The sequence below is a fragment of the Halichoerus grypus genome, chromosome 5, assembly GCF_964656455.1.
Source record: "Halichoerus grypus chromosome 5, mHalGry1.hap1.1, whole genome shotgun sequence".
Classification (NCBI taxonomy): domain Eukaryota; kingdom Metazoa; phylum Chordata; class Mammalia; order Carnivora; family Phocidae; genus Halichoerus; species Halichoerus grypus.
Genome location: NC_135716.1, coordinates 8,858,287 through 9,001,063, shown reverse-complemented (window position 1 = coordinate 9,001,063; position 142,777 = coordinate 8,858,287). Strand labels below are relative to the sequence as shown.

The 142,777-nt window shown below is 51.7% G+C and overlaps 2 protein-coding genes across 3 annotated transcripts; one reads left to right on the top strand and one right to left on the bottom strand.

The window, feature by feature from the left end:
* Nucleotides 1-38,504: 38,504 nt before the first annotated feature.
* CCN4 (cellular communication network factor 4) lies at nt 38,505-75,058 on the top strand. The gene is made up of 5 exons (XM_036091137.2): nt 38,505-38,640; nt 60,325-60,604; nt 67,105-67,365; nt 70,580-70,773; nt 72,446-75,058. The coding sequence occupies exons 1-5, from the start codon at nt 38,572-38,574 to the stop codon at nt 72,743-72,745; spliced, it is 1,104 nt and encodes a 367-aa protein (XP_035947030.1). The 5' UTR covers nt 38,505-38,571; the 3' UTR covers nt 72,746-75,058.
* Nucleotides 75,059-82,289: 7,231 nt separating this feature from the next.
* On the bottom strand, nt 82,290-136,935 carry NDRG1 (N-myc downstream regulated 1). Of its 2 annotated transcripts, XM_036091136.2 has the most exons (16): nt 136,796-136,935; nt 123,945-124,025; nt 121,118-121,153; nt 109,513-109,618; nt 107,378-107,498; nt 103,799-103,861; nt 102,953-103,013; nt 101,907-101,993; nt 99,543-99,599; nt 96,564-96,667; nt 94,878-94,934; nt 94,015-94,066; nt 92,874-92,921; nt 91,525-91,560; nt 87,670-87,721; nt 82,290-84,199 (listed from the first exon to the last, which is right to left on the bottom strand). In XM_036091136.2, the coding sequence occupies exons 2-16, from the start codon at nt 124,005-124,007 to the stop codon at nt 83,988-83,990; spliced, it is 1,155 nt and encodes a 384-aa protein (XP_035947029.1). In that variant the 5' UTR covers nt 124,008-124,025; nt 136,796-136,935; the 3' UTR covers nt 82,290-83,987. The 2 variants fall into 2 exon arrangements, with proteins under 2 accessions (XP_035947029.1, XP_077928113.1); XM_078071987.1 differs by lacking the exon at nt 121,118-121,153.
* Nucleotides 136,936-142,777: the final 5,842 nt, after the last annotated feature.

The following is a 142,777-nucleotide window of genomic DNA, read 5'->3' as shown; positions in this document are numbered from 1 at the left end:
CATCTCAGGCCCCAAATAGCTCCGACATTTGTTAGCAGTGAGTGAGCAGGGTCACGTGGGCCTCCCCGGCCATCTACCGCCGTTCTTCTGGGAATCCCTGCGGGGATTCTTCCCCAGCTGCTTCTTGGATCAACTGGAGACTCGCGGCTGATTACAGAGGCATGAAAATCATTATTAAAAGCAGACCAGCAGAAAGGAGAGAAATGAAATCACCCCCCAAACCCCAATACCCAGAGAGTCCCTTGTAACATTGGAGTATATCCTTCCACTTGGTGTTCTTAGAAACATATTCCTGGGGGCACCTGGGTGGCTCAGTTGGTTAAGCAACTGCCTTCGGCTCAGGTCATCATCCTGGAGTCCCGGGATCGAGTCCCGCATCGGGCTCCCTGCTCGGCAGGGAGTCTGCTTCTCCCTCTGACCCTCCCCCCTCTCATGTGCTCTCTCTCCCTCATTCTCTCTCTCTCTCAAATAAGTAAATAAAATCTTAAAAAAAATTTAAAAAGAAACATATTCCTGTATCGTGCACATATAAACGAAAAAGGCCCGTATACTGTATACTGCTTTGTAGTCTACTTTTTTAAAAAAACATTTTAATCGAATGTGTACGCTTAGTGTGTCATTAGTTATTCTAAGTAAATTTTTAAAATATTTTTATGTTTATTTGAGAGAGAGTGAGAGAGTGCATGAGCACGAGTGGGGGTGGGCAGAGGGAGAGGGACAAGCAGACTTCCTGCTGAGCAGGGAGCCCGATGTGGGACTCGATTCTAGGACCCCGGGATCATGACCTGAGCCAAAGTCAGAAGCTTCACGGACTGAGCCACCCAAGCGCCCCTATTCTAAGTAATTTTCAATCTAGGTATATTAACACTAGTACTGAATCTAGTGCTGGTACTAGTACTATTATTACTCCAGTACTGAATCTTGCATTGTTGGAGGGATGTGAGGCTCTGATATCTTGAGTAAAAATCATGTACAGTCGAAATCTCTAGTGATGCCCAGAGGGAGGGTTGTGGTCTAGAGCATGCCCTAGTTAGCCTGATGGTCAGCATTTTCTCTGATGTGGGACCAAGTCTCTATTTCTTGGGTTGATCCCAAAGGAGAAGTAGATGGCTTCCGTGTGTAGATAATTGATTTTTCACAATTTCTGTATGCTCACCATACCATTAAGGTCTACGCGTAGAGTTAAATACTTAGAAGCTAATGCAGCCGGGACGCCATTTCCCTGTGTTCTACTTTGCTGGACATCCCTCAGCCCCATTTTGACCTCCTCACTGAGGACCAAGATGCTCCGAGAGTCCCAACCAGCCCTGCCACAGAGACCCAATCATAGGAACCACAGGCCTGTGGAGTGTCAGAGTTGGAAGGGACATTTGGAATCATCCTGTGTCTGCCATTTTCTGGATGGAAGCTGAGGCTTGGAGAGAGGAAGGGACCCCAGCGAGTCAACCGTGGCTGGGTCACATGCTACCAGGGCCTCCCAGCAGGCTGGTGGGAACCTGAGGCCATTTACATGGCTCCACCAAGTAGCTTGGCACATGCTCTGTCCGCAGCCACGTGAGTTCCAGACTCCCACTCCTGACTCTTTGATTTGATACCATCCCGTCATGAGTGTCCACCATGCACGGGTGTGTGTAAATGTCTGATCCTCACAACAAAGCTGGCAAGGAGGTCGGAGCGCAGATCATCACCTGCATTTCACAGGGAAAACTCAGGCTTGGAAAGGATGAACGGTCACAAAGCCAGACCCTGGGGGTCTCCGGTGAGTCCTTTATCTGACCACCAGTTCCAGGGCATTCCTCATCACGGTGTCCTTCCTCCGAACAACTGTGTCATGCCAGGTTTCGTGACACCGCGGGGAAAGAGAACCGGTTCTCTGGAAGCGCTCAGGGCAGAACCTACTAGCAGCCAAGGCGGGATTAAAACACACAGCTCCTCATTCCAGGCCAGGGTTCTTGGGAGCTTTGCAGGTCCAGATAGAGCATTTCCATCTGGGGAGGCCCCCGTCGGTTCATAGTTTGGGGACAGGCAAGAGGTTTGTTCCCGCCCCTCTGCTGTGCCTGATGGGACCCAAGCCGATGCTGTCGTCCGGGACCCCACTTCCCCCACCAGACATAGCAGACTTGTCCCTGCCTGCTCAACCCTGTTCCCCCTGACTGCAGATCCCTAACCCCCTGGCTGGGTGCATATTTGTGGGAGTCCCAGTTGTCCTCCTCAATTCCTTGTCCAAGTTTTAAAGATGCAGAACTTCCTCCAGCTTAAGCAACCCCTCCTCAAGCCTGCCAGGAACACGGGAGAAGACAATGGGGACAGTGGGCCGCTAGATAAACCGTGGACTTGTCTGTCGGGTGGGGTGTCCTTGGCTCACACGGTGTCCTCCTCGGCCTGGAAGGTTCTTCTCTCTTCTCGCTGGTGGGCCCCTTCTCCCTTCTACCTGCCTCCCGAGCCCCTCCCTACAAAGCCTGCCTTCCCTCTCCCCGCCAGGCAGTGGGGACTCTGTCCTCTCCTCTCCCACAGAACCTCACTGTCTGCTGGTTTATCTCTAGAATGCTGGCTTGTGACCTGCGCCATGCCTGGCTCCTGCTCAGGGATGAGCAGCAGGTCTAGTGAGAAGGCTTCCCATCTGCTCTCTTCTTCCAGACTCTGGACTCTCTCTCTGTCCATTAGAAATCATCTGAAAACCCTCTTATGTTGCCAGCTAAGTCATCTCCATCTATAGCCAGTCTATGTTCCTGTCCTGGGGGGACAGGGGGAGGGGGGGGCTTGTTTTCTCATTCACAAAAGGCATTTTTCTAAGCCAAGAGCCACCCGCCATCTCTAGCGACCCCATCCCTTCCGTCTTTCCTATCTTTAGCTACATGAAGACATTTCGGAGACTTTGCGGTTATCGGAGTTCCTTAGCAAGCACTTGGGGGGGTTCACACCCTGGCCCTCCCAGCCGTACTGTGAATGCAAGCTCCTTCATCCAGTGGGGTCCCCCACTGGCTATGGTTTGGGTGACTTCTTCCTTCTACACTAGCACAGTGTGAATGAGTCAGTAAACACTCTCTTTATGTGTGGGGGGAGAATATATAATATGATGGGGTTGAAGGCTGTGTGTGTGTGTGTGTGCACACGCACGTGCACATGTGAGCATGCTTGTGAGGGTCCCGGAGGTGGGGTGTGGTGCTTGCATATGTTAGAGCTGGAGGTCGGGTGGGTGTGGGACAGGGAGAAATTTGTATATGATTTGAGATTTCTCAGGCCGCTTCTTGCCAAGTGGTTTCCTCTGAAGCTCAAAACCAGCCCATATGGTCTGGGGTGGAAAATATCGCCGTCGGCAGCCAATCCCTGACTCATTCTGAAAGCCTGCGGGCTCGCTGCTCACTGACGACCAGAGCCTCACGCTCCGGCCGACCCACTCACCCCTGCCTCAGGTGGGGCCTCTGAGGACCCATGCTCCTTCCCAAGAGCTTCAAGGGTCTGCAGAAAGCCCTTATCCTATCTGTCACCTCGACTCCGTCCCTCCTGCCGGTCCTCTTCCCCAGAGCACAGCCCCTCTGCAGTTTCCGCAGCCTGGGTTCAACGTCTCCCCAACTACAGCTGCCCTACTCTTCCCTGGAGGTCCTGGAGGCTCTTTCAAGTCCCAGGTCCTCGTGGCCATATCTGCTCTGCCATTCCTTTCTTCCTCGGCCACTGGCACCCCTCGTGGGGACCTGCCACCCCAGAGTCACGTACTGCGACTCAACATCCCCTCTGCTGAGATGGGGGCACCGAGACCGTGTCCAACAGAAACCAAAAAACATCACTTTTTCATACCACAGTTGCACGCCCCAGGCACCTCCCTCTTTCTAGAACCTTCCCCCACCCTGCGTGAGACTCCAGGTGGGTGGGCAGGGGCTGAGCCTGGGACTATTTGTGGAGTACATTCGCCAGCAGGACAGGCAGCTCTGGTACATTCACGGTCAGCCTTCTCGGTGCATCCCGAAGGGGCTGGAAGGTGTGGAAAGCTTGGGGCTGGCTCTTTATAGGCGGCAAGCAAGCCAGGGGGCTGCATCTGCTGACTGGCCGCTCTTGCCCTGCCTGTTGTTAAATATTCTCCCCTGGGGGAATATCTCCCACCCACCACCCACCACCCACCCCTCACCCCCACCGGCCAACATTCGCTGCCATTAAGACACCCAAAGAGCACCCCGCCCGCCAGACTAGCCATGTCTTCTGGGTGAGCTACACTGTCTGCTTCTGCCTGTGGCGCCGCACCCTAGGAATCAGTAGACCATGAGCAGAGCCAAAGGGAAACCACACAGCCCTCCATCTTCCTAAATCCCCTCTCCTAGCCCCTCTGTTCTTCCACTACCTAATCTCTCCTTCCCTTATCTGTCCTTGATTTCTGTATAAAGGCCCTTTGCCGCCGGGTTCAAAAGATGCCCCGGGGAATGACCAGAGAGCAATGATGCATGGACCTCCACTCAGCCCAGGAAGGCACAGCCTCATGAAAGCAGAGCTGGGCCCAGAGAACACAGATGTGACTGCTTTCTGGTTATGTCACCCTTGTTCGAATACCCTGCAGACGGGAAGCTCATTACCACCCAAAGAGACCTCCGATTATTAACGCAGTGGATGATGGATTGTACTGTCACCAGAGCAGACGAACAGAAATTCACTTTGACGTCGATTTTGAGCTCCCATTTTTGCCAAGGAACAAAAAACACAGTGTAGCCCTTTCTTAACCAACTGAGTCGCTGCAAGACCACGTGCCATCTCTTTGCGGTGAACAGTCAGGTGATACTTCCGCCTCTTCTCTCAGATGACATCTGAATTCTGGAGTCTCGGGGCATTGACAGGGATTGCATATCTGGTTCATGTCCCCATCTGTCCCCTAATGACACCCACCCTAATGACACCCACCCTTCCGGGACTTGGTCTTTGGGTGTTGGGGTCTCAGGAAAACAGTGGCTGGGCGAGTTTTGCTCAAGGCGTGAGGCAGAGCTCCCTGGCCAAACCCACCATCCTTACTGGCTGTTACAAGAAAAGAAAGTGATCAGTCATTGGATTTGGAGTACATCCTACATATTATTTTTGGCTGCTCTACATTTGAATCCCCAACGGTGTAACAGGCAATTTAAAGGAAGTTAGTGAAGAAGACTTTACCTCAATATATAGAAGCTGCTACCTGATACGTAGTTGGAACGTGGGCTTTGGAGAAGACAAGACAGATGTGAATTTGTAAATAAGAATGTGAACTCTCTGACACAAAAATTAAAATGTGATCAAGAAACATTCTTGCCTGAGGGGCACCTGGGTGGCTCAGTCGATTAAGCATCTGACTCTCGATTTCGGCTCAGGTCATGATCTCAGGGTCCAGGGATCAAGTTCTCTGTGGGGCTCTGTGCTCAGTGGTGAGTTTGCCTCTCTCTTTCCTTCTGCCCCTCCTTCCCCCACCCCCACCATGCTCGCACTCTCTCTAAAATAAATAACTAAATCTTAAAAAAAAAAAAAAAAAAAGAAACATTCTTGCTTGAGATAATGAATCAGGGTTGAAAAGAGTCAGTTTAAGAAAACAGCCACATGTCATTGAGGGCCCAATTTTTTTTTCATTTTTTTCTTTTAAAATGTTCATGGCTTTTTTAGTTGTACAAGTCACACAGATTCATTAAGGAAACTTTTTTAAATGTAAAAAATTGTATAAATTTAAAAAAAAATTAAAAGTCACCCATAATCTCTCCAGGAATTCCAGAAATAATCATTATAAAGATTCTGATGTATTTTCTTCTGGCCTTTTGTCTCCTGAGTGGGTGTATATAGAGTTACATACTTACGTTAATTCTTTACATGTACTTTGTATCTTTTTTCGTGGTGTGTTTTTGTTTTCTTACATCTATCATTATAGCATGAGCTCTCTCAATCAATCCGACCAATTTCAGTGATCAGAACAGGCAAAAAGGAAAGTCTTCATGGGATCACATTGTACTGGGGGTCGGTGGGTTGAAAATGGACAACAAATAAAATGAATACAAACATTTTACAGTGCAAGTAAATGGTTGTAAGTGTTGTGAAGAATAGCAAAGCAGAAGGGAGAGGAGGTAAGATAGGATCGCATCGCAATCTGAAATGGGGTGCTTAAGGTAGACATGACTGCGAGGTGATATTTGAGCAAAGTCTTGAAGGAGGTGAAGGAGCGGGCCAGGATGGATCTCTGGGAGAGAACATCCAGGCGGAGGGAACAGCATGTGCAAAGTCAGGTGGAGAGAACACAGAGAGAGAAGGGGAGGAGGTGAGATTTTTGATTGAGGACAGGGGTCCAGTCATTCTTAGAGGCCAATGTAAAGACTCTGAATTTTCCTTTAGACAGGATGGGAAGGCATTGGGAGATTCTAAGCACAGTGACATAATCCAGCTCACATTATAAAAGAATTTCTCTGGTTTCATGTGGAGAAAAGACTTTAGAGGGAAGAGAGATAAATACCAAAACACAGCAGTAAGAAGCTATTCCAGTGATCTAAGCAAAAGATAGTGGGACATTGGACCAGGATGACAGGAGGCAAGGTGAGAAGTGCCAGATTCCAGATCTATTTTGAAGGAGGCAGAGAGGACAGAAGAGAGGGGGAGTCCTGAGTATCACTCTAGATGCTATTTAAGGTTTTCAGATTAAACAGGATCACCCAGAGGCTGTGTCCTAGAGAAGAGAGAGGCCCAGGAACTGAGGCTTGGGCCACTCTGACAAGTAGAGGTTGGAAAGAGACTAAGAGTTCAGGTGGCAAGACAGACAACCAATCTCTTTTGTGAGCCAAAATAGCCGGTTGTCAGTGCTAGAATCTCCATGCCAATCTTGTGGGAAACCATGTTCTCCCCATGTTACAGATGAGGGAAACTGAGGTTCCGAGGGAAGGAAGGAATTCTCCCAGGTATTGAATAAAGAAGACAGAGCTGGGATTGGAACCTTCTTCTGGATGATGGATGGGCATGTTTCTTGACCAGGCTCTGTCCTGCACCTGCACGTTGGACATGCCAATATGGAAGTCGGCATTTCTCTTTCTCCATTAGCCATCAACCATGACAGAAAGGGAGTTGATTGGGATAGAGATTCCAGCATCCTCCCCTCTGGGGTGAGATAATTCTGAGATAATTCTCGCGTTCTACAGTCTCCCCCAGTGCTGCCCAGGGGAGCCGAGTCCCCATCCACCACAATCATCACTGTGGGTTGATAACATTCCTTACAGTCTCCGCTTCACTTGACCATTTTCGTAGTGGTATTTTCCAAATCACCCCCCAAAAAAATAAATCCCTTGCACTTGAATTCTTATCTCAGGGTTCTTCTGGAGAAACCCAGATGTAGACTCCTTTGTATGAAGAACAAAGATGCAGGCCTAGGAAGGGAAATAGATGTGTCCCAGGCATTGCTGTCCGTGGTGTGTGGGGAGGTGTTCCCACACACATTGAGCCTGCATGCCTGAGACACGTGTATCTGGGCACACATCCCTGTGTGGGTGGGTGTCCATGTCTGTGGGCCAGCTCATAAGTTAAAAACAGGAAAGGAAAATGTAAGCAGCTTCTTATGTAAATATTGGGCAACCAGAATACTTTTCTTTTGCTTCTAGTCATTTCAGAGTTTCTGAAACTTTGCCGTTCCTCCCCTTGGATGGAGGATGGGAGTGGAGGTGGGGGAAAATGAAGTTATTTTTGTCCTGGGGATTTCAGGGTCTCTCCCTTTATGCATGTCTCTCCTCTCCCTCCCGCCCACCCGAGCCCCCGGGATGGGGGGGAGATCTACTGAAAAGGGGGGAGTTCTTGTAACCTTGGCAAAGCATGTGGAGCCTCTGCTCTGCTGGAGAGCGGAGAATTCACTGAAAGGCACTAGATCACCCCACGGCTGTTCCTGCCGACCTGCCCCAGGGTTCCCAGCTCCAGAGAAAAGGGTGGGCAGGCACCATAGTCTAAGAAAGAGGATGATAGAGCCTGCCTCACAATCTCACAGGATGGCCATGAGCCTCAAAAGAACCCAGGAGTCATTGGAGAGCATTTGAAAGAATGGGTTTTAGAACCAGACAGATAGAGGTTCAAATCTTGACTCTGCCATTTCTATGACATCGAGAAATAAATTAAGCTCTCTGACCCTCTGTTTCTTTATCGGTAATATGGGGATTATATTTTTTAAAATCTCATTTAATTAAATAAGGTAATATACAAATCATGTAGCCTACACAAGGCCTATAGAATATGCTTCTAAATGTCAATGTCCTCCTTTCTCCCTATCCAGCTACTTCCTGGAGAATGAGAGAAGATAAAGCCAGTGCAGGTAGACAGGTGAAAAGGAAATAGAGGTTTGAGACTCGGAGCGTTTTTCTTTGGGGTAACCAATGCAGAACTCATTAGAATATTAATTTAATCCAGTTCACAAAACTTTACTGCAGCAAGAATAAAGATGACAGGCAGAGGATGAATATTTGTAATATACAGAGATCTCTACTATACATTGATAAGAAAAACACAAACCACCCAATTTAAAAATGGGTAAAATTGGGTATTAAGGAGGGCACGTACTGCATGGAGCACTGGGTGTTATACGAAAACAATGGATCGTGGATCACCACATCAAAAACCAATGATGTATTGTATGGTGACTAACATAACATAATAAAATTAAAAAAAATAAAAATGGGTAAAATTATAAAATAAAGCAATCCAGATGAACGACAAACATATTAAGAGATCCTTAAATTTACTAGACGTCAGGGAAATAAAAGTTAACATAACGATGAGACATTACCTCTACATCCATCTGATTGGCACATCTAGAAATGTTAACACCTCTTGCTGGGGGGTGGGATGCCTTGGAAACGGGGCTTGCACACATTGCTGGTGGAAATGCAAATTGCCGTAGCAATTTGACAAAGCAACAAGGCAACATCTACTCAAACTTTAAACCATATATTCTGTAATCTAGCGATCCCACTTTTAGGATCCAACTCCATAGAAATGAAAGCATCAGTGCACATACACGCACGCGCACACACACAGTTAGGTGAATGCCACATTGTGGGATTATATAAAGAATATACTTGAATTCTATCAGTTGAATCTATGCCATATTATTAAGTGCTGAAAGAGGCAAAGACATGTGTTTATATTATATTATGTCATTTTGGTAAAGCAAACAATGATTAAAATTAAAAAGGCTATACATGGAGGCCCACAAACACGGATGATTATGAGAGCAGAACCTTGCTCAGGGTGGGGGTGGGGGGGCTGTCCACGGGGTAAGGAGGAGGGTGAGGAAGGCAGAAGGGAAAAGAAGAAACAGCAGGGCCGGGAGACCAAAAGCATGTGCAATATACCCTGTGTATGTGCTCATGTCTAAATGCATCACGAGGGTCAGGAAAAATAAAAGATTCCATTAGGTGTATAACCTACTGACTTCATGGAAGGACCCTGTACATTGTTGAGTAAATGAAAGTAAAAACTAGAGTGAGAATACTAATGAGTGGGACTTGAGCTCTCGGTGGCTTACAGAGCAGACAGTCCCCGCGAAGGGGGAGCAGATGCAAAGAAAACGTGCCTGGCATGCACCTGACCTGGAGTGGCAAGTCCCAGAGTAGCTGCGGAGCAGGTCATGGAGGAAATGACAGCAGGGGTGTCCTCAGCATCACAGAAGGGGGACTCCTTTTGTGTAGCAGAATGGTCACTAGAAGCCATGAGAAGGAAGGAATGGAGGAAAGTGTAGGGAGTTCAAGGGTGCTGGTTTTCTCCTCCTAAACAGTAGAAAATGAATAGATCCAATGGAAATGTAATGGATCAGGAATAATTAAGAAACAAAATATAACCAAAAAAATGTAAGGGTGGGAGAGGAAGGGCATTGGCATTAAGAAATTCGTGGTCTCATCAATTCTCCCAGTCAATATTAATTAAGCACCTGCCATGTGCCAGGCATTGTTCTGGGAGGGAAAGTACAGAATTAAAACCATAAAAAGCACGAATCTGTGGTCTTCCATTGTTGTGAAGGAGACAGACAAATGACACACTCGTATGAGCGGGAAAGCGGTGGGGTGATGGGGGTGAAGGATGGGGTGGGGGGAATGTGTCGGGCGAGCAGTTGTCGTGGGACATGTGAGGAAGCCTCCTTGGGAGGTGACAGTGGGCAGGGGCTGAGCAAGGTCAGGCCACACTCCATGCGGATACCTGGGAAGAGAGCAGTCCCAGCAGAGGAGCCAGCACGTGCATGGGCCCTGAGCCTGGAAAGCCCAGAATGTTCTAGAATCAAGAAAGCAGCATGATAAGAGTAGAATGAAAGAAGGGAAAGATGAGACAGGAGGAGATGGTACAGATGTTTTAACATTTATAAATATAGAGTTCAGGCATGTTACTTAATGTTATGGAATTATTTACCAGAGGGACTGTGAACAAAGAAGTCAAAATAGTGATTTCCAGTGTGTGAGCTTCCTCTGCTCTTTGAACTTTTATTTCCCTGTGAACTCATGGCCCTGATGATTTTTTAAAAATAAACTAATATGTTACTAAGTGGACAGAACAATACACCAGAGAGAGAATAAGTGAAAAATGAAGACTTGCCTTGATAGCAATAGCAAATAGTGTATCTTCTAGAACTGATTCCAAAAGCTGCATCCAGTTCAACTCACTCCTCCACCTTCTATGACCACAGCCAAGGAATGGCCAGTGCAAATCCACGTTCAGAAGCATCATCCTAAAATCCTTAGGGCACAGTAGGCTCCAGGGTGTTTGAGTGCTCAGTCTGTTTTATGATTTTAGAAAATAATTTTTAAATTGTTTTATTTTGTGACTATAAAAGAAATAGAAATTTATTATAGAAAATTTTGAAATAAAAAATAGAATGAAAAAACAGCCATGTTCCCATCAACTATCTGGTATCTGTTAACTAGGATGTGTTTCTCTTTCTAGGCTTTTCTCTATAGTTGAGATCATGTGACATAAATAAACCATAGTTTACTTTTTTTTTTGCTTAAAGTTATAGCATTGATTTTCTAGTTTCTTAAAGAAAAAGAGTGAGAGAGATCATCTAAGAGATGATGAATGCTGCATCTCTTAATTAACCATTTTTGCCTCTTAATTAAGCATTTTCAAATGACTAGAATATGCCATTTCCCCAATATTCTAGAAGTGCAAAGTTCATCACTCAAACTGTATATATTTAGAGACTCACTTGAAATTAATAGCTATATAATTCCATATATCAAGTGTATCTTGGGTCAAAATAAACTTCAAAGGAGCTTCCTATCCTTCTAACCAAGTCCCAGCAAATTCTCAAGTGCTGATTCTACTCTGTCCCTCTTTCTGATGATCAGTTAGCAGGCTGCTCCCGCCATCCAGGGACATGCGCAGGAAGCTTGGACCAGAGCAGTGGCAGTGGGGAGGGGAGGAGTCCCTAGATTCAAGATCCACTTAAGAGGTAAAGTCAAGAGGATTTATTAAGAGGCTAGTTCAGGAAACATCCCCATTTTTCTGACATTAGCAAATGAACGGATGGTGGTGACATTGACCAACATGGAAAGAGTGTGGGAGGAACATTTTGGAGGTCCCACAAAAGCTGGGTTCAGGACGTGCTGTCCTTGGGATGTCTATGACATAGCCGTCGGACATTTGAATCTAGGGTCCTAAGGAGAAGACGTGGCTGGAGGTGTATATCTGGGGGTTGTTGGCATATGGTTGGCACTTCAAGGCACTGGAATGGATGACATCACCGGTGAAACAGAGAAGAGGTTCTTAAAAAATTCAAAAGCCAACTCAGTTATCTCCAAACAAAATACCCATATCCTTGCGATTTTTAGAATAAATGATACTTGGAAGGATTTCCTCCATGGCGCTTGGTTCCGCTAGTCATCTTTGGCTGCAGGATTGATGTTGCTGGCCACGGTCCATGGCTGGCCCGCATGGTGCAAAGCCTGCTTGGAAAGCATGTGTCCTCCAGTGGTCCCGGTGCCAAGCCCTGTGATCCCACTTCCTCCCTCTCCCACTCCTTCCACTCCCTCTCTGCTCCAAGATAATGGGACTTTGGTCTCGGGGTTCTGGAAAAGTTACAAGGATTTTACAACAAGGTTTTGCCTTCTTTCTCATGTGCTACAGCTTCAGTTCAGATTAGTCACACATGTCTAGAACGGATATGAGAAATCCAGGTCTGTAGGATTCAGTCTGGGGAAAGCTTCAGCACCAGAATAAATGGGTCCAGCGAGGTGGCCCCAGAATTCGGGGTGGCTCCAGTATCAGGGCAAGCAGAGTTCGCTGCAGAGGGAGGAAAGGGGTGTGAGCCTCTTTCTCAGGTAGAGCACGGCTGCAGAAAACCAATGCCCTTTCTGCCTTGTCTTCACATTCGAGTTTGTGTCCAGAACAGACACCTTCCCCTGCATCGCCAACTGCCTGCTTGATATTTCCACGCAGGCTGCATCATGGGCTTCTCACTTACTACACCCAAAACAAAATCCTTGGTGCTTTCTTCTCCAGAGCAGACCCTCATTCAATCTTGCTAATTTCTGTTAATGATGTCATGATTCATCAAATCCTTTGATCCAAAAGGTAAAGATAAACAATCAACCAAGATTCTGTCCCTTTCCGCATTGCTCACAGTCAATGGGTCTCTGAATTTTGTGGACTCTGCCTCTCTGAGGTGTTGCTCATGGGTCTTCTGTCCTCTCCTCAACCACTCCAGCAATCCTTGCTTGAGTCTCCTTGCTGGGAGGCTCAACACCTAATTCTCCCCAACAACCACAATCTCTCTTCTGAATGCTGCCTGATCTAATATGCAAATCTCATTCTTGTTCTCTAACATAAAACCTTGCCACGGTCCTCCTATTCCCTCAGGATGAGTTCCAAAGTCCTTAGCTATCCAAGGGCCTCAGTGGCATGGCCACTGCCTTCCTCCCCATCTACCTTCCCAATTTCCTCTCATACCTTTCCCCTCAATCTTAGTGAAGTACACGTAGTTCCCCTAATGCTCACTGCCATCCTGTGCCTCCATTTCCATCCCTGTGCTGTTCCTCTTGCTTTATGCCTATCCCCCCAGCTACATCCTACTCATCTTTCCCTGACTTCCCCCTGCACCTGCTTCACCTCATCTGACTGAAACGCCACTTCCTCTGAGGTCCTATTATTATGCTGTTTTGTCACTCGACACTGTGCTGCGTTCCTCAAGTTCATTAGCTGCCTTCCTGATCTGTCTGCATGCTCTGTGAAGATGGAAGCCAGACCTCCTGCCACAGGGCCTGCAACAGAGGAGGCATCAATAAATGCTTGACCTAGAGAATAGATGATGGAGATACATCCTCACATGCACATCAGTCTAGCTCCCTGCAGGACCCAGAGAACACATCCACAGGGGACTTGAAGCTGACATCCCTGGAGGGACCATTGGTTGAGTTGTAAAGAAGGGATGTTGAGGTTCCAGGGACCAAGCAGTAGCAGACATTATTACCATACCTCTGCTAGAGGGGCCAGTAGAGGACACAGTTTTACTGGGATGGAGTGAGAGCCGAGTCCATGAAGGTGGGCCACCTGGAGAGAGCTACAGGACCAGCTGGTGGAAACCAGGAGGCTCAGGTCATTCCTGCTGGTTTTCTTGTCTGTCTTCCTCATGGGATTGTAGTCTCCTTAATAAATCACGTATTGTTTGTCGTTAGGTCTCCAGAATTGAAAATCAGGCCTGCCATTGAAGAATATATTCCTATTTTCTAAGACCACTAAGGCCAGGAAGGTGATCTCCATAACCTACCATGCACTTCCCCCAAAGAAACAGCAGACCACCTGTGCCTCAAAATGGTCTCAAAAAGTAGCATTTGGTTTCCCCTAGGTGTGCACCTCTCCAACTGGGGTACTGGCCTCTGGATCCTGCCTGATAAACCCAAAGAACATACTATACTGACTGCACACTTTCCAAGCAGAATAAGCTGTGGCTGAAGTATCTCTGGACTCCAGCAGAAAAGTCAGAGAATTCCAGAGAATCTGAAATGACTGGGACAGCTAGAGGAAAACTCCTGCAAAGCCCCATCCGGTCCTTCTGCTCTCTTGGGATTAATGTGAAAAATGGGGAGCCAGGACTCAGGTTCTAGAATCTTCAGGTCAGTGGCTCAAGAGGAAGGTTATGCCAATTCTCTTTATTTTGTTCTTAACCAACTTTTGAATCTTCTCATTCACGATCTTTCCCTTCTCATAATCACAGTTACATTCACTCATTCATTCATTCATTCATTCAATATGTACTAAGCACCCACTCTATGCCAGGCACAGTTCTGGGTGCTTAGAATACATCAGGGAACAAAAAGAGCCATATCCCAGTCTAATGGGAGGGAGACAATAATAAATAATCAGATGAATAAATAAGCTAATTATAGGCAATTTTACAATGTGAGAGGTTCTATGATTAAAAAAAAATTAAGTCAAGCAAGAAAAAGTAGTTTGGAAGTGAGCAGGGAGAAGGGGCAACTAGAATAAGCAGCAACAGCAACAAAGTCTCCATCAGCATTTAAATTTTAAACTCACTTCCTTAACTTTGGGTCACTCTTTACTAGTGCCCTATTTTTCTCCTCTCCATGACAGCAAAATTCCAAAAGAGGATTACATAATTCTACATATGCATTGTCCCTCCATTCTTTCCACCAGTAGGGCACCTATCCCTATTGTCTCACAAGTCGGCTTTGAACAAGGTCACCAGTGATGCCTGCTACTGTCATCTCAATCAGCCTCTCGACACTTCTGTTTCTTCCAGAAGCTTCTGCAATACTTCTCACCTGGTTCTCCTCCTACTTCAATGGTGTCTCCTTCTAAGTCACCTTGCTGCTTCTTCTCTTTCCATTTACAACTGTAAATGTTGAGGTGAATACTTTGGTTATCTATTACTATATAAAAGCCACCCCCAAAACTTGGTGTCCCCAAACAACTATTTATTATATCTTAAAATTCTCTGGTTGAATTTGCAACGACGTGGATGGAACTGGAGGGTATTATGCTGAGCGAAATAAGTCAAACAGAGAAAGACATGTATCATATGACCTCACTGATATGAGGAATTCTTAATCTCAGGAAACAAACTGAGGGTTGCTGGAGTGGGGGGTGGGGTAGGAGGGATGGGGTGACTGGGTGATGGACACTGGGGAGGGTATGTGTTCTGGTAAGCGCTGTGAATTGTGCAAGACTGTTGAATCTCAGATCTGTACCTCTGAAACAAATAATGCAATATATGTTAAGAAAGAAAAAAAGAAGAAGAAGAATGTAGCAGGAGGGGAAGAATGAAGGGGGGGAAATCGGAGGGGGAGAAGAACCATGAGAGACAATGGACTCTGAAAAACAAACTGAGGGTTCTAGAGGGGAGGGGGTTGGGAGGATGGGTTAGCCTGGTGATGGGTATTGAGGAGGGCACGTTCTGCATGGAGCACAGGGTGTTATGCACAAACAATGAATCATGGAACACTATATCTAAAACTAATGATGTAATGTATGGGGATTAACATAACAATAAAAAATTTAAAAAAAATTCTCTGGTTGATCAAGATATTCTTCTGCTTCCTGTGGTATCTCCTGGGGGTGCTGGGACTCTTGAAAGATCCAGAATGGCCTCAGTTACATGGCTGGCAGTTGGTGCTGACTGCCAGCTGGGGGCCTCTCCGTGTGGTGCCTTGGGTTTCCTCACAGCGTGCCAGCAAGGTTCCAAGAGTGAAGTTTCCAAGAGAGTAAACACCAAAGGGCAAACACTTAAAAAGCCTCACTTGCACCCTGCTTGCTAATATCCTATTAGCCAAAGCTAGTCACGTGGCTAAGCCCAGAGTCAATGTGATGAGAGGTACAAAAACATGAGGACCAGGGACTGTGGTTGACCAAGAGCCACCATTGTAATAGTTGTTCACAGAGTGTCCACAGGGTTCAGACTGTCTCCTCATGATCTCACCCAGTTCTGTGGCTTCAAATGTCTTCCAAAAGCTGAGGACATCCCATGTTATTTGCAGACCAGGCATCCTTTCTTACTCAACATCTTTTCTTTAGTATCCAAAAACATCTCAAACTTAGCATACCCTTGACTCCAAGTCAAGGACTCCTCTATGACTTTCTCATTCTCTCTTATCCCACATGCAGACAACTCTGCCTTCAAAATATACCCCAAGTTCACCATGTCTCACCACCAGTGCCATTTAGCTCTGCACCAAGCCACTAACTGATTTCCCTGATTTCAATGTGTCCCCCTTCCATAGCCCATCCTCCATGCAGCAGCCAGAGTCTTCTTGCCAAAGAGGAAGTTGGTCATGCTGCCTCCATGCAGTGGGATCTTATGGGACCTAACCTTACACCCAAGCTCTAGGGTCAGAAAAACCGTCTGTGGTCAGCTCCCAGCTACCTTCCCATTCTCTTCTCCCTCCACGTTCCCTCCCTTCACTGTGCTTCTCCACACCCACCTCCCTTGTGTCCTCAAACATCCCATGTTCCTCTTGAAGTCTTTGCACTCTCTGTTCCCTCTGCCCAGAGCACTCTTCCCCAGATTGTCACATCTCTGCCTCTTTCTCATCATTCAGGTCAATACTCAAGTGACAGGTGCTCTCTTGTCTTCCTTGAACTTGGCAAAGGAATTTGATGCTTCTAAGCCACTCTTGTCCAGATTCCCTGATTTCTTCTCCATCGCAGCCCTTAGCAGTATCTGACATTTTCTTATTTACTTAGGTAGACATTCACTACTTGCCTTTCCTCTCTGGGGGTAGGACTCTGTCTCTGATACTTTTGTATCCTCAGTGTGAAGAGGAGCACCTGGCACATAGAATGCACTTAATAAACCTTTGTTGGCTGGCTACTAATGGCAAGATGAAAACTATGATTAATAACTACTCACATGTATGGAGAAAGATGCAAGAATTCAAATTTTTTTCAAGAATTCAAATTTTTGCAAAAATTTCAGTCCATGCTAGCCGTGCAGTTTGCCCAGGATGCTTAACCTCTCTGAGCAACATAGGATAACGGCAGCCCTTCCTTCCTGGAGGAGAGGAAGGAAAGGCCACTGGTGTTGGAAAGGTCAACAGCTTTTTGAATGCTGTCTGTTCTCCCATTTCATCTTTCCAATAGCTACTAACTATGCAGTAAGTGTTTTTGTTCCATTTCACAGAAGGCTGAAGCTCAGAGCTGCTGACTGACTGATTGGAGGTCCCATACAAGAAGCGGCAGAGCAGGACATGACTCTGTACCCAACTAGTGCTAACAACGGCCCTCAGGCCTCGACTTCACCTTGCTTCAATCTTATAATTGGCCTGTGGGACTGAGCACCTAAGCCAGCATTCCTAGTTAGTTTGATTTTAGCTTCTCTTGGCCTTAGTTTCCCCATCTTTGAAATAAGTCGATGGTCTAGACATTGCCCATGACCTGTGAGGACTCACAGGGCTGATACTGGTTCTCATGCCATTCCTGGAATGACTGGTTGTTCTTCCAGAGTTACTCATGGCAGGGAAACAAAACCAACAACTCTAGTACATGACGTTGTCGGGGGGTTTAAGTCTGAGGTCAAATGCTGGCTTTGGGCACCTCTAACCAACCACAAATCTACCCCAAGCTCAAGGCAGCCTTGTCTCAACCAACATTTATGGCACTGGCATGGCTCACGAGTGAGCTCATGGTGGGTGAGCAGTGGGGGAACCGCAAGATTGGCTCAGATTGCTCCAGCACATTGTCCAGCCATGAGCGAGAACTTCCCTCTTCCAGAGCTGTGGAATGGCCTTAGACCACGGGTTTGCTATAAAGATGCCAAAGCCTGGAGAATGTTAGCTGTGAAGCATTATCAGCCAAACCTCAGGCTTGGCCATGGTTAGGTTGAAAACAGGGAACACAGCAAGCGGGGAGAAAAGGGAGTCTCATCACTGAACTAGGGTAGCAGTGGGAAAGGGTTGAGGGAAGAGTGGGTGCCACAGACTGCCCTGCTCCTCACTCGAGTTCCTTGCCCAGGCCAGATCTTGCCAATTCTGATTGATTTTTCAGACCCAATCTGTGGGCACCCAGTTTCTAACAATGATAGGCTCCAGATCATTAATTATGCAGCAGAATGATTTTTTTTAAAGAACTAATAGTGGGGTGGGGGGCGCATGGGTGACTCAGTCAGTTAAGCGTCCAACTCTTGATCTCAGCTCAATTCTTGATCTCAGGATTGTGGGTTCAAGCCCCATGCTAGGGTCCATACTGGGCATGAAGCCTACTTAAAAAATAAAAAATAATAATAATAAAAATATAAACCAAAGATACTAATAGTTGGCAGCAGAGTCCCTTCAATTCATTCATTTACTCATACTCATACTTGCAAAAATATTTATGGAGCCCCAGTGCTGTGCCTACATTCTTTTGAACTGAATGGATTTAATAGTAAAGATAACAAAGTCTCTGGCCTCCTTGAATTTACACTCTGATGGGAAAGACACAATAACAAACATAAAATATGTAGAGTATTAGGTATGGGTGGATGCTTTGAATAAAATCAAGCTGGGTAAAGTGGTAGAGGAGGGGCCTTGGCCATTTTCAACAAGATGGTCCCAGGAGTCTCTCTCAGAAGGTGACATTTTAACACAGATGTTTGTTCAGGGAGTGACTTTGACCAGCAACTTGAGATTGGTTTGGAGGCCTTGTGGGCATAAATGAGTAAGAGACAAGGAATCAGGAAGTATTAGAAATAAAGATGAATTCAGGGTTGAGGGGTGGGGAGAAAAGAGAAGAGAGAGGCCAAGCCATACAGCAGAGAAGCTCGTGACCCAGTAAGATGAGAGATAGGTGTCATTCAAGTTTATTTTGTTAGTATTACAGTGAATAAACTTCCTTGCATGTCCTCGAAGCTTTCAGGTAAGTCTGCTACAAACAGATGCCCTGCGTGTTTGCGTGCGTGTGTGTGTGAGAGAGAGAGAGAGAGAGAGAAGACGAGGGCTGAGTCTGAGTCTGAGTCCATCCCAGGACCAGCAGCAGAACGGAGAACAAAATTACAGAGATGGCAGAAGGCGGTGACAGCCGGAGGTGACGCTCTCTGGCAAAAGAGCAGTCTTTTTGAACTCCTGACTTTGCCTCCCAGGCAGAGGGCTTTCTGCCAGGATATGGTGCCCTGTTCTCTCGGCCCCTTCGCACATCCTGCCTGGTGAGAAGGATCAGTGGGCTCTTGCCTTCTTCCTGTGAGAGCAGGAACCCTTCTCTGTTCGTCTGAACTCCTGTCTCTCCGTGGATTCCATGGATAATTCCACCCCCAGAATCAGTTAGAATGACCCACTCAGCTAAACGTCAGTGATTGTTAACATAGGTGTGAAGCATATAGACCGAGTGAGCGGAACCAGTGCCCAGAAGACCCGCAAACCCAAAACTTGGAAATTCCAGGAAGCTTCCTAGAGAAACATTTCAATATTCTATTACTACAAAACAAAGTACCCCAAACTCAGTGTCTTAAAATGACCATTTTATTTTGCTCACAATTTTATCATTTAGGAACATGAGAAGGACTCAGCTAGGTGGTTCATCTCTGATCCATGTGGTGTCAGCGGGGGCTGGAGCACCCACCTCCAACATGGCTGCTTGGAAGGGATGGCTGGAAGGCTGGGCTTGGGTGGGCACCTCTGCTTTTCATGTAGTCTCAGGGCCTCTATGGTAGGTTGCAAGAGACCATGGGGGAGGCTTCCCATCCTTTTAAAGTTTATGCCCCAAACTGAGTGATTTCTGCTGTACTTTACTAGTCAAAATAGTGATGGAGCCAGTCCAATCTCAAGGGGAGTAGGCATTGACTCTACCTTCCACTAAAAGATTATCAAAGAATTCCCAGCCATCTGTAATCTTCCAAAAGAGGTGATGCCTGAGCTCAAGAATACACTAACATTTCTTGAACCTGTACTAGATGACAGACCCTGTGCTGAGCACTTCATATGTAACAACCCCCTGAATCTTCATCTTGACCCTCTGAGGAGGTAGAATTATTAGCCCCATTTTAATTTGTAAAAAGTGGGACTCAGAGAGGTTCAGTCATTTGCCAAATACCACACAGGGCAGAACCAGGATTAAAACCCAGACTGCCTTACCTAGAACCTACCCATCTGAGACCTCGCCTTAGGGGCTGGCCAAGTGAAGGCTTTATGAAAGAAGGTAAGATCAAAGATGTGTCTTCCTGGCCAAGAAAACAGAATGAGCAAGGTCCAGAACAAAAGAGAAAGAGTCTGAAAGACTCTAGGTGCTTGACTGGGTCAGGTTCAGAGTGTGGGAAGGCACCGGGGTGAAGGGTCAGGAGAGGATACATCCCAAAGGGGTCTGAGCTCCAGGCTTTTGAAGCTTGGTCTTACCTTGAGAGCAAAAACACAACTTTACGGATTTAAGGAAAGACAATGCAATGGTCAGGTTTCTATTTTAGGTCAGTGGCTCTAGCAGATGGGAGAGGAGGAGGTGGGGGAGGACAGCTGCAGGGAGATCTGAGAGGTGTTTGCTGCAAAGTGGGAGGTTGGATGCTCTGATCTCTACAGGCCACCTCTTCTCCTGAGCTATGTTTTAAGAATGCATGCATACATAGGAGGAACCAGGGGCTGCATCCAGCATGGACTTTGCCCCCTTCCCAGCCCCTTGCAATGTGGTCTTAATGTGGAATAAATAGGACCAGAAATATATAGTGCTGTGTTTCTTGCACTTAGGAAAACAAAAACAGATTTACAAGAGAAACTTCTGAAGTTCGGCTTAAATAGGACCAGAAATACATAGTGCTGTGTTTCTTGCACTTAGGAAAACAAAAACAGATTTACAAGAGAAACTTCTGAAGTTCGGCTTTGAAGCTTTGGGCCGAGCCCTAAAAGACAAAATAAAAAAAAATTAAAAATTAAAAAAAAGAACAACGAAAACAAAAAATAAAACCATTCTCATCAAATTCCACCCTTCCTGCCCAGGTTTATTCAGCATGTCTCCTCACCCCTCTTACCCCTAAATCTCCTAATCCCCCCGGCTTCCCACCAGGCAGGCCACAAGGGAAGGGAATGGGTATAGGTTCTAAAAAGGGCACATCTGCAGCTCCTTAGTGAGGATGTGGGTGGCAACCAGGCTACTGGGTTTCTGGAGGGAGGTCCAGGGAGGAGCCAGGGGGAGTACAAGTTGGGCAGAGGTAGAGTTTGAAACTTCAGAGATTGGCAGGCATCGCAGCCTCAGCCCTGAGGAGACCTCATGGGTCAGGTATTCATCCTGGGCTTTGGTCTCAGACAGACTTCGGTTCAAATCCTGAGCCTGCACAGCTAGAGTGGTACGAAGCTGGAAAACAGCTAAGTGTCCAATGATAGGGGTTTGCTCGCATAAATCACAGTGTGTCCGTATACGGGATACCATGCAGCCACTTCAGACCAGGCTCTCACAGGATGCTGAAGACACAAAAATATTTAGCTTAAAATATCAAATAAAAAGTAAATAAATAAAATTAGCATGACTTTGGTTTCTAAATATATGTGTAATATATACATATGTACAGAAAAAAAACTGAAAGTCACTCAAAACGGTAGCTTCACTCTAGGAGTGAAATCTCTATGTGCCTTTTGACTTTCCTCTTTAAAAAGTCTATTTGATAAACAAATATTATTTTTAAAAATATATAAATTACATACACACACACAGGGATATGCATGCATAAAAATTGGTATTAAAAATAGCCAGCATTTCTCCACATGCCAGACATTTGGCCAGATTCTTTATAAAGGTTCTATTCTAATTCTCATAAAAGACCTGCTGGTCAATTATTAGTAATTGTCACTTGCAGAAGAATAAATTGGAAGGTTAAGTAGCTTGTTCAAAGATACCCCTCAAATGAGCGGCAAAGTCTGGTTTCACACTGATTCTTCTCCAGGGCGCCCTGAGCCTCAATGCCCTCCCTGCACCCCGGAAACCTGCCGCATCTGAGGTTGGGGTGAGTTGTTTTGGAAACCAGTCTGGGCTGTTTTTCCTGTGGAAGATCACGTTGAGCTCACTTTTGACAAACACCAGGTTCCCACTGACCTGGCAGATTTCTCTGGGGTAGAATTTGCTGAGACTCATAGAAAACAAGGAGAAAGAAGAAAGCAGATGGTTTATCTAACCCAGATCTTGAAGAGAGAAGACAGGCAGCATTGTGCCCAGGCAAGACACGTAGGCTGGGGACAATGGGAACCAGGTGCCCTCGGGGAAAGGCTGCCCACGCAGAGCCAAAGATGACCCTGTAGTCTGCAAGGTAAATGAATTGGGTGCCATCCCAGCCAGGGATTGCCAGTCAGCCAAGCAAGGGGGCTGTCCTCGATTCCCCTCAACCTGAGGAAGATGCTGAGGTTCTCTGGGCAACTCAGGGAGAGTCAGAGGTGGATGTTTCCCCTCTGGTCAGTCCAATCATTTATTTTACAGATTGAGAAACTGAGGCCCAGAGAAGAGAAGGACCAGCCTGAGGACTTACAGTGAGGTAATGCCTGAGTGTGCTGCAGAAGCCAACGCCCCATACTCGGACCCAGAGGGAAGGTGTACTAACTCTGCACCAATCACAGGGCAGCAGAGGGCAAAGTACACAAACTCAATGCTGCATGGAGGCCACACACCCAAGTGATCAGCACTGTATACCCACTTAAGAGAAGGAGAAACTGAGTGCCAAGTGATTAACCAACTTGCCTCAAGACCGCCTAAGCAGGAATATTTGAGGTCTCCCCTATTGCTTATACACACACAGATTCATAAGGAGAAACAGCTCTGAAATCAGACCTGGGGGTCAGGTCTTTAGGCCCTGTTCCTCCAACAACCAGCCCAGAGACCTCCATTCTCTGAGACCGCCAGGCTGTAGGCTGTAGGGCTAGCCCTGCGATCCCAATGGTTTGCAAAAAATCAAATTGATCTTTAGTTCTCCTGCATTCCTGTTTCTTCATTTATTTAATTATCCATTTAATCCATCCATTCATGTCTATCCATCATCCGTACATCCATCTTTTCCATCCATCCATCCATCCATCCATCCATCATTCCATCTATCCATCCTCCCAACCATCTATCCATCCTTCTAACCATTATTCCATCCATCCATCTATCCATCAATTCATATACCAATGTATCCATCTATCCATCCATTCATATACCCATCTAACATCCATCCATCCATCCATCTATTCTTTCACCCATCTATTCATCTATCCGTTCATCTGTCAATCCATCATTCCATGCATCCATCCATCCTTCCATCAATTCTTCCTCCACACTTCCATCCATCCTTCTGTTCTTCCACCCATCCATCCATCCATATACCCATCCATCCACCCTTCCACCCATCCTTCTGTCCATCCATCCATCTACCCATATATTCATTTTACCAATTCAGTCATCTTTTTGTCTATTGTTTTCACTTTTTATGCTTTCTTTTCCTTTTCTTCTTTTCTCTTTGTTCCCACCCTTTCTCTTTCCATTCCTCCCTTCCTTCCTGTAAACTCTTAACTGAACACAGGTCAAACACTATGGCATACACAGCTAAATGAAGACCCACTTCTGCCCCCCCAAAATCTCAGAATCCTTTGAGAGAGTTCAAAGTATATCCAAATAATACTACACATAGGACACGTGTATTTTATGTGTAAAATCTATAACTGTCATTTTAACTGTACCGGGAGAAACAAACTGTTACAGGAATGAGAGGAGAGAGAGAGAGAGAGAAATCTCTAGTTGAAGGTTCAGGGAAACCTGCAAAGAGGAGATCCTCTGAGGTGGGAAGCCCTAACAGCATTCAAAGCAACAGGAATAGTGGCTAAAGAGTCATCATCTGGTCTTCAACTCTGTCTCTGATGTCAGTATAGAATCTCCGCCATCATTGCTTCACATACTGTGCACTCTGCAGAACATGAACTACAGCAGGCTTGTCCCAAACTGTGCCTTTCCATCCATTCTTACCTTCCATCTATCCATCCATCCATCCATCCATCCATGCTGCATGCTGCTGGGTGGTTGAATGAGCCATTCACCTTTCCTGTCACCTCCACTTACAGCTGCTTTACTCCCAGGAGTGGAGCCTGCATGTGCTGGGAACTCAGATTCTAAAGTCAGTCCCTGGGGCGCCTGGGTGGCTCAGTCATTAAGCATCTGGTCATGATCCCAGAGTCCTGGGATCGAGCCCTGCATCGGGCTCCCAGCTCCGCGGGAAGCCTGCTTCTCCATCTCCCACTCCCCCTGCTTGTGTTTCCTCTCTCGCCATTTCTCTATCAAATAAATAAATAAAAATCTTTAAATAAATAAATAAATAAATAAATAAAGTCCCTAGTGCCCCAGGAATATGGGTGTGACAAAGGCCTCACACCTTTCTCCACACCACAGCCAACCCATCCATCCCTTCCTTCCTTTGTCCATTCACCCATCCCTCATCACGTCAGCCCTGCTCAGCAGCCCTGGGAGCTCCCTTTACCTGGAGGGTAAAGTCCCTTCCATCTTGACACACTCTTCATTCAGCATTAAGCTCTGCTTCTGCAACTTGCCTCGTGTGGCCTGAGCTGAGCCGCCTCTGTCACAATAGCCCCACAGGCTCCTAACTGGACTCCTTGCCTCCAACACTCTCTCTGCCGTGCTCCTGCCCTAAAGCAGCCATAGGAAACATTCTAGAAGATCTGACCTCATCTGTCCTGTAATATTTTTTAAATGGCTCCCACAGCCCTTCAAAGGACATACAGGGCCACAAGTATTTGGGGGATCTGGCCCCTCTGCTGGTCTCCCAACCACTCGCCCTCAGAGTCTCCTGCTGGCTGAACTCACAGCCCCTCAAACATGCAGGGGCCTTTCCCACCCCTGGGCCACCTGCTTTTCCTTCTGCCTGGAAAGCCATATTCCCTTGGCCCACCTCATGGAAATCTACCTTTCCCATCTCAGCTTCTTCCACCCGCAAACTCCCACCCACCTTGCCCCACATCCCACACCTTCGCAGACTGAGTGACCCGTCTCCTCGGTGTTTCCATAAGTCCTTGCATTTGCCTCCATTGTGATGTTATTGCATAGTATTGAACTTAACTATTTTCTTGTACATTGTTTTTGGGGCCACAGCTGTGTTGACCACCATAACCGTAGCTCCTTCCAGTGTCTAGCCCTGGGAAAATCATCACTGCTATAGACAGCAAGACTGCAACAGTGTTAAGCAAGAGGCACATGCTGTGGGTTCCAATCCGATCCCTGCCACTTACTAGCCATGAAATTTGGAGGATGCGATTTAATTTACCCACACCTCTGTTTACTCACATATGAAATAGAGCTGTGTTTTGTTTTGTAGTGAAGATTAATGAGTGAATATTTGTCAAATGCTTTAAAAGGCACAGATATCTCAGTAAATGTTAGATTGCATTGTGAAGGTGTGCATTCTTTCCTCCACCTGAAATTTGAGTCTCCCTCTACGCCCCTACCTAGTGACCAGACTCTTACACATCCTCAATGTGCCCTTTATGACCCGTCCATGGCTTTCCCGTATTTGCTCTCCTTGTCCGTAGCGCAGATGACCTGAGTCTGCCTTATGGGGAAGCTGCATGTGGACCCGCCATGATCCCTCACGGCGCTGCAGTGGCCAAGACCTCGGCTTGTCCCCTTGTTCACCTTGGGGTACCTCTGTGAGTATAGGCCTGGCTTATGGTTGGGTCTGCAGACACTTGACTCACTTTACCCAGACGGTAGTGAGAGACTCGGCCCAGCAGGGGGAATAGCTGGGCTGGGGCAGAGAGCAAGGGGCCGTCACATTGCTTCGCCACCGCGGTATCTGTGTCTCCATCTATGACTTGGAAGCTGGGCACAAAACCAGGAAGAACTTTGAGACCATCTAGCACTCAACAGCACTCAGAGGGTAGCATCACTCTGCAGAGGCAAGAAACCACGACCATCTCCAAATGTCCTAGACGGTCTTGGCAGGAAATGGCGTTAAGCAGGGGATACTGTCTGACTCCTAGAACCTCCCAAGTGTTCAGAACTCCAGGGAATAGGGTCACATTCCAGCTGGCTGGCCCTCTGCTGAAGGAAGCCGAGTGTCGTGCCTAAGGGAGAGAGCGATTCCTCCAGACCTGCCACAGCCCAGCTGTTCATCTCCACGCTCTGCCGAGGGAGAGCAAACCCAGTAGCGGCCGGCTTCCCATAACCGCGGCCCGCAGTCTGCTCAGTCTGCTCAGCTGAGTCACCGCCCGGTGGCCTGGGCCCTGCCTCTCACCACATCCACTCGCCTGTCCCTGGAGAATTCGCACTCATGATTGATTCACGAGTGTTGGCCAGGATGCGTGCAGGGAGCCAGGGCCTGGCCCAACCACCACACAGACACAGTCAAAGCAGACAGGTTTACGAGGCTGTGAGGCCAGGCAGAGTGCTCGCTGTGTGTGCTTGTGACCGGGGCCCTCTGTGGGTGGAGGAAGGGCTGAACCACCCTGAAGGCCTGGGTTCAAGTCCAGCTCTGCTGATTACCAGCCGCCTGTTATGGACTGAATGGTGTCTCTCCCCCAAAATTCATTTGTTGTAATCCTTCCCTCCCCCAGAATTCGTATGTTGAAGTCCTTCCCTCCAGAACTTCAGACTGTGGCTGCATTTGGAGATGGGGTCTTTAAAGAAGTGATTAAAGGAAAAGGAGGTCCTTAGGGTGGGCACTGATCCAATATGACTGGTGTCCTTATAAGAAGAGGAGACTGGGGCACAGACACGCCCGGAGGGCAGACGATGTGAAGACGCAGAGAAGCCAACTGTCTACAGGCCCAGGAGACAGACCTCAAAGAAACCAGCCCTGCTCACACCCCATTCTCAGACTTCCGGCTCCAGACACGTGTGAAAATAACTTTCTGTTCTTTAGGCCGCCCAGGCTGTGGTGCTTGTTAATGGCAGCCCAGTACACTCTGTGATCCCCCCAAGCTTCACCTCCCTCAGCTGTGAAAGGGCCATTCTACTGCCTGGCGCCATAAGGTTACCGTGGGAATAGAGTGAGCCTTGAACTTAGAAGTGCCTGGACCATGGGAGATTCCCCCAGATCCTCCTTCCCTTCCCTGTCCTTTCTGGGACCAATTTCCTTTGTTCTTTTTTATTGCATAATAGCATTCCACAGTACGCTCGCCCTAGTTGGTCTAGACATTCACCCAGGGAAGGGCATTTTCCTTGTTTCCAGTTTGGGGCTGTTACAAATAAAACCTCTGTGAGCAACCCTGCACAGCTTTTTGTGCAAACATATGTTTGCCTTCCTCTCCCCCCATCTCCCTCACCCCCACCCCCGTCTCCTCCTCTCCATCCTCTTCCTCTTCCTCTCCTTTCCCTCCTCCCTCTGTTCGCCTCCTCCTTGGTTTCCAATTTCTCTTAAATGTGTTTTGTTGCCTGGGTGCCGACGGGGAAAATCAGCTGCACTCGCCCCGTCCATGGCCCGCTATCATCAGTACTGTCAAGATTCCTTTCTGGGTCCATTCTGTGCCCCTTCCTCCCAGCCCTCCCCCGCCGTCCTCCCGCTACTGCCATGGGCAGCATCTGAAGCACGAGCCCTCGAACGCGAACATACGCTTATAGGAAGGGAGTTGGGTTGTGTGCCTCTGACTTGGATGCACGTCAGGGGTGCTGGCTGGAGGCCTCATTCCCATCTCAGGTCCTTCCTCCAACGCAGGGCTGCAAGGTCCCTGCCTGTGGCTCTGTACACATCTGTCTGTCGTTTCTAACTGCCACAGGGGACCCTCAGGCTAGAATCGTCAACAGTTTACCTCCCCATTTGCCCAACCAAGGTGGAAGGAAGTTTGCCTCCAGCTCCTCATCACCACAAGCAAAACCTGGGTGAGTGTCTTCCTCTAGGGCCCACGTATGGCCCCCAGGGAAATGACTCAAGGCGTATACACAAGGAGTAGGGGTGCTGGGCCATAGGGCATACGCCTGAGCATGGTATTTTATCAAGCAGTGTTGACTGCTCTGCAGAGTGGCTGCCCCAGCCTATAATGGGAGGGGTGCATGGCCATGCAGGCTTCATCTTCCACAGATCATCTTCGGGAAGCAGGGGGAGTGCGTGGATGTGTTTTCAGGAGGCAATGACTCCCAGCCCTTGGTCCCAAGCATCCAGCCACTGACGGACAAGACCACCATGGCAGACTTCCCCATTCCCGGCCGGAGCTTGGGAGAACTGAGACAATAGCAGGATGCCATGTGTCTAGAATGTTTTTCTCCCAACATCCAGGGTGTGTGAACCAGTAGGGATGTATGTGTGTGTGTGTTTCCATTGTGGTTCTGAAAGAAATCCTTGTCTTTGGTAGTCAAAGGGTTGAGATTTCTGAAAGTCAAACCCAACATCAAATCCTGCGGTGACTGAGTGATAATGCAAATTGAATTCATAGCCTTGCAAGGAAGAAGGCATTGAAAGAGTGGTACCCTCAATATTGAGATGAGGACAAATGGGCATTTCAACGAATCTGAGAACCATGGACTCCTTAATTCTGTAAGCTTCACTTTCCAGGTGGAACAAACCTCCCTCCCCATCTAAGAAGATCATCTTCGCCCGTCTGTAGAGCCCACTAAGAAATGTTATGCATGTCAGGACGGGCTGGTCCTCCCCAAGACCCACTTCCACCACCTCTCACTGCCTCCAGATTAACAGCCTCATGCAATTTCCGGCAGCACTAGGGGTCCAGTTTGTCACCTACAAAGTTTTGCTGATTTATATCCATAGGCACTTGAGTCATGTGCATTTACACGATTCATAAGGATGTTAGACTAGGGTGAAAGAAACATGATATTGGATCAAGCCTTATTTATTGATGTGAGCTCATGATCCAGACACCCGTGGTCCAGCGTGTCGGCTCAAACGGCTGGGAGTGGTTCTAACAGTCAGTTAGGTAAAGTCCCTGAAACCTGGACCCAAAGGTGGCCAGTATAGAATGAAGTTGGCATACCAGAACTTTCTTAATGTTCCATAATGGACTTAGGGAGACTGGATTACTGGGATTTTTTTTTTAATACATCTGTTCACTTGCCCCGAGTTATACCCCCAGGAGAGTCCTGGGGATACCCAGGTCCCCAGGCCTTTGGAAGTGCACTGGTGATGGGAGAGATGCTAATGTGGACATCTTCAGCAGGCCACTGCTGACAGCAGAAGCTGCTCCAGCCAACGGGCTCTCTGAATTCAATGAGGATGATGAAGATCCAGAGGGGTAACTGCCAGAGACCAGGTGGGCACGGCTGTCATAATGGGCAGCAGGGTCAAAATCAAAACCTGGCGGACTTAGCAGGGACGATTCTCCGACTCCCCCCACCTCCTTCCTCCCAAATCTGCACAGCCCTGTTCAGTACTTGTGTGTGTAAGCTTTAATGCCTGAAATTCCATTAAAAAACTTCCCATGTGCTTCAATGGAACCCATTATTTCCAGCCTAGCCTGAGCTGAGGGAAGGGGAGGGTGTGTGGTGCGAGATGAGGCTGGACGGTAGTCAGGAGCAGTCCTGGGCACAAGGTAAAGGACATTGGTCTTTCACGTTAGAAAACCCCACTTTCTGCTGGGGCCCTTGATAAGCTCCCTTCCCTCCAAACGAACACAGCCTATGCAGCAGAGATGGGCATTTGGATACAGAGCCATGGAGCCTTGAAGCTGCAGACAGGAGGCCTCCTGGATGGGGCTGGATGGGGAGCTGTCGGCCCACGACCCCCAGGAAATGTCGAGCAGCTGGGTTGACTCTGGAAGCCCCAGTTCTCCTGAGGGCCAGCCAGGGCACCTCCCCCCCGCCCCCCGACCACAGCTGCTCTGTACCTGTGTGTCCAGCCTCAGCCATCAGAGCGCCACCCAGAGCTTCTCAGGATGGCCACCCGCCCAAGGCGACACTGTCCCAGGCCCTGCGTGGTGGCTGTGGAAGTGGTGAGAAGTCATGTTGCACCTTGTCTGGAAGGTGGAGATGACAGGATTTCCCAAGAGAGAGACAAGAAAGAGTGGGAGGAGGAGGAGATCCGTGCTTTTGGAGCCCCTGTTATGTCCCAGGCATCACACCTAGTTTTCGTAAGCGTCACTGTGATGGGTTGAATGGTGACTGCCAAGAAGCCATGTCCATGTCCTCATCTCCAGAGGCTGGGGATGTGACCGTATTTGGGAAAGAAGTCTTTACAAATGGAAATAAGTTAAAGATCTTGAGATGAGATCAGCCTGGGCTCTTCGGGAGGGCCCTGGTCCAATGACTCGTGTCCCTATAGAGACACACAGAGGACAGACACACAGACAGAGAAGCCATGTCGAGGCACACACTGAGATTATGCAGCCACAAGCCAAGGGAAGCCTGGGGCCACCAGGAGCCAGAAGAGGCACGGAAGGATTCTCCCCTAGAAACTCCGGGGGGACCACAGGCTGGCCAGCTCCTGGATTTCCAGCTTCTGACCTCCAGAATTATGAGAGGATATGTGCCTACTGATTTCAGCTACCCAGGCTATGGTCATTTTGGGGGGCAGCCCTCGCACGCTAACACAGTGGCTGCATGCCAACCTCGCGGTCCCCAGAAGAACACATCATCAGCCCATTTTACAGATGAGAAATAAGAGGCTCAGAGAAGGGGCACCTGGGTAGCTCAGTCGGTTAAGCGACTGCCTTCGGCTCAGGTCATGATCCTGGAGTCCCGGGATCAAGTCCCGCATCAGGCTCCCTGCTCAGCAGGGAGTCTGCTTCTCCTTCTGACCCTCATGAGCTCTCTCTCTATCTCATTCTCTCTCTCAAATAAATAAATAAAATCTTTAAAAAAAAAAAAAGAGGCTCAGAGAATGTAAACAGCTCTTCCAAGATGAAATGCTGGCAGGAGCTGAATCCAGTTCAGGCCTGCTTGCACCCAGGGCACAGGCTTGCTTACTCTGCCCTGTTTCTCAAAGCAGGCTCCAGGGAAGCCCTCCCGCAGACTTACCAGGAAATGTTTGTTTAAAAGCAAATTTGCAGGCTTTCCCAGACACGCTAGCTCAGAACCTCTGGGTCGCAGTCCTGGGGATCTGTACATTTTAAAAAGTGAATTCCATATACAGTGACTTTTGAGAATGTCCAGACCACACTGGGCTGCATCTGAGGCTGGCCAGATGCCCAGGAACTCAAAAATGAAACAGACAGGCCCATCCCCGGCCCAACCTAGCCCCCGACACGGCACAAAGGCCGGGGAGTCTCCTGCAGGCTGGCTTTGAACCTGCTTCTCTGACGTTCCTTCACTGGCGTTTTGAAAAGCCTCAGTGCCAAGGACAAGGGTGACATTATGCTCCTTTCCGAAACCAGGCTGCTCGCTGCTTTCGAGCCTGGAACCCGGCAGCCTTCCTGCTGACTGCCACCCACGCCCAGCACAGCCCCCACCACTCAACGAGCACCCACTTTTCCCACCAAGCCTGCCCAGGGCTCCAGATCACTCTCCTTTCCTCCTCGAACATGCACAAGACCTGGAGCTTTGCATGCCCCTCGCGCAGAGGGGCGTAAACGTGGGTGAGGGCCCTGGCATTCTGGGGTCCAAGCCCCAGCTCCACCCATCTGGTGACTTTGACCCCTTATTCACTTCTGTGAACCTGTTTCTGCTTCAGTAAAATGGGGATGATGTTAGCACCTGCTTCATCCAGCAGCTCTGAGGCAATGAATTAAATAAAACATGGGAATATTAAAACAATAGTGAGGAACTGCTACACACCTATTAGAACGGCCCAAATCCAGAACACTGACAACACCAAATGCGGGCGAGGATGTGGGGCCACAGGAACCCTCATTCACTGATGGTGGGGGATGCAAAATGCAGCAACCACTTTGGAAGACAATTTGGTGGTGTCTTACAAAAAGAAATCTACTCTTACCATAGAGCCAACAATTGAGCCCCTTGGTATTTACCCAAAAGAGCTGAGAATTTATGTCCACATAAAAACCCGCACGCAGATGTTTATTACAGTTTGATTCGCAGCTGCCACACTTGGAAGCAACTGAGCTGCCCTTCAGTAGGTGAGTGGATAAATAACCTGTGGTATATACAGAAAATGGAATATTATTCAACGCTAAAGAGACATGGAGAAATCTTCAGAACATAACACCACGTGGAAGAAGTCAATCTGAAAAGGCTAGATACTGCGGGATTCCGATTGTATAACGCTCTGAAAAAGGCAAAACTATGGACACAGTAAAAAGTTCAGCAGTTGCCGAGGGTTGGTGTGAGGGGAGGTGAGCGGACGGAGCACAGAGGAGTTTTAGGGCGGTGAAAATACTCTAGGATATTTTAACAGCTGTAGGTCATGGAATGTCTGTCCACACCTATGGCGTGTACGACATCAAGAAGGAGCCCTACTGTGCCTGTGGACTTTGGGTGATGAGCGTGAGTCAGTGTCGATTCATCCCTGGTAGAAAACGTGCCATTTTGGTGGGTGACAGTGATAGTGGGGAGGCTGTGTCTATGTATGGGCAGCGGGCATATGGGAAATCTCTATACCTTTCTCTCAGCTTTATTTTAAACCTAAAACTAAGAAACTAAAGTCTTAAAAAAAACATAGAGAGGCCTTGGGCGAGTAGCCAACCGAGAAGTAACCCATGTCGCCAACTTCACGGGGATCTGAGACACAGATCCATTTGCTTTAATTTAAGACTCACTAAAATCTCATGAGGTAGATAGCATTGTCCTTTTAGAAGAAAGTGAAGGAGGTTTCCTTTTATCACTGCCATCTCTGGAGTCACTGAGGGTCAGCTCAGAGTTGGGGGAGAGATGGAAAAGACTGGTGTGGTCCTGGGAGCCTGTCCCTGCTCCCATCCACAGCAGCTGCCTCTCAGCCACCTGGGAATCCCAGGTGGGAGATGCCACAGATGCTCCAGGTCGAGGGCCCCCAAAGACCCTGTGGGTCCGGGCAGAAAGGGGTCTCGGGGTAGACAAGTTCAGGGCACATTTGTGTTTGCATTCAAAGGGTCTCAGGTCAGAGGACCCCGCCACTCCTTTAGGAGAAAGCCACCAGGGAATTAGGAGCCAGTCAGCCTAGGTGGCCCTGCTGTCCCTGTCTCACTGTTTCCATTTGTCTTTCCTTATTGGCACCTGTGCCCCCACTCCCCCCTGCTCATTTTCATCAAAGAGACTGGCAGAAGCCCACACCCTGAGGACTGGGAGGACTATGGGATTTTACTAGAGGAGGCAGAGACAGAGAAGAACTGGGGATACTGGGTCCCAACCCCCAGCCCTGCTGAGGAGAGGACACTCAGGGGAAGCTCGGGGTGACCCAAGAAGGGACACAGACGAAGTCTCTGTGATGAAGAGCAAAAAGCATATTAATCATAACCATGTATTCAGGATCTACCACAAACCGAGAACTAATTTAATCTCCATCACGGCCCTAAGAGGTAGATATGATTGTTAACCCCATTTTACAGATAGAAAAACTGAAGCTCAGAGACTAGAATTGGCTTCCCCAAGATCTGCCACATGATGCATAACAAAGGGAGAGTTTGGTGTAGACCCACCTGACGCCAATGCTCTTGCTTTCCCTTTCTACCTTCCCAGGTGAGACATGAGGGGTCCTGGGGATCCCCACCTATGGCCATTGCTGATGCTAGAGGTGTTCTCCTGCCCAAGTCAGTCGTTGCTCTAGAACCAAGGAGTAAGCAGGGGAACTATCCAGGGACTCTCCGTGACTCCAGCCTCCTGGAGCAGACCTAGGTGTTCTGGCTGAGCATGAGGGTTGGTTACCTTGACCCCTTGGAATCTAGGCAGTCCTGGAGTCAAGGGTGACCCCTTTAAGGGTTCTTCCATCCTTGCTTGGGGCCCAGGAGGAGAGCAGAGCCCCACCTGGGCCACCGAGCAAGCATGGCATGGAGGCACAGCAGACCCACGTTCACTCCTCTGCCTTCGGAAGCGGTCAGGTTGGTTCAGGACAACCGGCCTCTCTCTCCCAGGCAGCGGTGTGTTGTGTGGGTCTGAGGAGCCCCAGGAACTGGCATCGCGCTGCCTGCACAATGTGGGCTTGGTGCTCATTCGTGGGACAAACAAATGACAAATAGGCTGTGAGCAGATCTGGGGCTTCCTGGGTGCCTGGTCCTGAGCGTCTCTGGAATCTTCCGTGCATCTGGTTCTGGTCAAGGCGGCCTTACTGTTTGGCCTAGGAATGCTCTCAAATGACCTCTGTTCTTGAACCCCCTCCTCCAGGCCCTCTTTGGAATGTATTTACAGCTCTGGGAGGTCTGCTGCAGGAAGCTCCTCGAAGCTGTGCTCAGGCTAAAAGAGAACATGCAGACAGCTGGAGACAGGGACTCTGCAAGAGGCGAAGTGGAGGCTTTTGGTAATGAGGCTCCAGGCAAACCCTGCCCCCGCAGCCTCCCCTGTCCTTCGCCGCACACCTCTGAGCACCTGATGTGTGTCAGGCCTGGGGGCAGGTCACAGAGCTGGCCTTGTCCAGACCCTGCCCTGCTCCCCCAGCAGAGGCCAAGTGAGAACATTCATGACAGACGAGGGGTGCTATGGAGTCCTGCCGATGTGCTCAGCTGCTTGAACACACCCTCACGCAGCACTGACTCTGGGCTGGGAACAGTTCAGAGCGATCAGCACCTCCCTCATCCCCGTGTTAGAGGCAGAGAAACCAGCAGGCAAACCAGAGAAGTCACATGGCCGGGGAATGGCAGGAGGCAGGGTCCCACCCAGACCTGTGCATTAGCTACACAGGAACGGCATCAGCCACAGTGACAACGAACGGTGAGGCCCGAATCTCACAGAAACCCTCCCACTGGCCTGTAAGGGGACATGTCTGAGCCTGCCGGGCGGGAGCTGGAGGTCACGTGAGGGCCCCTCATGAGGGCAATGTGATGAGGCCGAATCTGAAGATTGCACACTGGGGAAACTGAGGAACAGCAGAAGCCACACTCCAGAAAGAAGGAGTGGAGGGTTCAGAAAACCACAGAAGTGAGTGGGAAACAGGAGCTGGAGGGTGGCTGCAGGAGGCCGTATCCCGCCCTTCATCTGCAGGAAGAGCCCACGCTCTGCTCTTGACTCTGCACTGTGACTTGCTTGCTGACCCTTCAGCTCTCTGCGCTTCAACTTCCCCAAATATATAGAGGGATGAAATCAGCACCTCCCTCCCTGTAAGGTTCTCAGAGCAGAGCTTAGCACATAGTTCATGCTTCATACTCGATTATTAAATCAAAACCCTCACTACGTATTTTATAAAGATACATATGGATGGCAGGAGTTCAGGGATGCAGGTCCTTGCTGTTGGGGGTGGGGGGTGGGGAGAGGCACGGAGAGCATGGGGGAGGTGGAGTGAGGAGACAAGGCTATGTGCAGATGGGGCCCTGTATGTCCCCCCTTCCTTCCCTCCTTCCCCCTTCCTACGTTCCCTCCCCCTTCTCCCTTCCCTCCCCTTTTCCCTCCTTCCCCCTTCCCTCCCCCTTTCCCTCTTCCTGCCTTCCCTCCCTCCCCCTTCCCTCCTTCCCCCTTCCCTCCTTCTCTCCCTCTTTCCCTCCTTCTCTCCCCCTTCCCTCCTTCCTTCCCTCCTTCTTTCCTTCCTTCCCTCATCGTCCGTACATCCCCTCAGCACCTCCTCACCTGCTCCACTCGTTCACCTGGCCGCTCGCTCACAGTGTGTCTTGGGCATGCACCGTGCTGGGTTCTGGGCAGCTGCCGGGGATATGGCCCAGAGAGGAAGATGTGGGGCTGGTCTCGCCCTTGCACCTCACCATCTATGAGACCCCCCAGGGCCTGTGTCAGCAGAACGGTCAGGGAAAGGAGACATGGATGCAGAAAACAGATGTGGAGCCCAGCCTGGGACAGCTTGGGAACTGGAACATTCCAGACAGTGGACCCATCTCTGCACGCATTCCTCCATCTGCCCACCCGTCTGTCCATTTACTGTGTTCATTCATTCCTGCATCCACCCATTTATTTGTCCCACACTTGGCCTGCTGGAAGAAAGCCTTGTTTTGAAGCCGCTCGGGTCTGAGTTCCGATCATGATTCTGCCGCGCCTGCTGAATGCTGCCACACGGTACTTCATCTCCCCAGGCCTCAGTTTCCTCATCTGCAGGATGGGGATGGTGCCAGAGTGGGATCTGAGAGGAGGCTTTGGTGGGACATTGAGTGTTACTGGAACATGGTGGATGCCCCATAAATGGCAGCTAGAGTCCCAGTCACCACCAGCCAGTCGCTTAGAGTTTGTCCAGCTCGCGTGCAGGAAGTGTCTGGCCCTGCACCCCCACCCACCAAGGCGGACCCCAGCCACACACCCAGGCTGCACCATGAGCTCTTTCAAGACGCTGGACCCCTGAAGCAGGATGGACATAGGGCGACCCAGTCATACCGGTCCATTCCGACGCCACCATTCACAAATGCTGGGACACACCTACCTGTCTCGTGCACTAACACAATCCTATTTCTTTACACAAAGGAAACCGAAGTACAGAGAGACTGTTGGTTGTCCAAGGCCCTCCAGTAAGTGGCAACACTCTGCCTGAGTCACTGTGTCACCTCTCTCCAGGTGTCATGGGTGCTGAAGGCTGGCAGCTTCCAGGGGGACCAGCTGGGCCGTCTGAGGCTTCCCCAGCAGGAGCACGTGAGCAGCACTGTATCATGCTTTGGTGTGTCTCCTCCAATTGCTCCCCACCAACAGATTTCCCAAAACGACCCAGCATTCTCTGGGTTCTGCTTGGTTCCTAGCAGAGAACATCGAGAGCCTTTGGCAGGTCAAGCTCACTCACTTGGAAGCGTCAGATCCTGACTCTGCCTTGTCAGTCAGGGTTCAGATTCTTGGGTTCCAGCCCCAGACCTTCCACTAAGTTAGTGTATGCCCTCAGATCAGCTAGCAACTCTGAGATTCCACTCTGTCTCCCTTATGGTCATCAGATAGCTCATAGCACGGAACCGATCTGCACCTGGTGTTCATCAAAGGGTCGCCGAACCTGGATTAGCACCTAACACCTTGCGTGACTCCTTTAATGACACTTGTTGACCATACTTGCTTCATGGGACTTATTTTGAAGAGCAGCAAGTAAGTTTATAAGAAGGAAGCAAGGATTCACATTTATAGAGCAGTCTCCATGTAACATACCCCCGTCCTTGGGCACTTGATATGCATAATTTTTGTAAAGCCCCATGTAACAGTTAGGAGACTTTTGGCACCAAGGAATAAAATATCTAACTTCAGCTTACTCAGTAAGTCACTGAATTAGCTCATGTGACAGAAAGTCTGGAGGTAGCTGCTCCAGGTTTGGTTCAGTAACACCATAAACTCCCAAAGCCCCAAGCTCTTTTCCTCTTTCTGCTCTACCATCCTCAGCACGTTGGCTTTTCATCCTCAAGCTTGTGCCTCATGTACCCAACATGACTGCTGCAGCTCCAGCCATCAACTCTGCACACAAGGTAAAAAGAATGAGTAGAGAATAATCTCCTTCCAAAGGATCCAGTCTTTTCTAGGAGCCCTCTTGAGGGGTCACGTCTATGGTCACAAACCTACACCACCACCGAGCAGCCATGCATGCTCCACATCCCCTTGTAGAGGCTGCAAGGAAAAGAGAAGAGAGGGAGTGACTGCTATGGGAAGCACAGGGATGGGACCTTGCTGGGGTGTGAGAGGACCCGCAAGGCGGCCAGCATGGTCGAGTGTAGCACAGGGAGAGTGGACAGAGAAGTGTGCGGGGAGGTCTCGGATGCCTCGCCAGGACTGGGGATTCCACATAAGTCACTGGGCAGGCTCGGGGAGGCTGTAGCCAGGAGGGATCTTGGTTCAATTTTCCAAGGTTCGCTCTGATGGCTCTGGGAAGTCGTAGAGGACATAGACAATGGGTGTCGGGAGGGGAGGCTGGGGGCCAGTCAGGAGGCAGTTGCTGAGATCCCCACGGGGATGAGGGGGCTGGAAAAGGGTAGACGGGGCCCCAGAGGAGACCCCTCACCTGTGTGGCAGTGTGCAGCAGGGACCAGGCGAGGCATCCGAGCCCACCGGTGACAACAAGCGCCCAGACGTGGAGGGACAGCGCCAGCACCAGAAGGGCCTCTCGGGCTGATGATAGGAAACAGGAACGGCTGTGAATTGGCCGCCACGGCTTTAATTGGTCCTGGAGGGCTGATGAGAACCTGAGCCCCAGAGCTGAGGTCATTTGTAAATTCCTATCATTTCTAGATGGCTGCTCTCAAAGCCACCCTCCTTTACTTGCAGCCAGGGAGAGAAGAGTGAATGATGGCAAATGAAAACCAGAAGTAGGAGCAGTCTGAAGAAACGGGAGGGAGTTTACTTCTCTCCGCTGGGAGCACGTTCAAAGCCCCCCGCCAGCCTGGGGTAAGGGTATCCCCGCTTCCACCTTGCGCCCTCCTGCGATGTCCCCCTCCCCACCTTTGTGAAATACCTCGGCAGGATGACCCCAGCTCCCTCTGTGCGAATTCACTGCCCCAGTGTGAAATCATAGCCCTGTAACTTTCCCTTTAAGAGCTGTCAGAGCCCGAGAGGCTGGCCAAGCTTGGGCTGGAGGTGGGGACAGAGGGAAGAAAGGAAAAAAAAAAAAGAGAGAGAGGCAGGAAAAGTTTTTTCAGAGGAAAATGCAGGGTTTGTCCTAAACTCTGACGTCAGATCTTGCTTTAATAAACCCCCCCCCCAGGGCTGTGGGAAGCGGCATATCTCCTGCTCCTGATGGGCCAGGCCAGTCTCTCGGCCCAGCTCCCCCGAGAGGCGGCCGGATCCTCTGGGCGGCTCGGTCGATGCCTTTGCCCCTGACTTCCAGGCATGAGGTGGCTCCTGCCCTGGACACTGGCAGCGGTGACAGCAGTAGCCGCGGGAAGCGCCCTGGCCGCGGTGAGTCCCGCCTGCAGGGGCTTACAGAGGGACCCCCGATCCCGTTCTCCAGCCCGTTCTGCTACACGGGTGGGCAGATCGAGAGGGGCTGGAAGTGTGGGGGCAAGCTGGCGCCCACGTAGGGGCCAGGGCGAAGCCCGGGGGGTGGGGGGGTGGGGCTGTGCGGGGTCAGCTGGTGGAGTCGGGGGAGGGGGTAGCCCCCGGGGGGCGGACAAAGCAAACAAGTGGTCCACGCCCTTCTTTCCCACCTGAAACTCAGCAAAGGGGCACTTGTTGGAGCGGGGAGTCGGGGGCCTGGACTCCAGTCTCAGCTCTGCCCAGACTGGCCGTGTGACCTTGGGCCAGTCACTCGTCCCCACGTAGTGCTAAGCGAAGACGTTGGCAGGAGACTTGTAAAGTCTTGGGTTTGGAACGTGAGTCTCCAAGTGCTGGGGATACTACACAGAGAGGAGTCGGAAAACACCCAGAGAAGCTGGAAAGGAAAATGCCAGCTTTCAACACAAGCGCCTCTCTTGAGCAAACATTGCTTGGGGTGGTTTCCACCCCCAACTGCTGGTGCCTTGGGCTGGCACAGCCCTCTACAGCTTATGAAGCGTGCGCCCTGGGGCCCTGCACGTGACACCTGCTCTTTCGGGGGATCCCGAGGGTTCTCTCTCTCCTCTGTCTAGCCCAGGGCACTCCGAAGGGAAGGGGGAAGGGTCTGCACCTCCAAGAAGCACGCAGCCTGCTGGCTGTGGGTTAGAGGCAGGCCCGGGGCGGGCAGGAGGTGGGCAGCTGGGAAGAACTGAATCCAAGACCCCACAGCCCCAGCCAGTGCCTTCTGCCAATAGTAAAGCGAGAGACAGAGGGAAGGCGGCAAGAAGGATTTCGTTACCCACTCCCAATGACAGCTTCCTTGGGGATCAACGCGCCCCATTTGTGGATGAGGGAGCTGAGGCTCAGGGGTAAAGCGACTCGCCCACGGGCTCAAAGACACCGATTCTGACTCAACCAGATCTGAGGCTGAGAGCTGGTGGCCGACCACAGCCCAGTTGCCTCTGGACCTGGGGGATGGAGGTTCCTCCAAGCGCCGTAGTAGGTTTAAGGAGGGCAAGGAGTGTATCTGTGTGATTCATTGTGAAATCCTTTGAAGCTTGCGTGGTGCCCACCCACAGTGGGTGCCAAGCCGTGCTACAAAAGGAGATACTAACTTCATTTTACAGAAGAAAGAAATGGAAGCTTAAGGCAAGCAAGGGACTTGCTCAGAGTCTCACAATGAATAAGTGGCCAGGGCTCCAATTTAGATCTTCCCCTGCCAAATCCTGCTCTTTCTTCCAGAGCTTTCCTAGCTGAGGGGCAACCAAGCATTTCCTACAGACTGGAGCAACCACAAGGAGCTGAAGCAGCCTTTATTGGGGGTTGCTATGGCTGGGAGGACAAGGGGTGGATGGAGGAGAGGTGAGATGTGTAGGGTAGCAGGAGTCTGAGCGAGGAGAAGGAAAGAAGCTGTAGGCAGGGCCAAGTACCCGGGAGCCCGTTACCTCCCAGAGCAGGAGGTGCTGGGGAAGAAAGGGGTCCAGATCCCCGGGCTGGCTATGGGGCCATGCAGCACGGGATCCAAGAGTCCAGACAGACCCAGACAGCAGACTGAAGGGGAGGCTCGGGACCTCTCTTCTCTGCAGCTCCCCCCACCCCGAGGACCTTCTCTGGGCACCCAACACGACCCAGCCCACACTGGTGTCCAGATCCAGGAGCTCCCAGACAAAGGGAGCTCTCAGAGCATCCTGACGCCCCCAGCGAGGGCTGTGAGACAGATGGCAACCAGGTCTTTGCTTTCTGGCCAAACTCCATACATGGCTGTCCTCTGCTCACTAATATATAATAGGAATGCAAGTTCCCTCAGGCGCCCAGTGGGATTTTACTGGAAAAATGATTATAGATGTTCATATGGAAGAAAAGGTTGTGAGAATTGCCAGGAAAAAACTTTGAGGAAGTAGCGTTCTGAGGGAAGACTTGCCCTATTGGATAGTAAAAAATTATCTAAAAGTTCTGTAATTGAAGGAGCAAGATGCCAACCGGGAAGAGAGAAATTGAGGAGGACAGGGCAGTGAGCTCAGAAACTCAGCCAAGTCGACTTGGGAACGTGAACTATGATAAAGGTGACTACAGATACGACTGGTTTTTCCATCTCTTTGTTCTTTTCTTCCTTCTACGTGGAGAGTATCCACCCTGCGCCACGAGAAAGGGGCTGCATTTAGTGGGTGTTATCACGTCCCGTGCCAAGTGCTCTGTATGTATGCGGATAAGACCTTCCTCGGATCATGCAACAGACATTCACTAGCATTTATTGAACACTTCCTGAAATCGTCATAGCAATACCCTGAAGCAGATGTGACGAGCCCTCTTTGTAGGTGCCAAAACTGAAGGTCTGAGAGGTTCAGTAATTCGCCCAAGGCCACACAGCTGGTAATGAGCAGAGTTGATTTGAACCTCGGTCCTGTGCTTTGCCATACTGCCTGCTGGCTCCCTGGTGCGGGTACTTGCCGAGAAATGAGAGGTTTCTGCCCAGAAACACAGTTTCTGCCCCTATAAAGTGTACGGGCTAGAGACGGAGGACAGCCACCCACGCGTGGAGAAGCGAGGCGGCAGGGGTGGAGTCATCCAGGAGAGAGAGGTTGGGTGTAAGCTCTGCCCCTGCCTCTGCCTGTGGCAGCAGGACCCTTGACTACTGGGGGCCTCCCCGTCTTCTCTTGTTCATCGGGGCTCACGACCTCGGCCCTACGCAGCTCCCTGCCGCTGCTGGGGAGTGACCACAGGGCTGCGTCAGGGAAGCCTCTCAGAAGCCCGTGACTGGGTAAACAAATTATGTGCCAGGAAATTAATTCCTGGACGCACATTAGGTCCGTGGTAGTCAGTGTGCAGGGGAGACCCACGCCCCTCCTCCCGTGCAAATGCACGTGGGGATGGGCACAGGTGTGTGCACGCACGGGTATCTGGCATCGCGGCTCGTCTGAGTGTGCAAATCGCCATGGTGTGTGTGAATGCATACGGATGCACGTGGAGGGTATGGAATGCAAGCTCATTCTCCGCTCCTAGGACCGACCGCAGAGCAGTGTGGCGCAGGACACGGCATATCCCTTTTAAAAACGTGAGAACAGATGATACGCCTTCTTTACATGGCCTGTCCATAGCTTTGGACCCGAGCCAGCATTTCAAACCCCCCCCCCAGGCCCCTGCTCGGAGCCTCTTCCTGCAACTTAGAGGCTCTGCTCACAGCCGCGGCCCCTCCCACTCGCCGCTTGTCCGGGATGCTGGCGGGAGTGCGGCACGGACAGGCATTTTCCACCTGGCACGGCGCTTGGCAAAGCCTCACCCTCTGGAATGGGCATGGGAGCAGTGCTCCTTGGAGAACCAGACCCTGACCGTGGGCGGGGCAGTACCTCTGGCCCGTCAGCGGACTCACCTCCCCCAACGTTTAGAAAAGGCCCCTGCCCCATGCCAACAAAGCAGCCAAACGCCAGGAGGCTGCCTTTGGCTTTGTACAAGGATTTGTGCCTGGGATTCCTCCCAGGAACCTTGGCCATCTCTCTGGGCAGCAGGGAGGGGCCGCTACACACACTGTGGGTTCCATATGGGAGCAAGGAAAGTAAGACAGCAATGGTCCACACTGGGCCCCCGGAAGGGGCTGGGAGGCTTGCCAGCCACAGCCGGGGAAGCAAAGCAAGGAAGGAAGTTTTGAGCAAGAACTATAGAATACTGCGAATGTCTAAGAGTGAGGTTTCGGCATATCATACATTCATTCAATACCTCTGGAGCTCCCCAGGCCTCAGTAACACTGATGACAATGAAGGAGAACACTGCTTAAGTGCTCTCTATGTGTATCAGCTCAATTGAAAACCACACCTATGAAGCAGACAGCAACATCCTTATCCCAGCACAGTCCAACGCGGCCGCTCACCACATGAGGCCGCCGAGCGCCGGAAATGTAGCTCATCCCATGTGAGATGTAGAACACACACCATATTTCAAAGATTCAGTATGAGTACAAGAACATCACGGGCTCACTGTAATTTTTCTATTGACTCCATGTTGAAACAAGAATATTTCTAATATATTGGGTTAAACAAATAGAATATTTTCCCTGGTTTCTTATTGGTTCTTATTGGTTTTCAGTGTGGTTGCTAGAAAATATAAAATTCCATAGATGGTTCACATTGTGTTTTACTAGACAGTGTTGGCCTGGGAAAACTCAAGTGTATGTAGGTGGATTTTAGTAGGTGGGGAGGGAAAGATACTGAGGGTTCTAATCCCAGCTCCTCGACTGAGCCAGTTTCTTCATCTGTGAGAAGACGTAATATCAGTACTTGCTTCCTTGGGTTATTGAGAAGATTAAGGAATGAAACAGAGATAAAGCACATGAAAGCACTTCTCTCCAATAGCAGCGATGGGGGCATCCCAGCTTGACTGGAAGCACTGGCTGCAGACAAGTGCCGGGTCTGAACAAATGAGCAGGGCTTCATAAAGACCCCAGACTCAGCACCAGGTGGGCCAGAGGAGGGGCAGATTTACCTGTGGGCTGTGCTGGGCTCAGGGCTGAGTTGGTCTCCTGAAGCACCCAAGCTTTCCACATCCTGGCCAGCTTCCCAGCACATTTCGAGGGAGTCGAGGAACATGTTTGGATTATCACGTAGGAGAGAGAAATACTAATGGTGGCTGTGATGAAGATGATGGTGCTGATTGATGGTGGTGGTGATGAAGGTGATAATGATGATGATGGTGGTGATGATTGTGGTGATGGTGATGATGTTGATGATGTTGATGATGATGATGCTGTAGAGATGGTGATGGTGGTGATGATGGTGATGATGGTGATGATGTTGATGATGATGATGATGGTGGTAGAGATGGTGATGGTGGTAGAGATGGTGATGGTGGTGATGATGTTGATGATGATGATGATGTAGAGATGGTGATGGTGGTGATGATGATGGTGATGATGATGATGATGATGGTGATGATGATGATGATGGTGATGATGGTGATGATGATGATGGCGGTGGTGGTGGTGGTGATGGGGGTGGTGGCGACAGTAGTGGTGGTCGTGCTGATGGTGATGATGGTGGTGGTGATGATGATGATGGTGGTGGTGGTGATGATGAAGATGGTGATGGTGGCAATGGTGAGGAAGATGGAGATGATGGTGATGGTTGTGGTGGGGTGAAGGTGGTAAAGACAACAGTGGTGATGATGATGATGCTTGTAGTTGAGACTTGTGTCTTACAACCCTGAGTCCCTTGATGTTGTCCATGGTTTCATAGCCCATCCACTTACTCATTCCATGGACGCTGACAGCCTTGCTGTGCACCCAGCCCCTTCCTGTTTCTAGAGACATGGTGATAAATGGTCATCTCTGTCCCGCTGTCAAGAATGGCTCATGTGTTGGAGATAGATTTTTACACTAGCAGAGAGGAGCATGTTAAGGAATCCAAAAGGAAGCTCAGAGGGCTTCAGGAGAAAAATACCAATTCCGGGGCTCTGAGCCTGAATTCCTGGGGACAGCCCCCAGGAATTCACATAAGTCCACATTAACTGGCACCTTGGTGATTTTTTTTTAATTTTATTTTATTATGTTATGTTAGTCACCATACATCATTACTTTTTGATGTGGTGATCCACGCTTATTGTTTTCGTATAACACCCAGTGCTCCCTTGGTGAGTCTTCACACACACTTGAATTCAGAAATCACTCCTGTTTGTCCTCTAGCCTTGACATTCTGCTCATCTGCCAACTGTCCTCCTGCTCTTCTCTATGGGGGGGGGGTGCAAAAGCGGGGAAGGGGGACAGAATCAGAGGAGAAGGAACTGTGCCTCTCAAAACAAGAATAACGGACATTCCAGGGGATGTGATATCCTCTGTGCTCACCCACCCCAAGGCCCTCAGTCTGGAGGCAAGTCCAGGCTTGGGACATCAACTGTGGATCTGCTAAGCCCTGCTAAGGGTGGGTGGGAGGAGTGAAAGGAAATGAGAGTCCAGGGCCCAAAGAAGAGGAAGGGAGGGGTCCAGTCTTGCCCTTCCAGGAAGCCTGCATTGAGTCTTGGAGGTGAGAGAAGGGGCATGTGCTATGAGCCTGCCCAGGGCAGGATGGGTCGGGGGGTGAAGTTTGGAGGAATATTCTGAGAGAGCAAGGACATGTCACCCTGTCCTTGGGGCAGATGGTGGACTGGCCTGGATGCTTGCCTTCTCAGTGTTTGATATCTGGTTTTAAAAATAAGGAGGTTGGACTAGACCCCTAAGCTTGCTTCCAGCTGGAGCCACCAGAGTCCTAGGGTCCATTCACTCATTCCCCGGGCAGCCCACTATCTCACCAGCAGCAGGGCTCATGGGCTGTGATTCTCATGCTATTGCTCTAGGACGTGCATCGCTGACCTTGGCACCAAAAGGGGTGTCCAATGCTCTGGGATGACCCTCCAAACATGCGTCCTCCCCTTAAGGTGTCCAAAGATGATTTCCTCTTTGCCTACCTCTCGTCTTTCAACCCTCAGAGTATATCGCTGGTCTCATAAAGCTGGAAAGCACACCCCCAGCTTAATCTCCAAGGGGTCTCACCATCTCAGGGGTTCCCCAGTCAGGCCTGGTCCTGAGGATCCTCAAGTTCTACCTACAAAGAGCAATCCCAGGCTCCCCCAGGCCTACTCAGTCAGGCTGGGTAGTGGTCCAGGACTCCAGAGTTTTAACACTTCCCACCACAGATGAACGTTGAGGCCTTGCAAGCTCAGGAAGCACCCCAGTGGGTAACAGGGCCCTTGGAGGACTACAGTGCCCAACAGCCTCCCCATCTCAGGGAGGATGGCTCCATCTACCCCTGGGGCCATCATCCACTCTTGTCTCCAGCTCCCTACTCCTCCCAGTTGCCAGTGAGAGTACCATGACCTTCAGCTGGGTCCTACTTCCGGCCCCTCCCTGGGTTTCCTCCAACCTAGAGGCTCAAGTCCACGCACAGAGCTTGGAGGGAAGAGAGTGAACTCTGCAAACAGGATGATCAGGAGTAAACCATGGAGTTTGAATTTAGAAAGGGGAGCATCTTGAGCACCTCACTTAACCTTTTTGAGTCTCAGTGTCCTGTGACACAGGGATCTACTCCTGGATGTCACTGTGCCAGAGGACAAGCTGGGTCAAACGCAGAGCCTCGAGCAGTTGGGTGCGCCCTGAGTACCCCCATACTCCCCACTCTGAGTCTGGCCAAGCCTGTCTTCCCCCCTCATCCTTTGGGATTGCCTTCGTTCACCTTCTTCCCTATTTCAAGGGCCATTGTCCCAAATACTCAAGTGTCCTCTCTCCTGTGCATAGGCCCCTACTGTTCCTTCTGTTTGAAATGTCTTCCTCCCTCTTCTCTGTTGATGATGTTGTTGGGACTGCTACCCTCCAGGAAGTTTCCCTTGGCTTCCACCCAGGTGGAGCAGCCGGTGGGCACCCATGAGTCCTTGTTCTTGCCTAGGTAGAAGGGAACATGTCACTTTTCAGGAGCTCTCTGCTGGCCTTGCCCCATGCATGAGCCACCCTCCTTCAAACTCCTACCTCCCGCAAGTACACACCCCCTGGCCTTGGCACATGCTGTGCCCTACTGCCGGCCTTGCTCATGCTTTTCCCCTTCTGGACCTGACACTTTCCGGTAGATGTCACTGTGGATGCACATTATAGGTGCCCAACGCTTAGTTGTTGGTTGAATGAATGAATGAATGAATGAACAAAACCAGAAAGGCTGGGCAGGATGGGTATAGAGGGAACAGGGAGGAAGGCACGACACTGGCCTTTTTAGTAGAGGCTTTGTGCTGGGGAAGGGGCCAGGGAATCTGACAAGGCCTGGGCCTGATTGCCAAGAGGGCTGAACAATGAGCAGGAACCTATGAACTGACTTGCTGAGCCCAGAACCAGGAGTCCGAAGGTGCGGTCCTAGTCAGGCTCTGCTTTAGTCTCTGAGCCCCGGCTTCTCCAGCTGAAATGCAGACAAGAACCCCGGGGTTGCCTGTGCCGGGGGGCGTGCTGGGTGAGGGCAGGCAGCAGCACACAGCCCAGAGCGAGAGCCAGGTCTGCCCCTTCCCAGCGGGGCCTGAGCCTTTCATCTGGAAAATGGACTTTAAAAGCCTGGCTCACAGAGCCCCCATGATCTGGTGAGAGAAGGCAGGCTAGGTGCTGAGCACACGTGGAGGAGGAGGTTGGGGAGCAGCAAACGGGGGCGCGGATATCAAGGTGCTCTGGCGTTAGCGGGGGTTGTCTTCAAGGCCCTGTTGAGAGTTCTGGAACAGCAAACCTGGAGGGCGGGGGCCGCACGGATTGGGGGTTATGGCCGCCCATCTGTCCTTGTTGCTGCTACTCTTTAAGCCTGCCTCCTCCATGTGCGTGCACGCACACACACACACACAAACACACATACACAGGCATATACTAGTGTGCACACACAGAGACACACTCACATGCAATGGACACATACACACACACAGAGACACGAGCATACACGAGTGTACATGCACACTGTACACACAGAGGCACACGCACACACGAGTGTACACGCACACTGTACACACACATGCACACATACACAGACACACACAGGCACACGCACACAGATACACACACATACACACACAGGCATACACGAGTGTGCACACACAGAGACACACTCACATGCAATGCACACATACACACACAGAGACACGAGCATACACGAGTGTACATGCACACATGTACACACACATGCACAGAGGCACACGCACACACGAGTGTACATGCACACTACACACACACAGACACACACATATACACACACAGGCATACACGAGTGTGCACACACAGAGACACACTCACATGCAATGCACACATACACACACAGAGAGACACGAGCATACACGAGTGTAGACGCACACATGTACACACACAGGCGCACGCACACAGACACACACATACACACACATGCACACACAAGTGTACACACACACTGTACACACACACACACAGAGGCGTGCATGCACACACAGGCACAGGCATACACGAGTGTGCACGCACACACACGTACACACACAGAGACACAGCCATACACGAGTGTGCACACACACACATACACAGAGAGGTGTGCATGCACACACAGGCACAGGCATACACGAGTGTGCATGCACACACACACACATACACACAGAGACACAGGCATACACGAGTGTGCGCACACACACAGACACACTCAGACGCACACGCACACACACCAGCTGACTTCTTTAACAGCAGCTCCAGGCCCCGTACTCCAAGGAGCCGCGTCCTGATCCAGGCAAACTTCTGTCCGACAGCCGCAAGCACCACCCCCCGTTGGACCCTCACTGTGAGCTGGGGCCACACATACCTCACTTAGTCCACAGGAGAGCTCTGCGGGGCAGGAACTGTTATCACCCCCACCCACAGAGGAGGAAACTGAGGCAGAGTTTTACTCTGATCCCCCAGGCCAACAGAGCTTCAAAATCACCACCTCGTCCCCCAGGCAGGGCTGGCAGGACCTGCTCCCAGGGGTGTCCCTGTGTGCCAGCCCCTTGCCCATGTCTGTCCTCCCGGCCTGAGTCGGACCCAATCCAGGATGGGGGCAAGGGAGCTGAGGTCAGGCTCCGGATGCTGGAGGGAAGAACTACCTTTATCAGAGGCCCAGTTCAGCCAGCCAAGAGTGCTAGAAGGTGCCAGAAGATTGCCTCACCCCAGCCTGCCCTATGGGGGTGCAAGTGGCTGGTCCAAGGCCACAAGTCTCAGCCTGGGGGCTGGAGCCCAGGGCCTCCCACCTCCAGGTATGGACCTAGATGCTGAAAATAGTTCTCCTGGCTCTATCAGGAAGCTGCTCCCTCCTCCCCTGTATGAAGAACAGGCCTAACCTCAACGGATGGCAGTTTTTTCCACCCTTGTCTATCTTGGCTATTGTTCCAGGGCTGGCCCTGTCCCTGGTCACCCCATGGCCACTGCCACTTCCAGGCCTGGGACATGGAAGGCTCCCAGTTCCTTTTGGTGAATTGCACGAACTGGAAATTAGGCAAGAGAAGGGCCCCTTAGAGGTCACTGGAGGAGTATGAGATCCAGAGTCAGAAGAGCAGAGTGCGTAATTTTCTTGCTCTGTCTGTTAAATTCTGTGGGCCTCAGTTTCCCCATCTGTCAAATTGAGACCATGAGGGCTGAATTCACAGGGTTGTTTTAATCATCCCCTGGCACACTGTGTTGGCTGAGTCAGGAAAGACCCCTATCTCCCCCAGGGGATACACACATTTCAGGCGTGGCCCTTATGGTCCTCTGCCATGGCCCTAGCCTACCATCTCCATGTCCCAGAACCCTAAGCCCTAATCTTGACCACTGGTCCTTCCTGCGCCATGTTGCATCGCTACTACCTGCATGCCCTTGTTCCTGTTGGTCCTCAGCTTCGATGCTCTCTCTGCCCTTCTGGTCAATCCTCAATCATCCTTCAGGACACAGTGCACATGACGCCTCCTCCGAGAAGCACTCCCTGCTCCTATACCCCTGCTCCTTGCCTTCTTATCTTGCTCTCAAATCCCTTATTTAGACTCTGCTGAGATGTTGTGTGGTGTGGCCATTGGGTTCAAATCCTACCTCTGCCATTTGTGAGTGGCCTTGGGCAAATTATCTGACCTTTCTAGGGCTCAGTTTACCCATCTGTACATTGGGGAAGATGATTACAAAAGCCACATGCCTCTTAAGGTTGTCACAAGGATTATATGATTTATGTAGAATGAAAAACAAACAAAGGAGGCATAAAAGGCAAAATGCAGAATCCAATGTAGACCTTGCGTTGATCTTGATTTAGAGAAACCGTCCAATTAAAAAAAAAAAAGTCTTGGAGACAATCCGTGAAATTTGACTAAGGACTAAGGACTGGTTATTAACTAGAGAAAATCACAACATTGTAACTGATTTTATTGGTGTGATCATTGTATGGGGGTTACATTTTTAAAAAATTTCTCATACTTTCGAGCACACTCAAGAATCTCAGGTAAAATCACACAGTGTCTGGAATTTGCTTTGAAATCCTCAGGGAAGGAATGTATGTGAGTAGGCGGATAATAGCTGAAGCAAAATCAACACAGCATTGATAATAGCTAAAGTTGGTGAAAGGTACGAGAGGTTGTATTACTCTCCTGATTTTGGTGAGTATTCACGCCTGTCTCTAACAAAGAATGAACAGCAAACACTGCCTATAAAAGGTCGAATGGTAAATAGTCTAGGCTTTGTGGGCTAGAAGGTCTCCGTGGAACATTCTTCTTTGTTTTTGTTGTTGTTTCTCACAACTGTTTGAAAATGGGAAGTCCCTTCTTCCCCCTTACAAAATGCAATGGGCCAGATGTGGTTGATGGGCTGCAATTTCCAATCCTTGTTCTAGATGCAGTTACTCCTTTTATAGTCCTGTCTCCTAAGAAGGTGGGGTGCTCCCTGAGGCTTTGTACTGGGAACTTAGGAGATGCTTCATATGCTTGATGAATGAATGAATGAATGAATGAATGAACGAACGAACAAACGGTCACACAAGGGCTCGTTATTTGGAAAGAAGTCTTGCTCCTGAGCCTTCAGCCCTGTCCTATAAAGTCGAGTCCCCCATCCCAGCCAGAAGCTCACAAGACTGCATGTTTATAAAACCAATTAGCAGAAAAATCCCCAAAACTCTTCCATACCCCATGACCTGCAGCCTGGCCAATACGGAGTCAGCTGCGGGGCCTTCAGTTCCTGCCCTGGGAGCCAGGGCTAGGCATTGAAGTATCTGGTGACTTTAGGGGCGGGGAGCTAAGACCCTTTGGAGACAAGGCCCACCTGAAGCCAGCCCCCACCAGGAACAGGGGTACAGATCCCTAGGGGTGCTCTCCTACGAGAGCTCAGGAAATAGGGGTCCACCCGCTTATACTGTGACTACCCTGTCCCTTGTATCAGATGTGAGAACAAAGTGGTAGAGAAGGCAGGTGGGCTGTGGGGGTCCCACAGCTCTGGGCCCAGGCCAGAGGGGGTCACATTCTTCCACTGCCCCCAGGGCCCTCTTTTCAGTAAAGGGGTGAACAGAAACTGCTTCCAGGCAGGGCAGCCCTTTCCTGAAGCCCCCAGAACACAGTTGAGGGTCTGCTCAGACCATTTCTGTCTCAAGGCTGCCCCCTTGTGGAGTGTCGAGGTGCTGCCTCCCAAATGCAAGCAAGCCAGGCTCCAGGACCATCCCCTCCAGTCACTGAGCACCTGCCCCTGGAGAGCCAAGCACGGTGCTGGGCACTGAGGAGGCAAGAAAGACAGCCCTTCCCCGATAACCCCCCATGGGAGGTTCCCATCTCCTCTCCTGGGGTCCTTGGCAGCTTGGGCTCAGCCCCATCACGATCCTCACCACCCCGTGGGGTAGTCTTGATGCCGTGCCCTTTCCTCTCCCGCAAGGGCACCTGTCCCCGATGAACCACGCACACACTCAGAAGAGGATGGGGTCCATCTCAGTCATCAAGCAGAACATTCCAGTCCCCTGGGTGCCCCACCCGCCCTGGCCGGCTTCCGACTCTCTGACTCTCCGCTTCCTTGCCTGCTGCCATGCGTTCTTGGGAAACTGATAATGCAAGTCAAACTGTAGATTCACTCGTCCCCGGGTCCATCTTCAGAGGCTGGAAAACACCATAAAATCCATAGTTACTGCTCATCGTTAAACAGCATCTCCAAACTACATCTGCAGCATTTCCTACAGGGGCTTTAATTTTTTTTCCCCCAATTTTCATTTGCTTCTGTTTGTCCAGGAAGTTCCATTGCAGGGATCAACTCATTTCTTTTACCCTGCCTCACGATCGCCCTCCTTGTCCAGAGGGGCGAGTGTCGGATGCTGTCTTAATCCATCCAAGCAGCTGTGACAAAACACCACAGACCGGGGAGCTTATGAACAACAGAGATGTATTTCTCACAGTTCTGGAAGCTGGAAGACCGAGATCAAGGAGCCCACGTGGTCATGTTCTGATGAGGTCGTAGCTGGTGTCTTGTCACTGTCCTCACGCAGAGGAAGGGGCGAGGGGTCTCTCTGGGGTCTCCTTCAGAAGGGCACTAACCCCACTCACAAGGGCTCCACCTCATGACTTGTAGGGCGTCTGCACATAATGCACGGAAGTGTGATCATACAGAAGTTCTGTGTTCCACGACAAAGACAGTGGTCATACAAAGAGGAAGGCAGCCTGGAGCCCCCACACCTTTCCCTCCCCTGCCGTGCACTCGAAGACAGGGTTCCCATTCCCATGAGAATCACCAGAGGTGCAGGCCAGAATACAGATTCTCCGCCCGGCCTAGAGGAACCAAAGCCGAATATTCCATGTGGGGGTCAGGAGTCTGTATTCTAACAGGGTCTGTAGGCCACAGCTGTTCTCCACCTCCACTGCTCTCAGAACCACCTGGAAACGTCCCAGTGCCCACACCCCTGCCCAAAGCATTTAAGTCAGGATATCTGGGGACAGTGGCCACACATCAGTGTTTGTTAAAGCCTCCAGGTGGTTCTGACGTGCAGCGAAGTTTGGGAACCACGGTGGGGAGTGATTCTACTTGTAATGGCCACCCTGCTTGTCCTGAGAGGTGGCTGGGTCGGGGCGTCCCTGGTGAGGCTGAGCAGGTGGAACTGGCCAGAAACAGGCTGTGACCAAGTGAGCACTGGGCACCCACCTGGGGAAGCAAAGCAAAGATTGTTTTTTTTCCCCTCTTGGCTTCTGCTGTTAGAAAACCTGATGTAAGCCCCATGTGGTAGTGAGTTTGCAAAGATCAGTTTCCCCATCTGCAGAATGGGCACAGCCACCCTGGCTCGGATAGCTCAGCGTGTGTAAAAGGGCAGCAGCTGAGCTGTCTGGGGAAGGAGGCAGGGCATGGGACCGGCTCCTGTCTGTGCTGGGGAATGCAGGGAGAGGCTCCAACACCAAAAAAAAAAAAAAAAAAAAAAGTGGGAACCTGGTAAGAGCCCCAGGGTGTCCCAAGGGCCCAGCCAAGCAAGTATCCTGGGGTTCCAGGAAGAGCTTCGGCCCCAGAAGGAAAGTCCCATTCTGGAGATCCTGGGCAGACACAATGGCCTCCTAGTCTATTGCTCTGGGCTACACAGAACTTCCTCCAAACCTTCCTCTTGGGCCAGTTGCCCGAATTACTCTCTGTGCTCTGTGGGTTTTGCCCAAGGACCTATTGCTTGGAATGGGCTGAAAAATAGAATTAAGTGTTCTTTTAAAAACAGCATCCCAAAAGTCCTATGCTCATTGTCCATGTAGACAAGGGCCCAACATGGCGGAGCGGCCCAAGCTCGCTGGTTCCGGCACTCTGCCCAGCCGTTCAAGCTCAGCACAAGTCTCCACTACCACTGCACCCCGAGCCCCCCACGGCAAGGACGGTGCTACGGGGCAGAGGGCACGTCCCCGGTCACGGGAAGGGCGAGGGGGCCATGCCCTGAGATTTGGCTGACTTCCCAAGGAAGCCAGTGAAGAGAAGCCCTGGGGAACGTCTTACCTCCATTCTCCGGCTGAGGCACTTCCCCCGTTCATGTTATGGATGGAAAAAGAGAGCCCATGTCTTCATGACAATGGTCCATGCCTCATGGCAAAGGGCAAGTGGCCATGCCGTGCTAACCTGGACATTCAAAGTGGCTGATAGCCTGTGTGTGTGTGTGTGAAAGAGAAAACATGCGTGTGAGACAGACGGACGGACACAGCTTTGTCTGGCATCTCAGGGAGCTAGTGCTCCCGAGAGGAACCTCAGGGAGACACCCACGGGTGAGCTGGCTCTGCCCCTTGGGGACACGGGAGGCTGCACTTGGATGGACACAGGTGCAGGGGACTCACTGGACTGGAGGCTCCAGGACTAACTGGGCCCCCTAGGAAGACACCATCACCTCCCCCACACCTCAGCTGCTGCCTGGGGTTTCATAGACAGGCCATCTTACTAGAAGCTGATGTCATCAAGCGTCCCCTGCCTGGGGAGGGGCCCCGGCAAAAGTTGTCATCAGCACCATGCACCGCGGGGGGGTGGCTTTGAGTGGGGCAGGGGGGCGACGGGTGATTCAAAGGGAAACCAGAGGCTTCGAGCACAGAGCATGGAGTCAGACCCTGCAGGCTCAGTCCTTCTGCCAGTCGCTGCCTGAGTGTCTGGGCAGCTGCCTAGACTCCCTGAGTCTCAGTTTCCCCACTGGTTAAGTGGGGGCGGGGTAGTTACTCCCCCAAGGGTTGGTAGGGGGATTCATTAACTGAATGCACTGTACCTGGCACATTTCGTGGCTTTCCTTACCAGATTCGCCTGCCCGGGCCAGTATCAGCTGTAGGAGCTCCTGGTGTGGAAATCTAAATTCTCGGAATTAGGAGCCTGGAAAGGGGGCACAGTGAGAGGGAACTCTGCGAGGACAGTGAATCTTCTGGGCCCGCTGCTCCAACCCCATCCCGCACAGGGCCTGCCCCGCTGCTGGTGCTCAGTAAATATTCCTCAGAGAGGAAACCATGGGCTTCACATTCTTCTTCCAACGGGCAGGTTGGTCAGAGAGGAGTTCTAAGATGCCTCCCAGCTGGAATACTCAAGGACCCTTCCGAACAAGGCTGGCCGTAAGCCCCTCCCGACTCCCCGCCCAGCAGCAGGTCCTCCCCAGCCCGCTCAACCCCAGGACGTAGTTCGGGCTGGAGTTTCTGGAGGGAGCAGGACTTTGAAACAGGGCGCTGGGCCGCTTGGCCTCAGCTGTGGCAGTGACATGAACGCCTGAGGTCTCCACTTGTCGGGAAATGCGATCCTGAGGGGACAGACACTTCACACAAGGATCCCCACAGCCTCTCCCAGAGCTGCCAGCCTCTGGATACTTGCCTTGGTCAGCTGTGAGGGGAGCGTGTTCCCAACGACCACAGGAGCGCAGTCTCTTCTGGGAGGGTGACCACAGATGGCAGAAGAGTTAAGGGCTCAAGATCTTCGGGCAAGGCAGCCTTTGTTCCATCCCGGCTGCCCCGCCCCCCAAACGTGACTAGCTGTGTGGCCTCCTGCCGTCACTCAACCTCTCTGAGCCTGTTGCCTCTGCTCCAGGAAAATTAGTAGGCCTGCCTCGTGATTTGTTGGGGGAACTGTAGGAGACAGGGCATCAAAAGCCCTCCATATACAGTTGGTTAAGCGTCCGACTCTTTTTTTTTTAAGATTTTATTTATTTATTTGACAGAGACAGAGAGACAGAGAGCAAGCACAAGCAGGGAGAGCTGCGGAGGGAGAGGGAGAAGCAGGTTCCCCAAGAAGGGAGCCTGACACGGGGCTCGATCCCAGGACTCTGGGACCATGACCTGAGCCAAAAGCAGACGCTTAACCGACTGAGCCACCCAGGCACCCCAAATGTCCGACTCTTGATTTCAGCCCAGGTCATGACCTCAGCGTCATGAGATCGGGCTCTGTGCTTAGCATGGAGCCTGCTTGAGATTCTTTCTCTCTCTCCCTCTGCCCCTCCCCCCACTTACTCGCTCTCTCTCAAAAATAAATAAATAATTTTTTTAGAAGTTCTTCATATATAACGAACACCCATAGATATTAGCTATGAGGTAAGGGCCTGTGTGTGTGTGCACACAAGGAAATGGATGGCACATGGTTTCTGCCCTCGAGAGAAGACAGTGTCACCGGGAAATGTACATTGACTCCTTCATTCTATTGACAGATGTTTATTGACACCCACTATGTGACAGGCTTTGTGAAGCCTGACACTCCTCTACAGCCCCCAGCCCAGATGATTGTCTAGCTGCTTCTTGATTACCTCCACTGATGGTGCGCTCACAACCTCACAACTGATTCCTTCCATTAGAAAATTCTCCTTCATGTACAGTAGTGGGAAAAGTATGAACCCAGCAGATTTGAGTTTAAGTCCAAATTCTGTCACTTACTACATGTTGACCATGAACAAGTCACTTTGCTGATCTGTAAAATGGAGCTCATGATACCAACCACTGTGGGGAAGACAAAAGATCAGCCACAGAAACTGAAATCTAGCTCACGACTGGCCCCTAGCGGTCACCGCAGCTATGGTCTGCAATGGAATGGACTGGCTAGATAAGTTAGAAACCGTAGCCATGATCTCATTTGGTGCTTGTTCCCAGAACCTTGGTGGGTGGGGGTATCTAGTAGTAGGAATGGCATTTCACAGCAGAGAAAACCAAGGCTCAGAAAGTGAACTCCCAGAGTCACATGGACAGTACGTTGTAAAGACTAGACTTGACACAGTGTGATGTTTCTAAAACACAAATCTGTCCTGATCATTCTGCTAAAATCCTTCAATGAATGAAGGCAGCAGACTCCAGCCAAAAGCCTGAGACTTTAGCCAGGCATTCAGGTCCCTCCTTGATCTAGTTGCCAATGACCTCATTGTGATCTGTTCCAGCCTCCATCTCCTCGTACCTCTTGTCTGCACCCTGCACCAGCTCACTGCAATTCTCCCCACGCCCCAGACACAAGCCCGTGCTCACTGCTCTTGGCCTTTGTATCTGCTTTGGTGCCCTTCCTCAGTGCTCTATTCCTGCTCGTCTTCACACACCTGTTATTCTTCCCACACCAGCTCCCGGAGAAGCCCTCCCCAGTCCCAGCAGACATGGCCAGCCTTCCTGTGTGCTCCCACAGGCAGGTCGGCTTTGTTTCCCTGTGGCATCCCCCACTGTCGGCCCAGCACCTAGTGTAACACTTGGCACCCAGGGAGAGCCGACTACAGGTGTGTTGAGTGACCCAGTGACTGGAGGGGGGTGTGCAGGAATGTGTGGTGCCATCATTATGGCATTGATCACACTGAATTACAATTACCATGTTCGTGTCTGTTGGCCCCATGGGCAGTAAGCTGGTGAGCAGAGGGGTTGTGTCTCATGCACCCTTGCTTCCTTCAAGCCTTGCACAAAGCCGGGCACGTGGTAGCTGTTCACTAAGCATCTGTCCATAGAATGCATGAAAGAGTCGATACATTTCCCCAACTAAACTGTCCACTCTGGATGGCAGAAGGCACATGGCACCCCTCTGCTTCCCTGTGTGCACACACACACAGAGAATTCATCATCAGGAAGAATCCACAGTCACATCCCTTGTGGTGTCAACACTGGGCAAGGCAGCAAGGATTCAAGGGGCTCACATCAGACTCAGGAGTTCTCAGGCCCCCCATGCACTCCCTCTACCTTCTCCCCTGGACTGAGGCCTAGGAGGCTTCCCACCAGCAGATGGCGCCAATAGCAAGGTCTGAGCTAAGCTGACCTCCCTCCCAGAGCCCATCCCTCGCTGCCCCAGCCCCCCTAACTGGTTTCCCTTAAGGAACTCTGTGTTCTGGGGCTCCCAGCAGGTACTGAAAAGGAGCCTTCCTTCTGGGGGGCTTTAACCTGGAGACCCCAGAATAGATGGTGACCACGTGGAGAGGGGTACCTGCCAGATGAGAGCCCATCCCAGCCCGGCTCAGAGGGCCCAACCCCACAAGTCCCATGCTGAGCCCTATGGGGGTTCGGGAGGACCCCCGACAAAGAAATGCAAGCGAGAAGTCATGCTTTTGAGGGCCTGCCATGTGCCAGGCCCTACCAGTGCTTCTGCATACATGGGCTCTCCCCTTCCCCACAGCTCCCGGAGGGGGGCATTATTGTGGCCGTATCACAGATGGGGATGTCGAGGCCCAGAAAGGTTAGGAAGCTTGTCCAAGGCCACACAGAAGGAATACACTGCTGGCTGTCTCAGTCCCATGTTCTTTTGTTGACACTCAAATTTAATCCGAGCGAAGAGGAGAGGTTCCAGGACTGGAAGTCCTGAGTATCAAGTGACACCAAAGCCCCGTGTAGTCAACAGCCCCCCGTGTGGCCGTCCCACTAGGAAACACTGATACATGCCTGCCGTGGGCTCTGGGCCATGCTTCAGGCACACGGACAGCAGTGAGGCCTTTACAGTTTACGATCTGGTGGGGAGGGAGCCCCCTAACATGGCCGGGGGAAGGCCTGGAAGGCTTCCTGGAGGAAAGGGCTTTTTTAAATTTCCTCTGTCAAGAGTATCTATATCCTGAGGGCCTGGGGACTGATTAGAGAGAGTTCATGGGTGCTTATGAAGCACTGAGCCTTCTAGTGTCACAGAATGACGAGGAAAATTCTCTCCGCAGAGTCAGAAAGAGGGGTGTATGTGTGTGTGTGTGTGCACACATCTGGCTGGTTTATTGATGAGGGGGTTTGGGGTTTTGTTGTGTCGCATTGTATTTCTGAGGAAAAGCAAGCAGGGGCAGGGAAACTGATCCCCCAGGTGAACAGGGACCAGCACTGCCCACCTCCTAGAGTTCCTGGATCCCGGCCAGCAAGGCCTTGCCCAGCCACGTCACCCATGGACAATGGAAGTGGCTGCAGGCATGATTCTCCTGGCCATCCTGGGTCTCTGTCTCTAGCCTAGCAGAGAAGCCCCCAGTGAGGATAGGATGAGGCGGGACGGAGGGGAGAGGTTCAATGGCATCTGGAGAAATGGGTGGCAGACAGCCCCCAGGCCTCCCTGCGGTGCCTTGCTGTGGGCCAGGCCCCGTGTGGAGGGCCCCACCCTGCCCTCCTCCCCGAGGGCTTGCTTAGTCTCCCGAACACACACAAGTCTGGCCACCAGGTGTGCAGAGCGTCGGCAGGACAGGCCAGGTGCTCAGGTCAGCGGGCCAGGAGCGCTCTCTCTGAGGGAGGCCCTTAAGGGGGGGCCTGAGTGGCAGTGCCCAAGTGAAGGGAGGCGGGAAGGACATTTTGGTCCCAGGGAACTCAGGGCAGAGGTCCTGCGGTAGGAAAGGAGTGGGCACGACTGAGCCCTGAAACCAAGCCCAGAGGTCATAGAAGCTTCAAATCAAGGTTTGCCCGTTTGATTTTCGAGAGTTCAATCAATATTTACAGTGAAAAGGATTACGTGTGAAACCCCTAACCAAGAGCCCAATGAATCCAGCCCCTCAATCTGGATCATCTCTCCCGGCCGCTGATCTCTCCCAGCCGCTGGTCCTCCCGGCCAAGTGTGCAAGGGTGGACTTCACAGCCCTGGGGCAGAGCGATTCCTGCCCTGACTTTCACAGAGCTCCCTGGGCCCCCCCTGGGACACCCAGCACTCTGTGTACAGCTTTGAGCTATAAGAAATCACCTCTAATGTCTGCCTCTCCCATAAGCTGTGAGTTCTTCAAAATCCAAGAATTTTTAAATTCATCTTCAAATGCCTAGAACTTGAGAGAGGCTATGAGCTAGCTCAGCAACGTTTGTTATGCAATTACAAGAACCCAGAGGGCAGAGGTGAAGGGTGTAGAAATGAGACTTATAAGAGTGGTTTGTGCCTAGATCCTGACACATATTGTGTCATCCTGGACATGTTCCTCTGCCTCTCTGGGTCTCAGTTTCCTCCCCGGGAAAAGGGAAGAAGAATCTGAATATGTCAGCATGTGTCGTTCCAAGATTGAAATGCAGATCTCTAAGCTCCACCGAGCAGGGTTTCTCGGGTTCGAGGTGGAGGGGGTGAAGCCCTGGTCCCCACCTCTGCTGACCTTGGAATTCTGGAGTCACGGTTCAGAAGCCCGGGACGGGATGCTCCCCGGCAGGGATCACACTGGCCTGGGGATGGGAGAATGGCCGGGAGCCGTGTGCACACTCTCTGTCCTCAGACAATTCCCTTTCTCCTGCGGTCTCTGCTTCCTCCAATGTAAAGAGCAAGGGTCCAGGACAGGGGTTCAGGGCGGCAGCCAGAGGGGGTACGAAGGTGACTGGCTCCCAGAGATACAGGCGGCTTGAAACTCTTAAACTCAAAGACACCCCAGAGCAGCTTCCCATTCTATCTCCCTGTTCTTCAGGGCAGGGATGGCTCTTTGGGCCTATCTCTCCTCTTCCCAGCTTCCCAGTGTTGCGTCCATCGTATTTTCAGGGTGACGATGAACCTGGGGGCTTGGGGATGGGAATGGGGCCATGGGAGGTGCGTGGGCAGGGGGACTCCTGTCTGTAGGCCTGGCACTAGCAACAGGGGCCTAACTCCCTTCTACAGGACAGGGAGAGCCAGCCACAGTGGGCTCTGAAGGGGTCACCTGCCGTCACCCCACCGCAGCCTTTCCTGGGGCTCAGAGGGCAACTAATTATAATAATAATAGGTCATCTGGCTAAAACCTGCTGTCAAGTATGAGTCATCTGGCTCTGCAAGTTCCCAAGGACCCATAGTGGAGTGAAGAGGGTGGCTCTTTGCTCAGAGGAGGAAAGGCAATGGGATCCGGGCTGCACCTCGAAACATGACTCATCAGAAGGCATTCGCTACTCAGAGCCTCGGGTCCCACATCTGTGAAATGAGACTGACTCAGTGCCCTCCCAGGTTGTGGGATGCTTGAGGATGGAAGGAAACACATCCAGGTTGTGGGATGCTTGAGGATGGAAGGAAACACACCCAGGTTGCGGGATGCTCGAGGATGGAAGGAAACATATGAGGCTTAGTGTGGCCAGAGTTCTGACATAGAATCAGGGCCCCACCACCTCCAGTAAGGGGACTGGGGAAATTGGCTTAACTTCTCCGACCTCCTGGCTCTTTGCTCCTATTTGTTTTACTGAAGAGAAAGGAGATGTCTGGCTATTAAAAACATGGTAGAAAAAAACCATAATTTTATGTAAACCTTTTAACACCAGGAAAATGAGAAGGTGATTGCCGACCCTTTAGGCTTTGACACCCCTGCCTGGCAGCCCTTTATCTCTGCTTTTCCCCTACAGGCCTTCTCTCCAGCCCCCACGGCCATGGCCTTCACCCCAGTGCCACTGGAGGATACATCTTCACGCCCCCAATTCTGCAAGTGGCCATGTGAGTGCCCGCCATCCCCACCCCGCTGTCCGCTGGGGGTCAGCCTCATCACAGACGGCTGTGAATGCTGTAAAATGTGTGCTCAGCAGCTCGGGGACAACTGCACAGAGGCAGCCATCTGTGACCCCCACCGGGGCCTCTACTGCGATTACAGTGGGGACCGCCCGAGGTACGCAATAGGAGTGTGTGCACGTAAGTGAGACCCTCCCTACCTTCTGGCCAGCCCCCAGCACCCCCAGCTCTAGCCCTCACCTGTAGCCCTTCCCCTGGCCAGTCTCTGCCCCCTTCCTGCTCTAGTCTATGATTAAAGGTCAGAAGCTGGGACCTTCCTGAAGAGGGAGGGATGCCTGCATTCCTCTTGCCTCCGGAGCCTGGCTTCCTGCTCTCTTCTCGGTCCTGGAGGCACATCCATGGCTGAATGGGGAATAGGGACCCACCAAGGAAGACCTAAGCATGGTTTCATTCTCTGAGTTGTAGACCCTTTGCGGGATGCCTATGCCTTCCAGGGGCACCGAAACCCATCAGAGCCCCAGATATTTTAGTAACATTCTAAATTTAAATAATATGTTTTTTTTTAAATCCAGTAACCTTGAAAGAATAAAATCTATCAGGCTACAATCATCCCTTCCTACACACCCATGTTCCTTCAGTTACCACTGTCACTTTTAACTTTTTAGCCCTTTCTTCTGGTAGTTATCACTATATAATATATGTCTTCTCTTATAACTTGATTGGCTTAAAATATCAATTTTGGATAACCTATCAATGTTCCTATATGACAGCTGATGACTTAACTCCTCAATACCACCAGACACATCACCTATCTTGGTTTTATTTTCATGATTTTTGGTTATACAATAATCAGTATTTACAATATTATGACTACATAAATAATGTTGCTGAAGCATGAGATACTGTATTTGTTTGAATTTTCTTTCTCATGAAGCTTTTTGTTTTTCCTGGGGTTCTAATTGCCTTTGCTTTTTCTTTACTTTGCTCTTTATAATATCCTCATAGTGGGGGGACAACTGTTGTTGTTTGCTTGCTCTTCAAGTGCTCTATCATGTCCTTTTTTGTTCCCAGAGACTTCCTTTCAGGGACTTTCTGATCTCATGCTTCTATCTGGAATGGCAGTCATTTAGCTTGAATCGTCCAAGCTTTTATCCAAAATACATGACCCAGCATGATGAAGAGAGGTTACTAGGCATCATGGCACAGTAGCCTAACTTCTGAAAAAGTACACAAAGCCTCATAAACCCAAGAACACCTTTCTTCCCTTAGTGCTGAATCAAGACTTCTCCATAACTATGACGCCATATGCACCCAATTACATGTTCACACATAGCATTGTCTCTCATCCTCAGCTAACCTATTATATCTCCTGAGGTGGATGGTTGATGACGGTTATGACCATAATTCCAAGTCAGACAATCCTACCTGTGCCTCACAGTTAATTATAAGCACTTTCTGCTCTTTTATCATTGATTCATGCTTCAACTTTCATTCAAAGTCATCTGTCTTTAGCTTTCCAAGTACCACCCCTGATTCTCCCGTCCTTTACTTTTCCCCTTTTATTCAGACTAATTATTAGCCCCACAAAACAGTGTGCTCAAAGAGAACTTGCAGCAACACCTGCATAGAATCATCTGATGTGTTGGTGAAAAATGTTATCCTTGAGCCCCACCCCAGACTTACTGAGTAAAATTCTCTAGAAGTGAAGGTGGGCATATAAACATTTAACAGGGTTCCCAGGTGATTCTTATTTACACCCAAGTTTGAGACTGACTACTTATCTATATAGAAAGTCATATAGTCTCTCCTCATACCCGGTGAGAAATCTGGCTGAGCCTTCCTACACTAGAATCCCTTTGTTACAGGAGACTGTCTCATCATTTCTTTCCCTCTTAGAGCTGTTTTTCAAGGTCATTAAAAAGGTAGGTCAGTTCACAGTGATCATACTCATCTCTACAGCTGTACTGACATCTTACTACATGCCTGGCACCATGTCTTTATAGACATTCTCTCATGGACCCAGAGATTGTGCAGGCCCTGAAACTGCCTCTCCTGCCTGCCCTTCCCCACCAGAGGCCTGGAAAACCACCTTTCCAATCCATCTACACCTCGTATCTCCTTGTATCTTGGGTCCTGCTTTCACTCCCTAGAGCCTCTTAGCTTCCCCTCACCATGAGCCCCTGTGTATTTCCTTTCCTTTTATCTGGAAGGAAAACTGGGCCACAGATTTTAATATGTATTACACTTGCCAATGGTTCCCTGGTCATATAGGTTTGCAGACACTGGAATAAACAAAGTTAAACAAGTATACAGAATTTCTGAGAAGTTTTAAATGTTCACATCCACTGTAAAATTCCAAAATGGGAGATATAAGAGGCCTTTGTTTTTGAAACTTATTTGCACAGGGAATTGCTTTGTCCAGGTAGACTTTTACCACTCCTCCACCCCACCACACATGTGCACACTCACAGATACACACATCGCATGTACACACATACACACAAACATGCAACTCGCTAGTGTTCTACGAAACATCTTCCTAGAAATGTTGCCATGGTGTCTGAGTTCACAAAACCCTAAGGCAAGAAAGACAAGCGGGCAGGGTCTGAGGGCCATAGAGAGGAAGGCACCTTGGGGCCAGAAGGGGAAAGAGAAAGAAGAGTCCCACAGACAATCTTGTGGCAAATGGTCAATTCAACCATTGGATGGTCCCCAAGACAGGTTAAACCTGTGTTTGGAGATGTGCATGTAACTAGGCCGAGACAAGACAGGCCCTAAGAATGAGCAGTCCCAACACTGACACGTAACTCAGAGAAAGGTGGAATTATGGCAAATGAGTGAATGCAAGCTTTGGCTACCAGAGGTCACTGCTCCTGGGCACCAGTCACTGTGGCCAGGCAGAAAAGTGAGCTTGGTCTTGTCCATTCTGCTCAGTTTCCAAGAGAATCCAAAAGTCCAGATTTGTGTATGATTTGTAAATGTTGGCAATATGTTCCAAATTTTTTTTTTTTTCAAAACGTTCTGTGGGCCAAACTAAATACTTCTATGGGCAAAGAGTGACCTCTGAATTACACTCTTTGGCTATTTTGGTTGTACAAACTTTACTCTGTGTTTCATACAGTTGGGCCAGGCCTGAGAGCAGGGTGGTTTGCTGGAAGGATCATGCAATTTACAGGCAGACAGATCTGGGTTTTCAATACTGGCTCTGCCATTTGCTGGCTACGTGACCTTGGGCACATCACTTAAGTATCTTGATCAAACCAACCTCATGCAGCTGTTGAGAATAAACAAGGGACCGCATTAAAGCCTCAGATGTGACTGGCTGTTCTATGTCATTGTTTTACTTGCTTTGTTTTAACTTTCCCTTGCAGAAATTATCTCGGTTTTGTACACAGTCATCCTCAAAGGAGGAGGCAGCCCTCCTTCCAGGCTAGACTCCCCGGTGTAAAGAGTGAAGGAGTAGACAGCTCATGCATGGTCTTTGGCGATAGACGATCTAAAGTTCAAATTCCAGCTCCGTAACTAATATGGTGACGTTGGGCAAGCTACTTAACCTTTTAAGTGTCAATTTTGTCACCAAGGAAATGCGACAAATAATACCTACTTCTTTGGGTGGTTGGGATTTCAAGAACCTGACACGTGGAAGGAGCCCAATACAGATGAGGGCTCACCCCACCTCCCTTCCATCCATATATCCGTCCGTCCATCCATCCATCCATCCCTCCATCCATCCCTCCATCCACTGACTCATTCACACAGTTATGAATAGGTGGGTGATAATGCAACAGTTGGGTTACAACAAGGCATGACCCACTGTCCTTGCTCCCATGCAGCTGACAGTCCATTAGGGGGTGGGTGAGGGAAGTGAAGGCCTGGATGGTGGAGCCAAGGACCTATAGGTCCTTCAGTAAGAGGAAGGCTCACCACACCATGCCTATACTTGCAAGCCTGAGATTAGATAGGAGATGGTGAGCTTCACCAGGAGCCGGTCCTTCCATTAGTTTAAAAGTGAATGAGGAGGGGGCATTAGAGTCTGCTGCAGGCCCAGGCACCATACATATCATGCACCCTACTCTCCCTCTAGCCTATGGTGGGCAGGCTGCTCAGGGCCCCTAGCACCTCCACTGTCCCCACCTGCCCCAAATTCCCAAGGAGACTGGGAGCAGCTTTTGGAAGCAGTGGTTCCCACTCTTGGCTGCAAACTGGATTCACCTGGGGAGCTTTAAAAAAATATCACAGGCGGGGCGCCTGGGTGGCTCATTCAGTTAAGCGTCTCCGCCTTTGGCTCAGGTCACGATCCCGGGGTCCTAGGATCGAGTTCCGCATCGGGCTTCCTGCTCAGAGGGGAGCCTGCTTTTCCCTCTCTCTCTGCCTGCCGCTCCCCCTGCTTGGGTGCTCTCTCTCTCTCTCTCTGATAAATCAATAGATAAAATCTTAAAAAAATACATCGAATTTCAAAAAAGTAACAAAAATACTGAGTCTCAGGTCCACGCCCATATTCTGGGGCACGGTGTGGGCATCGGAATTTTTGAAAGCCCCCCAGGTGGTGCCAGTGTGCTAAGGGTTCCCAGGCACCCAGTACTGCCTTGTCCCTCCAACGTTCCGCCACACACGGCCAGAGAGCAGGCTTCAGCACACTCCCTTCGCCCCCTCCACTAGCGTGCACACACACTCACGCGCACGCACGCGTGCTCACACCTTCCCAGAGCAAGGGCACAGTCGGGGGTGACTCAGAACAAAAGGATGAGTGATTCACCCAGGGCTTCCTCTGCTTTGTTTTGTTTTCCTTTAGTTTTTTTTTTTTTTTTTTTTCCAATTTCCCCTCCTTTACTGGTGTCTGGTGGAAGGAAATGGGCTGTGGAGTCAGATCCCCAGGGACTGAAGTGCAGCTCTATCCTTCACCAGCTGGGTGACCTTGAGCTAATGAATCATTGGACCTCCCTGTCTGCCAAACGGGGAAAATAAAACTCTCCTCGTGAACTTACTGGGAGAACTGAATGAGATAACATATCAGATGGTGCCTGGCACAAGATCAGATGGCCAGTGAGCGGGAGTGCCTTCCTTTCTGCGCCTCCACCCTGCACGATCACCTCCCAGGAAAAAGAGCAGTCATGCCAACATTCCCACAGGCTGAGACTCAGCATCTAGCTGTGTCGCCTTCGGCGCGGGACTTAACTTCACTGAGACTCCGTTTTCCTGTATGTGAAAATGGGGCGGTGTTTCCTTTTAGGAGGAAATCAGCAATGCATGGAAGCCTGACACACAGCAGGTCAGGCAACCAAGAACAGAGACAGCGCTTAGGAACGCTTCACTCCTGTTAGATACTGGGACTATTAGTATCAGTGACCACCTGCCGGCAAACTGGGGCCATCCACTGGAGCCATTGGCAGACTGCGGATTCCAAACTAGCCGTCCTTGGGTGGGCACCCTTGCTGCCTGGGAGCTCTCTGCGTGCACTTCCAGGCACTGTCCTCAAGCAGCCAGGGGGCGGTGCTGGGGGGCCCAGCGGCTCCACACCCCTCCTGCCCCCTAGGTTTCTTTAACCAGATCTCATATCTAATGAAGAACGCCTAAGGCCACTCACCCCAAAACCAGCTCCTCCGAGGACATAGCATCCATCCCTCCCCTGCCAGGGCTCAGGTCATAGAACTAGGAGTCACTCCTGACCCCTCTCCTCTGCTCCTCCCATCTCATCCGGCGGCTGTTCTTTCCAAACACACCCAGAAGCTGAGCCCTCCTCAGGGCTCCGGGTCCCTCCAGGGTGCAAGCACGGCCACCTCTCGCCTGGATGATAGGGGTGGCCTCCTGACTGTCCTTACTGCCTGTTCTGTTCAGCACCTCCTGTGCTCTTGGGAAGCACGATTCCTAGAGGGGGGTCAACAGTTGCTTACGGAGCACATACTGTGTGTCTAGGTGCTAACAGCTCCGAGCCCCCAAGGAAACCCTCTCTCACCTCATCTCTGGCCCCCACCCCCTAACCTCCCAGGCCTGCTCCCTCCCTGCCTGGGAGACCTCCCCCCAACACCAGTGCCAGCTAACTTCCTCTAGTCCTTCCACCTTTGCTGAAGCAGCATCACCTGGGTGAGGTGCCCCCCCAGCCGCCCCTCCTCTTGCTGTTCTCCCTGGTGTTCGTACCCTTCAACACTCTGTATGATCTGTTCGTCTTTCATGTGTTACCCCCACTGCACTGGAAGCTCTATGTGGGCATGGTTTTGTCCACTTTGTTCCCCGAATCTCCAGTGCCTAGAACCTTCCACAAATACATGCACTGAATGAGTGGAATCTTTGTTCCAAAGTGTTTGGATTGGTTTTACACCCGGCCCCTCAGAACCATGGCCCTCGAGGTCTCTGTCAGTCCTCGCCTCTGTGCCATGTGCCGGGGGGCGGGACCGACAGGTGGCAGAGGTTCCTGCCCCCACCAGGCTCTACCTTCTCAGCGCTGCCAGCCTGACACGGGGTCACTTGATGGCTGGTGGCTGAGCTGCACCCCACACTCCCTCACTGCCTCTGCTCAAGTCTCCCCACACTCCCGGGGGCTGGCTGGGCCCTGCGTGGTCCTGCCGGCCCGCCGGCCCCCACGGCGGGCGCTCCCCCGGGGTCGGGGCCAGGTCGAGGCGGGCGGTGTCCCCGCCGGGGCGCGAGCCCAGCGGGCCTGACCCGAGCGGCGCGTGTGTTTGCAGAGGTGGTCGGCGTGGGCTGCGTCCTGGACGGGGTGCGCTACACCAACGGCCAGTCCTTCCAGCCCAACTGCAAGTACAACTGCACGTGCGTGGACGGCGCGGTGGGCTGCACACCCCTGTGCCTGCGCGCGCGCCCCCCGCGCCTCTGGTGCCATCGCCCCCGGCGGGTCAGCGTCCCCGGCCGCTGCTGCCAGCAGTGGGTGTGCGACCCCGACGCCAGGAGGCCACGCAAGACAGCGCAGCGCCACACCGGCGCCCTAGGTGGGTGTGGAGGCAGGCGGGGGGAGGGGGCGGGGGGAGGGGGAGGGGCCCTGACCCCCCCCCTCTGATTGGCACGCATGCGCAACGAGTCCCAGCCCCCAGACGACCACCCACTAGCTGTGCGACCTTGGCAAAGCCACCTGTCCTCTGGGACCCTATTTCTCCATCTGTCCCAACTGTTCTATGAGGTCCTCCCAACATAAAATGAGCAAGAGCTTTATAAAGAGCAAAGCCAGACACATGGGATTCATTGTTATCCTACTTAAGATATTAAACTGGGAAGTGGAGGTGCAGGAAGGGTGGGTGTGCAGGCACCCGAGGAGGAGAAGCAGGGAGACAAGGCGTAAGGGCGGGAGAGGGAGTGGGTGGCTTCTCACTATGGAGGATTTGTGCACAGGTGAGACTGCAGCCAGGTACACCAGGCCAGAGGAAGCCCTGGAAAGGGAGGACGGGGACAGGCCCATTGGTTTTACCACTGCTTACTGGAGTAGCCCAGTGCCAGCCACTTAGGAGGTACCAAATAGATGGTTGTCTTATGGATGGGCGGATGGATGGATGGGCGGATGGAGGGAGGGAGGGAGGGATGGATGGATGGATGCATGGGCAGACCAATAGATGGATGGATGGGCGGATGGAGGGAGGGAGGGAGGGAGGGATGGATGGATGGATGGATGGATGGGCAGACCAATAGATGGATGGATGGATGGATGGATAGATGGATGGATGGATGGTTGGGCCAATGAGGATCTGAGCGAGGGCAGTGGAAGTGGAGGTGGCAAGGAAGGGACAGATGTGAGAGGCACTGTGTGAGGAGTAAGACTGAGGCCATGGCATCAATCCACTGCATGGAGTGAAGGAGAGAGAAGGGTAGACAGCGACTCTCCGGGCTCATAATGACCTGGGAGAGAAAACGAGAGGAGCACACTGGGGGTGAAGAACTGCACTGTTTGAAAGAGCTTGAGTTTGAGGCTGGGGGCCCCGCCCTGGTATCGCCCAGCAGAGTTCTAAGGGTACTGGTAATTTTTTTTTTTTTAATTATAAGTGCGTGAGATTGCTCAGGGAGGCTGCGCCGAGCAGCGTTTCTCAGCCTTGGTACAGACAACATCTCAAACCAGAGAAGACTTTGTGGGGAGGGCTGCCCTGCGCGTTGTGGGATGTTTAGCAGCACCCCTGGCCTCTACCTACTAGATGCCAGGAGCACCTGCCCTCCCCAAGTAGCAACAACCCCAAATACCTCCAGATGTTGCCATTTGTACCCTGTGGGACCCAATCGTCTGGGGGAGAACCACAATTGTGGCCCTGAAGACACCACCATTTAAGGTGAGGGAGAGAAGAGAGCTGAGAAAGACGAATCCAAGAGGCAGGACAGAACCAGGAGAAAGAGGTTTTGCAGAAGTGAAGAAGGTGTTTCAGAGAACACAGTGGAAAGCTTGGGCGCTGGAGACCCGCCCCCAGGCTGTGTGCCCTCAGGGGCTCTGCCTGGGCCAAGGAGGAGGGCGGTCCTGCCCCTCCCCGCCTCTCCCGAGGGGCTTGGGGTGGCTCCCAGGGGCAGAGCCAGCCCCATGAAGAAGCCGCCCTGTGTCCATAGAGGAGGGGCCAGAGGAAGCTCAGTCCCTACCAGGCCCGCCACAGCCTCCAACGGGCAGAGCCACACGAGGGTCACGGGGGCGGGGCAGTGGCTGTCTGCCCATCGTATGTGGCCCGGTGACCCGTTCTGACCCAGTACAGCAGGGCCCCTGCCTGCTCGTGGGCAAGCCAGAAACCAAAGCCCTTTTATCCTCCTAGGCAAATCCCTCCCTCCGCCTCCGTCCTCCATGCTCACGCCCCTGGCTCATCCCAGCCCCATTCTCCTCTGCCCTCAGATGCTTCTCCTGGCTTTCTTCCGTCTCTCAAAGCTTCCCTCTCTCACACATTCATTCCTGCCTTGTCCAGCCCTGTTCCCTGCACACCTGTGAACTTGGAGGAGCTGGGCATCCAGCACTGCTCCTTCCTTCCCCTTCTCCTTCCTCCCTCCTTCTGATCCCATTAGGTGTCTCTTCTTTCCTACTTTTCCCTTTCCTCCTCTCTGCCCCTCCCCCAATCTGCTTTTCCTTTCCTCCCAGCTCCTGTTCTCCCCTCCAAATCACACTCTCTCCCTCCCCTTCCCTCTCCCCTCCTCCCCCTCTTCCCCTGCCCTACCATCTGTTCTCTCCTCCTCTCCCCCTCTGCCTGTCCCCTTCTCGGCTTCCTGTGAGTGCCCGCCTGCCTGTGTGCGTGTTTGTGTCAGGGCTGGACTGGCGTCCTCTTCAGATCCTTCTCTTGTGTATCTTGTGCCATCTTTCCGTGGGATCTCTCCTTTGTCTTCCTGGCTTTTTACCTGCCTCCGTCTTTAGCTCCATCCATTTTTCCATTGCTCAGAGAATACTTGAGCACTTGATGTTGGGATGCATACATTACCAGAACCATCCAGGACTTGGTGTTTAGTTGTCAGTCAAGAAACCATGAAAGCTCACATTTACTGAGCCAGGGCTGGCTTTCCGGCTTTCATATGTGTGAACCCATCTTTTCAGTCCACAGCCTTGGGAGGGAGATGAGATTATCAGCGCCCCCCTTGCAGGTGGGGAGACTGAGGCATGGAGGTGGGGGCTATCGGAAGTTGCCCAGCTACTAAGTGCTTGTGCTCAGAGCTGAACCCAGGCAATGTGGCTCTGAAGGGTGTGTGTCCCTACCCGCTGTGCCCTCAGCATCACCCAGATGAGATATCAGGCTCTAGGGTATAGACACTCCCTCTGATTTTCTCCAAATAAACTTGACCTCTGTAGGGGCAGGTACAGTATCTTTCATTCTTCAAATCCCAGCACCTTGCAGATGCCCGATATATACTCAATAAACAGGTCCTTTCATTGTCACACCAGCCATGAAAGGCAGATGTTTTATTCCAGTAAGGACACTGAGGCCCAGAGGGAATTATCTGGAACCACACAGCTTATAGGTGGTTGAGCAGGATTTGCACTCTGGTCCACCTCTCTGTAAAGATGGTCTTTCCTCCAGAGAAGTATAAGAGCTCAAAACAGGTCCTCCTCTCCCTGGGGACCCATGCTGGTTAGAAGCTGACTTGCCCTTTCGGGGGTGGGGGAGACAGCCCGCACCCCTCCCCTGGGAGCTTCAGGGTCCCTGACCCTGTGTGTGCTGACGGCGGCAGGAAGCTCACGGGGAGTCTGGTCCCCGTCCTCAGCGGCCACAGGTGAGACGGAGCCGTGGCACGGGAACTGCCTGGCCTACACGAGCCCCTGGAGTCCCTGCTCCACCACCTGCGGCCTGGGGGTCTCTACTCGCATCTCCAACGCCAACAGCCACTGCTGGCCCGAGCAAGAGAGCCGCCTCTGCAACCTGCGGCCCTGTGACGTGGACCTGCGTCCACACATCAAGGTCAGTGCACCTTCCGGGGGGGGCTGGGGGGGTGGGGAGGGGGGAGGCGCGTCGGACTTCCAGACGGACAGGCCCCGCTTCAAGCCTGGCCCCTGAACTTCCTCGTGGGGGCCCTTTGTGAAATGGGAACAAGTGCTCTCCGGTGGTGATGTGGAGGTGACCCTCGCTGGCCGCCACTCCCCCTCTGCTCCTGTCCCAGCACGCATGACAGCTGCGCTGGGCAGTCGGGGAGCTCGAAACAGGGCTCGGGACAGCGGGGGTCACGTGCCCGTCTACTGCTGGCTGCATAGGACGGTGGCCGCTCGCCGCATCTCGGAGCCCCAGGCCCCCCATCAGTAAAACACGGGGCTGGTCTCAGACATCTCCTCCAGCTTGGAGAGTCTAAGATCAGTAAAACAAAGGATCCGGGACAGAGTAGGTCACGGCAGTGAGAAATGGGTCTGATTTGCCTCTCTCAAGGCCTCCTGGCTTCTATCTTAGGACTGGTCATCTGCCTTGCATGGAAAAGAAAAAGAAAAAAAAAAGAAAACTCAGCACTGACTCCATTCTTGGAGTACTGATGGTTTCTTGGGGTTGCTGAGGAGAGGGGTGCCTGGGAGACAAGGCAGCTCAGCTTCCCACAAATCCTCCTCGCTTGCTGTCCCCTTCCCCTACTCCAGTGATCTCTGTGCCGGCCAGCCCGATCCTGCCACCTCGTCCTTCTTCTTCTCTTCTCTCTCTGATCAGTGACCTCGGCCATGCTGGCCTGCGTATTCTTGGTGCTCGGTGCACAGTAGGTACTCAGAAGATGTGGCTTTCCTGGGAGCATGGATGGAAAAGCGACCAGCAGCAGGAGAAACAGGGGCGAAGGTCTTAAGCTGGGTGAATGCCCAGGGCACTCGAGGTGGAGGGGGCTCTACCCCAGCGCCACCTCACGTCCTCGCTGTTGGCTCATGCTTCGCACCCAAATTTGGTTTTGTACTTATGAGCCTCGGATGGCTCCTTGAACCGTGTGAGCCTCAAGCCCCACGGAGCCTGGCTCTGCTCTACCCCGAGTTCTGGCATGTTGCCGGAACGTAGTAGAGCCACTCCTGCAGTGAGCTTAGTGAGCACCTACTGTGTACCAGGCACAGACTTGGCCTGTAGTCCCAGAAAGGGCCCTCCTCTTGCCTGGCCCACATCCCAGTGGAGGGACAGAGCTGACTCTACAGAACGCAGTCCGGTTGGACAAGCTATGTGAGGAGGGTGTGTGTGAGAGGCGGGGCGGGGGTGCATGGAGGAGGGGCAGGTTCGGGAAAGCGCATGCCCCAGTCGTGGAGTCCCGGGATGGCTCTGCTGCTCACTAGCCGGGACGCTGGGTGGACTGGAGAGGCGACACGGGCTTTCTGTGTTGGTACAACTGTGACGGGGTCCTGGGCATTGGCGAGGCAGAAATGTAGGCAAGAGGACATTGCGGGTTGCGAGGAACCACCTCTGCAACACAGTGCCCCGTGAGGTCCGAAGTTAGTCCTGCGTAATGTGGCTGCGTCTTGCTGTGCTTGGGGAGGTCCCTCCCAGCTTAAAGATGCCACAAACCTGAAGGAAAGGTGCAGTGGGCCCGCACGGTGAGTGCAAAGGGAGAATTGAGGGCTTGGAGGGAGGAAGGTGGCTGTTCATCCTCTGAGCATCCCAACTGAAACCTCCTTTCCTGCAGGAAGGGAAGAAGTGTTTGGCCGTGTACCAGCCAGAGGCGCCCATGAACTTCACCCTCGCCGGCTGCATCAGCACACGCTCCTACCGGCCGAAGTACTGTGGGGTCTGCGCGGACAGCAGGTGCTGCATCCCCTACAAGTCCAAGACCATCGATGTCTCCTTCCAATGTCCCGATGGGCCTGGCTTCTCCCGCCAGGTCCTATGGATTAATGCTTGCTTCTGCAACCTGAGTTGTAGGAATCCCAACGATATCTTTGCTGACTTAGAATCCTACCCTGACTTCTCAGAAATTGCCAATTAGGCAGGCACAAAACATGGGGCTCGGGGCCTGGCCCAATGTTTGTAAAGCCAACGCTCTGAGGACCACGGTTGAGCCTTCTTTGTCCACTTCCCACGGACTTCTAACTGTCCTGATCCAGATCCTTGGCCCCCTGTCCTATCTCCAGCCACCCAAATGACCCATTATGGTGCTGCTCGGGCCCAGAGTATGAGTCCCCTCCTTGGCAGCATGCTGCATACACTCCAGAGAAAGTGCCCATCTCCAATGATTCTGGACAAAACCCAAGCCTGTCCAAGTCACCGGAAGTCTTGCTGGATCTTGCCGGAGTCCCGAGGAGCAGAATCAGCTAGGCATTTAATATCACCCATTCCCGTTCTCGATGCTAAGCCACAAGACTCTTTGGGTCCATTCAGAAGGACAGATGGGATTTAGGACACTATCTATCATCTGGGCCCTGCCAAGGGGCATTCTAATAGATAGTTCTGACCATAGCACACGCAAGTAGCTCTGATTCTGGAGATTTGTGCACCCTAAAGTCACCAAATATTTGCCAAGTGAGGTGAACGGTTGTTTGGTTTTGATTTTTAAAGGAAAATTGTGTTCGTTAACCCAGGCTTTGTGGAGGTTAAGTCTCTCTTCAGCCCTGCCCTGTAAAGGGTACAAACTGGGCTCGTTCCGGTCAGAAATGCAATTTGATAACTTTCATTCTTATTCATGGGAAAAGTCTCCAGTCAATGCTGCAGGGTCAGGGCAGGGTCAGCCAATTTTCAGAAGAGGTGATGGACTAGCATGAATCTGCTGCTGACCCACAGGACGCTGGGTACTTGGCCAACTCTGCCGCACATCTAGACTCTCTCCCTGCTTGAGGGCTCATGGGAGTTGGTGGAGCCCCTAGGATGGCCTCCATGGCCCCTGGGAGTGGCATCCCGGGACATTCCTCTGCTCTTGCAGAGCCCTGGGAGGCCCAGCAGATGTCTGGGCCAGCCCCACTTGAAATAACTGACACGGTTGCAGGCTGTATGTGGGTCAAACCAAGAAGTGGATCCACTCGGCATCAGCCTAGGGCAGCAGGGTCAGGTCACATACTGGGCACAGGACACCTCTCTTGCTGCCACAGGGACCCTTTCCAGAGACTTCGGGTCTGTTGACCCAAACGACCCAGTTCTGGTGTGAAGACAGAGGCTTACCAGTTGTTTAGAAACAGAAATATATTTAACCGGGATTAAAAGCCAAAAAGGGGTTGGAGCTTAAAAGGAACAGAAAGTTGTTATGAGTGGAAATGAGGCTATTATTTATCTTATTAGTAGAATATAAATATTTACTGTTATAATTCTTTTATTTAGTACCTTTTGTGTACCAGACCTAGTTCTCAGAGCTATATGTGTGTTAGCTCGTGGAGAAGCTTCGCAATCATGCTGAAAAGTGCCCATTATTATTTCTGTTCTTACAAATGTGAAATGGAAGCTCAGAGAGGTATGGAGCCTTGACCAAAGTCGCCCGGCTGGTGAGTTGAGGAGCGGGGATTCTAATCCAAGTCCGGCTGACTTTCTAACCCATGTTGTTGCCCCTACGCTTAGAGCTTCCAGCCGTGTCGAGTAGGAAAATATGTCCGCATCACCGACTTCACGCTCTCGTTTTTCACTCTTTTTACTGTCTCTCTGGCTCCTTTCCCAAGAGAAGAGTATCTGACTTTCTGATAATTTAGGTGCCTGAACATCCAAAAATATATGGGCTAGACAAAAACCCACGAATCCCCTACCGATAGCCCCCTCAAATCAGAACTAGCTCTCATTGTGCATTTAAAAGACGATTTTGTTTACCCAATGCTGCGGATGAGGGAATGTGTGGGCTATTCCCCAGGGAATTCTGTGTGGTGTACAGAGGGATTCTGTAGTAGGACAAAAGGACTGGGAAGGTGCCCTCCTGACTGTGACCTCCCACTTGCTTGGCCCAGTACAAGGCATACAGCGGAGCTCAACACGTATTTGATGAATAAAAGAACCTGTGTATGTTTTCCTACTTTTACTCAGAGGCTCTCTTCTTCCAAAGGTACGTGCCAATCTAATTTTCATCAGCCAAATCTTATTTTAAGTATCACAGGGAAAGAGACATTTAATATTTAAAGAAATGTATATTTTTATTAAAAAAAAAAAGAATTCTTGTGTGAAAAGCATTCACCCCACGAATAGGTTCTCCAAAAAGCCCTTGTGTGGATCTATGTTGGATTTTCTCGGAGTGAAATCTATAAATTAAGAGGACCGGATGACAGCTAACCACATTTGAAATTCAGCAGAAACCCAAGAGCTAGGTTCTTAATGAGTTTGCATCTCAATTTGGGAAAATGAGCGTGGCTTCCAAGATCCTAGGAAGCCAGGTTGGAGGAATCTGGGATTATCCTGGGACTGAGTGGGCCAGAGTGGCCGCAGTTGGAATTTGAGAAACAGACCTGTCCTATGCAGGGGAGGTCTCAGCTCCATGTTTTGAAGTCACGGGGCAGGAAGTTTGGGACCAAAGTGAGGAAGATCTTTCTAGCAGCCACAATCACTCTGCCCTGGTGTGACCTACTTCAGTGGAAGTTAAGAATAATAATCACAATGCAAAAATGTCCCTTTATTGAAAGCTTATGTGGTGCCATTCACTTTGCTAGCTTTTAAATTATCTTACTAATTATCACTACAAGTGTGAGTAAGCCTCTTGTCCCCATTTTATACATGAAAAATTTGAGATTCAAAGAGGCTGAGAAATCAGCCAAAACAAGTTGGAGCCCAAATCCCTGTTTATTCCACTTGACCTTGCTCCCGGGGAGACCTCCAGGCCTCCGAGTGTCTCATTGGCAGGGCATCCAGTAGATGAGATAGACGGTCTCTCCAGTCCTTTGTAACTCCATGTTCCAGGACGAGGGAAAGATATGCTAAGGATTTGTTAACCTTTGGTGAAGAAACTCACATTAGTGCTTAGAGCGAATTTCTCTGGCATGCTCAGGTGGGGAGAGAGAGGAAACCTGCATTCACCAAACCATCGCTTCTTGCTAAACCTTTATCCTCAGCATTTGGGGAGGACCCCTGAGTGCCAGGCCTGGGCGAGGTGCTTCCTGGCTATACCTTATTTAATCCCCATAGCACACCTATGAGATATGGCATTATAATCATTTCCCTGTTTTAGAGCTAAGACACTGGGGCTCATAGAGGTTAAGTTATTTGTTCAGTGTCTTACCAGCTAGTGAACTGTGGACCAGGATTGCAAACCAGCGTCCATCTGACACCTGAGCCATCTTTCCTGACACTAAGCCCAGTTAGCAGGCCCCCCAATTCAAAAGGTACAAGAGATGCTTTACTGACAACAGGACAATAATTGCAATGTTAATTTCAAAGTGATTCAGACAGTGAGCAAAGAAAGTAGATTTTTTTTTTTTTTAAGATTTTATTTATTTATTTGACAGAGAGAGACACAGCGAGAGCAGGAACACAAGCAGGGGGAGTGGGAGAGGGAGAAGCAGGCTCTCCACTGAGCAGGGAGCCCGATGTGGGGCTCAATCCCAGGACCCCGGGATTATGACCTGAGCCGAAGGCAGACGCTTAATGACTGAGCCACCCAGGCGCCCCCAAGAAAGTAGATTTGAATGATATGATCCATCTGATATAATCTCATTAACATTGTACTGTGTTAGAGATAATGGGGAAGCAATGTAGCCCCTGACTATTATATCGAATTAGGTCACTGCTTTTTTAAAGACTTATCTTGATCCAAAGTAAGTAACTGCAATAAGCCTGCACAGCTGGGACTCATGAACGGTCAGAATGGTCACCTGTGTATCTCTGCACATACACATATGTGTGCGTATGTATATATATATATATATATGTATGTCTATATCTATTTTCAGACTGTGACTTCATATTTAAGTATTCCTACCACCATTTTTGCAAGTGACTAAAAAGTACAAAAGAAGGAATGTCTTGGAATTTCCCAATTGAGGAAAAATAGCACTTGGGCAATCTGTCATGTTTTACAACATTCCTCATTTTTCTCATGATTTGTGTAGCGTGGAACGTTTGTTCAATGTGAAGGATTTTCATTGCTCAAATTCCCCGTTTATGCTTTTCTCCTTAAAGCAATAAATCATCAGCAAAATCACTTCCTGGATCTGGTGGATTTTCTTGTACATTCAGTTATGAGGCGCAACGACAGAGTGTTGAGTATGTTCAATGAATGTGCAGATGGTGGAAAGTAGGTCCCAGATATTTTATGTATGGTAATAAAAATAGCTAGAAGTTTGGAGATGGGCTCAGAAAGATGAATTCTGGAATTCACAAAAGATCGGCACTACAAATGGGTCCAGGCTGGGAGACGCCTCCCGTAAACATAAAAAGGAAACTTCAGCATTCATGGGTTTATTCGTTCATTCACTGACTCATTTATTCAATGCCTTTCTACATCTCCAACTAGACTGTGGGTACTTTGAGGTCAGGGACTATGACTGCATCCTCTGGGCCTAGCACAGTGCATGGCACGTGTCAGGGACTGGGTAAGCAGGGGTTGGATGCATGGAGAGATGGATAGGATGGGTATCTTTTGCCAGTTGCCTTAGGAACCGGCGGGAGTAGAGAGAAGTGTAAGGAAGCTTGCGGGATAAAATGGAAACGGCTCTGACTTTGGGAGTCAAGTGAACCTTATTATACTTTATTCCTTACTGGAATGCCTCCCCGAGCCCCCCTGAGCCTCAATTTCCTCAGCTGTGAAAGGCAGAAAATGATAGCACCTACCTCGTGGTGGCGATGATGTGTGAGTAAAATGCAAATGGCGCGCAGTGTTAGAACAGAGCTTGGCACCCCATAAGCGCTTAACAAAACCAGTTATGGTTGGCTGATTTTCCGTGTCCTCGTGCATGGGGGATAATCAGCAAAACTATAGTAAAAATCGGAGTCCGTGTATGTGTCGGTATATATTTTTTTTTAGATCGTTACTTCACAGCAGCAAATATAAAGAAAAAGTGTCACCAATGTTCAGCGGAATGCTTTTTTACTTTAATCATACGCAGCTTGATCCCTTAACGTTTTTATTTGATGTCTTCGTTAGATGCTATAATTTGATTAAACACCCTGCTTCTTTAAGGCAGGAAAGGTGCCATACTTGTCTGTCTCCCAAACCAAATGTGTTCTGCTATGTGAACAGATGTGCATACAGCGGAGTACATAAGGTGAAAGACAGGTTTGATGCCCTCTGGTCAAATCTCCCACCTCCACTCCCTCAAAAACATTATGCTATTATAATAAAGTCGGGGTAGAGTCAATTCCAATAGAAGAATAACTGCCACAGGAATTCGTTGCAAAAACACTTCTATCCCGAAGCATACCTTTCTCAAAATTGGAAGTTAGATCATGGAGTCCTATAGATGCCCCAGATTAAGATGAATGTGTAGCTTTGGGGAGAACTTTCTCATGATTTATCAGGTGGGTGAAGTTTTAGGAACATGGGATTTGGGGGAAATGGCCAGAGCATTTTATTGTGAAGGTAAAAAAAGCATACGGCAGAGGTGCCAGTGTTCCTGATCCCCTCCCCAATGAAATGAAAATGCCAAAGCATCCTACATATTGAGAAGTCTAAGTTCCAGCTGAATCTGGGCTCTTTTCCAATACTGAACCGAGGAAAAATGACTTCTAAGGAGTTGAAAAAGCTGGCACCAGCCTGTGTATGTTTCCATATATTATATTCTGCAAAGAATTTTTCCAGATTTCCAAGCTAAACCGGAGTGCTCTTGTTTTTCACACAAGACTAACAAAGTGGATTTCTTAGTCCATCCCACATCAAGGTCGAGGAAGCAGCTAAAAGCGGGCTTATTGATAGCAATGAGAAAATGTCAGCCTGCCAGCAGAGAAGGAGACAGAAGAATTAAGAACCAGGTTGAAGATACGGTAAAACACAGGTCACCCGAGCCTGGGTGGGACTATTTAACAGAGCGACAAACATCTCCTCAAGCACTAAAAGCCTGAAGGGCATCTGCAGTTTCAGCCCCGGTGAACTAAGCTGATGTTCTGCAATCCCAAGACATCAATAGATGGTTGCATTTGTCATGTGCTCAGTGAACTGTTTTAAAAGGCAGCGAGGGACGTGGTCTGTTTTAGAAATGACTGGACAAGCCATTTAATCGTTCTGAGCCTTGGCTTTCTTATCTGTGAAACAAGGATCACTCATCCTCACAGACAAAGAATAAAAAGGGGAAGAAAAATAGTACTTGATAAATATTACTCTTATTAGAGGAAGTGTTTATCTATTTAATGAAAACCTCCTGTTAGGTGCTAGGCATTTGTGCTGGCCCTGGGGATAGAAGAGAAATCTCGGAGGAAAGGACGCCTAAGGTAATCCACATTACAGATTCCGCACGTACTACTGGGTCCAGCTCTGCAGGGCAACCTTGTCACCTGGCAGGTGCTTCCTGCAGAGGGCGGGGCATTAAGAAAACACTTCTCAAAGCAGAGGTGAGGAAGGCTCTGTCTTGCAACTGTGAGTTTGGCTGTCAATGAATTTAGCCATGCAGAGCACACGACAATTCACCTGTTACAACTACATCAATTGCTTAGAACCCCTGAAGCACTTATGTGGGGGGAGGGGGTGGGAGGAAGATGAACCCAGTCATAGTTGATTGGACAGCAAGTGGACACCTAAATCAAGCTGAATCAATGATTCTCTTTCCCTTAGGAGACACAAAGACCTAGTCGGTTCCATGTCCAAGAACCTGAAGGTCATAGACTTTGGGTTAGGACTAGTGTTTTATGCTTTGGAGATACACAGAAATCTTGGAAAGAACAAAGAATGAGGCTGATGTGCTCCCCAGGTCCCCTCCCTTATCTGGTCTCCGACCTCACACGGCCGGGTTTTACCTTCTGCCCTTGGATTCCATGTGGGACACAGTTGAAGCGTTTCCATGCAGCCTAAGTAGCCCAAGACTAGTATGTAACCAGACGGATTGGGGCTACATCGAGGGACCAATCCAACGACAGTGAGGTTGTGTCTGAGAAGGGACAATGAAAAAGGTGGCAGGTGAAGGCCCCCACTGTCCCTACAGATCCCGGAGATGGTTCATCTCAGTGCACACTTGCTCTCCCGGCTACTACTGAAACCCAAGGGTTAGGGGATAGAAACCCAAACAAGCAGCTAGGAGAACAGAAACGGATCCCCCAGCTGGCAAAAAGCCTCTGGGTATACTCTCTCTCAATACATCTGGTGCACGCAAACACCTGTAACAGTTCCTTCCCTCGGTGGCAGCCCGAGCCCCGAGCTGCTGAGCGTGGCAGGCCCCGCCGCGGCTGCGCCACACCCCCACTCCCAAAGCTCACGTAGGCACCCACTACCGCGGTGCTTGCTTCCCAGCTCTGCCATCCCCTGCCCTTTCTCGGTTCTGACGCCCACACAGCACCTGACACAGAAAAGGTGCTTACTAGTGAGTGTGGGAAAAGCTCCGCCTCCTGCGTCTAAAGGTAAGTCTCCCTAACCTGGGGTGCTCCGACCAGCAGTCCGTGTTTAGAATTCAGGGGCCGTGTACTGGGATGAGGGTAAAATGTGTCTCTGTGTTGACTAATCTCTAGTTGCTGTTTAGCGTACCCCTCCATTTAAGCTTAGGCAACACACCCCAGTTATCACCAGTTGAAATCACATTGTGGCAGGTATCTCCAGATACACTTGTCACACCTTGCCATTATGTTGCGATCTGCCTCAATGCTACTATTTAACTTAAGAAGCACAATAGAATATGTCACACAGTTGTTGACATGTGGATAATTACATGCCACTCTTAAGTCCCTTCTTTTGTAATCCTATGTATTTTATTTTACACATACAGAACTCCCTGCCTCGCCGCCTGCCACGCCCCGCACTCACGGTCACCCGCCCCGGTCCACAGTACGGGCTCCTCACCAAGGCACACACCCTCCCTCCTCCGCACTGGAGGCCACACGGCCCCGTGGCTAGGAACGCCTTCTTACCCTTCTGTGCTAACTCCTCCTTCCACTCCAAATCCATTTCTGAAACTACAGCATGTCCACCCCTTGTACCGTAACGCAGACGTCAAGTCTTATAGTGAATTTATAGCGAATTACACTCGAAGAAACTGCACGTAAGCGAAGAAAATCCAGCATAACAGCAGGATGGCTATTTAAAAGGGAAGGCAGGCTCGAGGCGGGGCTGCATTTAGTGATTTAGTGACTTCCTTCCGAAGACCAAGTGGGGGAAAGCGGAAAAAGTAACTGGGCAGTGAAGGACCCTGGCCGACACTGCTTCAGCCAGGTGATCAAGGTCAACAGCATCTGTGGCGACTCCCAACGACCCATCATGCTAATAATGGCACTTCGCCTCTGTGATCTTTCTTCCAAAAACCCATCACCCCAGTTGAGCCATGAGAAAAGTATCATAGAAACCTTCACTGAAGGACATTCTACAACATGCCTGACTAGTGCTTCTCAAAACTTGTCAAGGTCAGCTAAAGCAGGGAAAGGGGAGACACCATTATTGACCAGAGGAAGGTAAGGAGACGTGAGGACCTCATATAATGGGGCATCCTGGATGGGATCCTGGGACAGAAAAAAGGACAACAGGGACAAAGTAGTGACATTCCAATGAAGTATGGAGCTTAGGGGCGCCTGGGTGGCTCAGTCGTTAAGCGTCTGCCTTCGGCTCAGGTCATGATCTCAGGGTCCTGGGATCGAGCCCTGCATCGGGCTCTCTGCTTGGCGGAGAGCCTGCTTCTCCCTCTCCCACTCCCCCTGCTTGGGTTCCCTCTCTGTGTCTCTGTCCAATAAAATCTTAAAAAAAAAAAAAAAAAAAGTACGGAGCTTAACAGTAATGTATCAATGTTGATTTCTTAGTTGTGACCAGTGCACCATAGTGAAGTGAGGTCTTACTAACAGGGGAAACTCGGTGTGGGGTGTATGGGAGCTCTGCACCATCTTTACAGTTGTTCTCGTGAATTTTAAACTAATCCTGAGAAGCCTAAATAACAATGGGAGGTCATACTAAAACCTGTTGTGTTTACATTTTTTTTTCAGTATAGTAGAAACAAGCATTATAGCGATGTCACTGGGTGTGAGAAAGGGAGTGGTTTTATCACATGCTTTCCTGTAATAAAATGAAATGTAAAAAAAAAAAAAAAAAGATGTTTCCTTCTAAATGTAGGTTGAAAAGCTTTAACCCTTTGTCACTGTGCTGTCTGAGCTACTGAGCCCCTGAAATGGGGCTGGTCTGAATTGACAGGCACTGTCCTGTGAAATACTGATATTCTTACCATAAAGGAGGTGAATTATCTTAATCCTTGTCATATTGATTCTATGTTGAAATGGTAATGTTTTGGATATGCTGGGTTAAGGGAAATATATTATTAAAATTCACTTGTTTTCTTTCTACCTTTTAAAATACGGCTGTTAGAAAATGTAAACTTACATCTGTGGCTCGCATTATATTCTCAGGGGACAGTGATGCCCCTAAGGCAGCTGTCGGGAGGCCCCAGGTAAGGAAGGACCCCTCCTGCGACTGTGGGGCCTCACACGATCTCTCAGAGGAAAAAGACACAAGCCACTGCAAAGTTACAAATTTATTGGTCTGGAAATAAATACAAATATCTCATTAAGAAACTCCTCTGGAGAGACTTTACACAACAGTTTCCTGTCTCGATTCAGCCACTCCTGCCCTGACCCCTGACCTTTCTGCACAGGTCGCGGGGAAGCCTCCGGGTGGTACGGGCAGGAAACTGAGTCACTGCCCCTCCAGCTATCTAGAAGCCTTGACTACTTCCTTCTACCAACTCTAGGGTCCTGGAAAGCACCAGGCCCCAGCGGCTGATTCGCATCGATTCATCCCACTCAGATCAAACTTCCTCCGAGAAGATCCATGGTTAGCCAAAATGAGAATCAGAAGCCTTGTAGTACAGGAACTTGACGTTGCCCAGAAATGTCAGTGGTGCCGCCCCATTCAGCAAAAGGTTAGAGGGGCAGGGAAGAGGGGAAGGCAGGAGAGGGAAGGCAATCCCGTGGAATATTCCAGAATCCTTTCATCTTCTCAGCCAACACCCCCCGTGTGAATCCCCACCCCCTGCAAGAGCAAACGGTTCTCCCCAAAGATCCAGTGATGTTACCAGGTCAGAAACGTTCGGCTGTCAAGGTCAGATTCAACCCCACTTGGCAGAGATCGGAAGCTGGATTTGACTCAATCACACAAGATTCCTGGGAACCAGGGTGGGATCGACTGAAATCATGACTGCACTGGATCCCATCACAACCACAGAAAATCCCTTACACCTAATAACCCAAATACCCCCCACCCCCACCCTATTCCCCTGCACCCTCCCACCCTGCCCCCACTGCATGGAGACTCATCACAGCCGGATACGGCTGTTTGGAATGTTTCCCTCCATATCAAAGAAAGCAAGTACAAACCTAAGTCGTCTTCCCCACGAGCGGAATCCTCACTCACGTATCTGGGGTGGGAAGTCGGGGCCGGCTATGGAGGCGGCAGCAGACAGCAGAGCCAAAGGCTCAAATTCAATGATACCAATGTTTGCCAAGAGCGTTTCTTTGGAAAGCCCGGAGATTTTGCTGCCCACTTTCATTGTCCAGTGAAAGGGTGCCAGAAAAACAGGCTCGTACGTTTCGGCATTAAAAAGTGGATATATACACAAACTAAAAATCTATGTCTTCACGTCAACTGCGTAGATTTGTTTTTCCAAGCATTCTAGCCTCCACATAAATGCCACCTCTCTCCCGCTTCCTGTTTTGTGCAGTGAAAAAGAGCTACCCACAATCCGCTGCTCTCCCCCTCCCCAAATGGGAACAGGGTTCTGTTTCCAGAAACTGGGTCAGTTGGTCTTTAGTTGGAGAGGAAACAGGAAGTAGAGGGGCTGGGCTTCTGACAAAGTGCCCTTTAGAACCAGGATGCTCGGGTCAGCCGAGGCCTGGATTTAGGAAGTGTTGAGGGCGGCGTGTCTTGTTTTTGGCAGTTTGGCGTCTCTGAGGGAGGGTGAGGGGGCGGCCACCAGGCCAGCCGTCAATGAGCACAGGACACTGAGATACTTCTTTTCCTTCGGTCCGCCCACCCTGCCCCTGCTGGGAAAGGCGCCCTTGACAAACCCAGTCTAACTGTGTCCCCCCCAGAGCTCTCTTACACCATAAGCTTTGGGTTAATACGAGTTATGTGTGGTGTGGCAGGCGGGGGCGGGAAGGGCCAGAGGAAGGGCAGCTGCGTGAGCCCAGAGTCCAGAGGCGGCCGTGGCGCGGGCCGCCTAGCAGGACACCTCCATGGACTTGGGCCCGGCGTTGTTGCCTGTGGCCCCGGAGTTGGGGGTGATGTCCAGGCGAGCACCCTCACTGGTGTGGGAGCGGCTGCGGGCACCCTCGCTGGTGTGGGAGCGGCTGCGGGCGCCCTCCAGGGACGTGACGCTGGAGCCGGAGGCCGTGCGGGAGCGCATCAGGCGGGTCATGCTGGCCGAGGGCACTGGGGACAGAGAGAAGAGGCACCCGGTTAGGGACCTGAACACCAGGGGCACCTGCACGCCAGCCACAGGGCCTCCTCCTGCCTGACCCGCCCATCCCTGTGGCCACCCAGCCACCGGGCTCCCCATCCTCTCTGTAACCACTCACAGAGGCGGAGAGCAAGTCCCCGATGGGGGTAGGGACTTGCGATCACACGGTGGCTTGAACCTAGACGTAGGTCTGAATCCCAAGTCTGCCGCTCGCTTACAGCTGTGTGACTTTGGAAGTGACCGTCTCTGAGCCCCTCCATCCCCATCAGTAAAATGGGAATACTAATCCCCTAGTATCGGCACCCGTGTGTGTGCCCGCGTACCGCAACCCCCTACTGTCTACAATATCTGGAGGGCGTCAGCGGGGCTAATCCCTCCATGCCACAGGTGGGGAAACCGAGGCCACCCAGCAAATCTGTGGCCGGCTGTCACCTGTTGTCTCTTCCAGAGAAGCCTGTGAGCTCCCAGGAACTATCTATGGCACCCATCCATCCTTCAGGACTTAAAATACCCTTGCACATAGCAGATGGCTGAGAAAGTGAAATGAAGACAAAGTGATCCCCCCACCTGCACTGGGCTGAATCCTGCCCTCCACCCCCCGAAATTCATAGCCACCAGCCCTAATTCATAGCCACCAGCCCTAATTCATAGCCACCAGAATCTAAGAATGGAACTACGGTCCTTGCCGATACATTTTGTTAAGATGAGGTCATACTGCATGAGGCTGGTTGCTCATAAGAGGAGACAGAACACCCCTCCACATACACATACATACACACACACACACACACACACACACACACACACACACACACACAGAAGGCCACGTGAACACAGAGCAGAGATGGGAGTCACGTGGCTACAAGCCAAGGAACAGCAAGGGCTGCTAGCTCCCTCCAGTAGCTGAGATGAGGCAAGGAAAGATCTTTCGAGAACCTCTGAGGTGAGCATGACCTTGCATACATCTTGATTTTGGACTTCTCGCTTCTAGAGCTGTAGTACTGTGAAAGAACACATTTCTGGTATTTTTTAAGCCATCTGGTTTGTGGAGATTTGGTACAACAGCCCTAGGAAACTAGTACACCACCCAAATAAAGCATCACCGCAACGGCCACCTTGAAGAACCGACGTCACAATCCGAGGAAACCGATAAATACACGTACGTGCTCAGCGGTTACGTCAGTCACTGAACGCGCGCAGGGGCTGGCTTGCTGGGACACATATCCACAAACAAAAGGAATCCTTGCTGCACTGAACTCCCTTCTCCAAGAGCTAATGTTTAAATCCAGAGACGATCGGGATCACTCCCACATCTGTCGCTCACGTTTTTTCTGATCCCTATTTCTCAACCCCAAATCCGAGAGTTTTCCTGACCTCACAGGGCTCGCGAGTGACCACAGAATGGTGTCATGGATGCAAAGAGTGAGTCATGCCTGGCCCAGCTTGAACAGGCACTCAGTAGATGACTATTTGTGTTCTCTGTGGTTCATGCCTCTGGGACAAAAGCCCTTCCTGCTCTCTTCCCTGTAATCTGCCGGAGGCTTCAGCTTTCTGGAAATAGAAGCTGGTGTGTGTGTGTGTGTGTGTGTGTGTGTGTGTGTCAGAGGGAACAAGGCCTGCCTTTCACTTCCTTTCTCCCCAGAATACACTGCGAGGCAGAAATCCAAACCCAAGAGAGGTCCAAGGCAAACAAGTCATGATGTACGCCCTGCCAGGTAAATCAAGTCTGCCCGGCGGCGTTCCGCGCGCCCTACCTCTGCCTGCTCACTTTCCCTTGGGAAGGCAGCTCAGAAGGCCGCAGACCCACAGACAGATGTTTTCTGTTGGAATAGGGCACCTAGGGACGTGGACTCTGCCCGACGCATGTAAATCAGGCTCACGGGCTCCTGGCCTCTCTAGAAACTAAACACGGCTGTGGCCAACCTCAACACTGCGGTCAGCTTACCAAATATACCATTACTATTTTAAACGAACATGAATAGGTTCAGTCTCGGGGGGAAAAAAAAAAAAAGGAAGAGATCAGACATTCAGACTTCCCCATTAAGATGGGCTCATAAATTCTAAGCAGTCGGCAGAAAAGACCAAAAGAACCATGTCACGGCTCACACCTCAATTGGACCATCTGCGGCCGCACCCACCAGACTGCTTCCACTGGGCATGGTCGGTCCTGGTCATGGGACTGTGTTTCTGAAAAAGGGCTGGAGGTGTCTAACGAATAAACTAGAACCGCCACACAAGAAATAGCAAGTCCTTGAATTATGCTTCTATTTATCCTTCAATTCCCAAATCCAAGGATTTGGCAAAGATGCGCTGTCTTGAATATAAACAACTTTATCACCCGCTTACACAGAGCTTTACGGTTTTCGAAGGAAGATTCCCCACTCTGCTCCTTGCTTAATCTCTCCAAACCTCAGTTCCATCATTTGTAAGATGAGGATAAGAGGATGCCATAGGATGGGGCACCTGGGTGGTGCAGTCGGTTAAGCGTCCGACTCTTGATTTCGGTTCAGCTCATGATCTCAGGGTCATGAGACTGAATCCTTCACTGGGCTCGGCACTGAGCGTGGAGCCTGCCTACGATTCTCTCTCCCCCTCCCGCTGCTCCTCACCCCACTCATGTGCACACGCACTCTCTCTTAAAAAAAAAAAAAAAGAATATCACATAGGATTACTGTGATGGTTATATGAGAAAAAAATGAAGGATTTACTAATAATCTTTCATCATTACCATCACCACCATAATCATCACCACCACCACCATCGTGACAATGGGAAGTCTCTTAAGAAAGCACATAATCATATATATGCAACCGATCAATCACTAAATTTTACCTCTGAAACTAATAATACACTATCCATTAATTAAATTGAATTTAAAATTTAAAAAAAAGCACATAACCAGAATGTAAAAGATTTTCATGGTTCCACTGTTCTCTTTTTGGTGCTTAAAGAGTTAGTCCTAAATCTAAAGAAAATTCCCGGGGCGCCTGGGTGGCTCAGATGGTTAAGCGTCTGCCTTCGGCTCAGGTCATGATCCCAGGGTTCTGGGATCGAGTCCCGCATCGGGCTCCCTGCTAGGCAGGGAGCCTGCTTCTCCCTCTGCCTCTGCCTCTCTCTCTCTCTCTGACTCTCATGAATAAATAAATAAAAAACATTTAAAAACATAAAATAAAATAAAGAAAATTCCCTGCTATGAAACCACGGCTGTTCATCAGCGGAGGGAGATGAAGCCACCACGGTATAAAGAAGATACTAGAACCTCTGCACTGCCGCCCATCCTCCACACACCGAAATATTTCTTTCCCTGACCTTCCTAGTTTGCAAAAAGCTGAGGCTGGCCAAGGTGACAGAGAGTACTCACTCAAGCCCAGTTCAGGTCATTGCATTTTCATTCCCATGCCTGCCCCTCGCCCCACCACCTGCCTGGAAAAGCCATACTTACTGTATCCCATGCCCTGCACGAAGTACTTGAAGGCCTCAGCAAGCTTGGCTGGCTGCAAGAGAAAAAGGGAAAGTATGGTCAGTTGCCGGAGGTCCGATCCTGAAAGGCCACATGGAGCTGTGCCCATGGTCACCCTCATTCAAGAGCTGGGCCCAAGAGAGAAGGCTACCACATGCTGATTGGACAGTGCACAAAAGTAAAGACTATGGGGTATTCATGGGGAGCAAAATTCACTTTGGCTAGGGAGAAAAACTGCAAATTCACTTCATAGCTGGGAGAGTTTGGTAAGTTACATGACCTGCAGAGAGCCACACTAACATCCGAGGATTTCTGTAAAGACTACGCTGATAGAGTGACGTATCCAGCTCGGCATCTAGAACGTAACGGCACCAAGATCCTGTGCCACCCACTGTGCTAAGGGCTTCGCAGCATTATCTCGTTTTCTCTTGACAGTAACTTTATGAGGCTGGCGCCATTTCCACATACATTTCATTGCTGAACAGTCACGGAGAGGTAAATAACCCATCCACAGTCATACAGTTAATTCATGGCGGGGGGGGGGGTGGTCCTACAGATGAATCCAGGGCTTTCCAAACTCTATGCTTTCAAGGCAGTTCACTCTCAGCCTCCAGAGCAGGCTGGCTGGCTGGCTGAATGGATGGAAGAAGGGATGGTGGATAGATAGATAAAAATAAGATGGATGGATAGAAGGAAGGAGGATGGACGGATGCATGGAAAGAAAGAAAAAAATAGAAGGAAGCATAGATGGATGAATGGATGGATAGATGTATGGATGGATGAATGGATGGATAGATGGATGGATGGATGGATGGACGGACAGTTGGATAAACCAATTAACCAATTCAATGAGCTATTTTAAGTGAAATGATTTGGGAATGCTGAGAACATACCCAGTTCCATCAATTACTCTCCCCAAATTTAAATTAATCTGAACTGGGAGGTGAATGCTCTCAAGTAAAGGCCATACCCCCAGTCTAATTAACTGCAACTCTCAAAAGCAACACCCTGGGTCTATGCTCCTCATACTCTTTCTGCCCCCATGAGGAGTCATCAGCTGACGCAGTGTTCCTGCCCACCCCCAGCAACTCCTGCCACTGTTCTACAAAGAGCCACATGACACTTAAAGGAGAGGCTGAGGGGCGCCTGGGTGGCTCAGTTGGTTAAGTGTCTGTCTGTCTTCGGCTTGAGTCATGATCTCAGGGTCCTGGGATCAAATCCCGCATCAGGTTCCCTGCTCCTTGGGGGATCTGCTTCTCCCTCTTCCTCTGTGATCCCTCTTGCTTTCGTTCTCTCTCAAATAAATAAATCTTGATAGATGATAGACAGATAGATAGATAGATAGATAGATAGATAGATAGATAGATAAAGTGAGGCTGGGCTCAAGTTGCCCTCTGGGGTTTGTGTGACAACAGTAAGAAAGTGACACGTCCCCACTGGGGCTGCAGAGCGACGGGCACCTGCGCACAGCACCGCAGCAAACAGTCCTTCAGCCTCTCTTCCTCTGTGACTCTGCAATAAACACCTGCTCCTCTCATCTCTAAGGACTGTTGCCCTTGCAAATGGAACGAGGGATGGGAACGCCCTCTGTCAACAGACACCCGACTCTCATAAGGGCAGGAGGAGGACGAAGGACAGTAAACTGGCCTCCCTGCACTGTCTCCTGGAAGCCTGGGCTGGTTCAGCCACCGCCATGCATTTACAATGTGTTTTCATCATGGTCAGGGGCGGAGCTGTTCTCATTTCCAATACAGAAAAGGAAGAAGGGAAAGGACGGAGGGAGGGAGAGCGGGAGGGAGGGAGGACAGATGGAAGGAACACCGGCGCCCCTTCTCCCCGAGCCAGCCGAAGGAGGGCCCTGGAGCAGCAGTGTCTCCGCACGGGTCTCCGCGGCAGTCTCAGAAGCGAGCTGGATGGCTGGAGGCTCCACCACTAACATGCAGGTATTAACTCACGCTTCTGTCTAAGCTGGGCTCTGCGGGGAGCCCATCTGTTCCCTCTGCGGGCGGGGCCGTCCCACCCGTCCCTGGTTTCTCCCAGCTGTCAAAGGGGCATAACGCAACAGCAGATAGAACACCGATTTTGTCCTTCTGTAGGGGACGCGGAGGGAGCCACCGGGGAGAGGCGAGCAGAGCCACCAAAGGCCACCTGTGTCTACACTTCTGTACGGAGTTCTGGAGGGAGAGTCTGCAGGGAGATGAGATCCAGAGCAATGAGTCACGGTCCAGGATCCACCTGATGCAGAAATCTGCTCCCGCGGGTCTCTTCTTCAGACCCCCCACCCCAAGTGAAAGACCTCACTACCCCAAGCAGAAGACCCTTCTCTTATTGGGACAGCTCCAGCTGCTACAAATTTTATCCTGCACCCAGATGAACCTGTTAGCCGTCGCCCCCTCCCTGGGGGACTCAGAGCCAAGACTCTCCCTTTTCCATCAGAGGTCCTTGAAATTGGCAAGGCCGCGTGAAATTAATCAAAGAGCTGATCCCTCCCAAACCAAGAGGCTCTCTGTGGCACCACACCCAACAGCGAGAAACCAGAAACTACCTATAAATGGCCAGCAATAGGGCGTCAGGAAAACCAATTACAGTATTCTGTGCAATGGCATTTTGTCCTGCCATTAAAAGCAAGATACAGAGCGTTTTTTAACCAAAGGAAGAGAGCTCTGAGATGTCAAGTTATGTGGACAGGTGAAAAATATATACACAATATGATCCTAATTTTGCTTAAAGTAACAAAAAAAAATGTATGCAAGCATATCGAAAAAGAGACTAGAAGTAAATACTTTAAAGTCTGTAACAACGGTAACCTGAAGTTGGGACACTATGGAATGTGTTTTTTTAAATTATTCTTTTATTCACCTGTGTTTTTAAATTTTTATTGATGAACATGTATTACTTTGTAACTAGGAAATTAGAAGTACTAAATACCACCGATTAAAAACAAACAAACAAACAAACAAACCCAAACTCATAAAATATACATTTCAGGTCCTGGCCCATTACTGAGGAGGGCACACAGCCCTTCTCCCCTCTGAGAATGTAATTTTTGTTTGTCTGATCTCCCCAGCCTGGGGCCATTGCCTAGATGACAGGCTCATGGATAAGAAGCCCCTCAGCCAGGGCATGCAGGAGTCCAGGGTCTGGATGCACCTGCAGGGAAGAGCCAGTGGGAAGACCTAGGGTGACGTGGACGCGGAGGGAGCCGCTGGGTTGCTCAGTGCCCTCACCCTTGTCTCTCCCAACACCCTGGCAGGTGAGACGGACCCCAAATGCATGCTCACTACTGCATGGGAGGCTCCCCAGGGAGCTCAGGGGGGTGGGGGGCCGCAGGGGGAGAAAGGGTACATATATCTAGAAAAAGACCCAGATTCAATTGTTGTTCATCAAGAAAGCACTGGACAGAAGCTCTGAAGTCTCCTTCAGGATGGCAGGGAGAAACGGAAGAAAGAAAAGGCATCATTCCATCCTTTCCCACAGTCTGGTGGAAAAGACAACCACCTCCTCTCTGCCCCCTCTGCTCGGGCCTGGAGCTCTGGCAGAAGCCTGTGGTCTCTGAGGTCAAACACCAGACACACCTCGACTCGGGTCCACAGGCATCAAGCCGTATCCATGCATCAAACCCCCTCCCCCCTGTGAGCCCCAGTGTCATCCACCATGCGGGGGTTCCTAGGTGATCAAGTCCTGATGTGCAAGCACCTTTTGTAAATGGTAACGTGTCCACAGTGTCATCAGATGTCATAGTGAGGTAGGGGACTAGGAGACAGTGGGGGAATAGGTGCTAACAGGACACAGAGGCACCTGCCCTCCAGCTGAGGAGCGGTGACAGGTGGGACTCACCTGGGAGATCTGCGGGAGGCCACCACAATCTGCCATCTGGGAGAGAGGGAAGCTGGTCAGTACCAAACACCACAGCAGAGGCGTCCCTCCCCATGGGGCCCACCTGCCGCTGCCCTGCCCCCATTCAGCCCCATTCTGGGGGCACTGGGCACCTTACGGGTGGGGAAACACCCATCCCCACCTAGCAAGGCTGCTCTTGTCATAATCCATCTTGGCACTGATCTGTGTCTTCTTGACAACCGAGACGCCAGATGCCCTGCTACGCCCTGGAAGGAATTTCCCTCAGTTCGTCGAGAACCGGAAGGTGTGCCTGTCCCACTGCAGGGGCACACACCGGGCCTGAGAGAGTGCGAGGAACCTGCGAGCCTCCCGCCAGGGTCCGTGTGACCAGAAAGCCTTCAGTGCGGGAGGCCCTGTACACACACATTCTCTTTAAACGTTCCCTAAGACAGAAACTGCTCGATCTGAGCAATGGAGACGAGGAGACGAACCCTCCGCCTTCTCGAATGCTCCCTTCTCCTCTCCCTACAGCAGTAACTGTGGCCTGTCCGTCCTTCTCCTGGGACAGAGGCCCCGATGTTGCCGGAGTCCAGACACAGATGTGTTGGGATAATTAAGACAAAGGGGCTCCCAGGTTAGCCCATCAGCAGCCCCCTGGGACCCAAAGCCCAGCATCTTCCAGTCTTGCAATTTCCTTGAGAGGGAATCTTGATAGAAAAGTATGTGAAGAGCCAGTTCTGGGGACCAGGTCCCCCTCCTGAGCATCAGACGCCTCCCGCTGCCTTTCACAGGGCTGCTGAGTGACCCACAGACCCTCAGCTCCTCTTGCCCCCTCATTTCACACAGGCCCTTCCTGGGTCACCTGCCCTCCCCAGGGGGTACAACCCCAACGGGCCCTCATCTTGCGTGGTGCCTTTGGGCCAAGGCTGCCACAAACACATGGCGGCTGGATTGCGCGGGCAGGGAGGCCAACGACCCTCAACCCGGCCTCAGGGACAGCGAGCGGCTCAAGCGCCCAGAAGAACCTGCTGGACAGAGTCCTGCCCTCCCGTGGCAGAGCCCCTCTCGGAGGAACGCCCAGCCCCACCCTTGGGAGAGCCCCTGCTTGCACAACTCCCAGTCCGTCCCTCAGCAGAGCACCACGGCCAGCAGCCCATAGACTCTTGGGGTACCAAAGAGGGTTCCCTTCATCTCTGCAGCCTAGGGTGTCCAGCCGGGGCCCCACAACAGATAGATGTTCGTGAACGCATACGTTAAATAATTATTTCTATGGTCTCTGACCACCAGCTGTGCCTCAGTTAAGCACCACTCCATTCTGCAGCAGACTAGGGGTTTCATTCTGCCTGTACCTTGAGGAGAGTAGTCTTTGTTGGGTCCAATTTCGAGTTGCACTCCACCTGGACAAGGAAAGGGAGAAGAAATCTGTTAATTTTCCATCTAGAGCCAAAGTCATCAGCCTTCCCCCTTCGCTGCCACCATCAGCAGCGACACCTGTCTTCCCCCCTAGCATGGAGGGAAGAATGTGGGCTTCGAGATGAAGCAACGTGGCTATAAATTCCAGCCCTGCCATTACTAACTGAGCGACCGTGGACAAGTTACTTAATTTCTTGGAGCCTCGGTTTCTTTTTCCATAAAGGGGGGATAATATCCTTTTTTCAAAGGGTTGTTACAAAGACGAGCTAACATCTAGTAGATGCTCCAGAAATAACTGCTAAATGAATGGACTTATTTAACCAGCTGTTGCCAGAGATTCTACAAGTACAACATCTCTAGTCCTGACAACTATTCTTCAGACAAAGTGACATCCGCTAATTTAATTTGTCAATGACCATCTCAGAAGTGCATCCAAAATTGGGCAAAATACCCACATGTAACCAGTGATGTTCAAAGTGCCTGCAGCAGAACTATCACCTCCCTTCATGTGAACAATGTATCTCTGCTGATGCATCCTATGATTATGCCCAGTGGGTTAGATCACGGGAAACTCACGGTCCCTCCGCAAATCCTACTCTGTAGCCCACTGCACAAGGCGTGTCACCACTTTAGGACTCTGCTCAATAACTCCTAAGCTTCCCTGTCTCCAGCTACGGGGACGTCGGAAGGGTCGAGTCTGTGCTTTGCCTCCACATCACAGCTGGGAATTAAGGGATGAAACGACCCAGAAGGCCTTGTCTAAGCCCCATTCCCCAGGCACCTCTCTGCCCTGCCAGACAATCAGGCACCAACCAGGTCTGAAAACTCTGATTTCCAAATGAGAGGAGAGTCTGTTGGCCAGGAAGCCAAGTGGCAAACATGCCCATCGAAACAAACCAATGGGAGGCAGACTGGCAGGTGTTGGGGCCTGGGAGAAAAGACAGAGGACCTGGTGCCAAGCAAACAGGGCTGGCAGTCACCAGGGAAAGAGGCTGGTGTCTGGGCCCTCTGTCCAAAGGCCAACCAGGTCTGGACTGTCAAATTAAGCACAGAAACAAGTGAATGATTCCTACATACCACAGCATCCACAGCAGGAGAACTGTCTCCAACCACCAACAAAGAAGGGCACCTGGGGGCAGGGAGAGAAGAGGGAGTTAACACAAAGTTTATTTAAAGATTCACATGCTCCCAGGCCTCCCAGGCTGGGACCAGAGTTCTAAAAACACTTATTTTGGTTTCCTCAGTACCCTTTGCTCTTTTTACTTCCTTCTCCTTCCATCCTCTGCTTTGTTCTTAGGATACACTGGGACTGCAGTCATTTACACCTTAGTATGAATTTCAGCCAGAGACTTTCTGGGCCCTCTTGGTTTTAGTTTCAAGCATCCTCTCCTCAACGAAGGATGAGTAGGACTTTGCCACCGATCAAGACCAGAGACCAAGAGGACATGCCTGACAAAGGGAATGGCATGTCGAGTTCAGGTGTTAAATAATATGGTTCACTTACAGAAACTACAAAAGACAGACGATACTGGTGGAATGCAGTTAGTTGTACCCATGACTGTCTTTTCCTCCTAGCCTTATAGGGCACTTTAGGGTGGGACTCATGTCTTACTCAGCTCCAGGCTCTGTGAAAGCAAAGCCTAACGCAGTATTCAACATAGAGCAGGTGCTTAATAAATTCTATCCCAAGTATACTCGGCGCTGCTTCTCTGAGATCCAAGGCTCCCACCCAGGTCTCAGGGACACCCCGGGAACTGAACCCCTGCACAAGGAGTAGGTGACTGAGACTGGGTCGTGCCTGACTCCTGGGAAGAATACACCCAGGGCTTGCCGATTACGATGTCCTGGCACAGAGCACCACTCCCGCCAAACATAGAAAGAAGGCCCTGCCAGTGGCTGAGCAAGGCGACAAGACGGTGAGGGGGAGAAAGGCCACTCACTGCAGGGTGACTGTGTGGGTTCCGGGCATCGGCCGCTCAATCTCCAGGTCCCGCCGGCTGCGGACAACAGACGCACAGTTACATGGTTACACAGGCATCCCCTCCCATCTCGCCGATCCCAGGAGGTCCTGCCGTTAGTCCTTCTAGCAAACCACCTGTGTCCCAACCTGCATGGCTCTTAGGACATCACAGCCTCTTGGGGTCCATGTAATTGGTTTCGGGATAGTGGGACTGATGCATTTCCCGTGGAGCCCACCTCCTTGCCCCCAACCTGAGTCCTCTACACAATCTCTTTTAGATCTCAGACCTGATCCTTTCCCTCCCTCATTTCTTTTCTTTTTTTTTTTTTTTTAAGATTTTATTTATTTGCGAGAGAGAGAATGAGAGACAGAGAGCATGAGAGGGAGGAGGGTCAGAGGGAGAAGCAGACTCCCTGCTGAGCAGGGAGCCCGATGTGGGACTCGATCCCAGGACTCCAGGATCATGACCTGAGCCGAAGGCAGTCGCTTAACCAACTGAGCCACCCAGGCGCCCTCCCTCCCTCATTTCAAAGCCTCCCACGGTTTCCCACTGTGCGGCGTCATGCCCAGTGCGGGCCCGGCCAGCCCCATGGCTCGCCCCCGCAGACTTCGACCCAGCCTCTCGCCTCCTGGCGGCTCCCACCACCAGACACCCTTTGCCAGAGCATGGCCTGGAGCCAGACAGGCTGGATTCAAATCACAGCCCTCCACTTCCTCGCTGTGTGACTTTGGGCAGAATGCTGAACCTCTCTGTGCCTGTGCTTCCTCAAGAGGAAATGCTAATGGTAACAGCGTCCCAGGATTTTGAAGAGGATTCACTTGATTCCTATGGGCATAATGAGGGCAAGGCAGTGTGTGGGGTTTGGGGGGCTGTCCTGGTCTCTGCGTGTCCACTGCCTAGCCGATAGCCTGAGAGCCCCAGCTCTCGGGAAGTGTCTGCTGAAGAACTGCTCTGTGGAGTCCCACGTCTTCAGTTACCCACTGGGAACACGACCTCTCCCTCCCGCACCGAGAGGCGGGATGCCGGGAGGATGGTAAGAGGAGATGGACGCTGAACTTTGTCACAGACACTAATGCCCTTCATGAAGTAAGTTACTGACCGTGAGGAGAGGCAGCCCATGAGGCTCCCTCCTGTCCCCTTCATGGCAGCGCGGCAGACTGCGTCCCCTGGCTGACACCAGTGTTCCCGGGCTGTCCCCTCCCCTAGCTGAGGTCCAGACCAGGCCCTCGTTATCATGAAGAGGGCTAGCCCCTGGCCCAAGGCTGGAGGGATGTGCTCCTTGTCCTTGGCATGACTCACCTCCCAGCAGCTTCTCTGGACTCCTCCCTCCTCCTCCCCTCCCCAGTGCTCTGTCACTCGCTCTCTTCACCCTCCTCACACCTGGCCTCTCCTTACGGTCAGCCACGCACAGGCACTTACTCCAAACCCTGTGAGGGCGTGACTGTGTCTCCCTTGTGCTCACCTCCCCACCCCCCCGGGGGTCTGGATGGTAGCTCAGCTCCTTGCAAAACACCAGAACTCCAGGAGGCACCTGACTCCCTGTCCCAGCCATCTCTTTGCTCAAATCCAGGGGCTGTATCTTCTGCTAATTCTGTAAGCCCCCTCTGCCTTATTCCATGTTCCAGACCAACGAAAAGAAACTCGATCGATGCCGTGTCCCAATACCTGTTGTAGGCGTTGATGAAGAGGTGCAGGTTGCTGGGGTTCATGTCATTCACGATGTGCTGGCGGTAGGTGTGGACCACCTCCACGTTGTTCTGCATTTCCTCCTGCATTTAGAGAGGGGGGAGATACCCTTTGCTGGGACCGCGGCCCAGTGCCTCCATTCTTCAGGTAATACAGGTATAGAGGTAATAAGGCCTAATGCACTTGACTGCTAGGGAGCCTGAGCAAACCGGGGAAATGCAGTCTGATTCTGCCTATCAGCTGGTAACAGCAAGGAATGCAAACCTGCAAAGGGCAAAGCATGCCCTTCTGGGTTCCTCACTTCTTCGGTATTTGAAGTCAGTCCTCCCGAATCTGGAGTTCGGCTCCGTCACTGCCCTTTTTGGGGGGCAGGTGTCTTAACCTCTCAGAGCCTCAGTCCCCTCAAAAATAAAGGGGGGGTGGCTATTACCTATGTCATCAGGTTGTGGGATTTAGCAGAGGTCTTGCACACAAAAGCCCTTTGTAAACAGTAAAAAATTGATGCAACTGTTAGCAATTAATGTTTTTAAGGGGAAGTTGAGAAGTTTTTCATGCTGGAAACACAAAACCAACTCATGCAACTCCCGTGAAGTTTCTGGAAAGAAGGGCCATCTCAATTCCTAGCGGAGCCAGCCAGAGGTCTACAGAAGCCTCAGCCTTCCCTCTCCCTGCTTCCTTTCTGAATGTGATTTGGGACAAACAAACAAGTTACGAGCCTGCTCTGTTTCTCATTTGTAAAACAGCGGACGTGTAGGTTCCACAAAATGGCCTGATATGATCAGTGGCGACCAGAGCAGGACAGGGAGGGAGCAAAGGGGGCCCCATGTCCAGCCCGAGCTATTATCTGTAACAGTCCATGATCACTAAAGCAACAAAAAGGCCAACATGCTGTTAGAAAGTCAGGGAAAAGACCATCTAAGGAATTAATCGTGCTGGGGTTTCAGATTAAAACACAACACACAACAGCTACAGCAACCTGGGAGCTCCAACAGATACCTCAAGTAATGTGGGTATAAGCAGACCAGACTCTCACCCTATACTTGACAGCCCCTCCTGCAAGGAAATACAGAAACTGGCTTTAATTTTTTCCATATTCCTCTAAGGTTCAGATTAGACACTCAGGGGGGAAGAGAATGTATCACAAACTAAATGGAGCACAGATGAGGGGAAGAAGGCTACCGTGGGCTGCAGGCTGGCCCCAAAGGCCGTGTCCACGTCAAACCCCCGGTCACCATGAACGCGAACTTATTTGGAAAAGAAGTCTCTGTAGATGTCATTAAGTGAAGGATCCTGAGCACATCATTAAAGATTATACCAGTAGGTCCTAAATCTAATGGCAAGTGTCCTTCTAAGAGAAAGGCAAAGGGAGGGTTTTTCTTTTAAGATTTTATTTATTTATTTATTTATTTGAGAGAGAGAGCATGAGTCAGGGGCGGAGGGGAGCAGAGGGGGAGGGACAGACAGACTCCATGCTGAGCGCGCAGCCTGCTGCGGGACTCGATCTCACAACCCTGAGATCATGACCTGAGCTGAAATCAGGAGTCGGGCGCTCAACTGAGACGCCCCCAGAAGGAGATGTGAAACAGACACGGAGAGGCCACCGAGACAGAGACAGAGCCTGGAGGGCTCAGCCACGAGCCGGGGGATTCTGAAGCCACCAGAAGCTGGAAAAGCAAGGAAGGATCCCCCCCAGGACCACTGGACGGAGTGTGGCCCCACCAACATTCCATTTCAGAGTACTGGCCTCCAGAACCGAGACAGAGTCCATTTCTGCTGTTGAAAGCCACCCAGTCTGGGGTGCTTCTTACAGCAGCCCCGGGAAAATAACATGAAGACCAAACGTAGTGGGCACACGTGGCCAAGCCCAAAGGGGGACATGCGGTCGCATCTCAGATGGTCATGCTCTTGAGCGGGCCACACGGTGCACAGAGCAAATCGAGCCAGGCAGTGTCTGGGCTTGCGTCGGTCACCCCGCACATCCTCCCCGGGGGCTGTGGGCCAGAGTCAGGGGCCACGCTGGCTGCCCAGAGGAGGACAGGGGCCTGGCTGGGGTGACTGAGAAACAGCAGAAGTACAGAAGGCCAGGGTCCTGCTCTGGATGCGGGAACATGCTCCAGAGCCAGACATATAGCTTCCAATCCCAGCCCCGCCTCGCCCTGGCTGTGCAACCTCACACAAGTCAATCAACCTCTCTGATCTCATCCATAAACTGGGAATAAAACAAGTACTTTTCACATGGTTCATACAGTTCTGGAGGAAGTCCATGGGTTAGTATTTGTAAAATCCTTAGGACCGAGCAGGGTACACAGCGAACGCCATGGATGTGTGTGTTGTAGGTCTTACTGGTAATAGCCCCAAACTGGAAAGAACCCAAATGGCCATCAACAGGTGAATGGAAAAACCAAGTGCAGCACGTCGCACCACAGAACACCGCCCAGCACTGAAAACGAGCAAGCTCCTGATAAACCCTGATAAACCCAACAACAGCGATGGATCTCAAAATAACTGTGCCGAGTGAAACGAGAGTACATACTGTATGATGCCATTTATATAAAAATCTAGGAAATACAAACTCATCTCTAGGGACAGTAAGCAGATCAGAGGTTGTCTGAGGAGCAGGGAGGGAAGGATTAGCAAGGGGCCCAGGGGGGCTTTGGGGGTGATGGATATGATCATTATCTCAATTTCAGTGGCGTTCTATGGGTGTATGCATGTGTCAACATCTGTTAAATTTTGTACTTCCAATACGGGCAGTTTGGTGGACTTCAACAAGGCTCATTTAAAAAGCCTTATGTTAAAAAGAGAGTGAGCCGTGACCTGATTTGAAATCGGTCACGTCGCGCTACGGACGAGGTGGGCATCAGCAGGCGGCCCCGCTGGCTTGTGTCCGGCTCGCCTCTGGGCCCGACGCACGAGCAGCTCAGCATGAATGACAGAACGCCAGGCCATGCTACTCACCTTCCCAAAGAGGTGGGACACCACCATGTCTGGAAGGGCTTGGGTCCACCCGGAGATCTGGGGAGGGCAAAAGCAGGTGTGATTAGAACAGGTGTTTGCGGTGGTGGGTCAGCAAAGCCTGCCTGCAAGGGCAGGCTGGAAGTGCTGGGCTCCCTGCACTTAAATCTGAAGACGGCCCCCTCATGGGAACTTGGTTACCTGTTCCAGTTGCCTACAGGACCTGGGGCGCCCCCCGGAAGGCAGCGCCTGAGTCTCCACCAATCACTTATTCTCAGAGCCCCATGCACAGGAGACGCACGGCAAACATGTGCTGAACAGAGACCCAACCTGCTCCTAGCTTCCCCTGTACCATAGCACACTAGGTTCTCACAAGGAGGGCCCCCATCCATTCCCTCTAAACACACACTGAGCTCTGCCAGTCTATACCCAGAATCTGCTTACCTTGAACTAGCCTTCCTGTATGATCCTCTAAATGCCCCCCCTCCAGCCAGTATCCTCTCTTGGAATATATGGAGGTCACTAAAGACATTGCCAACTTTCTCCTCTCTCCCTCTCCCCAACGCAACGCTAGGTACATAGCAGGAGCGCCATAAATGCTAGGTATGCAGCAGGAGCTCCATAAATGCTCGGCATACAGCGGGAGGTCCATAAATGTGTGCTGACCAACTTCACTGTCAGGCAAGGACTGGCAGGATAGAGAAGCTCTAGTGCTGGGGGTTCTCTAGATTGGGGGTCCCGCCATACCCCCGCTGTGAGGCCCTGGGCGGGGTGCAGAGCCCCTGAAGCTCAAGCCTCTCATCTATCAGCAGCTGTGCCAGGAGCTTCAAAGTCACAAGGTCAAGGTGAGGATAACACGAGGCAACCACACGTGTCACAGGATCTGACGCCAGGGCCTGACATATAAAGACTACTCCTGATAGAGGTCTTTTTTCTCTTGGGGTTGGAAAGGAAGGATATGGTGCAGATACTAAGGCCACACGGACATTCCTCAGGCTCCACTTTAGCCAACGGTCAATGTCCCCAGCCCTCCACGTCTGGCTCAGAACAGTTACCCAGGAGCCAAACTGGCTGACGGGAACATCACTTCCTTTCCTGGAAAATAAAATAAAAAACAGGGAGTGTGCTCTGCTCCTGAATATCACGCAGATGGGAGAGATGGGCTCTTGCCTATTGGCAGAAGGTTCCAGAAAGAAATGCAGCATCAGAGTGGCCAAGACAGGGGTGGGAGGTAACAGGGAGGGGCACACCTCTTCAAACCTCGGTCTGCGACAGCCTCCCAACACTTGGCAAAAACATACTTTTGAAATGAAAGGCCAGGATCACCCCCACTGGAAAGGTTCTGTCCTCTTTCAACTGGAACAACTACCCCCTTTCCTTGGCAAATACTGGCGCCTTTATGAAAAAACACAATAATCATTTTTAAAAGATAAACAAGGAATGCTAGGACACCAGCCAGAGCAGAGCTTCCTGAGACAGCATGGGTCCCTCTCCTCCAGGCAGGCATGGGTCCTGCCCCCTCTGGATTCCCAAACCTGCAGTACTTGGGGTGAGGGGCCATTCGACACCTGCTGGATGAGACCGGGGAGGGAAGCAGGGGGTAAGGCCCAAGGACTACAGAGTCCACGGGATCTGCATTCAGCCCCAGTGCTCCCACTGCCTAGCTTTGCGGGACCTTGGACAGCTTTCTTCACCACTCTGAGCCTCAGTTTCCTCTTCTGGAACCTGGTTATAAAAATCCCCACTTCCTGGAGTCAATGGGAGGATTAAATGCGGTCAGAGTACAAACAGCACCTGGTAAATACTCTGGACACACTAGCTAATTATTATTGTCATCAAACTGAGTGGCAGTGTTGGTCCTAAACACACTCTTCTTTGTCATCAATAACATACAGATTCCTGAGATTAGAGGCCTTTGTCTTGTTCCTCTTTTTATTACCAGTGTCTCGAGCAAAGCCCAGTACATGTTAGCTCCTCAGCAAACACTTCTTAACCCAAGCTATGCTTATCAAAGCTGGCTCGAGTACTCACGTCCCCATGGGATGTCTGGTTTAGACCACACTGTCCTACTGAAATCTTCTGAATGGCAAATGGCTGAGGTCATGTTTACTATTTCAAGCAAAGCAAAGGAAAACTGCTTTCTTTGCAGGGGTGGGGAGGAGGAGGCTAGCAGGGGTTTGGGTGGGCACACCTGTTCCACCCGCCTGGCCCTGGTCCTGACCCTGGCCCCAGCCCTGACCCTGATCCTGATCCTGGCCCTGGCCCTGACCCTGCACCTGGCCCTGGCCCTGACCCTGGCCCCTGGCCCTGACCCTGGCCCCTGGCCCTGACCCCGACCCTGGCCCTGACCCTGACCCCCAGCCTCACCTTGGACGCGGCCCAATCCATCCAGCCTTCTGCACAAGGGTTCACATTGATCAGGACGAGTCCTTCCACCATCTCAGGGTTGTTCAGCTGCAATTCAAGACAGAAGGTGAGCGGCAACCCTGCAATCTCAGATACTATGAACTTCAAAGGTCAAACAGAAGACTGAGGGAAGTACCAGCAGAGGGCCCGTGTGCGCCACCAGGCAGGCTGCTGCCTTCCGGAGACCCCACCCGCCCCCCCCACCCCCATGCAAAAGGGAGCCTGCAGCTCAGGGACGCAGGACTGAGCCGCTGAGAGAGCAGGGAGAGGAAGCAGGAGGAGGAGAAGCCTGCGTGCTGGGCAGACCTGCCTCGGGCAAGTCACTTCCCTCCCTGCACCTCCTCCTCCCCAGCCCCCGAGGGGTGTATCACACCACCAGCTTCAAGGTCAGGCAGGGCACGTCAACGCTCTGCAGCAACTACTCCTGGAAGATACATCTGTGTCCCTCTCAGATCTAATACGGACCTTCTTTTGTCTGCTCAGAGCCAAGATAGGCCATTTTTTAAATCATACCAGCATTTCTAAGTTCTGACAACATCCAGCAAATGATAGGCAGTCAGAATACATACAGCTGTGTGCATCAAATGAGCTTTGCTGCAGTTTTAAACAGTCGCTTGGTAAAGCACCTGACCCATCCGGAGCCCACAGTCACGGTAACATACGTGTCTCTGACTCTAGAATCAGCCAGGATCCAAAAGCTGTGGGCTTATCACAAAGAGGCAGCCCGTGCGGTGCCATGAGGACCCGCCCACACGCAACCTTGAAGGGAGCAAAACCAGTGATAAAGAGCATGTCTGCGGGAGGTCAGGCAAGGCGGTGAGGACGTATGTGAGCGCACGCTCTGGACCCCACACCACATGTGCACGGCGGTTCTCCCTTCGGAAATGAAATTATGGGTCATTTCTCCCTTCGCTGTGGGATTTTTGATGCTTTTTCAGTTGTCTTCCTTAATCTTGACTTAATTTCCATTTAAAACATAATTTTTAAAAAAACGTCCAAGGACTCACAGCAAAGCGAGTGAGGATGTAGGCGCCTGCCCCAGTGCCCATGCCAATTATGCTCTTCAGCCTGGAAGCAGAAATAAAGATGCATGTCACAGAAGGAATGAACAATGGGAGCCCTAATGACCCTCTTAAAACCTCCCCCACTCCTGGGCCCTAAGGAACACCGCCTCCCCCAGCAGCCGTCCCGCTCGTCGCTGAGTGTGGCTGCCAAGCCAGACAGAGTGGGGACATGCTGCCTCGAGGACCCAAAACGCATCATGCTTTACGCCTTGACAGGAGACCGTGACCTTGGGGAGACTCGTCCCTTTTCCTTACTTCTCTCCCGACTGCAGCCCAGGCTCTGAGAGACTGCCTGACATTTATGGGAAGGCCTTTTACTGCACCGCTTCTTCCTGCTCAGAAGCTTTATTTTAGACTCTGAAACTTGGAATGAAAATAAATTGGGCAAGAACGCCGAGGTATGATCTTCACACAAAAGGCTCAAGTAAGAGGGACATGAGCACTGGAGAGAGAGGGCATGGAGGGAGAAATGGAGGGCTCAGGCCGCCCTCTTCCAGAATGTTCCATCGATAAGGAAGAGCAATGAAAGAAGAGGGGGCCGGGAAAGGATGGGAGGGGTGGCGGTCTTCAGGTGATGTGTTCGCTCGTGGAGAAAAGCCCAGCGGGCGAGAGGTGGACCAGAGAGTAGAGACGGTGTGAAAAGAGTTCACAAAGGGTGATAGCTAATTTCTTTCCTGACTGTTCACCCTACATTTCCGTGGCCAGGCCAGATCAAGGCCAAAGGAGAGGCAGAGGTTAGAAGCCACCTTTCTCTGCAGGCTGGTGGGGCAGCAGATCCCTCGCTCTTACCCAAACTGGTGGAGGACTCCAGGAAGCATTTCGGCCAGCTGGTCCATGGAGGGGTACAGGTACCTTGGGGGAAGCCATGCAGAGGCCATTAGTGAGGGCCAGACCCCGGAGGAAATGAATCATTCAAAGAGGAACACGCTTGAAGGGCAGGGCCCACGCACAACCTGGCCCCTGGGCCCAGCCCCCCTGCCCAGCCCCCTGCAGCCCTCCTTCCCCGCACCGAGCCGTGCGCACCAGCCTGCTACCCTGCACAAGGCTGCGCCCTATCCCAATCCTCCCCGTTTGTAAACTGACCCTTGATGGATTGCTTCCTATGCTCCAGGTCCCACACCAAGCATCGGAAGAGACTTAGAAGCTCATCTAATCCTTACAACAACTCTGTGAGGTTCCCATGATTTCCCCCGGTATATAGATTATAAACAGCAGTGAAGCTGGGAGAAGCCACTTGGCTTCATGGCCAGGCCCGCACTTGGAGCGGCATCTCACGTGGGCCCTGGGATTTCTCACTCACCTCCCAGAAGGCCTGCGGCAGCTCTCCCATACAACATTCCTGGCCACAGGGAAGTCCCTCCTCTATCACCCCTGTCCCCAAGAGATGCTCTGGAAGGAGCTTGGAGAGAGTACAGAGAAGCAGGCCACGCTGATGAGCTGGACACAGTGAGCTTTGAGAGATGGATAACCCGGGGGGATTTTACACCGGGATGCCTCAATTCACGCATCTTCTGGGACCATGGCTCCTGGGTGACTCTGGAGTCTGCAGGCTGCCCTGAGCCTAAGCATTAAGGTGGAGGCTTCCCCTTCCCAGAGTGCAGGAAACAAACATCTCCTGTCACCAAGTCCTTAGCAGGGCCTGCCCGGGGCTTCTTGTTCCCACTGTGCCCACCCTTCCCAGCAGGAGTACCAGATGACAACCCCTGGCAAAAAAAGGAGCCACTCCCCAGGCTGGTCCCTTTCTCTCGGACAAGAACAACCCTGCCCCCGTGACTCATGGAGCATCTCTAGGCCCGCTCTCTTCCTGGCCAAGCACATGCTGCCTCCTCTGCCTCCTCACATGGTGTGCGCTCACCTCCCTGGGATCTCCAGAAAGGCTAGGGAGCTCTGCCTCAGCAGGAGCGAACAACCCTAGGCAGAGTTCCTGCATGCTTTCTTTCCCGACTTCCCTGGAAGAACTCCAAGAATCATCCCTCTCACCAAGGCCTCGGGTGCCATCAGAGAGCCTGGTCCTTTTTATCAAAAGCAGGTGCACACGGCACGCCGCGTTAGGAGCGAGCTCCTCTGGACAGCCCATGATTCTCTGGACAGGTCCCTGCGGGAGCCCACAAAATGCCTCCCAAGACCAGCAGATGGGAAACGGTGTTGGGGGAAGCAGGGGCGACCTTTACTAGGAGGCATCCCACAAGGCTGGCCTCAGGGAGGAGGACTCAGGATACACATTAAGGAGTTCCTTCCACAAAGGAGTTATGGCTGCTCACTCATGCCAGGCTCCTGGTGAGGCCTCGGGGAGACCACGTGAGCACAGCAGGCCCGGTCCAGCACAGGGGCCAGGTGAAACACGGGAGTATAATGACAAAGGTGACAGTGAGGGAGATGGGGGTGTTCAGAAGGGAGACTGAGACAGGGAGCCCTGTTCTGTCTGATCAGGAGGTTAGGGAGAGCTTCTTGGAAGAAGTGACATTGAAGGAGGCATTGGGGTTTGATGAGTGTAGAGTATAGGAAACATTATTCTAGGTAGGGGACCCAGCCTATGAAAAGCTCTGGAAAGAGCCAGAAAGACCCTGGCTGATATGTCTACACAAAGATGGAGCCAGTTTCCTTCTGAAATGGCCATGGCTCAGTTTACAGCCAGCAGCCCCCAAAAGGTGATTCTGGGGAAGCCACTTACCCCCAGCAGCTTGTTCCTGGGATTAGATGTATAGCCAGGAGACAATAGGATTCTACCACAAGCCCCCCACCCCCACCATATGTAGGAAGCTGACTCCAGAGCTGGGGTCCCCATCCCTGCTTTGCTGCCTCAGCCTCGGGACAGAGGGAGCGTACCCCTAGAGGGCCCAGGAGACCCCCAACTACGGGAGGCAGAAATAAGGCAAGGCCCACTCAGGCACACTGAAATCACCTGCTAACTTGGAGGGGAGCAAATACCCTGCACCCTGGCCTCCAGGTCAACTTAATGAAAATTCCACAGGGTGGGGGCCCAAACCTCAGGATGTTTTTTTAAATCTTCCCATGGGGAGCTAAGAGCCACTGGGTTACCTCAAGTCTTTCAAACAGTTGCTCCAAACAAAGATGGATTTACTGACAGACCTCTGGCTTAATCTGCTAGTGAACAGTTAATGGTGTCCCACTGTATTAGGAAGCTTTTAATTTTTGGTCCTGGCCCCATGTGGCTGGATGTTCTTTCCCGTCTCTGATAAAGGTTAATAATTCTGAACACCAACAACAACAACAACAAAAATCTATTTGTGAATGTCAAGAAGGCCCATTCTGGGAGACTTGAAACCCAAGAGCCGGCTGCATCCTGGTTTAATGACAACCTCTAAGAGGTTTGCCTCCCCCCATGGGACACTGATGGTCCAGTGTGGTCAGGAAGCCTGTCTCGGCCTCACAGTGGAAACTGGAAGGCCTCGCTGGCTGCATGCTGGGGACAAGCAGGCAGCTAAACACCTGCGACAAGGGACCCTGACATTCTAAAGAGAACGTGATCCTTAGAGTCAGCAGACTCTCCGACTCCCCCCGTTCAACTAGCTGTGTAACCTTGAGCAAGGTACTTAGCCCTTCCACTCCTCAGTTTCTTCGTCCAAGAAATGGAGCTGTAACACCAGGCACATATATTAGCCATACGTAGGATTAAGTGCAAGTGACCCGTGTGAATAAAAACTAAGCTGTGGGGGGTGGCGGTGGCACCTGGGTGTCTCAGTAGGTTAAGCATCTGACTCTTGATTTTGGCTCAGGTCACGATCTCAGGGTCATGGGATCGAGCCCCATGTTGGGCTCTGTGCTGGGCTGGGAGTCTGCTTCTCTCTCTCTCTCCCCCTCTCCCCCCCCCCTGCACTCGAGCACGCTCTCTCTCAAATAATTAAATGAATCTTAAAACAAAAACAAAACAAAACCTAAACCTGGACCACAGGAAGTACTTCATCAATATTATTTCTTATTGTTCCCTCTCTTTTTCTTCCCACCTTTCCAGAACTCTCTCCTAACTATTTTTCATGTGAAAGTCCTCTCCCACTCGGTCCTGTGCAGGTCATGCACACCTATTAAAAAGCTAGCTCCCTGGGTGGGTGAGAGCAGGGGTGGGGGGGGCAGGGGTGCGTGGCAGGGAGTGAGGAATTAGGGCTTAGCAGGGACAGCGTTTCAGTTTAGGATGGTGAAATAGTCCTGGAGATGGACGGTGGGGACAGTTGCATAACAGTGCGAATGCACTTAACGCTACTGAACTCCATACTCAAAAATGGTTACAGCGGTAAATCCTGGCTTATATATATCTTACTGCAATAAAACAAAAACCCAGTCCGACGCCAGCCCCCTCCACCTGTGTAGCTCTCCTGTCCCCCTCCTGGAACATGAGGCCCCGGGTCTTACCCCACGGGGAAGGAGGCCGCGCCGTCCTGCTGGCCAGGGGCGTCCACGTGGCAGACGGCAAAGTGCTGCGTGATCTCCTGCATGTCCTCGGAGTTGAATAGGGGGTTGTAGCAGGTTTTGTCTGGAGAACAGGAGGGGGAGAGAAAAGAGGAAGGAGGAAGGAGAGAATACATCTGGGTGCTCGGCGGCATGTGTTGGCATTTTGTTGGTTTCATTCCCATGCAGCGGAGGAATGAACATACAAGAAAGAATGCTGACCTTCTTGCCCCCTCCCACTTCCCTCTGGTGATAGAAGGCAAGCACCCGGGTATGGAGGTGGCAGTGGTCGGTATACGGCGGCGGCAGCTGAAGCTCAAACCTGGAGCTGGTGCTGGGAGGAGACTCCCATTCCGGCTCCTGCATCTTCCCCCATCAGCCGCGGCTGCGATGGCCCTGGGGTGAGATGGGCTGGCTGCCCTCATGCCCTCTTTCTGTCTGGGTCTCCTAAACCCCCACATTGGAAGTAATGGCCAGGGCACATGCTTCTCAACCAAGGAGGGGCATAGGAGATCAAGCATGGACCCTCTCACTTCTTATGTGGCCTTGGATGAATCTCCCAATTTGCTGAGTGCTTGAGTCAAAGATGGCCAGCTGGCCACCAACCCACCCCCTTTTCTTCCTGGGCACACAGCGGGACTACATTTCCCAGACTCCTTTGCAACAAGAGGCAGCCATGTGATTGGGTTCTGGCCAATAGCACGCGAAGCTCACGGTTTCTTGTTAACACCTGCCACCCACTCTTCTAGGTTTCTCTCTCTGCTGTCATCTGCCAAATGCATAAGGCTCTGAGGCCCCAGGGGATGGAGGAGCCAAAGCTGGCAGGAGCCCAGGTCCTGGAACCACCATGTGAAAGGTGTCCCACAGAATGCCCAGAGGTATTACGGGAGGGAGAGATAAACGTATATTGTGTATAGCCACAGAGGTCTTGGGGGCTTTTGTTTCTGCAGTTGGCTCACTAAACAGTGAGCTTCTACCACAAGGGTAGAACAGCACCACACGCAATTCCATTCCTCACCAGGGTCTGGTAACATAAGGTAACAGATACCCAAGTACCTAGCATGGGAGCTGGTACCTAATGGATACAAGGGCGGGACACAGAGGAGGAAGAGGGATAAAAGAGAAGGGAAGCTGAAGGAGAAAATGGTTTTCAGTGACTGACATCACTGCCTCAAGGTACTAAGAAGCTGTAGGAAAAACATGCAAGCCAGGCAGGCTGTCAATCACAAATCAAGCAATCGTCCAGCCTGCGATACTTAGGATTACAGAGGTGACTGGATGTGAAGGCCAGCAGTGCCTTCCCAATCGCCACGGAAAGATTCACTTCCATCCTGTGCAATTTTAACATTCAGTAGATCTTACTCCTTTACTGTCTGTGAAAAAAATGGGGAACCCACGTATGCTAACACTTCCTGGGAAATCTCAAGAATACAGCGTAAACATTCACGGCAGCCTCATTCAGAACAGCCAAAAAAGCAAAAACCATCCAAGTGTTCATCAGCTGAAGAATGGAAAAACAAAATGTGGTCTCTGCACTCAGTGGATTATCATTCAGCAACAAGGAAGGAAGTACGTAATACAGGCGACCGCGTGGATGAACTGAAACCATTATGAAAGCAGCCAGTCACAAAACACCACATATGGTAGGATTCCATTTATAACGAATGCCCCGAATACGCATGTCCTTAAGAGACAGAAAGTAGACCAGTGGCTGCCAGGGGCTGGGGGGAAAGGGAGATGGGGGGGCGGGGGGGGGTTACAGATTTTTCAGGGTCATAAAAACGTTCTTAAATGGATGGTGCTGACGGTTGTGCAACTCGGTGAAAGTAAGAACAACAACTATGCACACTGATCCAAAGAAGTCACCGTCACACGCAGACAGCAGAGGGCCCTGAGTCCCCAGCACACCCAGGCACGAAGACAACTATGCGCCATGCATTGTACATCACAGGCTCTTCCAGTCTGTGGCAAGTTCTCGTCCCACAAGCGCTCCAGGAAGTGCCGGCCAAAGAGAAAACAGCTGGATGCCCCACCACCAGCCCTTCCTAGCTGTCCTCTTCCTCCACCCCCAGCGGGAACTGAGGCTCCTGGGAACTTACGGTTCATGCCGATGTCGTGGTATGTGAGGATGACAGGCCGGTTTCCCTTGGGGGTCCCGCACAGCGTGACGTGAATGGAGCCATGCACCGTCTCGATGTCCTGCTCCTGAGGGAAGACAGGAGACAGAGGGGTCTGTGCTGTGGGCTTCGCAGCATTGGATTTGAACCCTGATGACCCCAGGCTGGCTGGCCTGGCCTATTTTTAGAGGGACTCTTGGCTGTAGGCACCCAGTTTCCAACTGTGTTCTGAGGAAGCTCCGTATGTTTCTCGTCTGGTCAGCAGAGCCCTGGCCTTTGGGCAGCGGATCTCTCCGGCCAGAGAAACCACTCCAAGAACCAGGGAGGGAAGGGAAACTCAACTGGGAGGCAGAGGCAAAGAGTCCTGGTTCAGACTGTGCCATTAACTGCCCAAAACCTGGGGAAGTCACCAGCCCCAGCCCCTCTCTGCACAGGACTTTGTTTTCTCCATCTGGGAAACCAAGGTCATCAAGGCCTGAGCTTCCTAGACTGCCTGCTCCCACATCCACGCTGGCGCATCCCTGAGCTGGCGGAGGGTGACACTCTGGCTCAGGGAAACCAAGGCAGCTGCCCCAAATGACACTCAGGACCCACCCAGAGAGTCAGCCTTAGTGTTGCCCACAGGCTTCTTACGGCCTCACACTCTGAGAAGCTCGGACAGCCAAACCACGTTCACGCCTCAGGAGGCCACGTTAGGTTGCCCCTTGACATTTATTTCCCAAGGAGAGAACATTCCAGATGCCATCGAACCTGCTCCCAAAACCACTGGCGGTGGTTTGGATCACTGACGAATGGCGGGAGAGAGGAGGTCAGTGTCTGCCGCACATGGACAAGAAGAAGAAGTGGGCTGGACGCCCCAGTTAGGAGCCTTGTGGAGCTGGGCAAGCTGCCCTTCGCCCAGCCTGTACCACGGGAACCTGGCAGCTCCAGGGATGCCAGGAGGCCCACAGGACACAGCACAGCCCCTTGACCCCAGACCTGGGAGAAACTTGGCTCACAAAGAAAGAAATATGCCCCAATTCTCAGGCTCTCCCTCCAGAACAGGGAAGCATAGTATCTGCATGTGTAGAAAGAAGCCACTCCCCTCCCCATCCCAAGCAAGCGATGCAGGGGCTTCCAGCCCTCACTCTGAAGACCCCCAGAGCAAACAAGTGGGATGCTGGGTACCGGGGGCTGGGGGGCGTTTCCAGGCTGCCATCGTACCTGTGAAATGGGGAGAACCCTAGAACCTCATAGGGTGTGTGATGCGGATGGGCCCACACAGGCCCCGGCATGGAGGCGACCCCCGCTCCCTGTCAGTCCCAGGCCTACCCCCATCACCAGGGTCCTCCTGAGCCACCTGCCTTATCACCCCAATGAAGGGAGTCCCCTGAACACAGAGCCCACCGTCTCTCTTCCCCTCGATGCCCGACACTCCGCTCTTGCCTATACAAACACTGGAAAAATCCACAGACGATGGAGTAACAGCCTGGCCCCCAGTGGGGGCCACGGTCATCTGCTGGGCCCAGCCCTGGCCCTGAAGCCAACCGGGAACAATGGCTCATTGAGAGGGTCACATTCTCCATTGTCTCCCCAGCTGACCCACATGGCGCCCTCTAAAAATAGGCCAGGCCAGCCAGCCTGGGGTCATCAGGGTTCAAATCCAAGCTCTGCCCTTCCCCAACCCCTCTGAGCCCTGGGTCCCTATCTGGAAGACAGGAGTGAGCCACCTCCCCCCAGGATCCTCAGGAGAGGAGGTCACCTTGTGGTCTGAAACACAGTGCCAGGAGGAAAGGGGGTCCTTGGCACACGGTAGCAGAGGGTTTTAATGCAGTGCCTGGGAACCACCTTGGTGGCAGATACGGGACGCCCAGCCTTGGCTGGGCACCAAAGATGTCCCCGGCAGCCCCCAGGGGTGGGGATGCGTGGCTGATGTTGACTCATCTCTGTGGAGGCCTTAAAATTATATAGCCCTGGGAGAAGAACCATGAGAGACGATGGACTCTGAAAAACAAACTGAGGGTTCTAGAGGGGAGGGGGGTGGGAGGATGGGTTAGCCTGGTGATGGGTATTAAAGAGGGCACGTTCTGCATGGAGCACTGGGTGTTATGCACAAACAATGAATCTTGGAACACTATATCTAAAACTAATGATGTAATGTATGGGGATTAACATAACAATAAAAAAATTTACAAATAAAAAAAAAATTATATAGCCCTGGAACCAGAATTAAACATGTCCGAGAAGGGAGGGGCAGACCTGCCCTGCTTACGGTTCTGCCCCAGGCCTAGCACGCAGTCAGCGCTCACAGCAGGTGCTCTGGAACTGTTGCATAAATACCTGAGACTAAATGATCCTTCTCTAGAAAGTCCACTAACTATTCTGCGTTCAGGCTCCCCTGTGCCCCTTAATTGCCTCTGAGCTTCTTGGGTGAGCTCCCTCTCGCCAAACTCCAGGATTGGCACGAAATCTCCCAGGATGGGTGCAAAACCTCCCAGGACTGCACGGGCCCCGCTGAGCGCTAAGGCTTCACCCTTGAGAGGAGCCACGTAAGTGTGGTGGCCGTGGCCCACCGCCTCACCACTAGCCCGGACCATAGCCCAGCCAGAATTATTCGCCGTGGTTCGCCTTGTTTGGAAGGATAAGGCATCCGGTCTCAGAAAGTGGAAGCAACACAGTGAAGGGGCTCAGGCACGGGTCTGGGGGAACTTAGGTGAGGGTAAGATTTGCTAAGCACCCATCAAGAGGCACAGGGCGCCCAACCGCCATGGCCACAGGCAAGCCTGTCCATCCCATTTCACAGATGAAGACATTGAGGCCGCTTCCCCAAGGTCACACAGCTTGTAGAAGAACCAGGATCAGAACCCAGGTCTTCTGGGGCCCCATGCTGGTGCTGGCCCCCAGCTGCCCACCAGCCCGCACAGGTAGGAGGAGGAGAAAAGCCAAGTGTCACGTTCCTGGTGCGAGTCCCATTCCTTAAGACACAGATGCATGCATGCGTACACACACATGTACTGCACACACGCACGTGTGCATATGCATGCACACATGTATGCACACTCGCGCACACTGCGCATGCATGCACACACACACATGCATATGCACGTGTGCACACATTTCCACACACATTTGCGTGCACATGCGCACGCACACACCCACACGCACGATTCTAAGCTAGCCCTCCCTGGTGCTCTCTTCCCACTGGCCAAAACCAAGACTGCACCTGAGACTGGATGGAGGAATTAAAACACAAACACATGCCTTTGTCCTCTTCAGACCCAAAGGAACATTCTGTCCTTCTGTCTCCATGGGGATGAATCACTATGCAGTATCCTCTAGGGAGGGACCGACTTCACATCCCCCACATTCTCCCAAAGAGAGGGCACCAAGTACCCCAGTGCACTTTGTGTCCCCTTGCCTGAAAGAGGGCATCCCCCGTCCTGGGACTCATCAAGGGTCCTCTCTTTTGCTACGATGGTGGCTGGAAACACACACACACACACACACACACACACACACACACACACACACACACACACACGATTCCTCCACCACCCAGATCTCCAATCCCAGCCCTTCCCCAGTTCAGAGCCAGATCTCTGAAGTCCCTGCACACAGGGGTCTGATCCAGCCAGAGGCATGCAGCAGAGAAATACCCAGCTTTTCCTCTCGCCTCCTCTGGAAAAGCCTAGAACGCCACTCTCTGAAGGTGTAGAGGAGATGGCAATATGGTGGCAATCATCATCAAGTCAGCCCTCCTACTGGACTCCGGCCCTGACCCGAGCATTTACTTACAAGTGTTCTCTCATCGAATGCACACAACTCCACTGGGCAACAACTGTCCCCTTTTACAGAAGAGAGACAGGCCAAGAGAGGGCAAGTAATCTACCCGAGGTCACACAGCTGGAACGGAACCCGAGGCAGTCCAAGTCCGAAGCCTTGGACTCTGTGCGCTCCCTGACATCTGTTTTACTCTCTGTGCCAGACGGTACATGAAGAAAAGAAACCTTTACCCACACAGAATGTGCACAGTGACTCTCTCAGTCAGCCCCCCACTGCTGTGACTGTGGATGGCTTTCTGTCTCCCCAGCCTCTCCAGGGACCCACAATCCAGACACGTGCCAGAGTCCTCTGGATGTGGAACAGAGGAATGCACACTGCGGTATGGCTGACGGGTGCCCGACTGGGAAGGGCCTCGGCACCAACATCACGGTACTGGGCTGGCCCCTTCGCTGCACGCCGCTTCTTTTATCTGTAGCACCCACCATGGGGCAAAGATCTGTTTGATCACCACCTCCCACCTGCCAGCCAATTCCCAGAGAGAGAGGCTGGCTCTGCCAGAGACAAGGTCTGGCCCCCAAAGGGCACCGAGATTCACAGAGTCCACACCACCTCTAAGAATGGCACCTATCCTACTCCTACTGTCCACAGGGCTTGCAAGATGGCAGGTGCTGAAAACAGGAATACCACTAAGTATTCCTTAAAGATTTCATGTCGGCTGCCCATCCTGGCTTCGGAGCTTTATAAACTATGGCTGACTGTGTGGGTTGGCCTCTCAAACATCTGTTATTCCCTCCTTTATGATCGAATTCTCAGCAACGTGCCTGATAAAATTCTCCCCCCTCCCCCATCTCCTTTATAGCCAAGGGGGGTCCAGAGACTCATTTCTGGCTCATGAGATGTCAGCAGAACTCACTGGGGTTTTGAGGAGAGTTTTTTTTTTTAAGGTTCAAACTTGGCCTTCTGGTTTTTTTTCCTTTCACCCTTCTGCCTGCTTCCTCCCTGGAATATGAATGAGATGCTTGGAGGTGCAGCAGCCATCTTAGGAGCATGAGGACCAAAACTACATGCTCGAGAAGACAGCAGGAAGCTGGAAAGAGTCTGGGACTGGGTGACATTCATAGGTCTTCCAATTCAGTAGAATAGCAAACATTTCTGTTGTCTGTTGAGGGATGTTAATCCTAATGATACATTCACCATGTGCCCTTGGCCAAGTTACCACACTAGTCTGGGAGTCCCTTCAGCTGTCAGCTGAGGGCAGTAAGAAGTCCATCTGCTCATGGGGATGCTCCCAAGACTAAAACTGCCGTATGCACTGGGAAGTGTTCCGCAAATGGCAGCATTTGGCTCCATGCTGGTTGTTATGGATGCTTATCCCAGAGATAATCAGTGTGAAGCCACAAGAGGGTCCCAATGGCTTAAGTCAACTGGTTGAGTGATCCAGGGGAGCTCTGAGACCAGCTGCCGCCACCTCCCTCCATAATCCCCTCCTTCCCAGCAGGCCCCGGGGAGACACGGAATGATCTGGCCTCTTAAGGGATGACACACTTAGGCAGACGCTAAGTCAGCTGGTGCACTGGGCTGCCCCTCCCAGCAGCCTAGCAAGCCTTGGTCCAGGCATGGCCAAGGGCGGAGGGCACTCTACGGAACAGGCAAAGAAAACTGATTTGGGCTAGTCAGTTGTTGAGGCAAGAAAGGCAAATCATGACAACAGAGGCTCAGGAGGAAATGGCAAGGGATTGCCCCTCCACAATCTTTTTGGAAATAATGCCCCCCCACCCCAAATCCTCCTGGTTCATTTCCAGTGCCCACAGTGGGGAAGGCATAGGCCTGGCTAGGCCACTGACCTCCTTTCCATTAAGTAAGAAGCAGGTAAAGAGTGAAGGATGCTGGGAAGGGGCGTGTGTGTGCAAGAAACAGATTATCTGCATATAAGGACAGTTGTCTGTTTACTGAGCAAACACTGTAACAGCCATTTCACAGATGGCAAAAGCCAGCATCTGTGCACCCCAGCGTACGCACCTACAGGTAGCAGAGGTAAGATTCAGGACAAGCCCTTGGGACCCCCGTGTCCTGACTGCCGGCCGAGCCCCAGGTTACAGGAGGCACACTGGGCCCCCTCGAAGATACGACCTCAAGGAGGCCCAGCTGAACCTGGGGCTGCTCCCATTTCTCCAGTTTCTTTAATGCTGTCATCACATCAGGGAAAAGAAAAGCTAGAGAATCAGGAAACCAGCTGGTGTGGGCAGGCGGGCGTCAGCCTGGGAATACAGAGTGAAGCTGGAGCCCACACCAAAGATCGCAATTCTCCAAGGAAAAGAGAATTAGGAGGGGAGTCTTTGTCGGATCAGAGAAAAGAGAAGGAGCAGCGCCGGCCACCCATCCACCCATGGAGCAGAAGAGGGAGGCTTGTGTGCTGCTTCCCATGCTGTGTTTATCACATTCACAACACCCTCGGGGGTGGTGATACTCCCCCAGATTACAGATCAGAAGACTAAGCCCCTGGGAGGTCGGGCCACTGGCCAAGGACACACAGCTAGCAAAGACAGAGCTGATCAAAACCCGCTTCTGTCTACTGCACCCACCCTGTGACGCCAAGACATGGGTGTCTACACTCGGTGAGCCTGACAGCCTGGGCTGGAGAGACCTGGGGAGAGCCAAGCCCCACCACGGGGGCACTGGGGTGGGCGAGGCGCCCCTCTCCCACCCCCCCACCCCCAGGAGGGCACTCCCAGGAAACCCACGGAGGAGAGAAGAGGCAAGCCTCATTTCTCGGTGACCCAGATGAGCGCTTCTGCCATCTGTCACTCGGGCTTGGCTCTAAGCCCCAGTGGCCTGGCTGGGAGGTAGGGCTGGGGGGAAGGCAGGGATGGGAAATGGTGGGTCGAGGATTTCCAAGCCTCTGGGCTCTGCCCACCTTCAGTCAGAGAGCATGAAAACAAGAAGCAACTGTGTGGAAAGAAAGAAATTAGTAAAAGGTCACTGTTTCCATTTTCCCTAGAAGCTGATCTGCTACCAAGAAATGGGAAAAATTCACCTCTCCCCACACCCTCACCCTCTGCCAGGCTCAGACTGGGCTCGAGTGGGAGCCAGACCCCAGGAGACGCCGCCCCCCACCTCCTGTGCCCCAGCCCCCGCCACCCCGCACCCGGAGGCCCAGTGGGTGACATCAGCTCCGTGCCCAGGGAGCCCTGGTGAGCACACAGACGCAGATTCCCATGGAAACCAAATCAAATCAAACCATCTGAAAAACTAAAGTTCCAGGTGGAAGGAATTAGAAACAGCAAATCCAACAGGAGAGGCCATTTGGAGCCAAAGCAAGTGTCCCGCCTCGGGGCCACAGTGAGGGGCAGTGGTCACAACCCTGCCGCCCCCTCCCCCCACTGGTTATAGGGACTTCGACTTTGGCTCCAGATGTGGGGACTGGGTCAGGCTTGGTCATGTATCTCGTCACTGAACAACACAGGCCAAATCCCTTAAACCTTCTCTGGGCCTTGTCTCCTCAACTAGAAAACAAGGCTGACACTAAGCCCTCTCCTTAAGGGCTGATGTGAGGAGTAAGGACATCACACAGAAGAGGCCAGCACAATTCCTGGGGTACAGCTAGTGCCCAGGACGTCAGGTATCACGACCCCCGTGATTATCACGTATCTCAGAGTCACATGGGCCAAAATTGAGGGTTATCCTGATAGCACCCTTTGGTGAGTTTCTTAACATCTCCAGATTGATTTCTCATCTGCAAAAGAGGGTAACATTCCCACCCTGGCACGGAAGGCCTGAGCCGGTAAGTGGGCATGCAAATATGCATTCGCTCCCTTCTCCCCTCCCCTCCCCTCAGTGGCCTTCCAGGAAGCCTCCCCACCTGGAGCAGAAAGGGAAGGGCTAGATCATAAAGCATCTGCCAGCTCTGGTATTCTTGGATTCTAGGATTCTAGCCAAAGAAAATAAGCTGGAACCCAAAATATTCCCACCTAGCCCACTCGTTAAATTTGCAAACACAACTGCCTAGTTCCTAATGCCAGAACCTTCTCTGCAAAGTCAGATCAAACTGCATCCGTCCTGCAGCCAAGGCACCTCAGCCTAGCAGCCCACCCAGCCCTGTGCTCTGAGGGCCCCAGAGAGTCTCCAGGAAAGGTATGCAAAGAAGGGTCCCGAGAGCCCTCACAGAACTTCGCATGCCCGGGTACCAATCGATTTGCCCCAAAACATCACCCAGGCCAAAAACAAACTGCCCAGCCTAAGGTGATGTCAGCCAGGAAGAGATGAGGCCATGATGCCATCCGCTCTGGCAGCTGAGCTCTTTCCTAAGGCAGGCAGCCCTGCGGCTCGGGCAGCAGACCTTCCAGCAGCTTCTTACCGCTGAGCTCTGGGCTACGGTGTGTGTTTTGATTCAGGGGGAGGGAAAAAAATATTGACTACTTTGCGAAAAGAACAAAGAGGCTGCTTGAATTAGTCAAAATGCTGAAGCACCAAGTATTTTTCAAGAAATAACATGGGCTGCTTCGGGACACACACAGTAAGGCTGCTCAGACTCCTTGAAGTTGACCCCTAAGGAACTGCCCGGCCGGGGCCCCCGTTTCAATGAGCAGCAAGGAACACAGGAAAGCAGTTGGCCACGGAGGCACATCCCTTCCTGAGTCCTGCACTGGCTCACCCTCAGGGGGTTACACGTTCGCCCACCCAAGTACTGTCCAGATTATTTGCCCGGCCAGGCTGGTTTTCGGCCGGAGTTGCAAAGATACGCTGGCTTCTAGTCCTGATGGGCCCTCAGGCAGAGAAGAATGGTTGGGGTCAGATCACGTTCGGTGGGCCCCTTCCTAGCTGCTGGCCACAGGGAAGCCTCAGCTTCCGATCTGCCACGGGGAGCTGACGGGACAAGTCCCAGAAGAATCAGCAAGAGTGCCTGGGAAGCCCTGGGCCCTGGCCTGGCTCATGAGAGCCTGATGAGTCCGCAGCGGGCGAGGAGACACTGTGCCAGAGCCCCGTGGGACCTCTGAGGGCAGGGTGGGCTGGCGAGCCCCCGCGCTGGGGCATGGATACCCTCAGCCACCCTTGACCACGGTTCCGTCCTTCTCCGCCTCGGACCCTGTGGTCGCTAACTCTTCAGGACACAGAGAGCATCACACTGCAGTGCATCTTCGGAAGGAACATCCTACAGCAACCCACACGCACGATTTTGGAGACTGCTGGAATTCCGAGGGAAACCTTCATAAACACCATGAGTCAACTAGGTCTAGGAGCCAAATCCCAATGAATATGGTTTTATAGAAAGAGATACTTTTGCAAACAACCTTGACAGAGTATCGTTCAGCACTCAGAATCAGCTCCAATATTGTGATTCACTGGTAAGATCGAGCCTATTTGCTTAGAGATGTCAGCTCACCCTCAGAAGGCTCGGGATCCAAGCCAGAGGGGCCCCTGCATGTGATAGTGCCTTGGCCTGGGATGATGGGTCCCTAAGCTTCTCCTGGTCACCTGACTGGCTCCATCTATCATTCAGGTCTCCGTTCCATGTCACCGCCTCCATCAGCCTTCCCGGACTACTCACCCTAAGGCAGAGCCCTACCAAGAGAAGGGGAGCTGTGGTCCTCAAAGCCCCTCCAGGAGCTGGTTTCGGCATGTTTGATGGGTTCCCCCCCACTTCCAGCGAGGCAGAAGCCATGGTTTCAAACGTGCACTCTGGAAACGCACTAGCTGAGTTCACACCCCCACCCTACCCCTTTCCAGCTCTGAGACTTCAGGCAAGTGACTCAGCCTCTCTGTGCTTTGGGCTCTCCCTCCGCACCATGAAGGAAGGGGCTGTTGTGAGCACGCCCTGAGCAAAACATGCAGCGCACTCAAGAGTGATGCTTGCCATGTGTTCAGTGCTCGATAGTGCTGAGCTATCAGTTTGGAATTTAAGTTCCTGAAAACAAGGATTAACGTGGTCACGCTCCCCACTGTGTCCCCAGCACCTAAGACAATGCCAGGCACAAAGCAGGCACTGTGAAAGGAACAAAGGGATGTCCAACCAGAAGAATGCTCCCACCTCACAGGACAGCTCTGGCATTAACCGCGAGGGCCCAGCCTGGCCTGGTGCACGACGTGGTAGGCCTCACCCTATCTCTCCCAGCCCCTCGCCGGAGCTTCCCTGTGTGGTCACCACTGTGCTGATGTCCTGACGGTGCAGCGCCCCGCCCACCCCAGCCTGGGCAACCTTCAAGGCCAGGTGGTAGCCTGGGCTGGCAGGTGGGGCCCGAGGTCCTGTTCTCTGCTCCACCAGCTCCCAGTGCCTGGAGATCGGAGCATCTAACAGTGCTTTGCAAACTACCAAGAGCGACACAAACACGAGCAATTATCTTCACAGGAAACAGATAAATGATGCATTCAAGGTTTCTCCAAATCCATAACCAAGGTTTTTAAAATCTACAATAATCAGGGCGCCTGGGTGGCTCAGTTGGTTAAGCGACTGCCTTCGGCTCAGGTCATGATCCTGGAGTCCTGGGATCGAGTCCCGCATCGGGCTCCCTGCTCAGCAGGGGGTCTGCTTCTCCCTCTGACCCTCTTCCCTCTCGTGCTCTCTCTCATTCTCTCTCTCTCAAATAAATAAATAAAATCTTTAAAAAAAAAAAAAAAAAAGAAAACTTTAAAAAAAAAAAAAAAAAATCTACAATAATCATATGATCCAACAATTCTCCTCCTGGGGGTACACCCAAAAGAATTGAAAGCAGGGTTCCCGAACAGATATCCGTATGCACACGCTCCTAGCAGCATTACGTACAATCGCCAAAACATGGAAGCAGGCTAAGTGCCCACTGATAGATGATCGAATAAACAAAATGTGGTCCATACCTCCCATGGAATAGTTTTCAGCCTTAGAAGAAAAGGGAATCCTGAGGACATTACATTAAGTGAAGTAAGCTAATGACGACAAGACAAAACGCTGCATGATACCACTTATATGAGGTTCACAGAGTAGTCAGATTCAGAGACAGAAAGCAGAATGGTGGTGGCCAGGGGCTGTGGGGAGGAGACAGTGGGGAATCTGTGTTTACTGGGGGCAGAGTTTCAGTTTTGCAAGATGAAGCGTTCTGGAGATGGATAGTGGTGATGGTTGCACATTAGGAATGTACTTATCACCATTGGAGCATGCACTTAAAATTGGTTAGGAGGGTAAATTTTATGTGTATTTCACCACCAAAAGAAAAAAAAAATTGGGAAAAGAAACTCACAAGAGAGTTAGTGGACAGGGTGTGCTATTGACCCAACACTGCCCAGGGCACATCACATCAGGGCCCCCCCGCCCCAGCATGGGACCCATGCCAGCTTTGAGATAATGAGTCCAGGGCTTACAGTTCCTGAGGTTCTGACCCTCCCCTCTGCCAAGACCAGCCAGCCTGCTCTCCTGAAAACTTGTTCTTGGACAAAGCTCCAGACACACCCCCCTTGCCCGCGCCAACCCTGAGCAGGGATGGAGCCAGGAAACCCAGAGGAGGCTGGCTTCACTTTCCCAAGCAGAGCCAAGAACATCAAGCCTTGCTCGGCTTCCTCCCATCACCAGGTCCCAAGCCCACCCCACTTCTCCCCCATTTCCCTCCAGCATATGCCCCACACTTCGGCGTCCCCTGCCTGCCTTCAGACGGAGTGACGGGCTCTTGCTTCCTTGGAAAGAACTCAAACCAGCTTCTTTCCGGGGAGAAGGAGCTGAGAGGGGAGAACCAGCTGATGTAACTTCCTTCCCTCCCCTTGCCCCTGGTGTCCGAACAACAGATCTTCAACTAATGCAAGAAGAAGGAAAGCGAGAAGACAGAGCAGGGAAGGGGGGAGGGAAGCCAGTCCCTCTACTTGCCTGGACATCAAACTCTTGCAGGAGGCCACTGATGGTCTGTGGAGAGACAAGAGAGATGGTCAGTTCTGTCCATTTCCTGGGGGGGAGAATAATGTTGGAACACCCAGGTCTCTCCAAGCGCTGAGTCTAGACCTACCCTCCCTCCTCTGTGAGGCCTCTCCAATTTCTTACAAAGAGAGACTTTTCATCTCAAAGAATAGCAGTCCAGCAGAAAAGGAGACACATTAGCCAGATTCCTTTTTGACAACAGCCTTGGTGATTAAAAGGATCTGATGGTCTAAGCTGGCCACAAGCTTGAGAGATAGAGGAATGTAACTGTCTATTAACTAGTTTCCCTGTGTCCACCCATGTGTGACACTTTTAAACCCAAACCTGACCATGTCACTGTCCTTAAATTTCTTCCACGGCTGCCCCATCATCAGGGGTCCCAGTCCCCTGGGGAGCAGTGAGAATGTGGTTCTGAGGAGGGACTGCAACATGCCCAAGAGATGTTGCTGGCATGTTTTCTTTCTGGCCTAGAGATGGGAAGTCCAAAACCCTCTGAAAACGAAGCCCCAGCCAGATCCCATCACCAAGCACCAGGAAAGAAGACAGCTCAGCAGAGCAAAATGCAAAAGCAGGGGAAGGAAGTACACAGGGAAACCCCTTGGGACAGCCAGGGCTGCAAGACCAGATTGTAACAGATGCCCTGCTGCTGGAGATGAAAATGGCTTCACATACCCTGGGCTGGGTTAAGAACATCAGGGAGTTTGGTAAATTCAGGGAGAAGCAAATGTGGCCGATGCCCACTCCGTGTGTGTGTGTGTTGGCAGGAGGAGGGAACAGAAAAGCCATTCTGTACAACCCCAATCTTCAAAGTGCTGACAAGAGTGCAAGGGCCGTCGGATTGAGAAGAGACATCAGGAAGAACTTTCCAAAGCAAGTCTAATTAAAAACATTCTGCCGAGGGGCGCCTGGGTGCCTCAGGCGGTTGGGCGTCTGCCTTCGGCTCAGGTCATGATCCCAGGGTCCTGGGATCAAGTCCCGCGCATCGGGCTCCCTGCTCCTTGGGAGCCTGCTTCTCCCTCTGCCTCTCTCTGTCTCTCTCTCTCTCTCTCTCTGTCTCTCATGAATAACTAAATAAAATCTTAAAAAAAAAACACCACTCTGCTGAGTCAGTTTAAGGAACTGGAAGGTTTACTTCTACCGAAACCTTGACATGCCACCTGCAAGTGATAACCTCTTAGATGTTGGCTTCGAAAATAAAGTTTTCCAAAGATACCAGCAGGGTGCTTGAAAAGTATAAATACTGTGTTTAAAACTGCAGTTAGCCTTGGACCCAGAGATGTCACTCCTGAGAATTTATCCCAGAATTGCACCTGCGCGTATATGAATGACGTACGTCCAAGGTCCAAATGATGCAAATACCCTCAGCATCGCTGGGAATAGCAAGAGGCTGGAAAGACCCACATGTCTACAGACAAGGCACGGGTCAAACAAACTCTGGGGGAGGCCGGGAAGCTGGAAGGGAAAGGTGTTCTGTGGACTGTCGTTGGAAAGGTTTCCAAGAGAGTTCACCACGTGAGTAAAGCCAAGTTGCTATACTATTTCATATGGCTTTTTAAAAGGGAGAAATGAGACCATGCCGATATATATTTGTATGACTGAGGGTTTATTTCTTTGTTTGCTTTTTAAGACTCTGTCACAGACCCCAAATGGAAGAGGAAATGGATTTGGAGCATGTGCAGTGAACAGTAGGGATCAGCAAACGACGGCCCTTCCCTATTTTTGTAAATAAAGTTTTATTGGAATACAAGTCCATTTGCTCACATACTGTCTGTCTATGGCCGCTTTCATGCTGTAACAGTAGAGCTGAGTGGTCGTCATGCAGAGCCTGAGATATTTACTGTCGGGCTCCTTACAGAAAACATCTGCAGACCACCAGGGCAGGATGGTAACAAGGAGTCTGCAGCTTCCCCTGGGCGTGGCTTCTAATCCTCCTTGTGCCACTGATCTGAATGAACTTGGGTCATTCCCTTCTCATCACAGACCACTGTCTGCATCTGCAAAATGGGGCTAGAGGAGATGGCCTCACACATTCGTAATGAAAAGTCCACGAAATAATGGACCTAAGACACAGTAGCCACATGCCGAGTCATCAAAGAACCAAAGGAACAGGCCGTTCACCAAAGGCAGCTCGCCTGGGTTTGGCTCCATGCCTCACACTTTGTAACTATGTGACGGAGGACAAATGAACTTCCCGAGACTCCCCTTTCCCTTCTGTAAAATGGGAAGGATCATAGAACCTAGCATCTAGCCAATCGCAGTCTCATCCTGTCGGTTAGCCCGAGATAACCATGAAATACAGCCCAGTGGCAGGCATGTGAGACGGGCTTCGTGCATGTTCATTATTCTTTTTGAAAGGCTTTAGTTGGCCTTAGCATAACTTCACTTTTGAGCCTGAGCCTGAGCCTTGTATTTTTTAAAAGATGTATCCTCACACGCAGTTATACCCTCAGTGAGGAGGAGGAGGTGAAGGTAGTTTAGAACGCAACGTCAACTGCGCAATCGTAAAGGCTCTTCCAGCCCAGGATGGACCGTGCCGGCCCAAGCTGGAGGACACAGGCTGCCATTTCCAACAGGGAGGCCTCCTTGACATGAAATGTTTGACTACAAGGACAAGGTACCCCTTGTCCTTCTGCAGTCCCGGTCACTAGAAAGCAGCGGACACGTGCAAGTGTGTATGCACGCGTGCGTGCACACACGGGTGTGTTTGTATTATACACCTACGGATGCCCACGTACGAGCATGCACGTGCGGGGAGGTAGCCAGGAATGTCTCCACTCACCTCCCCTTTCTCCACCAAAGGCTTCACCTCGGCGAGGTCCACGTCCTGCAGCTCCCGAGACATGTCCCTGCTGTCACCTGCCTGCAAAGGAACAAAGCTGTGGGTCAGCACTTCCTGCTGAGAGATGTTGCCCAAAAGAAGCAAATCCGAGGCCAGGGAATGAGCCCCACTCTGCCCGGCGGCTCTTACCTCCCACACAGCACATGACGGTCGCAGGCCCCCCAGCCCACCGCCCCATGCCACTCCGGCATCGGGGGGCGAGGTGGGAGATTTCCTGGAACAGGAAACCAAGGCTCAGGAACACAACTACCTTTCTGATGAAACGGACGGATTGGGATTCAAACCCAGCTCCTCACACGCAGGGCCCAGGCCCAACCGCCACACCCAGGACGTTTCTCATGGCGTTTTTTGGCATGCAATATGACATTCGTTTCAGGAGAGTGACTGGATATTTTCATACATTATGAAATGATCACGACGGCAGCATCGTTGACTACAACGCCTATGTTGCTCTCGAAAATGTAGGCAGTTAGCTCTTCGAAGTTGGTCTAAGTGGTATTTTGGGGTGTCTCCGCAGGCGAGGGCAACAAAAACAAAAATTAACAACTAGGACTACATCTTGTTGCATTTTAGGAGACACACATCACTGATCCTGAAGTCAGGCAGCCCCCAGGCTGACAACCAAAAGGGGATGGAGACTCACAGGAGGCTCCCCGTACGCAGGCTGGGCATGAGCTTCATCCCCCTTCATCCACGAAGTAGTCCTAACAGGGGCTGGACCACACAGACACCACCACGCCCACCAGTGTGCAGGGCTCTCTGCTACCTGCTGGCGATGACAGGGCCAGGCCAGGGAACACCTCAAGCTCAAGGGGTCTACAGGACTCAACATGCAGAGGGATTTTGAAAGAAAAAGGGCTTTCAAGGCAGCAGGGGGTGGGTAAGAGGGTGTGGCAAAGCAAGGTGGGGGAGGCAGAGGGTGAGGGGATGGAAGGTGAGAGTGGGGATGGGGAAGCAGGACGGGGCGAGCAGGCGTAGGGTGAGAGGGCAGGGGGAAGGGAAGGCGATGCGAGCAGGGGGTCAGGGGTGAGGAGGATAAAGGGTGAAAGCAGGGATGGGGAAGTAGGATGGGGGGCAGGAGTGGGAGAGCAGGTGTGGGGTGAGGGGGCAGAGGGAGGGGGTGAGAGCAAGGGTTGGTGGGAGGGGGCAGAGGTGAGGGGGATGGAAGTTGAGAGCAGTGATGGGCAAGCAGGATGGGAGAGTAGGGTTGGGGGGCAGGGGAAGGGGGGTGAGAACAGGATGGGGGAAGCAGGATGGGAAGCAGGGCTGGGTGAGCAGAGTGGGCCAGAGTAGGTCCTGCTTGGCTCTAACAGGGGCAGGTGCAAAAGGATCAGGAGGTGACCCCTGCAGAGCTTGGCAGGAGCAGTTCTGGACACGGTCAGCTCTGCAGGGAGCAAGCTCCAGGCAGTGACATGCACTGAGCCTACTTCTGGGAACTCTGGAAGCAGGCGTTGTAAGCATTTATTCTTAGTACCTGATAATCAAGCTAGAAGAATGAAGTGCCCACCAACACCAGAGCGAGGCGCGAAGAACCCAGAAGGTGGGTTAAGTGCTGCAAGCAGAGGTGGCAGAAGGTGGGAGAAGGTGGGAGAAGGAGCAAGTGGCAGAGGGGAGTAGGGGACCCCCAGGTCATAGACGCAGATCTTCAGAATCAGGAAATTTGGAGAAACACAGCCTGACTAAACCCCTCACACTGCTACTTGCCAGGGTGGGACCCTGGCCCCGAGATGCCCAACACTCGAGAGATAGAAGGGCCAGAGAGCGAAAGCCTATTGAAATTCCAGCCCGGGGCTCCTCTGAAGACCCAGATCTTAGAACCCCTGAGAATCCGCATCGTGAAGCACCTCTGAGAGGCCTGCTGGCAACAGAGCCGGGGCCACCCTGCACCCATCCCCTGTGCCAACACATGGCATTCCGTGGGCAGGTCCCCTGGGATGCTCTGGTCTGGGGCCCCGGCACGATTCTCCCCAGTAGATAGCCAGCCCCACAAGAATGCCTTTATGCAGCCTTTGGAGTCTACGCTCGAGAACATTCTGAAAACAAAGTCGGTTTTCTATTTGTGAGCATTCCTGGGTAGCTGCCAGCTCGGAGGCAGGAGGCATGAAAAGCAGAGGTCTGTCGGCCTTGCTAATTCAGCATGTTCATGGTCCCGAGACCCTGGCCCGTGGGACACCTCGCCTACACAGCCTAAGGAGCCTTCCAGAAGCCCAGGGCTCTGCAACGCCACCCTTCACGCCGAGTGTAAGGGCTTCCCATTCCAGGGGCTCCTACACTGAGGGCAGCCCCACCTGCGGACTCCCCAGGACAGGGAGCCTACCTGTCTTGTTCCCACAGTCGGACCACAACTTGCCTGCTGAATACGTAACAGGTTTGATGCAGCTTAATAGCAATGTTTGTGTTTAAATTCACTCTTAAATCATCACTACACCACAAGAGTGAAAGGACTTTAAACAAGTCTACATGTGCACAGACTCAAGCGCACACGGGACTTCAGCCCAGTGTGGTTTGTGGCTTCCCGATGCCGGGATCACATCAGAATCTCAGCCTCCACCAGCTCCCTCATTCTCCTTCAGAACAAAGAGACTGATCTCAGCCTTCACGGGTTCCTAAATGTGCTCCTGGGGAAGCCTCTTTGCCCCCACCCCTCCTTGTCCGTCCTACAACTCAGCTTCCCAGCCCACACGAGGCAGCAGGTCGAAAACTGGCCAGTCTCTCTTAAATACCAAATACTTGAGAATCACTGCTTTTTTTGGAGCCCTTGGGGGCCATGGGGAGGCTCAGTGAGGCCACCAAGAACCATCACAGTGGTTCTCCAAACGGGTGATTCTGTCCCCCAGAGGACATGTAGAACGTCTGGAGATGTTTTCGATGGCCATGACTGGGGGACGCTGCTGGTATCTCGTGGGTGGGGCTCAGGCACATTGCTCATCATCCTACACTGCACAGGACGGCCCTGCAGCACAATTATCTGGCCTCAGCTGTTAAGAGCACCCTGGTCTAGACCAAGAAACATCCATAAGGGCTCTGGGACTCTTGAGATCTGCAGGGAGATTGGATAAAGCAGAGGAAGCTTCTGTACTACGTGTCCCCGGGGAGAGTGGAGTTGCTGTGGGTCCAGGGCAGCCTGTGGCTAATAAATGCAAACTTTCCGGGGCACCTCCATGGGGTCACTGCCCTGCACTAACCAAGGCGGCCCAAACCTGGGCTGCCGAGGTGCTCTCTGCACCTTGAGCACCCCCACCGGCCCCGACCGCTGGTGCTCAGCCTGCCAGGGGCAGGAAGACAGCTGACTGCTTCCAACCCAATTCTGCTGACTTGGGCCAGCCCAGGGCCAGCCCTCGCCCTGTTCTCCTTTGCTTGAATCAGAAAACCTTGCACACTTTTATTTTAGAACCTGTTTGTCTAAAAGAAATCTTGTAAGGAAGCTCAATATAGAAAAACAGATTTACAGGGAAAAAAAAAAAAAAGCTGGTGTGCTTTGGGTGACTCCAGGGAAAGGGCCCGGCAGCTCCCAGCAGCCCCCACCATGGGCCCCTACTGCCCCATGCCTCCATGCCCACCCTCAAACACCTTCTGAGTCCCAGGATAGCAGGCTTTGAAACAGTGATCATTCAGAGATTACTTCCTGTACTAGGTGCTCGTGAGCCCAGCACCAAGCAAAGTGTGACAGTCCTCTCGTAACAGTTTTGCTCACAAGACCCTACTATGTGACGAGTCCAGGGCACGGTCATGGACAGACAGAGCTTTGGCCCACCGAGCTCGCAGTCCTGCACACCCACTAGGCCATCGTGGCTGCCCATCTCCGCACAAGGCCATGCTCTCCTGGACTCACGGGGTCCCACACACCCCCCAACCACCACCACCGCCGCCATCATTTTACCAAGGAGGAGGCTGCAGCCCCAGGGGTGGAGGGACAGGCCTGAAATGGCACAGAGCCAGCCACAGATGGAGTGGCCGGGATGGAGAGGCCTCTGATGCTCACAATTACTGCTTCACCACACTTTTCCTTAAAAAGTTTTTTAGGGGCTTCAAATCCATAGCAACAAGGCCCTATGGCCCATTTCAAGGAAGCAGGCGATTTCCTTAGCCAGGAGGGAGGCATGGGTAGGGGGTGACCTGGTTTGGCGTGCTCTGGCTGGTGCCCCTGCCCCCCCCCCCCACCAGGCACCACTAGCCACGCAGGGCCCACACTCAGGGGGTCACTCCTTTCAGGCTACCCGAGGTCCCGCTTGGCTCAGCAGGTTCTCTCCCTGGGCTTGAGACCGAATGCTGAATGCCGGTCCCTGCCCCTCTCCGCCACCTCCTGGAAAGTCCCAATGCAGAACGTCAGATCGCAAAGGCCAAGGTGATCTTTTAGTGGACAGCGTGACAGGGCAAGGACACACAGGGCACAGTAGGTGGGAGCCCGGGTGTCCGACCTCCAGCCCTCTGGGCCCACCTGGCTTGACGATGGGTGTGTGGTATCTGCCCACCATGTCTCCAAGAAGCACAGACAGAAGTTCCTCCAGACACGCAATCAGTCAGAGCTAAGACCCCAATCAGGGCTGAAAACCAGGCTCCGGGTCACCACACCAGCTGCCAGACCAGTTCACAGCACCACCTCTTCCTCTCCCACCAGCTCTCCCCAGAAGGGATTTTGAAGAAACCCATGGCAGAAACGTGGATGGTCACCAGGAGCTGGGGGAAGACTGGGGGGTCAGACCTGAGCATCATCATTTATTAGCTCTGCAATCCCTACCAAGTTCTCTAGCCTCGGAGCCTTAGTTTGCTCATCTGTGAAATGGGTACAACTCCTGCTCCCAGCAAGCAGCAGGGTGGCTTAAAGACTGGAACACAGAATCTGGCGCAGTCCCCCTGCCTTAGCCACCGGGGATACATCCCAAGACACCCAGCGGATGCCTGGAACTGAGATAGTACCAAACACTACACACAGCATTTTTTCCTATATACACATACCTGGGATAAAGGCACAGTGAGAGATGAACAACAATAACTCATAATAAATAGAGCAATTCTAACAATATACTGTAACAAAAGCTATGTGACTGTGGTCTCCTCTTCTCTCAAAGTATCTTACTGTGCTGTGCTCACCCTGCTTGGCAGGATGGGAGGTGACGTGCCCATGTGACCAGATGGACCAAGGGGAATGAGGCAGGCATGTGTCATGGCGGTAGGCTACTGTCGACCTTCTGATGACATATCAGAGGGAAGGTCATCTGCTTGTGGACCTTGGTTGATCACGGGGAGCTGAAACTGTGGATAAGGGGGTAGCTGCTTAAGAAATCAGTGCATTTTCCTTTTCTGGTGGCCTCAGAGACCCAGGGACATCTGTGAGGACAACAGCCTGTGTTTTATACGCCGTGAGTCCCAGAGTCCGCCCAGCAAGGAAGAGGGAGGTCACAGAAGTTGAGCAAGTGCCACATGGCTTTCCAGTGATCAGACCCAATGCACCACCATGGGGGTCTTCCTTCCATCAGCAACGTCGGGTCAATGAGTAACGAGGGCCTGAGGGGAGCTAGGCGAATACCTTTCCAGTTCAGTAGACCCAGGAGACAGTCAGCAATTAGTTGGACCTCCTGGGTTCCCAGGGAAGCCAAGACTGGCATTTGCCCAGAGAAGGGAAGACCATGACCCCGAGGATCTGGGAGGGCAGTGGGCAGAGGTATGTTAGGCAATGTGGGGCCCCCGGAAAATTGTTAACCAGTCACAGGGACCGGGAAGGGACACTCAGAACCTGTGACTCTCAAAAGCCCTGATGGAGCAGCAGCCCTGGCCGAGGAGTCAGGGCACGGAAAGCCTGCCGCTCTGCTGCCACAGGACTTTGACCGAGCATTCATCCCCTCCCTGGGGGCCTCAGCTTCCCCACCTGCAAAATAGGCTGCATGCGCGCTACGGACATCACATGGTCCGTGAGAAACTTGGGACCAAGGGGAGCCCAGGTGGGAACGTGCTATACCCAAAGATGAAAGGGTCCTGCCCATCTCCGTCCTGCCTGGATCCACCCAGCCCAGCACAAATGGCCACAGACATGCCAGGACAAGAGCACCAGAATGACGTCTTAGGTGTTCACCGGACTCCAAATTCCATTACTTCCTCTGAGCTTCTCAGGACCCAGAGGCAGGCACCACCGTGATCACCATGTGACAGATAGGGAAACTGGAGCACAGAGCAGTGAAGAAATGTGCCCCGAGCCGCCAAGCATCAAGCAAGCCCAGGTTCAAGCAACCTTAAAGGAGAAAGTTGACCGTGAAATCAGCTGGGTCTATATATACACATACTGTGTGCCCACCCGCCGTCCAGGTAGGATGTTCTAAGGATGAGCCGCCTGTGACCAGGAGCCTTTCCAGTGTGAGTCAGCTGAGGGAGTCCCATGCTTCTCCTCCACCTTGCACAGTCCCACAGGGCCGCCAGGAGTAGGCCCGGGCTCTGGACAGAGTCTGCATCCTAGACTTTCCCACTCGCCCTCATAATGCCCAGAAAGGCTTCGTTTTTAGCTCTCCCCCAAGGTGCCTTCCTTTTTAAGTAGGCTCCACCCCCAATAAGGCACCCAATGTAGGCCTGGAACTCACCACCCTGAGATCAAGACCTGAGCCAAGATCAAGAGTCAAACACTTAACTGAGCCACCCAGGCACCCCAGGGTGCCTTCCTGACACAGCAGTTTCGATACTTTGAAAAAGTCTTCCCTGCCTTGTTCTATTTGCTCCTCACGGAGGTCCCCGGCAGAAGGTCAATAGTATCACCCCAGCTTACAGATGGGTAACCTGAGGCTCAAAAGCAAAGGCCCACATGACTTCCAAAAGGCCAAGACCCGCTCCTTGGACGTGGGTACAAGTGTGGCGAGCAGGGGCGGGCACATGGCAGCCTCCCAGTTGCCTTTAGTAAAGCAGAGGAAGAGGCAAACCAGGAGGCATTGTTGACAAGCTTGTCATCGATTGTGATTGTCAGCAACTGGCCCAGATTTTGTCCCCTCCATAACACGCCCGGTTTCAAAGCCACATGAAAGTGGTGTTCTTTCCAGCACACTGGGCTCTTTATAGAACAGAATGGAAAAGGGGGGAGCACAGGGGTGGAAATCAATGTGTGCCGCTGCTGTTTTGGCATAGCATCTTCCCCGGATACTGCAGTCCCCGAAGGTTCCGGAACAGCCCCATGTCTGCATGAACCTCAAGGAAAGCAGACTTGGGGTATGCCCTGGATACCCCGGCCTTACTGTGGATAAATGCTTTGTTTTCTCTTTTGCCAAGGTGACTGTGGTATCAAGCTACAAGGCAGTTCGTGGGTTCTCTTGCTGTTTTCTAGACCTTTTGAAACTCAAGGCTCTGGGGAGGGTGAAGAGGTTGGTGGTCTTAACTCTCCATGTTTTTCTTATGTAATCAGACAATATGGAAGATCCTACTGGTCCTTCAAGAAAGTTCCCCAGTTTAGGGGAATGGAAGTCAAGAACAGGGCTCTCAAAGTCAATAAAATGGTACAAATACCATGCAGAGGGGACAGCCAGACTAGAAATTCCTGGAGGGCCCCCTTCCTGCTTTGCATGGAGCCTGAACCTCAGCAGCATTCAAGGAATTGCTTGATGGCAAAACAATGAAAAAGGAAATCCTCCAAAAGAAGGCAAACCCCGGCTACACTCATTCCCTGGATATAAGGCCAGAGCTGAAATGGGACCACCTGTGTTAACCAGAGCACAGAACTAGCTAGGGGGTCCGGGACACAGAGCAGGAAGAGAGAAGGGATGCCAATCCATCACCGTCCACACCCTCTCTGCAACACCACCTGGGGATCTTCCTGAAGGTTCTCAGTGGAGTCTTGGCAGCCTGATCCATTTGTCTGGCAGAGAGAAGACCGTCTGAGGGGTCAGGCAGAATAATGGGAAGTCCGAAGGAGGACACTGATGGGTTTCAAGGATCTTTCTGCAAATCTGCAGGACAAGCGTGAGAGCTGTCCTGGATGGTCTGTAAAATAATTTGTTGAAAGCCCACAAACAGAGCCATGGTTAGCATAGGACATGGAAACAGATTCTTCCTACAAAACCCTTTGTCCCAGAGATGGGATGATTGCCACACTGACAGGATCCTTGCCCGAAACAGTCTCGCTGTTTCCGCAATCTGGATGGCCTTCCAATCTTTCCTACACGAGATGGCCCAAGTTATTTCCCTCGTAAATGGAGGGTTTCTTCTGACCAACATTAATCGAGTGCCTACTAAGCGCCAAGTCCTCAGGTCTACAGGAAAAGGTAAGTAGAGACTCAGCCCAGAATGATCCAAGGAAGGCACCCATGCCCGCATGTCAGCCTGGAGGGGAAAGCCAGGGAGGGCTTTCTGGAGAGAAGTGGCCAGTTCAGTGCTTGGAAAGGAGAGAGAGAGGAGGCCAGGGTTCCCAGCTGGGAGTCCTCAGAACTGCATACCTCTGAAGCTCATACCCACATGTGGGTGGTGCCCAGAGAGCTGCATAGAATCTTCTCAAAGCCAAGGGAGTAGAGCTGGGATTGAGATGGGGAACAAGATGGAGCTCTGGTCCCCATCTACCCCTTTGAGCAGAGCTGCCCACGGTTGTAAAATTCACACTCGTACTGAGGTTTCCATGAATTTAAGAGAAGAAAAACTATAAAATAAAAGATGAACTCCTCAACAGGCCATTCAAGGCCCCCAGATGCTAACGAGTCTCATCTCCTACCACCTCAGCTAGAGGAACATCATTGGACTGGAAAAGTGTAGACATAGAGCCTATGCGTAATTTCCCTGAGGGGAGCTCATCTCATCTCTCAGGACATCCACCTCCAACAAGCCTGGGCTGGCATAGCAGGAGGCCAAGAGGGTATTAGGGAATTCACCTCTGCCTGAGCAGCACACACAGCCTTCCATCCATCTCTTGTCTCCAAATGGAAGGAGAAAGAACAAGTAGAAAGGCAGGCCTGGGACTAGACAGCGATCAGGGAGGTAGGAAGGGCCGCATGAAATGAATCCAGGAAACCAAGTTCATGCTTCAAAGACAGGTCCAGAAGGGTCTGGGGAGCCCTGAAGGTTGAAACTGGAGGGAAAAGGTCCAGGGTGGCCCACCTGGAACAGGACCCCACTCACTTGATTCTAGACAAGCAAGTCACCTGCCCCGCCTCAGTTTGCTGACCTGAGAAATGACAAGAATATCTCCTATCTCAACTGAATGAGGTGACAAGCTGACACCACAAGACACCTGAGCCAGGTAAGAGCTGCTTATGGAGCACCAGGGTGTGGTAACACAGAAGTATCCGATACTCTGGCCTCTCCTCTCCTTTCCCTCCCCCCAGTCATTCCGGAGCAGATGTCCTCAACTCCCTACCCCTAATCCAGCCTAGGGAGCTTCGAAATGGTGCAGATTCCTGGCCCCTCCCAGATTTACTGGGCCTGTAAATCTGCATTTCAAACAAGGGTCTCATGACATTTTTATGCAGTCTGCATAAGTGTAGTTCTTTTGGAAGAACTTCAAGAAGCAAAACACGAGTTCGGCCCCTGCAGGCACTTTCACTGGCATGGGTAGGCTTAGGACAAAAGTCCTGGACACTGACTGCCAAGGAAATGCCTTAAGAAATTGAATTTGTGGGACTCATTGACAGCAAACACCTACATGGTGTTCCCACGTGCCAGGCACTGTTCTCTGCTCTTTCCATTATTAATTCAGTTAATATTTACATGTTCCCATGAGACAGTGTCTGTTATTCCCCTTTTACCAGAGAGGAAGCTGAGGCACGGAGCTCCTGATCACATCTCTGGACTTTTCATTCTAGCTTTTTCCGGTCACCCCAACATGCCGTCATGAGAAGGAACAAAGGCTTGGATGTCTGCCTCTCTGGGTTCAAAGTCTGGCTCTCCCACCTTTAGCCATGTGGACATGAGAAAGTCTCTTAAATTCCCTCAGGCTCATTTTTCCCATCTACTCAATGGAGCCAGTAAGGATCAGGCAGAGCTCTGGCCAAGATGACAGGGGGAGAGGGGATGCAGCAGCTGACTAGGAGGGAGAGTGTCCTGCCCCTCCCTGCCCCCTCCCAGCCTGAGTCAGGCCTCCTCCCAGACAGTCTTAGATGCTGACTCATCATCCTGGCTTCCTCTCTGAGGCACAGGGACTTTGAGTCACGCCTTGGATGGGATTCTCTGGAGTTGGGTCCCAAGGAAGAAGAGCAGCTTCAGGCCACCAAAAAAACACAATGCGATCTTTCTTCCCCATCCATACCAAGACAAGCTCAGGCCAGGACATTTCGGTGAGTCTGGTGGGGAGCCCCCAGCTCTGTTCAGATCTAAGGTCCAACCTGGAGGGGGCAGCCAGAATCCAGTCAACCCCCCTCAGCAGGGCTGCAGCCCTTGCTCACTGGACTGATTCTGCTAAGTTCTCAAGAACACCTGATTGACACTAAATAAATAAATAATCACCACATTCTGCCTGGAAAGTTTCCTCACCAAGAAACTCACTGAAGACCCAATGTCTGTTTGCCCCTCTCATAGCAGAGGGGCAACAATCAAGACCAAGAACCCCTTTCACCACCTTCAGTCCCAACCACAGGGGTCTGGAGGGCCAAGTTCCAGCTCTGGTTCAGCCTTGGCAAGTCACACCCTATCTCCGGGCCTCAGCTTCCCTCTGTAAAATGGGAAGACATTGTATCAGGAACGTGTGTGAGTTTTTTATTCCATCCCAAATTATCAGACCAACTGTTACTAATCCTGGATTTGCTTATTGCTCCAGGAGATCCCCCTCTGGGGAGGGAAGACCCCAACAGGTGCTGGAAGGTCTCCCTGGAAAGCGAAATCAAACAACCACCACCCTGAAGGTCAACTCTGCCTGCTCCAGACTCCACCCAAGAAATTACAGGGGAATGAGGTAGAGGGAAGGAGCCATTCAATTCATCCAACGCATGTATTTGAACTCCTCTCAAGTGCCAGGCCCTAGGCCAGGTACCAGGTTACGGGGTGAGGCAAGCAAAGCCTTCCTTCTCACCCTCTTGTGGGGGACAAGGTCCCACAAAACTAAGAGGTCACAGGTCAGGGGACACCCCTAATTTCACTGCTTACACCAGAGCACTGTCCCTCTGAAAGTTACCCATCACTTCCGGATGACCTCTACCTCCCCGTACCCTGGACCCCCACTCCTGTGCCACACCAGCACTTACCCCTTCACCTGCATTTCTCCCCCTGAATGGGAGAGTCCCTTGAAGGCAGGGGCTGGGGTTTGCACTCTCTGTGCCTTGCTTATTTCAATTCACATTTGTGAAAGTCAGTAAACTGACTCCCAATTTTCGGTGCAGGAGGTGGGGCTGGTGGGCTTGCCTTCAAACTGCATTTTCATAGCAAGAGCACAGTTTGCATTTCGACACTTGGTTCATTTGAGGTGGCTGAGAACATTAAGTATGGCTGATGGACATTAGAATGAGAGACAATTAGAAGAGAATAAAGCTCTCCTGCGTGGCCAGGGGCTGAACTCCATTTGAATCTTCAACCTTTTCCCAGTAACTTAAAGGAAGCAAAGGAACTGAAGTGCCCAGGACATCTGTGAAGAAGGCCTGAGCCTGAACCTTCCCCAACCAGATTTCCCTCCCCCACTGGCTGCCAGTCACCTCCCCCATCCCAGCCACAGAGGGGTGCTGCCCCTGACCCACAGGGACATCTGACAGCAGAGGCCACAGACGGGAGAGAGTGGCTAGGGGCGGGGGGGGGGGGGGGGGGGGGCAGTGAAGGAAAAGATCCACTAAATCCCAGCTTCAGCCACTAAAGTGACAGAGGGGGTGACAGCGCATTTCCCCCCAGCCCACCACTCTCCACCTGCCCTGCCCTCCCCGCCCCAGGCAGAATCAGAGACCTCAGATCTCCGGGAATAGCGGAGCAATTCCTCTGTTCTTCCCCCAGGAGGGCAGGAGAGGCGGGTCCCGGAGGCAGGGAGACGAGCGGGGGGAGGTGGGCGGAGGCGAAAATGACGCCACTCGCAGTCCTGGCCAGCGCTGGGCCGTCACTTGCCCACAGGACCCCTCTGGACCAGGCCACCTCTTCGGGCGCCGCCACAGCGCCAACCCCGGGCCACCTCAGGGGGCGCACCCTGCCCAGCGGCGCTGGCCGACAGTGGCTCCCGCGCATTTGGCACGCACTGTGACACACTCGGACCCTCCCCCTGCAGCACACACGCGCGCGCGCGCGCACACACACACACACACACACACACACACACACACACCCCACCCTGGCTTCGAGGCGGAATCGGCCCCCGCCCCTCAGATGCACATCGGTTCAGGGCTCAGTCTGGAAACCAGACACACCCACGCCCCTTTCTCCAGCCTCAGCTCGCCGCTCTCCCCTACGCACCTCCTTTCTACACACGCACGCTCAAACCCTCCTAACCCAGACACCCCACTCCGAGGATACACCCCACCCCGACACACACACACACGCGCGCGCGCACACACACACGCACTCTCCCAGGCCCCCCTCCGGCTCCCACTTCCAGTGCGCTCTCAGGCCTGCGGCGCCAGCTGGGACTCCGGGGTGGCGTTGGGAAGCGCGACGAAGGTGTTCCCCGGCCGGCTCTCCACCCCTCCCCGAAACCCAAGATCCCACTTTCCCAGCTGGGGAAAGGTGAGCGGGGACCTGTCTTTTTTTCCTCCTCTTCGCTCACCGAAAACCCCCCATTCCAGCGGCGGCCGCGCCCCCAAAGCCCCTCCTTGCGCCCGCGCCGCAGGGTCGCCACGCACTTGCAGCTCTAGGGGCCACAAAGCCGCAGCAGCACCCCCGGGCGATCGAGCCCTCCCCGCCCGGCGCGAGGAGGGGTTCGGGCTTACCTAAGGTATAGACAGAAAGGCAAAAGGAGCCGGAGCTTGGCCGGAGGCGCGGCGGCCAGCGGGCGCGGAGGAGAGCAGCGAGGACAGCCGTGCGCTCGGCAGCCTGTGCTCGGAGCCCGGCGAGGTTTGTTTATGCCCGGGCGGCGGGCGACTTTATAGGCGCCGCGGCCCCGCCCCGCGCTCGCCCCGCCCCGGCCTTCCGGAACCGCACACCGCGGGGACACACCCCTTGCCGCTCCCTCCTCCCGGGCGCGGTTCCCGCTCGCGCCAGCGCGCCGGGCCGGGCCGGGCCGGGGCAGAGCGCGCCGGGCGCCCGCCGGAGCCGCCGCCTGTTGCGCAAGGCCTGGTAGGGGCGCGGCCGGGAAGGGCCTCCGGGCTCCGGCTGCGGTTCGGCGGGGCGGTCGGCTCCCTCGCCCGGAAGGCCAAGGCCTCCGCGTGTGCAGTGGGCGCGTGTGCCCTGGGGATGCGTCTGTGTGCTCGCGCGTGGGCATGTGCGTGCTCGTGCGTGTGCATGTGCCGTGTGTCACTGTGTGACCGAAGGGCCCCATCTCGGTCTCAGAGTTTCTTGAGTCCCGTCACGCCACGCCCTGACATCCCTTGTGGGCGACTCCCTACTTCCTCCAAGTCTCAAGATCTTAGCTCCGGAGCCCCATTTAACTGCCTTCCCGCGGCTGCGTCCTTGGCTTCCCGGGGAGCAGCTCCCAGCGATTCTCACTCCTTGCCCCTTCCTTGTTGCATCATCTCTCCGCTGAAATCCTTGCTCCCACTGAATCTTGTCCATCTTGTTCACCCCATCCGCCCGCCCCTCTCCTCCCCAGTTCCAAGCCCACCAGTCCTAGTCCTTTCCCTCCCTCCCGCAGCCTTCTCCCCTTCCCCCAGAGCCCTGGCTGGGAGGAGCCTCACCCCTTAGTCTGCTGCCTCCCAGAACTTGTCAGAGCACACTTTCCACACTTAGCTGCCCTTCTCTGCTGCCTTGTTTTTGTTTAAAGATGACCTCCGGGGCGCCTGGGTGGCTCAGTTGGTTAAGCGACTGCCTTCGGCTCAGGTCATGATCCTGGAGTCCCTGGATCGAGTCCCTGGATCGAGTCCCTGGATCGAGTCCCGCATCGGGCTCCCTGCTCGGTAGGGAGCCTGCTTCTCCCTCTGACCCTCCCCCCCTCTCATGTGCTCTCTCTCTCTCCCTCTCTCTCTCTCTCTCATTCTTAAAAAAATAAATAAATAAAATAAAGATGACCTCCGTGTTCTCAACCCACACTGCATATTAGAATTCCAGAGGAACTTTTCTTTTTTTTTTTTAATAAAGGTGCATACCAGGTCTCCATCTTAGGCCAGTTTTATCAGAACCTCAGGGAGTGCAGAGGAGGAATTGGGGTGTTTTAAAAGCTCTCTAGGTGGTTCAAATGTGCAGCCAGGTGAGAACCACTGCACTGGAGGAACATCATTTTATAAGTAAAGGAAGACCTTGTCACCGTCCCCAGGCCCCTGCCAGGACTTGTATCTGCAGGCTCAAGTGCCCTTCCCCCACCCTCCCTCTTCTGGCTAATGATAAACCTGCTCCCTCCACCAGCCCATGCTTTGCTCAAGGCAAGGGACCTGGCTCTCTGTGCATCCCATTTGCCTCCATAGGCCCTGACATTTCCTTATCCTGTCATTCCACCAATACTTATTGAGCCACTGCCATGAGCCAGGTTCTGTGCTCAGCCACTGGGAAAAGGACTGAAGAGGCAAAGTCCTTCCCCTCAGGAGCACAGCATGGGAGACTGAGTCTGTTTCCCCATCCACACAACAAGAAGGCTACACTGAGCTCACTCATTCCATATCTGGATCAAGCACCTACCATGTCCAGGTACTGTCCTAGATACTAAAAATATGGTCATAACAAAAAGTTGCTCTATGGGAACCCCGACTTTCCAGAAGACAATGAGTTCAGGGGAGGGAAGGTGCCAGAGGCATGGAGAGGAGAAAAAGAAGAATTGTAACCACGGAGGAGTAGAAGTTCAGCGAGCAGCAGAGTACTAAAACCAGGTTGAGAGGAGATGGTTGCAGAGTCCAGATCCACTTGGAGATGTTGAGGAAGGTGCCACTAGATCCCACACCCCTTCTCCTACAGGTCCAGAACAGCCAATTTCCCCTCGTGCTGTACCGTGTTGTTTCGTCCACTGAGCACCAGATGAAACCATGTTCTTGTACCCAAGGTGGCCACACTAGAGGAAAGACTGACTTTGGCACAACTCCGGATGCACGCACGTGTGGAAGATGCCCATCCTCCAGAGCGACCCTGGGAGCGGAGAGCCGCCCACCACACCCCCACATCCCCCAGCCCAGACCAGCTGAGGCAGCAAAAGTGCTTGGAGCCAAATGTGGGTGCAATTGAATTGAGCTGTTTAAATTATTTCTTTTTCTCACTGGTCAGCAACAGAATTAGATTTGCTTAGTAAATGAGCATGTGCTGCAAATCCATCATGGGATGAGATTAGAGTTTCTGGACTCATGGCCTCTGGAAATTTCTATTTAGCAACACCTTAGATTTGATCATAGACTATCTTGACTAAAAGGACCATAGGATTCATCTATTCCCAACCTTCTTGCTTGGAATTCATGGGTACTCAGGGTTGAGAGAGACCCAAGAGAAAGCTGGAGTTCTTCTGCTTCCAACACTGAGGATCTGTGGTAGCTTGGGCAGTTACTTTGCCTCTCTGCATACCTGTCTCCCCCACATGCACCCATAGCAAATGGGTAAGCGAGGCCACCAGACCTTCCCACCACAATTCAGGAGCCCGAGGCTGCGGTCCCATATTTTCTTCCTGTTAAGATGAGAAAATGTCCCTGAATAGCCAGCATCTCCCAGCTCCAGGACTGGGCCCCCCCTCCATCCTCCAGAAAACACATCTCCCTCCCTTCTGGATCATTCTAATCAATAAGTACACATTCACTACAATTCACGACCCATCCTATTATCCCAGCTGCCCTCTGGTTACTGTAGCCCTATTCCTCTCCCCCATTTCCTCCACCAAACTACTCTAAATAGGTGTCTATACACATCTCTCCACCTCCTTATGCTATGCCCCCTTCCTTTTACTTTTAAGTATTTATCAAGTTCCTGGACAAATAATTCTGCCAACCTTGTTAGGAAAAACAATCGCCTTCCCTATCCTCCCCGCCTCACTGGCTCTACATCCAGAGGCAAGTGCTTGGATTTCCTGCCTCAGCCTCATCATCAAAAAAACAAAAAAAGAAGCAAAACAAAAAACAAAAAACACATAATAATAGAGTTAACTCTCCTATGGTCACGGTGGGAAATACATGAACTAACACATGTAAAGTGCCTAGAACAATGCGTGGCACATAAGAAATTCTTGCTCTTGATAAAATGTTAGGGACTATCATCATCTTCATCACGGTCATCATCCCAGCCCATCTTCCCTGACATCTTGCACGGTACCCGCTTCATACGGAAATCCAGTAAGTATTGGTTGAGTAAGTGAGCAGATGCAAGTGCTTCTGTCTGAATTGTCCCTACTTTGTGCAGCCTTGTTTGGACTTTGTCGAGAGGGGAAGGGATCTTTCTCCTTGCTTCAGGAGTCCACATGGGAGGACCTCCATGTGTGGACCACTGTAAATTCTCCCAGTGCTCTGAGAGCACGCCTACCCTATGATATCCAGCTGTGAGCCATGGGGGGGGGAAAAGTGCAAAGGAACAATTCCACCGGAGGCTGGATGTTAGCTTATGCTCAGGGCACATAATAACCCTTGACTTTGAATAAACTAAGAGGAATACAACTTTGGCCCCATAGAAGGTCAGTTTCTCTTTACTCCTGGTTTGTAATAGTTTCTCAGAGCTGCTGTAATGTGTCACCACAAACTGGGTGGCTTGAAACAACAGAAATGTATTATCCCATAGTCCTGGAGGCCTAGAGTCTAAAAGCAAGGTGTCAGCAGAGTCCTGCTCCCTCTGAAGGCTCTAGGGAAGAATCCTTCCTTGTACATGGCATTCCCAGCTTCTGGTGGGTGCTGGCAGGCCTTGATGTCTCTCGGCTGGTGGCCGCGTCATTCCGATCCCTGCCTCTGTCATGACATGGCCTTCTCCCTGGCCGTTTCCGTCTCCAGCTCTTCTCTTCGAATAAAGGCACCAGGGAGATTGAATTAAGGGCCCACCCTAATCCAGTATGACCTCATCTTACCCTAACTAATTACATCTGCAAAGACCTCATTGCTGAGTAAGGTCACATTCTGAGGTTCCCGGTGGAAATGAATTTCAGGGGGACAGGATTCACCCCAGTATGTGGCTAATGCATGTTTCACAAATATTTGTAGCGTATTTGCAGAAAGACCTGCTTCTTGGCCCAAGGATGCTTTCAGAGGGTCTCACAGGGGCTCCTGCCTGGCTTTCCTGCTTTTGTCCTCTGCCCCTCCCCAGTTCCCTGTGGCCCTTGCTTGGCTGTCATCTTGAGCAACCGTATCATGGCCCCTGCCTAATTAAGGCTTCTACTGCTCCGGTGGCCTGCCAAGCCCACCACCCCCTCCCTGGGTGGCCGTGGCCTTGCAGATGCCCCCGCACCTCCCTCCCCCCAGGCTCTGGGTTACTCAGCGCTTGCCCTCTGAACCTTTGCCCACACCGTTTCTCCTTCCGGAAAGCCCCCCACGCCTCCTTTTCCTCTGGGGATTTTGTTTACTAGGGGAAAACCCTAGGATTACTCACTCCCCATGTCGCCTCTCTTCCTTCCTGCCCATCTCTCCCTGAAGTTAGGCACATGGGGTGCCTGGCATTGTCAATGACTGGGGAGTGGACGTGACCTGTGTCACTTTGGATGGCAACTTTTTTTTTTTTTAAGATTTTATTTATTTATCGGTCAGAGAGAGAGAGAGAATGCGCACAAACAGGCGGAGCGGCGGGCAGAGGGAGAAGCAGACTCCCCACTGAACAAGGAGCCCGATGCGGGATTCGATCACAGGACACTGCGATCATGACCTGAGCCACCCAGGTGTCCCCAGATGACAACTTTAATAGCCAGCATGTGATTCACCTTGCTCTCGTGGTACTGTGACAAGCAATGCCCCAGATAGTGTGGGTTCCATCCCTTGGGGCCTGGCAGGAGGAGACATGGAGCAGAGACCCCCCACCTCTCCGCTGACTCAAAGTAGATATGTGACATGGGGAAGAAGTAAACTGCCACTAGGACTTTGAGCGGGCTTGTCGCTGCAGCTGCTACAGTGGATCCATGTCCACTGACTAGATCCGTGTCCTCCCAGGCCACGCCAAATGTCAACTCTTCCAGGAAAGCTCTCTTGTTCTTCTCCAACCAGATTCATTTTTCAAATTCAGTGCATAGCTGTCAAGCATTCACAAGCCTTTCAAGCACACTGTGAGGTTCAGGAACAAAGGGATGAATAAAACAATGGCACGCCTATGTGCTTGCAGGTGTCCTCAGGTAAGCACAGAGGGTCTTAGAAGACTCCATGACCTGAGAGTCTCGCCTGCTCTGGAAGGTCTGGAAGAACCCTCCTGGAAAAGGGATATCTGAAGCAGGCAGCCACGAGATGAGACATGGGTGGGGAGCATGACCTCACCCCCTTCTGTTCTTGGAATGTTGCATGTTTTCCTTCCTTTCGTTAGTCAGAACGCCTTAGTGTACATGTGGCATACATACAATTTCAAATAGCTGAAGCAATCAAAAGAAGGGCATGGCTATGGTCTCCCATAGCAGTGAAGTCCGGTGGAGATTGGCTTCAGGCACAGCGGGACCCAGGGCCTGACGTCACCAGGCCCCTGCCTCTCTAGTTCTCAGTATCTCTCAGAGTCATTTACTCCAAGTTAGCTTTGTTCTCAGGCAAGTCCTTTCTAGATTCCATCAGAAGGTTATCAGGGAACTGCAGGTCAATGAGCTAGAGAATTCCTCATCTCTGAGGAGCCCTGGGAAATTTTTCCTCCTTTTCTCTGAGAGGCCATGGGAGCTGTGAGGAGCCCAAATGTATGCTTGGCAG

Coding starts and splice junctions, on each gene's coding strand:
- CCN4 (XM_036091137.2), top strand. CDS start 38,572: ATGAGGTGGCTCCTGCCCTGGACACTGGCAGCGGTGACAGCAGTAGCC. Junction 38,641..60,324: donor CGGGAAGCGCCCTGGCCGCG/GTGAGTCCCGCC, acceptor TTTCCCCTACAG/GCCTTCTCTCCAGCCCCCAC. Junction 60,605..67,104: donor CGCAATAGGAGTGTGTGCAC/GTAAGTGAGACC, acceptor GTGTGTTTGCAG/AGGTGGTCGGCGTGGGCTGC.
- NDRG1 (XM_036091136.2), bottom strand. CDS start 124,007: ATGTCTCGGGAGCTGCAGGACGTGGACCTCGCCGAGGTGAAGCCTTTG. Junction 103,862..107,377: donor GCGGCCTCCTTCCCCGTGGG/GTAAGACCCGGG, acceptor GCTTCCCCCAAG/GTACCTGTACCCCTCCATGG. Junction 92,922..94,014: donor CTCCTGCTGTGGATGCTGTG/GTATGTAGGAAT, acceptor TTCCTTGTCCAG/GTGGAGTGCAACTCGAAATT.